At 35.8% G+C, this 121,896-nt stretch overlaps 6 protein-coding genes across 7 annotated transcripts; 3 read left to right on the top strand and 3 right to left on the bottom strand.

The window, feature by feature from the left end:
- Nucleotides 1–17,064: 17,064 nt before the first annotated feature.
- On the bottom strand, nt 17,065–17,874 carry LOC108606082. The gene has a single exon (XM_017995929.1). The coding sequence runs from the start codon at nt 17,797–17,799 to the stop codon at nt 17,110–17,112; it is 690 nt and encodes a 229-aa protein (XP_017851418.1). The 5' UTR covers nt 17,800–17,874; the 3' UTR covers nt 17,065–17,109.
- Nucleotides 17,875–25,724: 7,850 nt separating this feature from the next.
- Nucleotides 25,725–27,147, top strand: LOC117134917 (GTP-binding nuclear protein Ran-like). Of its 2 annotated transcripts, none has more exons than XM_033294399.1 (3): nt 25,725–25,762; nt 25,831–26,399; nt 26,823–27,147. In XM_033294399.1, the coding sequence occupies exons 2-3, from the start codon at nt 25,953–25,955 to the stop codon at nt 27,036–27,038; spliced, it is 663 nt and encodes a 220-aa protein (XP_033150290.1). In that variant the 5' UTR covers nt 25,725–25,762; nt 25,831–25,952; the 3' UTR covers nt 27,039–27,147. The 2 variants fall into 2 exon arrangements, with proteins under 2 accessions (XP_033150290.1, XP_033150291.1); XM_033294400.1 differs by having other exon boundaries at nt 25,762–25,872; nt 25,926–26,399.
- Nucleotides 27,148–27,665: 518 nt separating this feature from the next.
- LOC117134911 lies at nt 27,666–29,964 on the bottom strand. The gene is made up of 4 exons (XM_033294371.1): nt 29,938–29,964; nt 29,291–29,878; nt 28,692–29,165; nt 27,666–28,320 (listed from the first exon to the last, which is right to left on the bottom strand). Exons 1-4 carry the CDS (start codon nt 29,962–29,964, stop codon nt 27,718–27,720), a joined length of 1,692 nt encoding a protein of 563 aa, XP_033150262.1. The 3' UTR covers nt 27,666–27,717.
- Nucleotides 29,965–30,605: 641 nt separating this feature from the next.
- On the bottom strand, nt 30,606–31,674 carry LOC108604941 (inhibitor of growth protein 1-like). The gene is made up of 2 exons (XM_033294372.1): nt 30,742–31,674; nt 30,606–30,656 (listed from the first exon to the last, which is right to left on the bottom strand). Exons 1-2 carry the CDS (start codon nt 31,672–31,674, stop codon nt 30,606–30,608), a joined length of 984 nt encoding a protein of 327 aa, XP_033150263.1.
- A 5,056-nt stretch (nt 31,675–36,730) lies between these two features.
- Nucleotides 36,731–38,182, top strand: LOC108605965 (exopolyphosphatase PRUNE1). The gene is made up of 2 exons (XM_017995785.1): nt 36,731–36,898; nt 36,956–38,182. Exons 1-2 carry the CDS (start codon nt 36,809–36,811, stop codon nt 38,108–38,110), a joined length of 1,245 nt encoding a protein of 414 aa, XP_017851274.1. The 5' UTR covers nt 36,731–36,808; the 3' UTR covers nt 38,111–38,182.
- A 35,406-nt stretch (nt 38,183–73,588) lies between these two features.
- Nucleotides 73,589–121,531, top strand: LOC108607094. The gene is made up of 7 exons (XM_033294373.1): nt 73,589–73,721; nt 74,253–74,316; nt 105,657–106,704; nt 110,714–111,155; nt 112,004–112,305; nt 119,791–120,600; nt 121,453–121,531. The coding sequence occupies exons 3-6, from the start codon at nt 105,705–105,707 to the stop codon at nt 120,534–120,536; spliced, it is 2,490 nt and encodes an 829-aa protein (XP_033150264.1). The 5' UTR covers nt 73,589–73,721; nt 74,253–74,316; nt 105,657–105,704; the 3' UTR covers nt 120,537–120,600; nt 121,453–121,531.
- Nucleotides 121,532–121,896: the final 365 nt, after the last annotated feature.

A 121,896-nucleotide genomic window follows, 5' to 3' on the forward strand; every position in this document is an offset into this window, starting at 1 on the left:
CCTAGCATTCCAATTTCCATGAAATCTTTAACATACATATATACATATATACATCTTTCGAATTATTGATTTAATTTGATACTCACTTTGTTTCATTTATGACGACAGCTTGACATTAACCTGTAGAAAAGAAAAGCAGTTAATTAATTTTTCAAAAATATTATTATGCTCAAAATGAACATTTTTTATACAAATTTAATTTTTTTTAAACTGTTAGTAACAGTAGCTTAACAGTTACAGTAATTGCATTCTGACCTCTCTCTGCCTCGCTCATCCAACTTATTGATTTAGTCATTCATTATAATTATACAAAATAAAAATAAACAAAATAAACAATGCAATAGCTGCCAAAAATTTAACAGCTACAAGTAAGTGCAACTAAAATTATTTAAAACTGCTGCATAACTAAAAAGCCAACAAGTTCGTTCACAGTTTTCAATCAACACACAAAATTGAGCCTTGGGCTACGCTTATTAAAATTTCAAACTCAGCTTTTGATCTATGCTACAATAACTGGCAAAAAATTAACTATTACCTCACGCTTGGCTAACTTATGCAATTGTTAAATTGTTGGGCAAGTCAATAAAAGTTAAAATTCAGCTTTGAAGTCTGCACTGACAATGAGAGTTGCAATCAAATGCAATGCAGAGCGACATAATTTATCAGACTACAAATTGTTGAATCTGATTGCAGCAGCAGCAGATGAGTGCAGGACTCATGCTAATTGCAGCCATATCCTAGACAACAGCAATATCGCTTTACTTTGTCTACAATTGTGCAATGGGTTGGCTCATTGGTTGGCAGCTGCTGTTTGCTTTGTCACATGATATTTGCAAGCCCTCAGACTTGGTTATATATTTTTAATTTAAGTTTGCTGTGCGCTGTTTTAAATTTAGAGCCAAGAACATTAACTTAATTGCTTTATATGCAAAGCAGCAAGCGCTAAACAGAGAGAGAGAGAGAGAGCGAGAGAGAGAGAGAGAGCCAGAGCGAGAAGTAGCGGAAATGCCGTCCCAAGCGGAAGTACATTTCCAAATCTCTCGTGTGTGACGTAATATGAGCAACTTCCGTTTGCACTTTGAACTTCCGGCGAATGACACAACGCACGCTTTTGCCTTTTGTCCAGTTTGCCAACCAACGAGCACTAAGCTCATCAAACTGTCACACACACACACACACACACACACACACATAGACAGCGAGCAGAATATTTTAAGCAGAAAGCCACTAAGTGCTGGTCATGCTAAAAGAAAAACTTGAAACTTGCAGCACAAATTTAAAATTTAAAATTTAAAATTCTAGCGCAGCTTTTGATTTATTGTCAAGTGCTGTATGTTTATGTGTATTGGTGCTAAAATAACTAATAATTAAAATAGCAACAAAACGTCGCAGCAGCGACTGTGCCACAAATTTTTGGGGGGTTGCAACTAAGTTATTCATACGCTTGCGGTGCATGTGGCTTGAAGTTTCATTTTACATGTGCTTCACGTGTTTTAATTAGTTTTTGCTATATGTGTGTGTGTGTGTGTGTGTGTGGGTGAGTTCATCATCAACTGGTCGGCGCCCAAAAATTGTGAATTATGAGGCCACAACTCCCAAGGCGTCGTCGCAGCAAATAATGAACAACACAAATCAGTTGCTTGTCATTAACACACACACACACACACACACACATAGAGCGCGTGTGAGTGTGTGTGTGTATGCCAGCTAGACAATAGCTTGTCCATCATTTTTCAGCTCACTGAAGCTTGAAGTTCGGTTAGGTGCAGCACCTAGTGCCCAGGTAATTTTGCCAGCCAGCCATATTGTCCATATTAATGTGCACTGCTTGATCCTGGGCAGCCCCAAATCAAAGAATCACTTGTGGCTTTTTATACACTTTGACATTTTTGTAAAAAATGGAAAAAGGGTATCATGAAGTTGTGCAAATGTATGTACAGGGAGAAGGAGGCGTGGCAGCCCTATAAAGTATATATATTCTTGATCAGCTCGACGAGCTGAATCGAAATAGCCATGTCCGTCTGTCCGTCTTGTCCGTCGTCCGTCCGTCCGTCGTCCGTCGTGTATGAGTGCGTGTTCCTCAGCAACTAATATAGAGCTAAGAAGCAACCAAATTTGGTCTATGTAGGTGCTCCTATACCCAAACCCTAACGCTTTTATTTTATTTTTTTTATTCCTCCCCCTCCCCGCAAATCGAAAAAAACGATATATAAGGCAGTACAAAAATCTTAAAACAATCTGAAATAAATCACAAAATTTGCCTAGTCATGTTTTTTTGCCGATTGTGAATTTCAGAAAGATCTCGGATAAAAAACTTAGGATTAATTGACATTTCAATTTTAAATGTAGACAGCGGGGTGCCCGTGCTGACGCGCCATACAACGTCGCTGCGCTGCCGACGCAGCGGAGCCGTCGCTGCTTGGCGCTTCAGAGAAACGAGCTGTGAAGCGTCGTGTGTATGTGTTTATGAGTGCATGCATGTGTGTGCCGCGATGCCCTAGTCAAAGTGTATTTAAAAGTTAGTGGCGCCCAACTTTAACCTGTCCACTTGTTTCAATTGCAAAGTGCAATGCAAAATTTGCGAGAGAGCAGAGCAAATTTCTGACATGACAGTGACACTGATTGCTAACTTTGCTGTATGCCCAGTTGCATGTATGTTAAGTTAACATTAACAGCAGCAATTTAACAGTAAATAAGCAGCATAAGCTAAACAGTTGAAGAGCGCACAAGCGCGAGATGAGCAATCGAAGAGTAAAATGTGCTTTAACTTTGAGTTGAACACTTTAATTTGATTTGCCAACAGCAATGCAATTAATTATAATGAATATTTATGGTTAGCAACCCCTATTAGCATTACATATATATATCATATATATATTAATATATTTGAACCTTATACGTTCAAGTATCCGACTAATAATATAAATGCGTTAAGCTTCTTTGCTTTAAACTGAAATGTAATCATAATAAAAATTCCGCACAAAATTGTAATAATAATCAAAGTATTGTAATCATAATATTCATAAAATTATTGTTAAATTAATGCTATTGCTTTATTTGTTGCTATATTTTGTCAAAGCGACTGCTGCTTTAAATTAAAACAAAACAAAATTCTTGTTGCAGTAGATTTTTACAAATAATTAATATATAAATATATCCTTTGTTTATCTTTTAATAAAACTTAATGTGTAGTATAAGATATTAAAGCTTCTAAAAGTAAGTCAATTATATTATTAAAAATAATGCTATTTACTGCTCTTGCTTAACTATTTACAATTAGCTAAATGCCTGTAGATATTAATTATAAATTGCTTGTCTACAAACTTTTTAAGCTAATGTTAATTAGAGCTCATTAGACTGTGTTCTGCTCTTTCTCATTTGCGCATTAAGGAAACTCACTGCAGTTCACTTGTTTAAACACCAAAAGTTAAAACACAACTGACCTACGTTCGGCCCCGCTCTTTGATCAAAATGCAAGAGCAGAAGCTGAGAGGGCAAGCAACTCAGAGAGCGACGGTCAATGCTTGCGCTAATGCTTATACCAAACACTTATACTTACACTTATACAAATTAGCCAGCCTGCTTGCTGGCGAGAGAAGCAGCGCTGCTTTCGTTCGTATGCGCTCGATCGCTCTTTGCTGCTGCGACTGAACGAGAGCTTCGTTTCTTTGACGGGTGGGTGGGCTTGCCTGCACGTCGAAACTGAGCGACGGGACTGACTGAACAGAAGCGCAAGCCCCTCGGAGAGCGACAGTCTATGCTTGCACTAATGCTTATACCAAAGACTTATACTTATACTTTTACTTATACAAATTAGCCCATGTGCTTGCTAGCGAGAGAAGCAGCGCTGCTTTCATTTCTCTGCGCTTGATCGCTCTTCGCTGCTGCTGCTGCGACTGAACGAGAGCGTCGCTGCATCGTACGGTGCTTTTTCTTCTTTGCTTTGCCTTCAGCTGGACACACACTGAGCGTGGGAACTAAGCTGCCCTAACTAAGCTGAAAATCACAATTTAAGCATTGATGCTACTTAAAAACTTGCACTTTACATATTTAAATCACTAAATGCAATGTTCTTATTTGCAGAATAGCTTGATGCTGTATTTGTAGAATAGTTTGCTAACAATTTGCTTGTGCTTCAAGTAATTTAAATACAAATCGTGTGTAAAAGGAGCAGAATTCAATGAGTTTTTATTTATTTAATACTGCACATTGACAATTCGATTTAATGCACAATTTATTTGATTTAATTGAAATTAAAGTGAATGCAACTGGCTCATCCACTTAGCCTAACGTGGATGGATTTGCGTAAAGCCAACAGTTCAGGCCAGGGCCCGACCCGTCAAGCAGCTGCAAGTGACTGGCCAAATGGACTTTGCCTTGACAGCAAACAGCCAAGAGCCGAGTGCAAAGTGCAAGCGTTGAGAACAGAGAGAGAGAGAGAGAGAGGGTGGAAGAGAGTGAGAGAGATGCATGGCTGAGAGGTGCCAAAGAGCATAAGTTTGCTTATTTGATTTAATAAAGCGCCAAGGTAAACAAGAGGCAGCTGGGCTATCGACAGCGCATGAAAATCCAGCAAATAACAAATAATATGGAAATGCAAAAAAATAAACATAAGCTCTCAGACAGACTTGCAAGCGTAACTGACTTGCAAATACACTTGGGCAAAAAAGATAAATCAACACCGGGCAATAACATAAACAAACTGACTTTCAAATACACTTTGTTGGGCAAAGCAATAAGCAAGAGCTAACTGACTTGCAAATACACTTTGTTATAAGCTTAGCTTAATTTTTGAGCATAACTACTATGAAATACAATTTATAAAGCAAAAAAATAAGCGCAGAAAATAAATAAAAAAAAAACTCAGACACACTTGAAGCTTTAGTTGAGCAGTTTTTTTGTAGCGCAATACACTTTGTTGAACAATTAAATGAGAATATGCAAGAATTTGTATACACTTTGCTAGATAATAAACATTAGCACAAATTAGTTTGCAGCGTAACTGACTAATAAATAAACTTTGTTAGCTAAGCTACCAAAACTTGCAAACTTCAAACCGTTTCCCAGCGCTGTCATACCCGCGAATGAACAAAGTGTGCATCAAAAAATAAACGATGAAGAGATGAAACGAAAACAAGCAACGGACAACAGACAGCACAAAAGTCTGGCAAGGAGGGCAACCGAAATGAACTTGAAGCTTCAGTTCCAGTTCATAAACATGACAATAGCATAAAAGGGCAGCGAGCATAATATTTAAATTATTTGAAGCAAGTTGCAGTTGCTCATAAGATAGTTGCCACTACTAGCTTAAACAATATGCAAAGCATCGAAATTAAACAACACTGAACTACTGAAACACAAAAGTTCTTAAATATGTAGCCGAAAGTTTTGAGCAAATAAACTCAGCTTTAGGCTAATTCCATTTGAAAACTGAAATACCATTAAGTTTTTGCAATAAAAAAAAGTTACAACTTGTTTAACGTTAAGCATGAAGTATTTGTTTTGCTTTGCTCCCTTTTTTTGTTGCTTTTGTTGCTGCTGCTGCTGCTGCTGTTTTTTCAAAAATGTTGTACATTTGACCGACGGGCAAAAATTGTTAGCCAAACGAACCTTTAATTAACCGGCAGGCGAACATTTTCTTACTTTTTGTTCGTTTGTTTGTTTAACCTTTGTGTATTTTATGTTGCCGTGTGGCCGAATATTGCCAATCACTGGGCAATGATTGCCGCCATTTGCTGCATGCAGCAAAAAAAAAATAAAAATAAATAAAAAATACACTTTTAAAATACGATATGTCTGATGCTGTCTGTGTGTGTGTGCATATTATGATTATTATTAATTATTTTTTGCAAGCAGCGCCAGCGAGTCAGAGAGTCAGTAAATGAAAATTTGATTTGCTTTGCATGCGATCTGCATTTTAATGAGACTCGACGAATATGTAAAAAGCCTTGCGGCCAGGACCAACTCTCGATAATAATGCATACGCCACTTAACGCAGTGCCTAGTATTAAGTATTTGCTTTCATTTCATTTTGCTTGTAATTATTACTTTTTGTCTGTTTGCGCAAATTACTGTGCACTCAATTTAAGCATAAACTTTTTCACTCTTAAAGCGCTGCACGCATTTTATCAACATTTTTATCTATATTGATTTGATTTGATTTTATTTGATTTTATTATCAGTGCTAGGCTAAAGTCTGTTGCATTTTTTATAAAATGCTAAACAATTTAATTTTAAATGCAAAAATGCAGTCAAGCTTATAACTTGCATATGCCAAAGCTAAATATCTGATATGGTTATAGTGAAATAAATGCAGCTATTAAATAACTGAAAGCAATTAAGTTATTTACGCGTTCAAAAATATTTAATAAAAATACTTTTAAATTGCGCTGCGCATAAAATAAATGCGCACTTTAGTATTTGTTAATATGGCAATAACAATTGTTTATTTATATTTATATTATAGCTATGATTGTTTATTACTTAATACTTGACTAAGCAATTGGAAATAATTCAGTTTTTATTGCTACATTTAGCAATAACAATTGTTTATTTATATTTATATTAAATCTATGATTGTTTATTATTTGTTACAATTTTAGTTTCTATTGCTATTGGTAATTGCCAAATCGATTAAAGCAAATATGTAAAGAACTCAAAGTTTTAAAATTCGAAAACAATTAGTCTTAAAATTGTGTCTAATAAATAAATAAAAGCTTAGCTATGCTAACTTAGAACTAGAAGTAAAATTTATTTGAATCATCAGCGAATTTATAGCTGATATACGAGTTTAAAAAAGAAATGCGCTATAGCTGCTTAATAAATGCAGCAATATGCATTAAATTAGACTTAAGAAAAGTGCAAAGCTTTAATTGAACAATAGCAGTTGGGTCATGGCTAACTTAACTTGACTGAACTGCGAGTAATAATTAATTGAAAATTCCAAAAGGCTGCAGCTCAGCTGCAGATTGTAATCAAAGTTAAGACTTTAATAGATTCAAAAATCATTTAAGCACAATAAATAACAAATATATAAAGCTGGCGCACTGGCTATGCTGGCGTATACGCAATTAAACCGCAACAGCGGCGATGACAACAAGAACAACAAAAGGGCATTAAATGCAATGTTCTAAATGGCTAACAAGCTTTATTTAATTTAAGCACTTACCAAGCCGCAAATACACTCTGAAAGCGAAAGAGCGAGAGCGACAGCTCGATGGGCGTTGGGCGTTGGGCGTTGGGCGTGGGCGCTGTGGGCGCGTTGCGCGTTAAATTTATGAGCGCTGACCAATTTTTAAATAGCCAAACGCGCAGCTGGGCACACCTGCGCATAATGTGGTCGTTTCACATAAAATTTCATTTCATGATAAATGCGCAACAAGCAAACAACACACACACACACACACACAGACACTTTCATGTTATAGAAATTCTTTTGGGCTGCAAATTTTAATTAAAAAACATAAACTTCAACTGCTGCTCGTTTTGATTTAGCTACAGCCACGCCCACAACATTTGTTGTTTGTATTTTTTGGGGGCGCCCATTTATGTATGCAACATTTAATTTTGATATTTTGTGCATTACATGTTCATTGCTAATTTGTTGATGTTGCAATTTTTGGCATTCAAGTGGGTCATGCAGCTAGAAATGCCCCAAAAGCTAAATTTGGGTAAAAATATTTTGCGTATTGTGCGCAGCGCATAAAAATAAATTAAGCATTTTTATGGGCCATTGTGGTTGAATTAATGTGCCAATTAAATAATAACTATTTATGCACACGTGGCTCTAAATTGAAAATGTGCCAAACACAAATTGCGAAGCATTTTCGTGTTTAACATAATTTACTGCCAGCGACTTTTGTTGTTGTTGTTGTTGTTGTTGCTGCTGCTGTTGTTGGCTAAACAGCTAATAAACCAAATTTTGCATTGCAAACGAATTCGTTTCACTTCAATTGTGTGGCACTTGAACTTTGACATTTCACTCATTTGTATTGTAGGACATTTCCCTCCGACGGCTGAAGAGACTTCGCCCCAGCGATCTCCCTACTCGCAAGATCTCCTAGTTACCCTTTGTTTGTAATTGTTATATAGTTTTATTCCACACTAGGTTATGTTCAGATGAACACTGAACGATTCCCAGTGAATAAATAAAAACACATGAAAAAAATAAAAAAAAGTATTGTAGGCAATGAGCTCAAGCGCAAGTGTAAGCGATGATTTTAAGAGTGAATTAATAATAAGCAAGCAAATAAATATAAAAATATTTATAATAAATAGCAGCAATGTTATATTTAATGCTTCTATTCGAAAAAATTAATAAGCGGCAAGCTATATAAAAAATATATATACAATAAATATAAAAATATATCAAATAAAAAGCAGCAAACTTTTATTTTATTCTTCGCAACGAAAAAACAAATAAGCTGCAAGCTATAACATAAATATATAAAATAAATAGACAAAATATATAGAATAAATAGCAGCAAACTTATATTTTATTTTTTGCATAGAAAAAAGGAATAAGCTGCAAGCTACAATTAATTTATTTGTAATAATTTTAATGCTTGCTCTATAAATTTTCTTTATGCATGGCAAGTGCAAAATTTATTTAAAAAATCTGTAATAATTTTATATGTAAGCAGTACATTTTTTGAAATGAATGAATTTTTGCATTTTGTTTTGCTATAAATGAGTGCGCGATTTTAAGCATTTGCTAACTTATTTTATTTATGTTTTTAGACTGAGCTTAGCCTTTGCTAATTCAGCGCTACAATTGATTAGAGCGTCTGGTTTAGCTAAATTTGTTACTTTTTGGATTTGCAATAATAGCAAAGAAATGCCTCTCTCTCTCTCTCTCTCTCTCTCTTTCACTCTCTCTTAAATTGAATTTCTTCCCTTGGCTCTTTAAAGCTGCTTCAAATCTTTGACCTTTGTAGCTGCAAGTCGTGTAACTTGCATTTGTTGTTCTCGTCTCGGCAATTGTTTTGACTCAATGTTTTCAGCGTGCCCTGGCAGCTTTATTTTAAGTAAATAAAGCCAAATGCGCTAAAAATACGCCTGTGTGTTTGTGTGTGTGTGTATTCGTTTGTGTATGTGTGTGAGCCTCAAGTTACAAATAAAACGCAACCAAAATGAGCTTAAGAGCTTATAGAGCGCTAAACAAACAGCGCAGCACACACAAAGCCGCGACGACGACGACGACGACGACGTCAGCGACAACTTAGAGCCCACATTGAGGTAGTACTGGCAGCAGCAGCAGCAGCGACGCCGACTGCGGCAGCGAGTCTATAAGAGCGAAGTCTAGCACTTTAGTTCAGTGGCTTACAGCTGACTGACTTGGGGGTCGAGAGCCGTTACAGTTACTGTTACTATGTTGTCGCTTTGGCGAAAGTTTTATTTGCTACAGCCTGAAGTGGGTGGTTGGGTGGGTGGCTGCGCTTTGATGGCCTTGCCTTTGCTTTTATGACTGAAGTCAAATATGAGCGTCAAGCTGCTGCTGCTGCTGCTGCTGCCCTCACTGTCATTGACTAACTGACTAACACACACGACAACGACCACGCCCACACGCCGCCCACTGCTTTTGTTTTTTTTTTATTTGGAGCGTATTCAATTTGATTTATTGCCACTTAAAAGGCAACATTCAGTTTTCGAAATAAATAACACGTTTGCACATCCAAATGAAGCAACCCACCACCACACCCCACCCCCACCTTCCACAACTCAACCCCCCGCGCTTTACGTCACTGGCAGCTTACCCTAACCGCTCTTTGTTACAAGCGCTGGCGGACGAACATTGTTAATAAGAACGCATATATTATGCCAACACGCACACACACACACACACACACACATACACATGTGTGTGTGTGATGCCCCTGCCACATGTATGTGTGTCTGTGTCTGTGTTTCTGATGTGTGCCGCACTTTGCTTGCTGCCCAAATAATTAATCGACTGGCGCTGCTGTTGCTTTGGCTCTCAGTCAATGTTGCCTCAATTGTAGCATAAATTTAGCTGTTAAACATTAAAGCTGCGCTCTTCGTGTGTGAGTGTGTGTGTGTGTTATCGACTTAAACTGTCAATCGCTAGACAGCTGCTTTTAAAATAAAGCAACTTGCATTATTATAAATAATTTAAACATTTTTTTTCCTGTGCAGAATTTAAATGAATGCTACTCAAATTTATCATTTTATTTATTTATTTATTTTTAATTGTAAAAATAATAAAATTCTATGGTAGAATTGGTATAGCCAGAGCATCAAAGGCCGTCAGGCTGAATTTTTATAATTTTATTTATGATTTATATCATAATTTTCTTATAAAAAAAATTCAAAATTAATAAAGTTTACATAACAATTTATAAGCTTTGCATATTTGTGCGCCGTTAACTATTTAAGCTGCTAATTATTTCATTGCATTTATTGCTAAAATATGAAAAATGACTACGCATGTTTTACGCTTCTAAGAAAATAAATTTAAATAAACAACAAAGCAAAATTTTGCTGCTATACTTGGCAAAATTTCAAAGCCAATTAGTCTTATAAATAACTTACACTGAACACATGCAGCGCCATTAATGTTTTTAGCTTATATAATTTGTTTTAAGCTTTAAAATTAAACAAAATATTAATGAACGAATATTTTTTGTTTTTTGTTTGCCTAAATTTAATAGCGCTTTTGTTGTTGTTTATTTAGATTTTTTTTTTTAATTCCAATTTATTCAGATGTGTATTGGCAACTATACCTAATTATATTTTACTAAATTATACTAAACTATACTATGATACTATAGTAAGGATATTAGGATATATTTAGTGGCGCAGCAGTTTATAGTTTGTAGCATATCTTTAATCTATTAACTGGCAGCTGGCAACTGGCATTGTTTTCAGTTACTGTCTTGCTGCTTGCTCAAGCTCCAGCTCAAGCTCAAGCTCAAGCATTTGCCAGAATATGCTATAGGGCGCTTTTTTAGCTGACTTGCATATCAAGTTGCTGTTGCTGTTGCTGTTGCTGTTGCTGTTGCTGTTGCTGTTGCGCTTTAGCTGCTTCCTAATCGTCTGTCTAAGTGTCAGTTCGTTTTGTTTGATTGATTTTTGCCAGGCAAGCTGCTTGGCACTCTCTCTCTCTCCCTCTCTCTCTCTCTCTCTGCTAGCTTTGCTGCATTTATTGGCGTAGGAAATTCAATTTTGTTATTCATGTAGAAACGAAAGCCGATTGACAGCAGTCGTAGCATAAAAAACACGCACACACACATTGAGCTCAAAATGAAAAGCAACTGCAGCAAATAAACATTTTTTGTTGCCTACTTTTATGAGCTGAGCGAAATGCTGTGGCAAATGAATTAATAAATTATTTAATGAGCTAACGTAACCGTTATGTAATTATTTAGCAGCAGCAATGCAGCTAATGAACAACTAGCGCTCCCACTCTAACGCTGTAACGGTATTTGAATGTTTTGCCATCATTAGCATTTCATCTTATTTCACTCAGACGCGCACTCGTGCGTGCAACATTTCAGCAGCAGCAGCAGCAGCAACAACAGCAGCAACATCAATGACAGCCAACTGCATTCCAATTTTCCGTCCGTGCGTATTTTAGCCAGCAGACAACACTCGCATTACACTCGCTCCCACTCGCGCTCTCTCACTCTCTTTGTCTCTACAGCTTTAGCCATTTGCCAAGCTGGTCGCTACTACTGATGATGGCGTATTAATGACCTGAATGCGGAATGTAACAGAATATTTTTACTTGCAGCAACAGCAGCAGAAGCTGGCGCAACGTATACGCCGCGTATGCCCAACATGCTGACGGAATGCATAATTGAGTTGCGCTGTCTCTCCCAGCAGAGCCGCCATGTTAAGAGCTAAGCTGTTATGAGCTTCGGTCATATCGTCATTAAGATGCCGGCAGACAGAACTTCAATAATCTTGCAAAGCGGATGCCAATGGTAACAACAGCAAGCGGATTGTGGTCAATACGCTGCGCAGTGTGAGCGAAAGCGCGCGCGTTAAGCAAGTGTAAGCTTAAGCTTTGCAACGCGCTGATTGCAAGTTTTTTTTTAAGTAATTACACTGCAAACAATTATTCAAAGCTATATCGATGTTGTGCATAAGTTTGTCAAACTATCAAAATTTATTTGTTATTATTTATTATGAGCAATAAAATGCAAGCCAAGCAGCGCTTTTTGTTTTCTTTTGATGTAATATGCTAGCTATTGTTAATAAATATAAATAAACTAATATTATATTATATTAATATAATATAAATAATAATAATAATAACAATAACTAGCTAAGCATATCGATAGTATCGATAGCTTTATTTTATCTAAATAGAATTATTATTAAACTCATTTTTTTGCACAAAATCTTGCTAAACTATTATAAGCATAAAATATAAACTATTATTTATTATTGCTGCTTGCCAAGCCTAAGACTGTGTATATCGATAACTACATAAAGCAGCGATAGCTACATAAGCTGAAAATATTTATTTATAATTTATATTGGCAAAAACAAAGTTAAGCAGCAGCTTTATAGCTTTTAAGCTAAACACGCTGCTATATCGATACTATCGATAACTATATACAGCAGCATTTCAATTATAAAATTCTAGCTAAAAGCTATAGCAACACTAGCTATATTTATTACTATTGCTTACAGCACATTCCGCTGCAATTTGATATGTTTGAAGCGAAATTAAGTTTAGGGCCAAATAAATATACGCAGAATTCAAGTTTAAAGCGCTCATATTACATTATTAAAGTCGCTATGTACATTTATTTAGCGTGTATTTTGGTATTTTGAGTTGGTTTTTTGTTTCAGAGTCACATATATTGCGTATACGCGACGTTGTTCGATCTAAGCGCTGATAAGACGCCAGCAACAGCAACAGCAACAGCTGCTAGCTGCTAGCTGCTACTCATACCTTTGTGTGTGTGTGTGTGTGTGCTTACTTACTGATGTATATGTTTATATAATTCCCACTTACTGCTGTTACACAAGTACAAGAACAAGTTTATTGCTGTTGCTGTCGCTTCAATGTTTGGCTTTTATTTGCTCTGCTGTGTGTGTGAGCAAAAGCGTATTTTGTGTTAGTGTGTGGTGGGGTGGGGTGGGGTGGTGGGCTGCCAAAGGGAGCGTAAGCCAAACAAAACGAAGTAAAAATGAAAATTATGCTCTCTTTGGCATTAAGTTTATGAATAACGAGCTTGCTGTTCATGTGTGTGTGTGTGTGCGTGTGTGTGTTCAGCGCTCTCCAAAAAAGCTTACAGAAATTTATTTTGCGCCATAACCAAACACACACACACGCCTTTGTGTGTGTGTGTGTGTGTGTATGTGTGTGTCTGTGTTTGTGGGCGCGACTATTGCTCGCCTCTGCCTGCCGATCAAAAGGTGTTAAGTTCTGTTGTTATAGTTAAGCGCCTGCAAAACCACAAAGACATGCACAGCAAGCAGCCCAGCCAAGCTGACAGCATAGCATTGGGCGTGGCAACGCCCATTTCGCCAGCTTGCTATGTTCAGGTGCGACAGTTTGTTACCAAAAGATTTGCGCAGCTTCACTTGCTGTTTTTTTTTTTCCTTTTTGGCTATTAACATTGAAGCTTTATGCAGACACGCACACATATGTAGCAGCAGCAACAGAAGAAGAAGCAGCAGAGCCAGCGTAAGAAAACTATAAAATATTGCACTGTGCTTGGGTTTTGTGCTTAGCTAAGTTGAAAACACTAACAGCGCATCAGCTGCTGATCTAGCTAAGATAAATGACTAATGTGCATGGCAAAATTAATAAACAAATGCATAAAAAGCGTAACATGCTGCTTATTATAGCAACTATCCGATATTAAAAATATTTAAAATATGCTTACATATGATTTGCCATTCTAATATTTTTGAATTAAATTCAAATATTGTTAGCAAGCAACAAAAATAAATCATTTCAGCTTAACAAACAATTATCTATAAGTTTATCAAATCTTTCAACAAAAAAAATAATTTTAAATAATTTTTCAATTTCATTTTAAATATTTTTTGTAATCCTTTTTTTATCGTCGACTGTCCATAGTTGACATTAAATAAATAAAGAACATTTAAATGAATTAAATAAAATACATTTATATTTAGTTAATTTAAATTGTTTATTTAGTTTAATTAAAATATGCCTTCAAATAATTTGCCACTCTTAAATTCTTCTTTCATGCTTAAAAATATTAATTAAATTCAAATATTGTTAGCAAGCAACAAAAATAAATATTTTTTTAAACTGCTTCAAATGTATTTTATTTAGTTTATTTAAATTCCATTCACGCAAAGACTGTCAACATTTTTTACTCATATATTTAAACTAAAAATCTATTAAGCAATTTCTAAGTTCAGTTGCTATAAAACGCTGCAGAGACTGTAAACTGATATCTTTTAAGCGAAATCGTTCAGCATAAGCGTAAGTTACTGCTAAATTAGCAGCTCTAATTAAATGCGGCATTTAATTTATCCTTTAACTTTGATATGCATTGCTTTAATTATAAATTTTCTATAGCTACACAACAACAAGCAGCAAAATATTAATAATACGCCAGGTATTACAATTACAATATTAAAAATGTAACAATAATAAAAAGTATGCGCACAATTTTCATTATAAAAAAATTTAATGCTTGCCATTGTTTTGCATTGTTTGTAACAGAAGCCAAATGCCAAAGCAAATAAAATACAATTGTGATTAATGCAGCATAAACAAGGCTTAAATTAAGTCTCACTTTTGCGTGTAAGTTAATTGACGCTTGGACGCCATCAAAACATTTGCTGGCCCATTTGTTTGCGGTTGGCCTTTGAGGCGTTTGGCATTGGGTTGATCAATTGAATAGACACGAGTGTGGTCTGAATATGAACACAGAAACACGTACACTCTGTGTGTGTGTGTGTGTATTTATACGAGTGCTAAATGATTTGAGTGGCATTGTCCATTGGAAGCCCCTGCGGCTGCTTAATAGACGTCTTCTAAGGCTTTGACTGCCGCAGACTTTTAATGCCAATGTAAGAGGCTTGTTGTTGTTGTTGTTGTTGCTGTTGTTGCTGCTTTTGTTGTTGTTGTTGTAGCACTCGACAGGCGACACGCGTTGAGAGAACGTTTGGGAATACAACATGTACGTTGTTTTGTGATTTCTGCACATAAAATTATTTCAAGCATGTATATGTGTGTGTGTGTGTGTGTGTCAAGCGATCCGGACCAAACTTACAAGTTTTGTGTGTAATCATGATATTAATACTTTTTCAAAAAATGAAACAAATCGAGCAACTATATCATATAGCTGCCATAGGAACAATTGATAAAAAAAGGTGTTCTTGTATGAAAAACTTTTTTGTTTTCAAAGTTATCCGTACCAAACTATCCAGTTCTGCGTTTTATAACGCTTTTGATATATTGGCCAAACAGATCGGACCACTTTAACATACAGCTGCACCTGGTCAAGGTATGGACTATTATAATAAAAAAATTGTTTTTATATTATTTTTTCGACTTTTTATTATCTATTGACTATTATTTAATGAATACATTTAAAGTTTTTTTTTAAAAAATACTAAATTTTGAAAAAATAATTTTATTTGCTATGGCATTTATATTTCTTTCCAAAAAATAACTTTTAAAAGCATTAAGCTAAATTTCACAAGTATGCATTAAATTAAGAGCACGCACAGTTACAAAATAAGACAAAAATTTCCCCTTTTGCAGGTTGTAACAATATCAATTCGAATATTAGCTGCAAAAAAGGGCAATTTGCTGACACGTGCTTTTCGGCAATAACAGCTGACTTTACAGCTGTAAAGCTTAACACTTAAGCCAAAGTAAAGTATGCAAAAATTAAAAAGAATTTAAAGACAGTTGAACTGACAACATTTAACTTATATAATTGCATATATTTTTTAAAGCTAATACAATGCGTAATAATTTATTTAATCAATCTCTTGCTAAATATTTTAGCTTTGTTTATGACAAAATTATAAGAAAGAAATAAATGGAAGCAGCTGCACAGCAATAATTTTTCTAATTTGATTAACAACAATCACGCATTAAATAGCGTTAAACATTTTAAGTTTAACTTATATGCAAGAATAAATTAATTTCTGTGTATTAATTTATTTAATTGCTCTTATTTTTTATATTTTACTTAGCAGCAACTGAGCACACAAAATTGCTTAGCTAAACTTTTATATATAAAAAAAATAAATAGCAACTTTTGACGCTTTAAATAGCGCAAAACATTTTAAGCTCAATCTATAATAAAAACATAATTTAATGTGCTTTATTTTATATATTTTAATTAATATGCGTAGCATTTAAAAAATATTTATGTACGCCAAAGGGTTAAGCACTTAAGCTAATGAATAAAAACTGCAGCGTGCTCGCTCATGCGCTATCTCTTTCGCACTCGTATTTGATTTTATTAACAAGGCGTGATGATTATTTATGCCAAAAGCTCATAACTGTCTAAATGCAGCCAAAATCACTTTGTACGCCTTTTTTTCTTCTTCTTCTTCGTTGTTGTTGTTGTTGGCGTTTTGTATCTGATCTGAGCTGATTTGATTTAGCTGCCAAGAGACATAAAACACAGTAATTTATGACACGCCGACGTCGTCGTCTGTTGCGCACATAAAAAAAAGCAACAACAATAACTGTAAAAGTCGCAATGGGTCAAATTTGAGGCAATAAACTGAAGCTTGGCGCGCAAAATCAATAAAAGCGCACAGCAAAAAAAAAAAGGAAATATGAAAAAGTAAATAAAATAAAAAAAATATATTAAGAGATAGCACACAAAACTAAAAATACAAATAGCAAGTTGCAAGTGCGTTGGCTGTAAATTGATTTCGCTAAAGTTTACACTAAAGCCGCAGCGCCAAAAGTTTGCGCTCATTATGTGGGCAGGTGGGTGGTGCTTGGCCGCTTGGCTGCTTGGCTGCTTGGGTGGGTCACAGCTGGTCAACTTTCGCCACCAAATGAAATTTTCACTGATTACATTGCCGCCGCCAAATGATATACAAAAAAAAAAAAATCTTGTCGCTTTATGCGTTTTATATAAACAAATGTAATTTGCATAATTTGACAAATATTCAAATTCAAAGCTCAGCGCGCTCACCCTCAATGATAATTTCGAGAAAACAAGCGTTGGACTCGCTGCCGCTGCCACAAATCTGCTGCAATTGCCGCTGACTGAGCGTAATAAAAAACTGATCGGCGCCTAGCAGAAATTCTTTAATGTGCACGCGCTCGGCAAAATTGCGCAGCCGCCGCGTTACGCGCAGTCCGCACTGCAGCTGCCGATTGAGCAGCGCCAGTTTGGCATAAACAGGACGCGCTGTAGCTGGCGCTACCAACCAGAAAAGATACAGATAACCCATGCTGAGCGCATCCTCCTGCAGCTGCGGCGTGTTGGACAGCAGCGCCGGCCACGTCGTCTTGCAGGCCATCGCCAGCACAGGCAGGCAGCCGCTCAGCCGCTGCTGTCGCGGCGGCAAATCCACTTGTGGCTCCAGCAAGTCGCCGCTGCCATTGCCCTGCCAGTTGAGCACGCCCAGGCATAGATCGCAGCCAGGCTTCAGTTGACTTTGCGTCAGCAGCAACAAGCTGCGCTCACCGCTTGCCACATCACGCATACGCAGTCCAAACGCCTGCGGCGTCTCTAGCAAATGCTCATTGAGCAGATGCTGCAGCAGTTTGCTTGGCTCCACAGCCATCGCGCAGTTGGGCAGCGGACAAACTGAAGTCGCCGCCTCCAGCTCATCGCACTGCTCCTCGCTTGCCGCCATCAGTCGTCAATTGTTTATATTACTTTGCATTATTTGTTAACAAACATTTATGAAATTTTGACAACTAGCTGAGGCAGCTGAAATTTTAGTTTAAGCAAACAAAAAAATTCTAATTTAATTATTAAAAAACATATTCAAATGCATAAGATATTTTGGTTTAATATTTTTTTGAATTAACATTAATATTAAATCAATTTGCTTAGCAATACTAAATACTAATTCAATTCTTAAAAAAATATAAAAATTCATAAGATTATTTGCTTAATATTTTTTTGAATTAACATTAATGTTAAATCAATTTATGTCACCATTTTGCTTAGTAATAAATAAATACTAATTTAATTATTAAAAAATTATATAAATGCATGATTTTTTGCTTAATATTTTTTTGAATTAACACAATTAATTTCAAAACAATTTTTTTTAGTAATAAATAAATACTAATTTAATTATTAAAACATGTCAAAATGCTTGCTTCATATTTTTTTGAACTAACGCAATTAATTTTAAATCATTTTTTTTGTAATAATTTTTTTTTTTTAACAAATAAATAAATACTAATTTAATTATTAAAAAATTATATAAATGCATGATTTTTTGCTTAATATTTTTTAAAACATATTCCACACTCTGCACATATGTTTATGTGTAAATAATCATATATATATATATATTCTTTTATATTTTAATTTTTTTATATACAAATTAAGCAAATTGTAAACGTCTAAAACATTTAAACTAAAATAATTAAATGCTTTGCAAGTTGCTGTCAATAAAAAAAATCATTTAGCTGGAATTTATCAATTAATTATATACAGCATATAATATAATATAATTATATGAATATTTAATTAAGACTTTTCATATTCCCGCTATAAACGAAAGTCAATCATTTATTAAGAATTTCATATTATTTATTGCCACTTTTCATATTTGCCTCAAGAAAATTCATTTTATTGCCTTCTTTGCAGCTATTCAGGTAAATATATTAAAATTAAATATTTTCAATATGCAGAGATGGCAGCAACTCGTTCACTGCTTGGCTCATACGCAACTGACCAGCCGCAGGCTCAGTTCGCTCGCCTCTCAGCTCATTGAAGACTGTGTAATATTAATAAAGTCAATCAGCTCTCGCGGGCTCGCTAGCCTGAACCAGAGCATGTGTGCAGTGGATTCTCCTTACTATTGCCTGCTTGACCAGTGCACTATGGGTCGTTTCTCGGAAAAAGTGATATAAATGTGATTTTTACAAGTATGCAGATTTGAAAAATTTTAATGCTAACATATTTAGAAATGTTCAAGCTGTTATGTTACATTCCGCAAATGTTAAATTAACAGAGTAGCAACTAGTAGTAGCAGTACGACCGATAGGTGGCGCTAACAAACGTGCAGTGACCAGTGCTGTCGCAAAATTAAAACAACAAATAATTTTTTTAACATTTGTTATTTCTACAGGTTCCTACTATATGTTAATACTAATATGTCGTTTATTGAGGGCGTATATATCTAACAATTTGTAATTTTAGCAAGTGCTGTCTACGTAAAGATTTTGGAAATAAATTTCAACTTTGAATAGAGTTTACAAAAATTGTTTAACTTTGTTTAAAGTCAGTCCTGGTCCATGTTGTAGAGTGTTCAATTCCTAATTGAATGCAATTAGTCTCAATGTGCACTTTTTGCTACTTTTTGAAAAATTTACGTTTTAGGGGAAGCCTTTCAATAAGCCATGCAACACTTATCGAAGTGTGGCGTAAGCACACGCTGCAGTGTGTCAAGCAAAACGCACTCTTTAGTTACATATATTACTAAACATATAGATGCCAGCATTCTTCAGTTAAATGAGACCAGATTACGAGAGAAAGTACGGTGTTTTGTGCACATTTGTTGAATTTTCTAGATTTATGGTATAAAATGCAAATGGTTGGAGGGCAATCTTAGCTTAAATTTAATTGGAAGCAACAGGCAGTTAAAAAAAATCAACCAGTCGTCCTAGAATGTTATTTGATATGATAAGTGCAATTGCTCAAAGAAAGCACGGCACCTGTTTCGTCGAAGCCCAGAAGCACAATTACTGCAAGCGGCACGCATAGCTGTCGCGGACTTAGCAGTCTTGCAGCCATTCTAAAAATACTTGTCCTAAGCCCCGAAAATATCATCAGTAAGTCTTAAAAGGCGCATTAGCAAGCATAAGTTACTTGCACTCCTATTGGAAGTACTTTAATTGTCAGCATGTGTGCTTGAGCCAGCAGACGAGTCTGTTGACGATGCTGAATGCATATTTGAAAAAAATTATGATTTTATGTACGATATTGCGTTAGAAAACAAAAAAAAAACATTGAGTAAGAGAAAAAAAAATTTTTTTAAAACCAAAAAAATTAATTTTTTTTTTGGGCGGAAGTTTGGCCACGCCCACTTTTCTTACATAAAGGTAAGTGTATGTATAATACTAGAAAAAAGTTTCATGGAATTATCTTGCGTGGTTTTCGAGTTATTAATTTATATCACTTTTTCTATGAAACGACCCATAGTGCAGTGGACTCGGTGCAAAATGATTACGCATTGTTCGATAGTAAAACAAGCGACTATATAAATTGAAATGTACGTTGAAATGAACGTCAAACTTGCGTAGTGTACACAGTAAGAAAAATAAAAGCAATAAACGCATATGCAAAATAAGCTTAGCTGAGTTGCAAATTTATCAGACAAAGCAACTTAAGCGTTAACTTTAGTTTAGTAGTAGCAGTTAAGCAATTTTGGTGCAAATGCAGTTTTTTATATGTGAATAATTAGAATTTCAACACTAGCTTATAGCTCTTAGCTTAAGAACTGTTTATATTTATTTAACTATTGATTTTACATATTAAGTTTTGAATTTCATTTCAATTTTTAGCGCAAGTTGCAATTGAAGCGATTAATGAACAGCTAAATTTTGTTTAAATTGCTTTATATAAATAAAATTAAATCTACATATTTATTTATGCATAATAAAACAAGCTAATAAATATTTTTTTAAATTCATAATTTAACAAAACTTTTATTTCAATATGCATAAGCAAAGTCGCTGGCTGCGCTTATAAGTATGCTATATTTTTTAGTGCTTCATTGCTGCTTGCAACTTTTGCTTGTTATTTGTGCAACCGATAAGCCGCAGCAAATTTTGGTATAATAATTGCAACACACACACACACACACACACACGCATCATTATGGGCACGCACTTGAGTTGAGGGGGCACCGCGCTTTGCTCATTAAATGCGTAAATTGTCAACGCGTTCGAAAATGTTTAAAAAAAAGCAGCGAACGAACGTCAAGTGGCGCGAACTGTGTGGGGTCAACTTTAGTGGCAGCTTTGCAACTAATAGACAGCCAAATGTGAATGTGAATGCGACGCTGCTTAAAGCGCTTGCATACTTGCAACTTACTGCACATTTTCGCTGTTGCAAGTTGCCAAATGCAAAGTCGAGGGCGACGAGTTAAAGGACAGCAGCATGATTGCGCGACTTGCAGCGGTGTGTGGGGTGGGGGCGTGGGGCGGGGCATACGTCACAGTCTGTTTGCGCAACTTTCTGCTGACTTTTTAGACTAAAAGTCAAATATTTCATTTGGAAATTCCTAGCGCTAGGGCGAGAATGAAATGTGAAAATTTGCAAATACATAGAAAATACATGTGTGTGTGTGTGTTGGTGTGTGCCACGCCTACAGCAACACCCAAAACGTTAGCAGCAAAACACATTTTTCTAGCTCAACACTCAACCCAGACTGAAACCAATGCCTGCGCCCGTAGAACTTCAGGCCCGGCGGCTGCTTAAAAACTATAAATTAAGTTTACAACTTTTCCGCAAAAACTTTTTGCTACAGCTATTGCCCATTTTTGTTGTCGTTGTTGTTGTTGTTGTTGTTGTTGCTATGTTACCATTATTTCTGTGTTTTATCACAGTGTGACAAAATGCCATTGTAGCCAAAGAGGCAAAGAGCGCAACAACAATAAAAATGTATGTCAAGCCAAACAACAACAAGCAGCAGCAGCAGCAGATGAAGCTGAGCAGAGCAGAGCAGCGCAGTGAGCACTGTGACATCCATCATTGCTTCACAGTCAGCACTTGTTGACCTCTCCCAACTACTGTTGGGGGCTTGCCTGGCTGGCAGCTAATCAAAATGTCGCACAAAGTTCATTAACAACATTTTCCAGTCAATTGTCTTGTCAGCGAGAGAGGTGCGCAGCATATTTCTGAGCCCCAGCCAAACTGTTTGCAGCTTTGCATAGAGCGTACCAATCTCCCCCACCCCCCACTCCCCACTTACAGTTCAGCTGAGCTGTCGTGGGCGCACTTTGTTAACAACTTGGCATCAAACTGTTTGTCTTTCCACCTTTCGGCATGTCGATGACACGTCTGACAACTAAATGTGTGTGTGTGTGCGTGTGTGTGTGTGTGTGTGTGTGTGTGAGAGAGGCGTGGCTGGCAAATCAACAAAACTTAACGAACTGTTGCTAGCTCACTGCACTGAGCGCTCACAGCTGCCTGTAGACCAAAATTATACAATTGCCCACACAATAGACAATTGCTTATGACTGCGGTGTGAGCTTGAGAGAAAGATAGAGAGTGAGAGAGAGAGAGAGAGAGAGTCAAGTTGGCAAATATCTATGCCAAAGTGGCTAAATGAAAATGGCAGTCATTGGAGCTGAAAGTTCTTCGACTACTTCCAGTTGGGAATCCATCAGTACTAAGCTGCAAAATTTCTGCTTACCAAAAGATTGCTCAGCAGCTTTTTCTTTTCCAAATCGGAAATTAAGCAGAATGCAATCATTAAGCTGCGCTGCTTTACTTTTTTAAGTGATGTTTTAAGCTGAAACTAAATCATGCTAATCAATTGGGTAAAAAGGTTAATTCGAAGTAGCAGTATTGATAAACAAGAAGACTCCAAATATTCAAGAAGTTATATTGCTTAAAATAAATAAAGGAACATCCAAGTCCAATTCAAAAGAAAAACTAAAGCTTAGCTACAAAGTCTGTTAGCTACAACATTAGAGTATAAATCAGAATAGTCAACTCAGTATTATATAAAAAAATATTATATTGCTCAGAGTTCCTCCCATTGCTTTTCTCATGCGTCTATTTAGTCTTTGATTCTTTTGATGATTTCATATTACTTAGCTGTGATCTATTCTAATATTGAAAGTATTTCGTTTCTCTATTTAGTATTTGATTCTTTTGATGATTTTAACTAATTTAAACAATGGTTAGGCTTTGCTTGAATTTTAACTATAGAAGCTTTTTTATAAGCAGTTTCTCCATGGCTTTATCTTTAAGCTTGCCCCAAACTCTATGCTACATACTTAACACTCTAGCTGCAAATTAAAAACTCTTACTTCAGTTTCTACTTACAATACGCTTAAAAGCACGAAATTCCCCATGCAATCAATTGAATAGTCTTGCCAGCAATTAAAGCTTAAACGTTCGAATTTTGCTTTAGTGTTAAACTTAATGAGAACTTGTTCATAAACTAATTGAAGCGCACAAAGTATAATGATTCAATTTTAAGCAACTTAAAATGAAATCAACACTCAGCAACTGTTTCGTGTGTGTGTAAAAAATAATTATAATACATATTTGCAATTCCAAACAGCTAGCGTCTCAAATAATTAATGCACACACAAACAAACAAACAAACACACATATATACATATATACATATATATATATATATTTGCTGCTAGTCTAATTAGTGTCATAGCAAAGTTATTTAGTGCAAGATGTTTTTGAATAGACAGAAGTACAAGCTCAAGAGCATGTAATACAACACTTGATTATGCATTTAGGTAAAATTCATTAGCAGTTGACAGCTGCATGAGAATTGCAACAAGCCTCCAGGGCATGTAAGCAAAAGGTAAACAAAAAACAAATTGAGCGCAGGCAACTTTTATATACACTTTGCAATGCGAATAATACAAAAGTTATTTACACGATCAGTCAAGAACATGACAAAGCTTATGTGAAATTTATTTTACATTTTTTAAGCTTTTGTTGCTATACTTTTATTTCTGTGACAGCGGTATGGAATACAAACTATTAAAAATATAAACAAATTGCTTCAAAAATTGCAGAACATGTATACGAAATTTAGTTGCGCTAACGCTTATAGTTTCTGAGATCTTGCTGCTCATACAGTCGAAAATAGCTACATCAACTTAAATTAAATACATTTGCACAACTTCGTGCTAGCTGCTTTCATTTTTTATACAAAAATATCAAAGTGTATAATAAAAATAAAATGTATATAGCATATAACTGTGTGGGTGGAGAGCTTGGGGAACTGGCAAACAGATATGCATTTAATTATTATGCTGGGAATTAGTGTAGAGAGTCAAGAGTAAATGTGGCACACACAACGTTGTGTTGTGATTCGATTTGCATTTGCTCTTTGGCTGTAGCTGTAGTTGAAGCTTCAGCTGGGCTGACTTAATTGCAAAAAGAGATTTGATTAATTTGCATGCCATAAACAATTTTCGATTTGTTTATGTGCTCAAAGTGGAGGCCTGCTGCGTAATTAAAGCAAAGCTCTGTCTTTCTAAAAGAAATGAAGTGAATGCGCCTTGGCTGATGGCTGGTGGCTTAAGCAAGCGATAAGCATTTGCCTCAGCATGCAAATGAATGCAGCAATAGCAAAGAGAGAAAATGTCGACAAGGTAAGCAGATTAGAGCGCCTTTGACTTGTGTGCAGAGCAATCTCAGCTTTTCTTTCTTGACTTGACATGCAAACGAAACGCAGCAGCAGCAGCAGCAGCAACAAACTGAACTGAACTGCTGCTATATTATTATTTAAAATTTATATATATTTTTACGGCCAGTCGTGGCTACTTGCCGTTCAAACTGACAGCAGCTTCCGCTTTTGAGCGACTTTCGCCGCTGGTTTTGTCAAGCGCCTTTGACTTGTTACGCTTTAAGTTTCAGTTTCAGTTTCAGTTCGAGTTTCAATTCCCGCCATTCATATGCATATCAAAAATATCCTTGACCCGCTTGCGTGTCTTTAGCTATTGTGCGTGCCAGGAAGCAGCCAACGGCAAGTCGAGACTGCTACGCTTATTTTTATTCACTCCTTCTCACTTTTCCATAGAGCACACGCACACATAAACATAATACAAGCGCGCACAGCTCATTTGATATGCATATAATCTATGCATTTAACGTTGCGCATATTAATATTAAGTACTAGACCCCCCCCCCCCCAAAGCTACAAGTCTAGAGCCAAGCGAATAAAGCTAAAAAGAAAACGATTTAAATTTCAACGCTGTTGCTTGTGTAAATAAAGCAAATTAAAAGTTAAATATTCGTAGCTCAGTGCAAACAAAGCAGTAAACTTGCAGTTCACTATTAAAATGTTAAAAAAGAATTAAAATATGTAATTAGCTATGAATATCAAAATCGCAAGCATGATAACAAAAACATAGCATACTTATAAGCGCAGTTAGCTATAGACAGCGGAACTGGCTGAGTTAAATTTAAAAAAAAAGTGTATTAAATTATATATAAAAAAAATATTTTCACTTAATTTAATATTCATAACTAACATTTAGTTATGTTTCAGCAGCACATTCCAATTTAAAATGCTTAGGCTTAGTTCATTTTAAATTTTCGTTAAATTCAAAAAAAGTTTCTTGACAAATTATTTAAATGCAGCACATTTTTATGCAGCCTAATATTTCATAAATATGGCTTAATTTCAAATCTCAAATCTAACTTGATAACTTAGCAAATTTTTACTTCAAGTCTAATGGTTTTTTAAATCAGAAACTAGCGCAGGACTAAATGAAATTACTATTCGAATGCAGTGAGCTGTGAGCAAGCTATCAAAAATAATATTAACAAATAAACGCAATATATTTCATCGTCGCTGAATCAACAACATAATTTCAATATATATTTCTTTGTAAGCAATCAATTGAGCCAGTTATATTTTAACAATTGTATGTAATGTTTATTTTATTACGTATATAATTAATTGAAAGCTATATAAACAAAAACTGCGCTCTAGACTAATTTAAAAGAAAGCAAGTTGGTAAAAAACAAAGGCCAAGTAAGCAGCTCAACTTTTGCACAAGCTGCATCTTCGATAGCTAACACTAACAGATTTTTACGAGCTTTGCTGTCTATTTAATGGATGAAGAGTTACAGAAATTGCAACAGGATATGCCCACATTCAAGTGCGTGCTGCTGGGCGATGGTGCCACTGGCAAATCGACATTTATCAAAAAGCATTTGACTGGCGAGTTTCAAAAGAATTATGTGGCCACGTCGGGTGTCAAACCTTATGCCTTGGTTTTTAATACGACGCGTGGTCCCATTCGCTTCAACGTCTGGGATACAGCCGGTCAGGAGAAGTTTGCTAGATTCCAAGATGTCAACTATATGGTAGGCCAGTGTGCCATGATCATGTTCGATGTAACATCGCGTATCACTTACAAGAATGTGCCCAACTGGCACAAAGGCTTGCTGCGCGTTTGTGACAAGATTCCCATAGTGCTGTGTGGCAATAAAGTTGATGTTAAAAATCGCAAAATCAAGCCCAAGCATATTGTATATCATCGCCAGGAAAATTTGCAGGTAAGCCAGAGCAACAAACAAGAAAGAGATGCAGCTAGTGCAATGGCAAATGTTTGCTTTGTTTGTTATAAACTTTGACATTCATAATACTATAAGTTGTGTAAATGTATGTAACAGGTAGAAGGTAGGTTCTCCTATATCCAAGCCCAAACGCTTTTATTTTATTCTTTTTTATTTCCTCCCCCCTCCCCCGCTAATCGAAAAAAATGAATTGCACCCACAATATTAAGCAATTAAAAAATATTTTAAAACCTGAAAATAATGTTTTTGACCGATGTCGACTTAACTTTGGAATTATACACATTTTAATTTTCAATATAGACAGCGGGCTGCGCTTGCTGACGCACCATACAAACGTCGCTGCCGACGCAGGCGTCCACTTGTTTTTTTATGTTTAGACTAATAAATTTTCATTGCTTGCAGTATTTTGAAATTTCTGCTAAATCGAATTTGAATTATGAGAAGCCATTTCTTTGGCTCGCTAGCAAGCTGATTGGCGATCCAAATCTAGCATTAGTTGAAATGGCGGCGCTGCTTCCGCCTGAGATAAAATTAGACAAAGACTTGCAGCTGGAACTTGATCGCGATATGAAAAGAGCGCTACCCCCATTGCCCGATGAGGATGATGAGCAGTTATAAGCAAACGTTTTGTAAGAAATTTGGCTATAAACAACATTAGAATAATTACAACAAAAAAACAACAAGCTTAAGCTGAAGCAAATGAGTCTAAAAACAATTAATTTATAAAATAAATGTCAGCAAATTAAAATATACTGTTTGATTCACGTTAACAGCTGAAACTATTTTATGCTTTAAGTCTTAGCAGTCAAAACAATTTTAGAGCTATAATTATTTAAATACTTAAATTCGCTTGTCATATTATTTAGGTTTTAATACTGTTTAACAACTAATCTAATTTAAAAAAAAGGAATTTGAATATTTAGATAAGCCTGTTCTGTAAATTATACAAAAATAGCCCGACTCAATAATTGAAATGCAACCAATTCTACTTAATTATCATTAAAAATGCATTTTGAAGACCTTTCTATTAATATCAGTATGTCAATAATAAAATGTTCAATTGGTGAGTACCTTCAACTTTAGTTTTGTAAAATTACTTTTGCGCACTTCTGTATATTTGTATTTTTATTAAATTATACACATTAAAATGTATATTTGCTGCTTGTCTTTGCTTTATGTCTAAGCATGCTCTAAATTTTAATAGAAATATTATTAGCAACAAATGAAAATTGTCAAACATGCAAAGATAAATAGGGAAACATAAATTGTAAATATCATTGTGAATTTTCTTTTTTGCTTAAGCCTGCTCTTCTTCCTTCGCCTTGTTGTAGCGCTCCAAATCCTTGAGAAACAGCGCCTTGGGCTTCATGACACTAGGACGCTCGCCGCGACAAGTGGGACAAAACCAATCGCCCTTTGGCTTGATCTTAACCGAAACGCATGCGAAATGAAACCACTGAATGGGGCATAAATCATTTTCGCAGCCTATCATTTTACCAAATGAGACTTGATTGCAATCGCAATAAATGGGCTCATCTGAATCAATGCCTTCCAGATCAGCAGGAACTGCTGCCTTGCGTTTCTGCTTCTTGCTAGCAGAGCCGACAATATCACCAGAGCCAGCTGCCATTGCTGCTGCTCTCTTACGCTGAGCGCCATTGCCAGCTACGTTGGCAGCTTTTTTATCGCCGCTTTCCATTAGGTGCGCATAATTTATTTGGCTGGCAAAGCGTCGTTGGGAGCGCCTGATGCCGAACTCATCGAAAACGCTGCCGCCTTCATTTCCATTGCCAGCTTCGTTGTCAGTATTCAAAGCATTACCCTCGATTTCCAATAAGTTTTGATTCTTCTTTTGACTTGGATAGCGCCGCTGGTAACTTTCATTTCCATTGACACCTTCCTTCGCCAGTATTCAAGCATCACCCCGGATGTTTCTCACTACCGTTTTGATTCTTCTTTTGCACTCGCAAATAGCGCCGCTCGGTAGCCTTTTCCATTTCCAATGATACCCTTCCTTTGCCAGTATTCAAATTAGCATTAACTGCCAATTTTCTATCTACGCTGTGTGATTACTCTTTTGACTAGGGGAATAGCGCTGCGTAGCTTCCATGTCGCCATTGCAGCTTCCGGGCCGTATTCAAAGCATAACCTCGATGCCCATAAGTTTTTGATTCTTATTGTGACCTTGGATAGCGCCGCTGGTTAACTCTCAATTTCATTGACGCCTCTGGCAGTATTCAACAGCATTACCCCCCCCGATTTCCCATCTACCGTTTTTGAATACTTCTTTTGACTAGGATAGCGCTGCTGGTAGCTTCCATTCCCATTGACAGCTTCCTGGGCCGTATTCAAAGCATTACCCTCGATTTCCAATAAGTTTTGATTCTTCTTTTGACTTGGATAGCGCCGCTGGTAACTTTCATTGCCATTGAAACCTTCCTTGGCAGTATTCAAAGCATTACCCCGGATTTCCACTACGTTTTGATTCTTCTTTTCACTCGCATAGCGCCGCTGGTAGCTTCCATTTCCATTGATACCTTCCTTGCCAGTATTCAAAGCATTACTGCCAATTTCTACTACGTTTTGATTCCTCTTTTGACTAGGATAGCGCTGCTGGTAGCTTCCATTCCCATTGACAGCTTCCTGGGCCGTATTCAAAGCATTACCCTCGATTTCCAATAAGTTTTGATTCTTCTTTTGACTTGGATAGCGCCGCTGGTAACTTTCATTTCCATTGACACCTTGCTTGGCAGTATTCAAAGCATTACCCCCGATTTCCAATAAGTTTTGATTCTTCAATTGACTTGGATAGCGCCGCTGGTAACTTTCATTTCCATTGACACCTTGCTTGGCAGTATTCAAAGCATTACCCCCGATTTCCAATAAGTTTGATTCTTCAATTGACTTGGATAGCGCCGCTGGTAACTTTCATTTCCATTGACACCTTGCTTGGCAGTATTCAAAGCATTACCCCCGATTTCCACTACGTTTTGATTCTTCTTTTGACTTGGATAGCGCTGCTGGTAGCTTCCATTCCCATTGACACCTTCCTTGGCAGTATTCAAAGCATTACCCCCGATTTCCACTGAGTTTTGATTCTTCTTTTCACTCGCATAGCGCCGCTGGTAACTTTCATTTCCATTGACACCTTGCTTGGCAGTATTCAAAGCATTACCCCCGATTTCCAATAAGTTTTGATTCTTCTTTTGACTTGGATAGCGCCGCTGGTAACTTTCATTTCCATTGACACCTTGCTTGGCAGTATTCAAAGCATTACCCCCGATTTCCACTACGTTTTGATTCTTCTTTTGACTTGGATAGCGCTGCTGGTAGCTTCCATTTCCATTGACACCTTCCTTGGCAGTATTCAAAGCATTACCCCCGATTTCCAATAAGTTTTGATTCTTCTTTTCACTCGCATAGCGCCGCTGGTAACTTTCATTTCCATTGACACCTTCCTTGCCAGTATTCAAAGCATTACCCCCGATTTCCAATAAGTTTTGATTCTTCAATTGACTTGGATAGCGCCGCTGGTAACTTTCATTTCCATTGACACCTTGCTTGGCAGTATTCAAAGCATTACCCCCCCGATTTCCAATAAGTTTTGATTCTTCAATTGACTTGGATAGCGCCGCTGGTAACTTTCATTTCCATTGACACCTTGCTTGGCAGTATTCAAAGCATTACCCCCGATTTCCACTACGTTTTGATTCTTCTTTTGACTTGGATAGCGCTGCTGGTAGCTTCCATTCCCACTGACACCTTCCTTGGCAGTATTCAAAGTATTACCCCCGATTTCCAATAAGTTTTGATTCTTCTTTTCACTCGCATAGCGCCGCTGGTAACTTTCATTTCCATTGACACCTTCCTTGGCAGTATTCAAAGCATTACCAACGATTTCCACTACGTTTTGATTCTTCTTTTGACATGGATAGCGATGCTGGAAAATTCCATTCCCATTGACAACTTGCTGGGCATTACTCCCGATTTCCAATAAGTTTTGATTCTTCAATTGACTTGGATAGCGCCGCTGGTAACTTTCATTTCCATTGACACCTTGCTTGGCAGTATTCAAAGCATTACCCCCAATTTCCACTAAGTTTTGATTCTTCTTTTCACTCGCATAACGCCGCTGGTAACTTTCATTCCCATTGACACCTACTTTTTCCATTCGGTGCGCATAATTTATTGCGCTCGCAAAGCGCCGCTGGTAGCTTCTTGTGCCATCGAACTCGCCTGCAGCATTGATCAAACTCAGACTTGCAGCATTGGCCATTGAGTTAGCAGCGCCAGCGCCAGAGCTTGAAGCAGCACCGCTGACCACAGAATTCTTGCGCTCGCTTTCATTCCCCTTGACAACTTCGTTGGCTGCATTATCGACGATTTGCACTAGGTTTTGATTTTTCTTTTGGCTCGCAAGGAGCACCTGCGAGCTCTTGCTGCCGAATTCAGCGGCGAGGCCATCGCTAAGCAAAGAGTTTCCATTCCCATTGCCAACGCCGTTTTCCATTAGCTGCGCATAATTTATTTGGCTCGCAAAGCACCGTTGCGAGCGCCTGAGGCCGCTTTCGTTGCCATTGCCAATTTCTTTGGCAGTATTCAAAGCATTAGCGCTGATTTCTTCGGAGTTAACATTCATCGTTTCATTCGCATAGCGCCGCTGACTGGCGACCAAAGCGGTATTGAGCTCGCTTTCATTTCCTTTGCATTCTGCTTTGGCAGTATTCAATTCAATATCGAAGATTTCGATTCTATTTTGACTCGCAATGCTTGCAGCATTGCCCAATGAGCTTGAAGCCCCCACAAGCGAGGAAGCTGCACTTTCTGGCTGCTCATTTTCCACTAGAGCAGCTACACTGCTGCCGCCACCTTTGTCTTCATCAGCACGCATGGCACTCTGTGCTGTGTCCAAGTCAAGTTGCTGCTCAGCCGCATCTAGTTGATGCACCTTGGCACCGATTATGCTGTGCAGACGATTCACAATCTCGATCTTTTTATCGCCCAGCTGCTGAGCTTGTATTAGACCCTGCTGCATGCGTGCATAGCATCTGGTCTTAGAGCTCACCGAGCTCAACTGCGACATATAGAGATCGTGATAGTGATTCATATCGCGTATCACGCCTTTGTACTGTACATCAAGCTCGCGTATGCGCGAAAGCTGCTGCTGCACATCGTCCGGCAGATGCTCCACCGAGTTCAGATAATTGTCCACATAGTTGGCCGACTTGATGGCCTCGGACTCTGCTGCAGACATTTTAATTGTATTTGTTATTTTTATAAATTTTCTAAAATTAATGCGTAGCGTTGACAATACGTAAGCAACAATACGAATGTTTAGTTTATATTATTTTATAGAAAAAATTGAAATCAAGCTACTTTGCTGTGGAAAATTTGTTAACAAAAAATTGACTAAAGCAAACTTAGTTGCAATAAATATTCGTATTTGAAAAGAGAAAAAAATTTCATTATTTAAAATTAACAAAGGCTTAAGCGCATAAAAATAGTGAAAATAAACGTAAATAAGCCAAAGGCTTTCAGTTTTATATAATTACAAAAAAAATGCTAAAAATCGTTATTAGTTTTATATAATAAATTAAATTTGCAGCGCCACTTACTTAAAATATTAAGCTGCTGTTTGTTTTTAGCTGTTTAGCTGTAAATTGTAAAGGTTTAAACAAATGCTTTACTATTTTATATTTATGTTGTGTGCTTAGCTTTTTATGTATATAAAACAAATTGTTATTATTGTTTAATTTGGTGCACTAGACAAGCACAGCGAATTTCAAGTTTCAAATGTTAACAAATTGAAATAAGCAATGCACAAAGAAATATTTTAATTAAGCACGCGATATTAATAACTGAACACACACACACACACGCACATGCTTTAGCACTTGCACACATAACTGACGTTGCGACGCGACATTTTGTGACCGCAGCCGAAGCAACGGGAACTCATTTCCGCTGCTAGCGGCAGCAGCATCAAAGGCAAAAACGCAGCCAGCGCGTCGAAACGCCTGCAGGCCACAGAGCACTTGGGGAGTTAAGCTGTGCCTGCCAAGCCAATTGCTTATCAATTATAAGAGCAGGTGCAGTTGCTGCTGCTTGCTGTTGCTGTTCGCCTGGTCTAAACGCTTATCAGAGAGAGCGCAAACTAGAGAGAGAGAGAGAGAGAGCGCGCGTCAAATCAACAGCTGGCAAAGAGTAAACCAACTCGCTCTTAAATTCACCACAAGCTGAACTCACCACACGTCGCTGTGCGAGCCACTGCGAATTGCTTGTCGTCGCCAACGAGCTACGACTTCCGTTCAGTCTTTCGTCGATTGCTGCCGCTGCTGCTTGTTGTGCTCCAGTGCTCGCTGTTACAAATTTACCAAAAACCAATCCAAACCAAACCAAACCAATCCAAGCCAAAACGCTGCCGTGTGTGCTAAAAGTAAATTGCGTGTTGCAACGTTTCGTTCGCCCGTTCGTTCGTTTGCGGCAACTCCCTGAGGCGCGTGTCCTGCCCTAAGGTTATTAGCGCCACACGCCAAACAACATTGTGCGACATTTTTTTTGTGCCATTTTCTTACGTTTTAAACCACAAATATATGCATATAATATATATTTAATATACGCAAAAATAAAAAAGTGTGCTAAAGTTTTTATGCTCAAAGTAACAGCGATAACTGCTGAGCCGGCTTAACAAACATAAACAACAACAAAAATTTGTGTGTAATGCGTCACTTAAAAATGTAAAAATATTAACAAAAAAAATACAACACAGGTAAGTTAAGCATAAATGTTAATATATATTAATTGTCAGCAATTATGCTTTTGTATTTAATTTAATTTTTTTATTAAGTGTTTGTTTTAAAAATTATTAATTACTAAGCACTTAAGCTGTTAAGCTTAATGCATTATTATAAAATAAAATGTATGTCATATATAAAAATTGACTTAAAATATATAAAAAAAAAGTGTTTAATAAGTGGCCGCTTAAGTCTATAAAATATATGCTGCAAATAAATAAATAGCAACATAATATTAAATACATGCACTAAATAAAGCAATTTGGTTTGCTTATGCAAATGTAACAAGTTAGTATAAGCTATAAAATCTGCTGTATTTATTAAAATAATAATTGTTAAACAAATATATGTGCAGTTAATTAAACATTGAATTATATTTATAATTGCTAAATTATTATTCAAATAGCAAAAGTTGTTAGCGGCTAAGCAATTGACTACAGCTTGACCTGCCGTCGCTTGAAGCGCACTTATCATACGCACCGTATGCCAAGTAATTTGACTTTGGCTTTGGCGCATTGCAGCCGCAGTTTAGCCAAAGGCTGCCAGCCACAATTGCATATCCAATGCATGTGCAACTAAATTGCTGCCTAACTGGCTAAGCTGCTTATTAGTTAGAAGCTGCTCAGCACTCAGCTCTAGTTAATATGCCCAAAAGGCAGCAGCTTGCAATTAGCTGAGCAGCAGAACTCTGAATTGTTAACTAATTGTTGTTGCTAGTTTTAGTAAATGTTTAAAATTAATGATAGTCTAAAGTAAAAATAAGCATTTAAAATTAAAAAGTTAAAAACACTTCCACGCAGAACTCAGAATTGTTAACTAATTGTAATTGACGAAGCTGCTAAATTTAGCAATAGAAGCTGGCGCTGTTTTAAATGTTTAAATGTGAAATAGTAACTAACAAAAATGTTTAAAATTAAATCAACTAAATATTTCCATTTAAAATGAATAACTCAATAACAATTGTACTCACAACTCAATTAGTTAATTGTTGTTGTTAGTTTAAGCTGGCGCTATTATAAATGCTTAAGTTAGAAATATTTTGTGATAATTTAGGCAGCTCAGTCAACCAACAAAAATGTTAAAAATTATAATAATGAGAGTCTAAGCTAAAAATCTGCATTTAAAATCAAAAACTCAATAACAATCTTACGCAGTCTACGCGCCAAGCTTATTAGCTCATAAAAAAAAAAACTTGCTTACTTAATTTTAACTTTAAGTCAAAGAGTCTAACAATGTATAAATGTCTGTCCAAGCTAAATGGACAACTAGACAAGTTAGCCTTGCGGCATAGAAATTGTTAATAAACTATGTGCGCTGCTTGCTTCCAAATTGTTTAACCAGCGCCTTAAAGTTAATACAAAAAAGAAAAAACAGACAGAATGACAACAAAGCGAACTTTTAGCGTCAAAAAATATTATTTAAGCTTCCCCAAGCTCCCAAGACCAACGTGTGTGTGTGTGTGTGTGTGTGTGTGTGTGTGTGTTTGGGCCAAAAGCAATTTAGTAAGGCATGAACGTTGCCAGCATCATAAATCACTAGCGCGTTTTGCTGCCGCTGCCTCAGCTAAAAGCGCCACACACACACACACGCACTTAAAGTTACACTTACATTTACATTTGTGCATGAAGCTCTCGCTCTCTTTTTTGCTGGCGGTTACGTGTGCAGGTCAAATGTGAAAAGTCTGCCAATTTCTGGGCCACACATTTGACAGACAAGTCGGCGTCGTGACCAGCTGTTTGCCAACTAACTGTACTTCTCGCTGTCGCTGTCAGTGCCATTAGACGGCACTTAGCAACACTGAAACGTGGCCAGAGTGCCACACTACTTATCAAAATATTGAACGCAACACAATAAGAACAAGAGAGCGCACATAAAAAAAAATAACACGTTTTGTTTCCAGAGCAAAATAATGTTGCTAAATTCGCTCAAGTTGCTTTAAATTAATGGCAACATGCACTAAACTAAACTTAGTAGCAAATTAGCTGTAGCCGAACTCAGTTTTGAGATATTAAATATAATAGAGCAGTTGCATTAGTTAGCATATTCCAATTAATGAAAGGCAGCTGCCCCACTTTTTAACAATAAAGAAGTTAAAATAAGTGCTGAAGAAAAAGTTTCATTATTATTATTTTAGTGATTTTTTAATATTAAAATGATTACAGCAAATAATAAAGCAGTTGAAGTCAATGCTTGATCTAAAAAATATTTTAAAGAAGCTGCAGAAAATTTCAAATTATTTCTATCATCTCTTGTAGCGGGGATAAAAGATAATAAATTAATTTCGAAGCCTATTCAAGCTCCTAACCAAGAATTAGAAGTGCTTTAAATTGATGCCAACATGCAGTAAGCTAAACTTAGTAGCAAGTCAGCTGTAGCTATTTGCAAATTGAGATATTAAATATAATTGAACAATTGCATTAGTTTGCATATTCTAATGAACTCTTTACTGCTTTGCTTTACTTCTAATTTTTAATAGCAATAAGTTGCTCATTGCCTGCGCTAGTTCTTGTTTTAATCTTCAATGCAATTGCTATGGTTCTTAACTTAACAACTGCATTAAAATGAAAAATAGGGCAAGCAATCATTAATCTAAATAAATATCACAGCTTTTTATTTGAGCCCATTTATAGCTAAAAAAATCAGCAAGTAACATATATAAAATATATGACATATATCAGCAATATTGTTAACGTCATAAGTTGCTTAGACTTACCTGCATCAAATTCAAGCTGCATCAGTTGCAAGCTAAAATAAAAAAAAATCAAATGTATAATTAATAAAGAATAATTTAAAAATAACTAAACAAGAAGTACTTCGATTGTATGTTTATTGAATTAATCGAAATATTTAAATATTCTTCCATTTTTGTCTTTGATTAGTTATTTTTCATTTATCATTTTATGGCTAAAAATATGTTAGCTGCGTATTCAAAACAGATTAGTTTAGCTTGCTGGCTTAGCTTCAGCATTCTTGGCTAGATTTTGGCCTTTTCAAAAACAAAGCTAGATCAAGCTGTACGCACTGTTGACAGCTTAGCTAATTTCAAGCTAGATCTAGCAAATTAAATAGCTAAAACAAAAAAACTAAAAATGAAAGCGCTAAAAAATATTGCAAATAGCTTAAAGTAAATATAGTAAGCAATTAAAGTGTAAGTGTTAACAAATTAGTAGCTTGTTATTTTATCGATAGTTAGTTATCGATAGTTAAAAGTAAGTTTAAGTCGTGTTAAGTTTATTCTTACGCCTAATTTGGCAACAATGAGCTGCTTAACAAAATTAGAGCTGGCAAACAATTGATCGATGACATGTTGATAGCGTAAAACCAGCGATAGTTGTGCTATTGCAAACGATATCGCTAGTGTCATCTTCAGTTTGCTAGAACTTTTTATGATAGCCGCGTTCGGCTTTTCAGAAACGCCACAGCTGGCGGCCAAATTGGCAACGCTGCGCAGCACGAGCTATCGTTATCGATAGTAATGCTTAGCATGCTGTGCTTTTTGTTATCGCAGCGCACATTTTAGTGTAACTCACACTTGAACAGCTGTCAGCGGCGTTAATTTTGTCAAGTGTGTGTGGAAAATTGTGTGAGCGAAAAATGGAAAATCCGAATGTGCAACGCAGCTGCGAGCAATGGAACGTGGATTTTATGAATTTCTTGGTCAATTCGCAGCGCTTGACACAATGGGTGAGTGTGCAAATAAATTGCTAGCCTAGCCCCATGCTACACAGTTGAAGGTTACAGCGTCCAACTGGCGGACCTGAGCTGATGTACATTGCGCTATCGCATGAGAGCTGCGATCTGGACTCGGTGGTCAGCACACTGGCCATTGCCTATTTGCGTTTTCGCAATCCCGGCAATCTGCAGCATCATTTTATGCCAGTGCTGAATATGCTGCGTCGTGATTATGCCACAAAGACCGAGGTGCGCTTTCTGCTGGACAAGCAGCAGATAACGCCAGAGCGCCATTTGGTCTTTCGCGACGATGTGCCCGAGGAGCTGCTGCTGCGCTGTCGCTTCATTCTGGTGAATCATCATGTCAGTCCCTTTCACTACTGCACCGAGGAGGTTTACGACTATCGCCCGTATCAATGTGAGGCCGCGCGCCTGCCCATTTACTGCCAGCGCATTATGCATCCGATGCGCAGCTGCGCCGCTCTGATCACCGAACGCTACGACAGCACCGTCTACAATTATGCCAATGTGCGCTGCCAGCGCATCTTTGAGCTGCTGCATGCGGCGCTGCTGCTGCAGAACTGCAACTATGCGCAGCATGCGCCCGAGGAGCTGCCGCTGGTGCGCGACTATCAGTTGCTGCTGTTTCTGGAGAAGCAGCTGGGCGAGCTGCAGCCGCTGCAGCGCACCATGTTGTATGAAACGCTGGCCACGGCCATGTTCGATCTGAATGATCTGACCTTGCCGCAGGTGCTGCGCCGCGAGTTTAAGCTGCTGCGCGCCAACAATGGCAGCCACCTGGTGCGCATTGCTCAGTGCTGTTTTCCCATGGCCGTGACGCGCTTCATTAGCTTTGAGTTTGCGCAGCTGGCGCTGCAGCAATTCGCAGCTGAGCATAACTGCGATTTCATTCTGCTGCTTGGCAATTCGATACAGGCCAAAGGTGATTTGGTTATCAAGGAACTTGGACTCATTCCACTCGATGCGCTGCGCAACATCGAAGATCGTCGCTTCTTCGATCATTTGATTATCAATCTGAACTCCTCCATGGATCCCATACTGGGCCTGGAGCCCTATCGCGGTCTGGACTTTATGCATGGCGCCTACTTCTTCGTCAATGTGTGGCACATTCAATACTGCGACATGTTGCATCTGATGCAGCGCATTACCTACAATTGGGTCGCCGAGGACAATTGCCCCACCCAGGCCAGTCAATCGTTGTAATTCTAGCGTTAACTTTAATAAATAGAAATTGCTTGCGCGCAATTTTTATTGCAATTTATTAACAATTTATCTCAGCTGCAGCTGCATACATTTCAATTCAGCGTTATTTTATATTTTTTAGTTATTTGCAAATAGAAATTTACTGTAACCATTGACGCATAAATCAATAATATGCTAATGTATTATTAAACGCATATTAACTGCCACATATATTTAAAAGCAATGTAGCATAATTCATAAATAAATGTACAACAAATGCCCAGCACTTCAAAATAAATGCAACAAAATGTGTAAATTATATTTGATGAGCAAAAAAAGCAAGAAAACTTTCTTTAAAAATAAACATAAATTTAATATAAGCAAAATAATAGTTTGAACTGTAAATATTATTTATTAATATATTATAAATATTGACAGTTGCAGCAAAAGGCTAGTAGATTTATTGTAAATTGTTAAAAACAAATAACAGGCTGCACACAATGAGCGCGCCAAACAATAAGATGTCCGCAACGGATCAGATGCGTGCTATGCTGGACCAACGTCGTGGTGTCTCCTTGTAAGACATAAATGTATATAAAGCATTAATTGAAATAAGCATAAGATATTCATAGCTGTAGCAGAATTTAAATCTAAATCTTAAAAAACACAATAAATTATATAATATTATTTATTGAAGCAAAAAGTATAAAAAACAGCAATAATTGTTTGTATATATTAATAAATGTTGAGTAAGAAAATCTAGTGTGCTGCAAATAATAATAATAAAATACTTGTGTAAATATTAAAAATTAATAGTTGAAATTTAAAATAATCAACAAACAATTTTAAAGAAATATTTGTAAGCAAAAATCAATTGTTGCTATAATAAAAAAAATACTTGAGTAAATATGCATAATTAAAATATAAAATAATCATGTTTGCATTAACAAACAATTCTAAATAAATATTTGTTTATAAAAAAAAGTTATAAAGTTTTGGCAAAACCAACAATTGTTGCCAAAATTGTTTATAAAAGGTATAAAATAATACAAAATAGTTGAGTAAATATGCATAATTAATAATTAAAATATAAAATAAACAAGTTTGCTTCAATAAAAAAATTTAAAAAAAAAATATATGCATATAAAAATAAGTTAAATAAATGAATATAAAGAGAAATGTATGCACTTATAAGTTAACAAAAATATTTAAACATGCAAAGTGCTAGCGCAAAAATTAATTGTTAGCTTGAGAGCTTGAGCCAGCAAAGAAAATAATTGTAATTCATTTAAAAAGTCATTGTCAGCTGATTTAAAAACGCACTCAGTGTGTGATTTACACACACACACACACGCACACAGAGAGAAAGAGCTGCTCAATCATATAGGGGCGCATATGCAAAGTGAGTGATTGCCCTGCTGAGAGTTAAGGGAGCAGTAAAAAACAGCACAAGCCATTACACAATGCATTAATCTAATCATATGTGAATACTTTGCTTGCCAAATTCATGAGCTGCGCGCAATGAAGGCAAAAGGGAGTTGCTTTATATATGTGTGTGTGTGTGTGTGTATGCGTGTGTGTGTAAAAAGCATTTGCAGCTTGATTTATAAGCATGCTGATGTCAGTTACGTGCACGCACTCAATAATGCCAACTAAAGTTGTTGTTGTTGTTGTTTTTTTTTTATTATATTTTTTTTTGGTAAGTTGTGTTGTCTTGGCAAAGGTGAAGTCGCCTCGACATTGCGCAAATTGCTTGCAACACTTTTTTTTTTTTATTTTTTGCTCGTTGCTTTATTTTTTATCGTCAACATCGTCACCATTTGCCGTTTGGCTTTTATAAATCGCTTAGACCAGCGTTCGCTCTGAGCTCTCTGAGCGCTGATAACGGCGACAAAGTCAAAGACGGGCTGCGGGGGGCAGCACCTTTGAGACAGCAGCAGCCGCCATTATTCTCTGGCGCCACTCAAAAAACATCCATCAGCCCAGCGAGGCATTTGTATGAAGAACTTAATGCCAAAGGTGTTTGCCAGTCAAGGCACACAACCACCCACAACCCCCACCCACACCCCACCTAATTGTTAAACTGCTCATCTTATGTTTACTCCCTTACTCTTTCTCTCTTTTGCTTTTGTCTCTTGTGTGTTTGCTACTTGTTTGCCAGACTTAAGTGCGCTGGGCGCCTAATGAAGATAATTGCTGTTAAGCGGATTTCTTCTTCTTCTTTTTTTTTTTTTTGGGGCAGCTGTTGCCATTCAACAAAGCTAGTTGTCAACCAAAAATTATTGCGCATAACTCTTACTAAGCTAAGCTGCAGCTTAGACGCTTAAATTAGTAATAATTAATTAAATGACAATAATAATATTGCATTTACATTATAAATTAATTTAGTTTGTTACAAATCAATGCAATTTATGACTTTAGTTATGCTAAACTAATTTAAAATTATATTCATATATATATATTATTTAAATATTTTAAAAATATATAAAATTATATGCAGCAGTATTTTTTTTAAATTTAAACTATTAAATTAGTTGCTTAATTTTTATAATTTGCTTCGAATGTATTTACATGCAATTTAATTATTTAATTATGTTTACTATAATATTTAAACTATTTAATTATTTGCTTAAATTTTATGATTTGCTTCGAATGAATTTATATGCAATTTAATTATTTAATTATGTTAAATATTTTCTTTTTAATTACGCAAATATATTTTAACCTTAGTATAGTTCAGCAAGTAGTTGTTTTTTTATTTATATAAAATTATATGCAGCCTATTTTAATTTTCAAATTATTTAATAATATAATATACTTAATTATTCATTTCACTATAAATAAAAATGCATTCAAAGTTACAGCCATATTATATCATAAAATGTTAAATATATAAAATTATGTGCATCATTATATTTAAATTATTTAATTTAATTATTTGCTTAATTTTGATGAGTTTCAAATGTTGCTTGCAATGAATTTATATGAAAATTTAATTTAAAATGCTTTCGTTAAATATTTTCTTTACGCAAATATCAAAAATAAGCTATTTTTTCAATATATAAAATTATATGCCGCCTATTTTAATATCAATTTATTTTTCTTTTTCTTTAAGTTTTAAATCTTGAATTAGCATAAAACTAAAAATGAGTTTAAAACTATGTCCAAAAGAAAATAAAAATGTTCAAAATAATATCAAAAGCTTTTTTTACTTCTTCTTATTATTTTCATAAATTATTTCATTATTTATTGCTCTAAGCAATTTTGTTGCTGTTGCTTATGCGTTTTTGTTTTAATTTTTAAATAAATTAAAGCATGTTGTTCATATGCAAATAAACTTTGTTTTAATTGCTTGCAGCGCATTTCCATAGTCAACGCCAACGCTGTTAGCTTTAATTTATTACAAATATTTCTTAGTTGCTTTTGTTTTGCAGCTTTTTTACATTTCGCGTTTTGTACGTTTCTTTTTTTCTTTTTGCTTTTAATTTGCGCTTGGCACGCGCCGCATGCGCGCAAAGTCTAAAGATTTTATTTCAAAGGCAGAGAGCACGCGGCTTGCATTAATTAAATTCTTGAGCTGGTTAAAAGGTGTTGGCATTAGTTCATTTCCAAGCTGCTGCTGCTGCTGCTTCTATATAAAATGCAATGCTGTTTATTAGCGCTGGCGGCTAATTGTTAAATCTTTGGTACGCATGGCGTATGCTTAATATGACAAAAGCAATTTGCATGCAAGTGCCCATTGCAATTAAAAGATTTTAGCTCGCTTGCAATGCTATTTTCGACTTATTGTTGTCGCAACTTGTTTACAACTTTGACAGACGCTAACAGCTATGACAAATATACGAACGTAAGCTAAGCTTGGGTGGTGCTTGGGTGGGTGTTGCTTGGGTGGTTGTTGCTCATGTAACAGGTAATTGCTTTTGTATATTTCTTTTTTGTGGGTCTGCTTTTTGCTTCATTTGGTCTTTTTTGTTATTTCTTTTTGGCATAAATTTATTGTATTTCTCATTTGCATAAATATTTTCATTTGCATTTCAACAAAATGCGAATTTTCTAGCCTACACATAATCCCTGCATATATATATTGTATTAACTTGCTCTGAAACATTGTTTTTGGCATTTTGTGCTATTTTATATTTCCTCACATTTTGCCACAATTCAATCAAAAGTTTTGCTACTTGTCAGCGGCTTATTTCAATTAAAAGAAAATTATTATTTCATTTGGACATAAATTTTAATTACAATATTTTTTTTAATTAAGTGCATGTTTGTTTGCTGTTTAAAGCGCATGCATGTGGCTCGCTTTTCTTTTGCTTTTTTGACAGCTCAATTTAAGTTGCGGCAAGTTGCGTATTCGCCAGGATCAGCCACAGCTGTCAAGTTGTAGCAAAAATAACATAACAAACAAACAGAAACAGGCAGCAAGTTCTGACTTTATAATATTTTTTATAAATAAAATGCACATGACATTTGCAAACTGCAACTGGGAAAAACAACAAGGCGCAAGTTTGTTTTGTTTTTTCACATAGACCACAAGACTGTATGCAAAGGTGTAGAAAGGTGTAGAGACAGGTCTGAATAAATATGTAAAATCTAAAGAAAACGTTCCCCAATGTTTCTATATCATAAAGATCTTTTTTAATAAAAATTGCTAAATATTGAAAGAACTTTATATTTAGCATCAAGACGAGCTAAAATAAAAAAACATTTTAAGAGCAGTCATTAAAACTGTTGTTTAGTTTAGAACATTAGTATGGAAAATATTCTAATTGTACGAATTTTATATCTTAGAGTAAAAAAAAATGCTTAGAAGAATTTATACATGTATATAAAAATATATAGAAATTTTTATAGGACGTAAGCTGCTTGCCATAATAATTCATATAAATATTTAACAAGTTGTATATAAATCAAAGCTGCTAAATTTCAATTAAAATAATTCCAAAAATAAAATAACTCCAAAAATTTTTTAAAAATTGTCGCATTCATTTTTAGTTATTTGTAATTGTTATAAATTTGCTAATTAGTTACGCTTAAAATATAAAATAATTTTTTTTTATTATTTAACAATTATATTGCATTTATTTAAATAAAGCCGCATTCATTTTTAGTTATTTGTAAGTGTTCTAAATTAATTTGCTAATCGGTTATGCTTAAAATATAAAATATAAGCTAATTATATAAATTTAATTCAAATGCAGCATTAAATATTTTCATGCATATTATAATATTTAAATATTATATGAATTATTGTGAGATTGAAATTGAATATTAGCGTCATGTGTGCATTAAATAAAAGTGAATTTGCTTTTGCGGCATCAAATGCGCATAATTGAATAAAAAACCAAAACGAGGGCTGGGCTACTTGACGCTGGGGCTTGGCCTCAAGTAGGCAATCACTTTATTATTGGGCCCCACAGACATAAGCAGAGCCGAGCAAGTTCATAAAAATAAGCAAACATAATAATGGCATCAAATTTTTGAAGATTTGATGCGGCAAAATGCTTTTCACGTGTCTAGGGCGAGCGGCTGCTTATCGATAGATAATATAATAATATTTAAATAACACTTCATCATGGAGCAAAAGAGAGAGAGAGAGAGAGAAAGAGGGGGAGAGAGAGAAGGGCGAGCTGACATGCTTGGTTGAGCAAACGCTGCGTATGCGTAATATTGTTTGCTTTCATGTATGCAATAGCCTTACAAATAAACTTGATCCATTACACACACACAACATACTGACTGACTGACTGACTGAGCGACTGAGTGATTGAAGTCTCGAGTGCGATAAGTTGTGCCTTATGATTTTTTATATTTTATGCCTTTTGATTATTGGCAGCGCGCACGCTGCTAGACCAAGCATATATATATACATATATATATAATATGTATATATTATAGTATCGGGTGCTGCTTTTTGGGGCTGACATATTCATCTCATTTTCAGTTTCAGTCTCATTCGCATTGCCTCATTTTGAATTTCATTTTGTTTTTTGGCTTTTGCCTGCTCGCTCAAGCATGAAACAATGCTCAACAGCGCAGCCATCATATACAGACTGACACACACACACACACACAACACGCATTGTCAGCTTTTTTTTTTGTGTGTGTATGTGTGTGTGAAGAGCTTAAGCACACAAACAGCAAAGGCAAAAATAAAATCAACTATGTAAGTATATAACAATGAGCAGACAAGCAAATTAAATACACACAATGCCCACAACTTTGCGCTTTGTTCAAATTTATTTTCGCCTTTTACTTTTTTATGCTCGCCACAAAGTGGAGCGAGCGACTTTGTTGTTGTTGTTGTTGTTGCTGCTGCCAATCAAACGGCATTAACACAAAATAACAATAAAATACTTGAAACTAAGCACAATATCATGTGAAATCAATGCCGACGCTTGAAAACAGAAAAAATCGCAAACTTTTTTTGAGCAACGAATTGTTGTCACAACAGACGTATACTTAATATCCAATGAAGCATTTTTTTGTAAGCCCATAACTATTTGTTGCGCAAACTTGAAGCAGCAATAGAAACATATGTTAGCATTTTGTGCGCAATTAATAAACTAATAAACAGTTTAGTCAATTTGTTTATAGAGTTAATAAAAAATTGTTAGGCATAGAATTTTTTTTAGAGCAGTTGCAAGCTATCAAAGATAAGATTGCTGTATAATTGACAGCAAGTTATAGTTAATTGCTGCAACTTTAGTTTTAATAGTTTTGGACTTAAGCTAATAGCATTTTTTTTTATTTTTTTTTTATTTATTAAATGAAGAACCAGTACATCAAAAGCGTACTATAACATCACAATTATATAATGAATTTAAGCCTAACAGCATAGGGATGCCCTATGCGGATTGAACCTAGCAGGATATCTTCATCGACGTCCAATTGTTTTAGCAAACCCTTGCCGACGTAGTCGTCTTAAGGGTCTAGCGGGTAATAGGCCTCTTGCGAGCAAGCTGGAGTGTCTCACCAGTCTGTCCGCATATCGGCTTGTGTGGCGTCCGATTTGTTCCTCCACTGTGTGCAGGTTGAGATCTCTGTGGAGTGTAGAGCCGCGCACATACCAGGAAAAGTCAGTGATTTGTCGCAGAACACGGTTCTGCAGCACCTGGATGCGTTTATAGTTTGATTTTGCAAGCTAATAGCATAAGATCTAATAAAGCTAAAGAAATGTTTTTATTTTTGCAGCAGCCAAGCCAAAGTCAAGCCATACTTATTATTATTACTTATTATTAAGCAGGCGCTGCATTAACAATTAAATCTTGCCATATACTCTACTCTATTATAGCCACAGTGTTGCAAAGATTTTAGTTTAATATGTTAGCATTTAATAAATTTTATGCAGTTAATAAAATATTGCTTGGCACTGTATATTTTTTTTAATAAAATTAAACAATTTTTAGAGCAGCTGCAAGTTTTTAATTTAGGCTTGGATTGCTGCAAATTAAAGTTAATTAAATAGGCTGCGAATTTAGTGTAAATATTTTTTTACTTAATCTAATAGCATAAGAGCTTAAAAAATATTTTTATTTTCTCAACAGCTAGAAAAATTATATAGCTTAAAAGCCAAGCAAAGTTTATCACTATTACTTATTTAACAAATAAATCTTGACATAGACTCTACTCTATAATGGCCAAAGTGCTGCAAAGATTTCAATATATAAGCTTTTTGCAATTAATAAACTAATAAACATTTAATATGTTGGAATTTAGTAAATTTTTTATACAGTTAATTATAAAATGGCTATATTTTATTTGTAATAAGAGCAGCTGCAACATTTTAATTTAGGCTTTTTGATTGACAGCAAATTAAAGTTAATTGAATAGGCTGCAACTTTAATTTAAATAATTTTGTATTTAATAAATAGCATAAAAGCTAATAAATCTTTTTTATTTTATCCGCAGCTAGAATACAAGCCAAGCTTATTATTATTACTTATTATTAAGCAAAGAGCTGCACTAACAATTAAATTTAGCTATAGCCAAAGTGTTGCATAGATTTATGTTCGTTGTTGTTGCTCACTCATTTATTTGTGCAGAATTTCAATGAATTTAATGCTTCGTCTGCTATTGATTGACATTAGCCAAAGTTATTTGCTTTCATCTACTACTATAGCTCAAAATAGAAACGTTTACTTGTTGTTGTGCTATATTTATTAAACTAATGAGCCGTTAAGCAGTTGCTATACACGCTGGCAAGTGTAGGCGATGGAGGGTTGAACCAAAAAAGTAGACACTAGAGCCATAAGATAGTAGATGTTGCTGTTGCTTGTTGTATTTATGAAATTTTCAATTTGTAGCCAAGCAGAAAAATGCCATCTGATAGCTTTTTTATGTTGCCCTGGACGGGCGAGTATTGACAAAAGGGACAGGACAGGACAGGACAGGACAGGACAGCAGCAGAACAGGACACTTGGGCACTGAAGCACTGGGGCAATGTACCAAGGTGTCGTTTGTTATAAGTGTATGTGTGTGTGAGCAATTTTCCGCGCTTGAATTCATTTAATAACGTGCGACACATAAAAAGCAGTTGGCAGTTGGCAAAATCATTGCGGATGAGCGAAAAGCGCAGACAAAAGAGCGAAAGATGCCAAAGTCGAGAAAGACAAAAGACAAAAAGACGTAGGTGAAGCGCTCGAGAGACACACACGTGTGTGTTTGTTTACTTGTGTGTGTGTGTGTGTGTGTGTTGCCATTGCAACATATTATGCTTGTAAAAATTGAATTTTAGTGGCGCAGGCATAAAGTTTTGTGTGTTGTGCGTGAGCGAGATAGAGCTAGTTGTCTTTTGGGCATATATTCGCACATTTTATTGTTGTTGTCGCATGTGTGTGTGTGTGTGTAAAATTTAATAATAACGACGCTCTTAAACCAACGGCTCTGCCACCTTCTTTACTTTATATGCGCTTTCCACTTTCATTCAATGTTGCTGCTGCTGCTGCTTCTTCTTCTCTTGTCGCTTTGTTGTTGTAATATGATTTCAGCTTTGCCTTTTATTGTTGTTGCTGTTACTTGGCCTCTCTTACTTTTTTTTTTTTGCTTTGCGTTGACATTTAATGTAATAATTTTTACGATGATGCTCCATGGCATTAAAACGAGATTAAACACAAACAAACGAGCGGCCGAATGACAGGCAAAAGTTTCTCCCCCCTCACCACTCAAAGAGGAAAAGTTCTTTGAGAGCTGCGCACATTTGCCGTTTGATACACTTGATAAATAAAAGCAAAAGCAAAAGTTCTTGTAATGCCCATAAAAGATGATGTAGCACATAATTACGAGCACGCACAATCGGCAGACATAAATACGTATATACTATATCGCGTCTTGGCTCTATATATACAATAAAATAATCCATTGAGTGTGCAGCGCCGGCCTCATGCACATAAATCTTTTGACAGATTGAAATAGCTTTCAAGTGTTCTCTTCTCTGCTCTTCTCTTCTCTCGCTGTTGTAATAATAAGCATTATAAATTGATCAATGAATTTTTTGTCGCGCATTGTCCAGGGCTACAATAAAAGCTTTTTGCTTTTTATGCAAATTCATAAACATTGTTTGACAAATTCTAAATAATTGCCAAAAGATTTGGCTGTCAAAAGCTTAAGCAAAAGTTAAGCTTCAGTTTAACAAAACAAAAATAATACAAAATGATTTATGCGCAATCAACTAAATTGTCGATAATGTGCGGTGTAGCTTTTTTTTATAATCAACAAGCTTGTGTCAGCCTAAAGGTCAAAGTAAATGGCTTCTGAGAATTTTTCGCTTATTTAAAATTAACAGCAAAAAAATACAAATATTTGTGTGTATATTGCAAAAAAAAAAATACACCGGCTTAAATAAATTCCAATTGTAATTGTCTGAATTTCAAATACAGCTTTAGCAGCATAAAAAAATTATTTTAAGTAAGTAATAGCTTCGAACTGAAATTTCTTCATATAAAATCTTTTTTAATTAAGGCTAGCAAACTATTAATTGCTTAAATAAATTTTTAGTTGCTCTAACCTTACGAGCCGCTGAGTTCTTGTTCTTGTTCTTGAGTTCTTGTGTTCGAGCAGAAAAACTGATTTTTGGGGTAGGTGGGTGAAAAAAATGAATCAAAAATATAAGCAAATTGCTTATAGGAAATACTAAATTTAGTTGCTCTAACTTTCAGAGTAGCTGAGTTCTTGCTGCTCATATAGACGCACGGACAGACTTTTAGAGAAGGGGATGGAAAATTTGTATCAAAAATATAGCCAAATTGCTTATAGGAAATAGAAGAAACTGCATACTAAATTTAGTTGCTCTAACTTTAAGAGTCGCTGAGTTCTTGCTGCTCATACAGACGCACGAACAATTGTCTGAATTTCAGCATAAAAAAATTATTTTAAGTAAGTAATAGCTTCGAACTGAAATTTCTGCATATAAAATCTTTTTTTATTAAGGGTAGCAAAGTATTAATTGCTTAAATAAATATTTTGTTTAATTAATAAGTTAGCTTAGGCTAAATAAAATATAAATATAAATCAAAATGCCGAAATGCTTTCAAGCTCTGTTCATATAATTTCAAAGAATTAATGCACTGGCAGTAGCTTAAGTGGTACTAAAATGTTATATTAATTGACAGTGCTGCAGGCAAGTTTAATTAATTAAAAGTATTTAATTGAATGCTGAAAGTTTTGCACTTTTGAGCGGCGCTTAATTGAAAATGCATATGCATTTAATTTATATATAAATGCAAGCAACAACAATATGTGAAAATGTTATGCAAATCAAACTGCAGAATCCGTTGGCATAGGCTAAATTTAAACTGGCAGCTCACATAAGCGTAGCTGCTTAACATGTCAACGCACTTACGATTGCCCAAGCATTTCCGCTTGCACTACTATACGAATATATATATGCATATATATATAGCATTGAGCTGTGTGCTGCGTTGTTGCAGTTGCACATTTGGCACGTTTAGCTAAAGCACTAGACATGCTGCTGGCTTATTAGTCACACACACACAGAGAGAGAGAGAGAGAGAGCGAGTTACACTTACAGTTACAGCTAAAGTTATACACATAAGCATACAAGGCAATGTAACTAATGAGGCGTATAATCATTGTTATGTCAACAGTTTTGTTGGCTTTTGACAAACGGCAGACACACAGACACAAAGGCGTTGTGTATTAAAATATGTAGCATACTTTTCTGTGCTAAATCCACTTGCAATTGTCAATATATAAATAAGGCGACAGGCAGCTTTACAGCTGAACTTCATGATTGTATCCACATCAAATGACTTCGACTTCAAGACTCTCTGTATGTAATTGCTGCCTGCCATGTGGGAAATAAGCAATTTGAGCGAAAGCAGCAGAGAGAGATCATTAAAAAGTTCAGAGCAAATATAAAAATGAAAGCGAACGAAGCAAATAACAAGCTTCAAGCTCAAGATGAAGAAATAAAAGCGACATCAATGCTAAAGCACATTAAATGCCAGGCACTTCACTTGATGTGAGTCGCTGCGTATATGTGTGTGTGTGTGTGTGTGTATGTGAGCATGTGTTAAGGCAGCAATTTGAAATGCGTCTATGGCAATTGATTAGTTGATGGTTGCTGCACACACAACTGACAGCGATGCCGCACACAATGACATACAGGAAATTGACTCAATTTGGCACAAAAAGCCTTGAGACACACAGGCACACACACATTTGTAAGTGGCAGAGGCAGCCACAAGCCTTGGCTCGCTATCTCTCTCTCTCTTGCAGTTGAATGCACGCATAGACTGTTTGTCAGACGAAAGCATTTTTCGCAGCAGCCGAAAACACTCGACCAAACAATGCAAAACAAGAAAAGCAAGCAAAACGCATTTCAAATGTGGCGCAGCCAACTTTTAGATACACTTTGTTATAAGCAATGCAGCAAATAGACAGCGAATGCGCCACAATTTATTTGCAGCATTTAGAATAATACAAATGTAAATATGTGCACATTGAAAATGTAAAAATTTCCTATATACAAACGTTTTAAATTTATTCATTTTTTGCATTTCTGATTTTTGGTATGCATTGAGAACATAACAAAGCCTATGTGTAATTTAATTCAGATTTGTTTCGAATTTTGTTGCTGCTTGTAAGCCCTTTTAGCGATTTGCGGGTTAGGGGAGGTGGAAAATATGTATAAATAATATAGCCAAATTGCTTATAGGAAATAGAAGAGCCTGCATACTAAATTTAGTTGCTCTAACCTTAAGAGTAGCTGAGTTCTTGGTGCTCATACAGACGCACGAACAGAAAAAGAGATTTCTTTGGGTAGGGGATGGAAAATATGTATAAAAAATATAGCCAAATTGCTTATAGGAAATAGAAGAGCCTGCGTGCTAAATTCAGTTGCGCTAACTTTAAGAGTAACTGAGTTATTGTTGCTCATACAGGCGCACGGACAGATTTTTAATGAAGGGGATGGAAAATTTGTATAAAAAATATAGCCAAATTGCTTATAGCAAATAGAAGAACCCACATACTAAATTTAGTTGCTCTAACTTTAAGAGTCACTGAGTTCTTGCTGCTCATACAGTCGCAAGAACAGGCAGACATGGCTATAGCGACGCAGTCTTAAGTCTGCCATGCCATTCTCTGCCTGTTACATACATTTTGCATAATTATATGCAACCCTCTTTGCATTTTGCAAAGTGTATAAACAAGAATGTTGTTAGTGGCTTTTGGGGCTGGACTTGCCTTTCAGCCTGTGCCCGCCGCCTTTTTGTTCTTATTGCTGTTGTTGTTGTTGTCAAATAGTATTTGCTTTTAGGCAGCGCACATTTGTTGCTTTTGTTGCAAGCTTTATGCACTAGTTAGCGACTTTTCGCTGCACTTTAAATGTCATTTGTTGTTGAGTCTCGCTGCCTTTAAGCAAATTAGTGTAAAGCGTTTTCAGCTCTTCTAGCAATAGCCTCAGCTCTATGCTAAGGACCTGCACTGGCCCGACCCATTGTGTTTAGCCAAGCGCATTTTATTTGCAGCTTGTTCTTGTTTTTCTTGCAGCAGCTAGACATGCTGCGGTTGCAAGCGGCCTTTGTTCTACTTGGTTGCACAGCAGCTGAAATTTGTCGTAACTAGATTTGCCTTTGATTTGAATTCTTTTTATATTTTTTTTATTTTTTGTTCAACTTGTTTTTTATTTTTCGCGACGCGCCACATTTTTGCGTAAACAACTTTCTTTGTGCAACGTGCACAACAGCAGCAGCAGCAGCAGCAATAACAACAGCAGCAGCAGCATCCCACACAGCATGTGGGCGAGTGGGCGTATGGGCGTTTCGGACTGCAGCCAGAGCAGAGGAGCAGGCACTTGAGCCAATTAGGCTTTATGCCACAGCGGGCGGTTGGCTTGGCCAAGAGCTCAAACTGCTTTTATTTTTATACTTTGCTTGCTTCGTTTGCTTGTCGTTTGCCGGCAACCAACATTGCCACTGCGCCACTGTTTGTGACGTCATTAAAATACAAAATGGCCAGACACCCATACACACACACAAAATGCCACAACAATCTGTGGCACAATACTGCAAATGTCGAACCATATTTTATCCAATTTATTGACATTTCTGTGTAGCAAGATTTTAAAACACAAAACCCACAGCATAAATCAATTGTAGCTATAGCTATAGAGGTTAAAATTCAATTATGATTTATGCAAGATAAACATAAAACTTAAGAGCAATACATTTATTAGTAATGAATACGATGGTTAGAAATAATTGAATTGAATTGAATTATTATGACTAATTCGAAGACTAAAAGTGTAATTTAAGAATTGCTATATTTTGCACGCAGGAAATTTAAAAAGCTTTAATTTAATAAAAAAGGAATTGAAATACATGAATTATTGAAAAGAATCCACACACTAAAAATAACAATTTCATTTGATTTTTTTAAATACGCAGTATTTTCAATTATTTTTAAAAACCTAAAACTATTTGATTCATTCAAAAATTCCGCAAAACTGAAAATAATTAGCTAATAAATATAATCCAATAAATAATGATGGCAATAACTTAATATTATTTTAATCCTTTAGTTTACATTTAAATTTTTTATCAACAAATGTATGCAATATTTATTGAACTCTATTTAATTATAGCAAAAGTAAATGCAGAATTAAATTTGTGTAATGCCTACACTTTGTTAACTTAATTGTACAAATTGTTAATTACTTACCCATAATTTGTGCACAAAGTGTATGCGCTAGTCGTGTACGCCATTTATTCAAGTTGACACTCACTGATTGCAGTCGCTAGAAAATATTGATAAAGCAATGTGAATTAATTCAATATTTGGCCGCATAAATTACAACAAACATTGAAAGCCAAGCAGCGTGCGCTTGCAACAATAAATCTCTTTTGTTTATATAAACATAAGCATGCATAAGTGTGTGTGTGTAAGTGTCTAACTGACTGTTTTTGGGCTACCTGGCACAATATATTACATTTCATATGGCATGCATTTCATTTGGCTCATAATAACCGAAAAATTGTGATAAATTCACACACGGCCAGAATGACACGCCCCCAAAGGCAGGCAAGCAGGCAGGCAGGCAAGCAGTTCATTTATTTATGCATATCTGTGTGTGTGTGTGTGTGTGTGTGCATAGATAGCTTTGCTTATATATCAATTCAGCTATAGCGCTATATCATTCATCAAGTCGACAGCAGCAGCATCTTATTTTTTGCTTTTGTTTTAGGCAAACCTTAACCCTACACACACACACACACACACACACACACATACATATATAGTATATATATCATTTGTTAGGTATCTTTTGGTTGGAACATATGCATTAACTGCTTTAGCTTGATTTGTATATTTTTGCTTTTGGCTTTTTCGTTGAGACTGTTGAATTATTGATACGCTGGAAGTACATTTCTGTATATGTGTGTGTGTGTTAGTGGACTGTTGGTATGTGTGTGTGTGTGTGTGTGCGTAAGAGCCTTGCATAATTCATTATGCTGCTGCTCTCGTGTCTCGCTTCACTATGCACGCATTTTTGCAACAACAACAACGAGCACGAGCACGAGTCCTGCCTGTTTAGGCATATAAAACATAATAAATTTCAGCTCAATTTTCGTTAGTGGATTATGCCATATAACACACTTTAGCCCTCGAGTTTTTAGCATAATAAAGTAGCACGTTGCGAACAGCAGCAACAGCAAAAAAAAAAAAAAAGAAAAGGGCTGTCAAGGACAACAGCAGCAGCATCTTAGTCCAGAGACAGCCGCATGCATCATCCTAGATAAGCAGAGAACATAAGAAAATTTCTTTGCTGCTGGAATGTTACAACCGATATGCGTGTGTGTGTGTGTGTGTTGAAATATAAAAGCACTGCATCTACTTATGCTGAATATATGATACGTAAACAAGCAACGTGTGTGGGCGGGACACCCAGACCAGTGGGGCTTATATGATTTATTGTGACTGGGGCAGCTACAACTTGAGTGCAAAACAAGAGCAACGACAACGAAAAAAATACTGCGTTGCCAAATGAACTGAAAGTGCGTTTCAGCATATGAAACAGATAAGAGATTTTACTTTTAAATAAAGCACTTGCATAATCTCATTTGCTTAGAGCACACAATTTGCTAAATCAAAACCATAGCATACTTATTTGCTAAGCAACTAAAAGTTTATGCTGCCAAGCAATTTTTACTATGCAATATATAGTAGGGGTATTCACATATAACTATACATTAGGGTGTGCCTATAGCGAAATTGTAGACAGAAAATTTGTAGCTTAGTTTTAAAAGCAAAAATGCAACTCAAATGCGCGTAAGTTTATTTTAATTCAATAATTAAAATACAAAAATAAAAAAAAATTTGAAAAATTATAAAAGTTTATACTTCAAGCTTCTAATATACAATATTTACTACGAGTAAATATCTATATCTGTACAGTACAGAAAATTACAGTACTACAGAAAATTCGAAGCATAATTTCAATAGCAAAAATGCAACTCAAATGAGAGCAAGTTGTTATTAATTTAAAAAAAAAAAAATCGAATAATTATAGTTTAAGCTGCAGAAGCACTGAAAGCAGTAAAACAAATTATTAGCAGTTAATTTTTAAAAATAATATAGCTTCAAGAGCTTATAAAAAAAAAGCATAAGCTAATTTTTATTTAAACTTTTATTTCAGGCATCGGCACATTAATTTTAAACTAACAAATCGCACTAACCTACTTTACAGCTTGTAGTTGTTATTTTTAATTTATTTGATAATTTTTTAAGCAAATAGTTTTCTTAACAATTTTTAGTGCATCAGCCTTGAGTGTCAAACAATTTTCAACAAATTTCTTAAATTATGTGAAGAACAGAAACTAAGCTTAAGTTAGAGCAATACACATTTTATTATGCAAGTATTTCTATAACTAACTTGAGCGCATCAGTTGTGCTAATAATAATAACATAGGCTAATAATAAATGAAATTAAAATCGACAAACTTCATGGCAAAATGAAAATTGTATGCATTGCCGCTTTACATTTAATTTTATATCAAGATGTGTTTGCCACATGTAAAACGTTAGTTGTAATCTCATCTGTTAAAAATCATTGAACACATTTATTGTTCAATTAAGCGGCCAATTGAGAATATTATAAATGCGAAATTCGCATATCTGTTTGCTTGATTAGAGTCGATTGTTGTGTGTGCGACTTTAATTAAATTTGTTAGTCAATTAAGTGAGCGATAATTGGAAGTGAATTATTTAATGAGCCAAGCGAACGCGACGCAGGCAAAAAACTTTCCAACTATTTGTGCAGCCAAATGAATTTGCGGTGCATCAATCAAAGTGGCTTGTGGCCTCAAGTAAAGCGTTCGCTTTAAGGCAGTAACAAGTCAGCGGGCTTAAGAGCTATCGATATGCAAAGGCAGGCGAACTACTGCGTTAAAGTGAAACCAAAGACTCACTCACACTAGCGCTTGGCGGCTTGGCTAAAATGCATTAATCTTACACACACACACAAACACACAGCGTAGAGTTTATTGAGCGCTTGGTTGGGTCGCTTGATGTCGATGTTGCTGTCGCGGATATTGCAATTTGATGGAGCTGCTGCTGGTGGCAACCGCAGCTGCTTGCGCACAGCGTAAACAAAGCCCAGGCGCCCGCTCTATACTTTGCCCCCATGCCTATGCTACACTTTTTGCATAAAGTTTGCTTTTTATCTTGAGCAGCTTAAGGACGTTGCTTGGGCTCAAGATAAATGCGCAACAAATGCAGTTAGCTCAAGTCAATTATTGTTTTAAGAAGCTTTATTAAATTAGCGCGCAGCCAATTTATAATTACAGCAGCATGCGAAATTTTGTAACCGCATATTTAAAATTATTCTAGTCTAAAGCTTTGGCTGATTGCTTGCAAACTTTTATGCAAAAGTTTCGCTGCAAGTTTTTTGTGCGCGCGCTCATAAAAGAAAAGCAGCTAACAGCAAAACAAATGCACTTGAAGTCCAAGTACTTTTAACACTCACGAGTGGCGGCAGCGCAGCTCAAAAAGCGAGCGAGCGAGCGGCTCTCTGCTGATCTGAGAGGCCAAGCAACATGCATCAGAGGCTTTTGTGTGGCGCTAAAAGCAATTCAGCTAAAAAAAAAAAAAAAGTGAAAAAAATAACACACAAACAAACTAAAAACTGCAGCCACTTAGCTCAGGCTCAGGCACAGGCACAGGCTGAGCAGCAGCCCATCTCGATGTCTGTGCCATGGGCTTAGGCCAACGTGCAGCCAAAGCCTTCTCAAAGTTTTTCTTTTTACCCACACACACACACACACATTTATTTTTTTATAACATTTTTTTATGTGTGTGTGTGATGGCAAGATCCACTTGTTTTACGAGTAGTTTGTCAAAAAACTGACAAGATGAGCACTTTGTATGCCTGTCACAGCCAAAAAGCAGCCACACACACACAAACACACACACACACACACACACATACATATACAGGTTGCGCTTAAATCTACAGTATATAGCAAATTTAGAGTCGCTGAGCTAAAGCGCATTGAACTGCCTTCAAATTAATTTGGAATTTCAGCGCTTATAAAAATTAAAATAATTAAGCAAATTCAATATTTTTTTCGCACAAATTTTGCATAGACAGTATTAAGTTTGCAGCAGCTTACAAAATAAAAGATCAAAGCAACTGTCATGCACTCAATTTTGACTCAAAGTTATTTAAATAAAAAATTTATTAGCAAACATAATTCAAAAATCAGCCCTTAATTAAACTAAATAAAAATCAACAGAATTGAAAAAAAAAAATAAGTTATAGCTTGCATTTTCATTAGCTATATCTATTTATTTTTTACAATTTTGTATAACTTCAAACTGAATAAGCATTGCTTAAGCTTCTGCAAACAATTAGCAAATTATTTTAGCACTCAATTATATTAAGTTATCGTTACAAATTGGCAGCAAATTTAATTAATAGTCAGTGAGGCAAGTAAAAATTGAAAAATAAAAACGCATTAACAGCACAAACAATCAACAACAAAATGTCAGCGACACACAAACTTGCAATTAAATTAACAGTTGCTTGTATCTATAAATACAAAATGAGCGACAAAAACGAAGTTAATGTGTGGGCAACAACAACAAAAAAGTTGAAAATAAAATAAACTAAGTGGTAATATAACTGCGTAAAAAAATAAACTTTTAAAAGCGTTGCCATGATTTGCAATTATTGTAGCTGTAACAATGAGCACACACACACGCATGTCTCTGTGTGTGTGTGTAGGAAATTAAATTATGTGCATTTAATTAACGCTTGGAAACAAAATGTGCAGCGAAGCATTTGTAGGCCAGCAGGTGGCGCCACATGCAACTTTAAAAGCCAAAAGATTTCGTAGACGCAATTAAAAGAAAGAAAAAAACAAAGTATTGTTTGAAATTATTTATAAAATTTAACAGGCTTTGTGTAGTTTAGAAAAAACGCATTGCTGACCAGCTAAATTTTTTCATTTATTCATATAAATAAAATAAGTATAAATAAAAAATAATAGCTACATATTTTTAAATAAAATAAGTATAAATATGAATAGCTACATAGTTTTATTTATTTATGCTTATTTTATTTATTTTTTTTATTTATTTACTGTAAGTTATAGTTACAAGCAATTACTTAATATTTATTTAACCAAACTCTTGTTAAAGATTTTGCTTTGGCAATTTTATTTTATTTTCTTGTTCCCTCTTCTGATAAAAACCAACAAAACACATGGATAATTTTAATTTTATGTACTTGTACTTGTTTCAGACTTTTTCATAAAACAAAAAAAAATTGTTTTGCCGAGCAACTGCAGCAGCTCGCAGCTATAAATCTTAGCATACCGCAGGGCGCAACGAGCACCGAGCTTCAGCCAAGTGCCACATTGTGGCTTGAGCAATTTGTGTGTGCAACGAGAGCAACAACAACAACAACAACAACAGCAACAAGGAACAGGAGAGCAAAGTACGTATAACAGACATTCTAGCTGCATTAGTTTTTAGTTTGCTCAAATTCCACATGACGCTCGTTTTCGTTTTCGAGGGTGTCATATTGAGAGAAAAAATTGCTTTCAAATTGGGCCAAGTAAACAAAACAAAAACAACCAAAAATTTCATTTGAGCAGACTGTGAATACACTGAGAATAATTTAAGTACTTAAGCAATGATTAGCTTATAAACAAATATTTAAGGCATTTTATTTTTATGCATAAATTTTGTGTAGTTTCTTCAAAGTAGTTTTCAGCTGTAGTGTCTGTCTGTCTGTCTTTCTGTTTAGTTTACAATACCCGTAGTGAGTGCATAAACCTAAACGAAACACAAAGTGGAAACTAAATGGCCAGCGGCCACTACAAGCATTTTTTTAAAACTAATTGCAGTGGTTTTAAAAGCACAACATGCATGAAAATGAGAATTTAGTGCACCCAAATTTAAATACACTTACTTACGCTTACACTTACTAAAAATTAGAAAAATATTTTTAAACATTTAAGCATTTTAACAGACAGCGTAGAGTTAAAATATGACTAAAAAAATAAACGATTTATTTATTTAAATTATTTTTAAAAATTTTATTTTTTTTAGCTATAATAAATTAAGCTAAATTATTCAATTTTTTTATTTATTTAAATTATTTTAATTAATTTTATTTATTTATTTATAGTTACAATAAATTAAGATAAATTATAAAATTATTTTTTTTATTTAAATTATTTTAATTTTTATTTACTTTATATTTTTATTTATTTATAGTTACAATAAATTAAGCTAAATTATAAAACTATTTTATTTATTTTAATTAATTTCATTTATTTATAGTTACAATGAATTAAGCTAAATTATAATTATATATTTATTTACTTTATTTATTTAAAAACTTTTTACTTTTAGTATGCATATTTATTTATTTATTTTTTTAAAAATGACGCGCATTTTGCTATATCCAGCGTTAGAGTATCAAAAGTTAAAGTAAATAAATAAAAGTTTGCAACACACACACACACACACACACACACATACTAAACTGCTAGCAGTGAAAAATACAGACAGTGAAAATTGAAAAATGAACGCTGCTGGCTTTTTTTTGTATTTTCTGTGGGATTTGTGTACGAAAAGTTCAACAATTAAATAACTGTACAAATGAGTGGAACGGCGCGGGGGCAGCGCGCAATAAAAAATTCTCTTTAGCATTTAACATTTTGGAAAGAATTTTAAAAGATTTATAGCAACTTTATTAAATAGTTTGGGGCAAATGTAATCAAATGTCGATGTTGCGTTTTAAGCGCAAATAATCTAAATGAAGCACGCGGCTTGCAACAATATGAGCGAGTGAGTTGCATGTCATGAGAGCTTGCAACAATCTCAACATTTTGCTGCTTTTATGTTTATTTAATCCGCAGTACAACAGCCACGCCTCGCGCTCTCTCTCGCTTCCGCTCTCGCTCTTTTTACAGCAGCATATAAATTAATCAATTGCACACAAACAGACCAAGAGACAGACCAATAGACTGTGAAACAGACAGAGAGACAGACAGACGGACAAATATTTGCGCGGCAGTTGAAGTATCCGTTGCCCAGCGGCGCCAAAAGCGAACCAGTTGGCCATCAAAGCTGTCAATTGGACTTGTCGCTGTCACCGCCCTGATAGACAGACAACACTACAAATACACACACACACACACACACACACACACACACAGACTGACAAATACATGCAACATGCGCTCGTTGCGCTATTTGACTGACTGATGTTCGCTGTTGGAATTGTTTGTTGTATGCTCGTGTATAAATCATGTTAATTACGTTATAGCAAATAATTTCCACACTCACCCACACATGGCTACAAAGTCATGCTGGTAAAAGCGACTGACTGTATGTGTGTGTCTCTGTGTGTGTGTGCTACATCTCTCCAGCTGGGTCACATCTGTAATGCATCACTTATTTGTTTGTTGCCATGCGGCTCGACAATATTTGCGGTTGCTCGCTCGCTTGTGGGTGGGCTGGCTGGCAGCCCCCTTCATCCCCCACCCGCTTGGTCTGCATTAACAAGTATGGCTTTGGGCGCTGAAAATAAGCACCGCAGCCGTTTGCTTTACGCTTTTCAAATAGCATTAGCTATTTATCAATATAACTAACTAAGTATATGGCCATAGTAATAATGCTATGATTTTATTTAATTTTAATATATATAAATTTTATAGGCTTTTTTGCTTATTTATTTATTTATTCATTATTTTGTTAGTTACAAAACTCAACTGTCAAACGCTTACAATGCAACAATAAACATACCTATCGATAGTATCGATAGCAAATGTAATGCTTTATTATCTCATGCTTATAAATGTCAATATGAAAAAAAAACTGTATTGATAAGCACATATAATGCTGCAATTATTAATTATACATTACCCAAATAATGGCATCGATAGCATCGATAACACATCTAACACTTGCATGCATTTTTATTATATCATACTAAATTTTCGATAACACATTATGTTTAATATTTCACGCTCGCATTAGAATTCTACAGTGCCCATGTTCATATCGATACTATCGATAGCTCATATAAAGCGCTTTTCCTTTTCATGCGCTTTAATGCCAAAATGCAAATGTGGTGCATTTTAAAAGCTTTGATAAAGTTATCAATATTATCGATAGCTCATATAAAGCGCTTTTCCTTATATTTCATGCGCATTAATGGCAAAATGCAAATGTGGTGCATTTAAAATGCTTTGCCAAAGTTATCGATACTATCGATAGCTAATATAAAGCGCTTTTCTTTATATTTCATTAATGCCAAAATGCAAATGTTGTGCTTTGCTAAAGTTATCGATAATATCGATAACGCTTGCCACTTGTATTAGCTGCATTTCGCTTGCCTCCCCTCTGTGCTCAATTGCAATGCAATTGGTACTTTCTATGTTTGGAGTACAATGGCCGCTGGCACAGCCGTGAGATTGCAAAACTGACGACAACTGACTAGAGCAGCAGTTGGCACAATTGAGTTGAGCGTAGAGCGTAATGCTAACCCAGTGTGCTGGTTTAATTGAGTTTGCCGCAAGCAAATAGCTTGACTGACAGTTGGAAGTTGCAGCTTTAACCACTTGGCCACGTCCAAAGCCCGAGCAACAGCTAGAGCTAAGCACTTGAGTGTGCTCTAGCCGCTTTTGTTTTGCTTAGTTTTTTTTTTTTTCTTTATGTTTACTTTCTTTTTTTTTTATATAGTATACGTATGTACTTATTTCTTTTAAGTAGACAAGTGGCCATCATAAAGCGGGCCACATAAAATGGCCGCATGTTGAGATTTTCATACGCAGTTAGGGGTGAAGACAATGGCGTTGGGGGCATCATCATCATTTGTGGCAGAGAGCAGCGTTCAGTTATTTGGCCTGGCCTACATATTTAACCATATGCTACATATGCTTATAAGTATGTGCGCACACACACATACGTGTGTGTCTGTCTGTGTGTGTGTGTGACCCTTTTGGCTTTAGGTATTGTTTGTCGCTGGTTGACGCTTAATGCAGTGGAAAAATGATTTGACTGGACCTTTATCGCAGCTCGATTTGCGGTTGAGTTTCTCAAGCTTCACTTACAAGCCAATGGGGCTAACAACAAACACCAGCAGCAGCAGCAGCAGCCCCCACCCACCATTCCCGCCTGGCAACAGTTTTGACCTTTGCTTTGTTGTTTGTTGTGTGTGCTTGAAATTTATGATTTGCCCATGTGACTTTGAAAAGCAGAAACGCTAACAAACAAACGCCATGGCAGTTGCCTTTGCCCGCTTTGTACACTTTCATCTCATCTCAGTTTGCTTTTCGGTTTCGGTTTCTTCTTTTTATACACTTTGAAATTTTTATAAAGGGTATGCATGCAGTAAAGTTACTATAAAGCATATATAGTGTTAGGTTAGCAAGACAAACTGAGTCGTTATAAACATATACGACTGTATGAGCAACAAGAACTTCGAAATTAATAGAGCTAGAGCAACTAAATTATAACTATATAGGCTTCTACTATTTCCGCACATTTTTGCATACAAATAAAATATATATATATCTACAAATTCACAAAAAATCGAAAATAAATTATGCAATGTACAATCAATATTCAAAGTGTATATAAAAGTTGCTTGCGCCTAACTTTCTTACGCTTACTTGCTTGTCTGTGTTTGGTTTGTTTGTATATTTTTTACATTTTGCTTTCGTTCCGCTTGACATTTCACTTTTGGCGTTTTCACAATATTTTCCTTTTAGCTGGCCCTTTGGCCTGACATGAATTTTCAAGCTAGCGCTTTATATTTATTTCTATGCTTGTCTTGTTGCTCATGCATGTACAATAGTAAAAGATGCTGCTGCTCTGGCTCTGGCATATTGAATTATCTGCAAGCAGCTTCAGGCTTGAATTTTTGGTTGCAACGTTTAATTAATATGAGGGAGCGGCATGAGTTCGTTTCATGCTTTTTAATTATTTTGCTTAAGTAGCTTGCGCCTTTTTTGTAATTTTTTGCGGTCTTTAAGCCTTTTGGCTAAAAAAGAAACTCAGACTCAGACTCACTTGCCTCACTCAGCATTTTCATTTCAGTATCAATAATGAGCGGATTTTGAGGCTGGCAGTTGACGGCTTTTGTGCTTGCTGCATTGCATTGTTGTTGTTTTAGTTGTTGTTAAGATTTAATCTTTGGCTGCTGCGGATAATTGCGGGCTTAAGCATGCGCATAAAAGTCATTACGCTGAATGCCGCACAACGAGCAATTTAGATTTATTCTAATTAGTGGGGCTAACCCCCAAAAAACAGAAGCCAAATGCTAATCAAAGCTTCTCTTCAAAAATGTCGCTGCTGTTGTAGTTGTCTCTGCTCTAAAATCAGCAGCAGCAGCAGCAGCTGTTTGCAATTGCCACTTTTGTTTTTCTTGTTTTTTTTTGTGTGTTTAAATTGCGCATACGCCACGTTGCCATTGTGGGTAATTTAAAATAATTTGCGCACATTTCCACACACAAAGTGGTTTTTGGCCCCAGAGCAAATCTTTTAAATCTACAACAAATAAAATAGGTGCTTATAGCTAATATAATAATGAATTACTTACAAGAGTAAGATAAATGGTTAAAAGATGCAAATGCGTAATGGCTGGGATTAAAATAAGCTCAAAAGATAATTTACAGTAGAATATTGTTAAGCTGCGTAATTTATTACAAGATATAGTAATGAAATAAAGTAGATTCCATATTATATTTTGAGTAGCGTTTAGTTTCTTATTTTTAGAATTCATGTTAAGTCAAATGAGCTAGAACTACAAAATGGAATTTCTGAAACTAAGCGTAAAATTTTATTTTATATATAAAATTTAGCTACGCTTGAATATAAATATATAATATTTTTATACTAAAATATAAAGCTTCATCTAAAAAAAAAATGGAATATCGTTTTGTTTCATATTCTGCCACTTAACGATTATTTAATTTTTACGTCGATTCATTTAACGTTATTCAACGCTATCGTATAATCTATGATTTTTTACGTAACGCATTAAATTTGAAATTAAACAAAGCTGCAACGCATTGCTCTGACTGATATTTAAAATTTTTAATGTTAAACAAACACTAAATATTGAATTGATTAACAAAGACTTATCTGGCAAATTGAATAATGTTGAAAATCTCTTATCATAAATTATTATTACTGCTGCTTGTATAAAGAGCGTGCTTTATTTTTAGTAGCTCAGCTGCTGCTGCTGTTGCTGCTTCAGTTGCTTAAAATAACAACTCACACTACAGGATTATATGGAATGGCAGCGCTTCCTGCCTGGAACATAACCTTGCATAACTTTATATTGACTTTAGCGTTATGCTTCCGCTTGATATTATCAGGCAACAACATGTGCTAAAAAGTTATAAGCATATTGCCAAATGCCAGGGCTTAAAAGCCGCTCATACCTTTGATTGCTTTTATTTTCAACTTGCGCTTTTGTAACTTGACATTCATTTATCTCTCTTGAGTTTGAGTATGTGTGTGTGTGTGTGTCTTTTTTTTAATATATTGACTTGCTGGTTTGGCTAATGATACGCTGGCACGCCTCGAGTTACGCATATGGCCGTATGGCTGTGGCAATGCGACGTATACGCAATGACACAACTTTGTTTCAATATGCAAGCCACGCCCTCACACACACACACAGACAGACAAACACACACACACACACGACACGAGTCTTAGAGCGCGCGCGCTCAAAGTCACTTAACCAAATAAATTTTTCAAAAAAAAAAAAAAAAACAAAGCAAAACAAAACTTGGCTGCAACCAACTGTCAAATACACTTTGACAGAAAAACAACGTTTAAGAATATGACGCAGGCTATGTGTAATTTTTTCAGCATTTTTAGTGTGCGAAAAACATATTATTGCGTTTTTCTAGGTAGTTAGGCGGAAAAAAATTGAACAAAATTATAAACAATTTGCTGCAGCAATAGAAGCAGCTACATGCTAAATTTAGTTGCTCTAACTTGCATAGTTACTGAGTTCTTGCTGCTCATACAGACGAATGTAGAGTTGCATATTGTTATATTGAGCGGCTTTGGTGCTAATTAAAAATATATAAACTTTGCGAGCTGCTACTGCCTGTTGCACAACTTCAGCATACCCTTTTCCAAACAAAAATGACAAAGTGTATAAAATGAGCAGCTTGCTGCCGCCGCTGCTGTTGTTGCTTTCAGTATTTATTTTGCCAAAGTGTGCTACAGTTTTTAAGTTTGTTTGCGCTGTGTTTGCAGCGCGCTCAACTCAAGGCACAACTTGCAAATATTCATTACACACACACACACACACACACACACACATAGATAGCAGCGCGGCAAGTGAGAAAGGCAGACAGACTGGCAGCGCTATCTACAGCGTGAACTTAATGTGATTAAAATTGTATGGCTGCTGGTTGCCGGCCCTGCCCAACAAACTTATCCTTCTGCAATTTCACCTATGCCCTTATGCCAAAAGCCTCAGACCCCAGCAGCAGCTCCAGCTCCAGCTCCAGCCCCAGCTCCAAGCTCATCACACTTGTATTTACTTCCAGCTTTTTAAAAACAAGCGAATGCGAGCGAGCGCACTTGCCCTTAAAAGCAATAAAACCAAAGTGTGGCAACGCTGGCAACAAGACAACAAACCAACAACAACAATAGCAACAAACTATTGCGAGCTTAAGCTTAAGACACACACAGCAAAACTTAAAGTAGCAAATTTATTTGCCGTTACTTGATTTTATGTTGCATTTATTTTCGCGATTGCGCATACGCCCCATCAACCCGCCCGCACCATAATGGCTGCTACACAATAAAATTTTAAAGCATTTTCGAAATTTAGTGCGCAGTTTTAGTGTTTGTCATTAGTGTTTTGGCAGGCGTTAAATATTTAATCGTTGCGCCCACTCAAAACAATGCCGAGCACGCTGCCAGCCTCGCTCGCTCGCCCGCTCCCCGCTCGCTCGTCTGCCTGCCAGGCAAATGTTAAAAGCCCTCGCACAACGATTTTAGCAACAAAGTGTTTGTGTTTGCGTTTGTGGATAATTAATAAGTTCCATGGCCATGAAGGCAAGTGCTCTGGCTCTGGCTCTGGTACGACAATAGTTAACGCTATGCCGAGCTGTCTCTTAAGTAAATGCCAATGTCAAAGTTTCAAAACTCAGATTTTCAATTAAGGTGCCTACAATAAACAAGGCTGAAAATTCCAGAAAAATGTTGCTGTATATTAAATAAATAAATTTTGAAGCGAGTTATTTAAGCAAATATTCCTAAGCAAGGCAAAAAATTATTTTCAAAGAATTCTTGTCAAGCAACCAACTATGATTTGTCTAATTTATTAATTGAAAAGGTTTTTATGGCTCTAGGTAATTAAACTTTGATCCAATATAAAATGTTAAGTATCAAGCAACAAACTATGACTTTTGTTTAATTTATTAATTGAAAAGGTTTTTAAATGGCTCTAAGTAATTAAGCTTTGATGCCAATATAAAATGTTAAATATCTTAGCTTACAATGTTTTGAATTTCCATTGCATTTATCAAATTTATAGCGTACATTATTTTTAAATAAATTAATGAATAAAAGTACAACGAATATTAAACTGTTCATAGTCTTTTTGCCACATTTTTAATACATTTTTGTAATAGCAGCAACGTAAATAATTTGCTGCATATAAATAAATCATTCCTTAAGATTTGATGTCTTAATTTTGAGGCTACAGATCGCAGTGCATGACCCGCCTGGTATGCAAATGAAGCTAATCTTAGTAAGTACATACATATATGTATATGTATATGTATGTGTGTATAACTGTAAAGTCTGCAATGGGCATACAGTTGAAATATGCATTGAGCAAACACAACAAAGGGAGCAACACTCAATTCGTGGTGGCGGCAACTGGAAAATAAAACGAAAACGAAGCGTTGCCAGAAATTGCACCAAATGCAGATCCAAAGGCACATTCAGATTTTTGGGTGTGTGTGTTGTGTGTTATGCCAGCGCGAATGCTATTAAATACACAAGGGAAGCTACTTTTAACCCAAATCTGATGGCATAAAAGCCAGAGAATCGGGCCAGGCCACACATGAGTAGCAATGGCCACGTGGAGCGCTGCCAGAACAGAGAAAGCAATAGAGAGTGAGCGAGCAGAGCAGCAGCCTGGCAGGCGTCATCCGGTAAGCGATACGCTAAGCAGACACAAATAGAGCGAGAGAGCAAGCGAGAGGTGCAGAGAGTTAAAGATATGCAAGCTGCAGTTGAAGGCACTTTGGCAGCTTTGGCTGCCTTGTTCAGTTACAGATACAGATACGGGTGTGATTAAGCTGCAATTTTTATGCAATATTTGCAGCAACAGTGTTGAGCAGCCAAAAAAAAGCTAAATTCTAGCTTGACTCAAATAAATACACGATCATATGAAGAACTTTTTTATTATAAACAAGCAGCTAAAATATTTGATTGAAATTACGCATACATTTATTAATAAAATATAAATCACGATCATAAAAATCAAAAAAATTTATATGTATTCTGTCTATGAAATATTTTATTCAAATTACGACTACATTTAATATTAGCATATGTTCTAAAATTTGCTAGTTTTCCATGCTATAAGCTACTTCATTTGCATATCTAGCTAGTTCTAGCCTAAAAAGCACTAATCTGGCAACACTGGCTTGCACACTCACAAGCAAGCGTGCAAGCGAAATAGCCATACATGTGTGTGTGTGTGTGTGTGTGTGAGAGAGGCAGCAGCGACTATAATGACATGCTTATGCACTGTTGCCGACAACTTGGCGTCTGGGCTATATAATACAGATATTACAATATGCGGATTATTAGGCATTATGCATGTGTCGCCAATCCACACAACCCACCAAGCCAACCACCCACTCAGCCAGCAGTTTAGTCTATGTTATTGTGCTAACAATTTCTATTCACAAAAGTGTGTATGGCATGCAAATTTATTGTATGTGCCACCAACTTGCGGCATTTTCATTTCGACTCACACACACACACACATGCAAACGAAACGCAAATGTGAGTTTTCTGATTGGGATTTGCATTTACCATTGGCATGCGCTGCTTTCTTTTTTTTTATTCTACTATGCTTTGGGATTTGGGTGCCAAGGTTGTTTTCCTAGCTTGGACTTAGTAGCTCTGCCTGCTTTTCGGCTCTGTATATACTTATATGTGTGTGTGTGTGTTTTTGTGTGTGTGCTGTCATTAGCATCGCATTTGTTGCGGTTGCTGCATACTCAGCATCTAAAGATTTTGTCATAAACAATTTTGTTAGTTTTCTTTTGCATAAAAGAAAATAAAAGTAGCACATCAAAATCGAATTTTTCGCACTTGCTGACAAAAATTGTTATATTTAAATATATATTAATGCCAACTGCCATAAATCGAAGCCTATTGCCAACAGATTTACTTTATATAGTACTAACATTTGTTTTCACAGCAGTGAGCTTAAGAGTAAGAAATTTTTTACTATTGCATTGTTTTAATCATAAGTTCGCTTTGCACAGACATAACGGCATTCGTCTTATCAGATCAGCAAAGCAAAGAAAACAAAACATGTGCGTAGCCAGTGCAAGACTTAGCAGGGCTTAGGCGCATACCCCTTCCAGCTACGCCTCTAAGTTGAAAACTAAATGACAACGTAAGCAATGCAATGAAAATAAAACATGTGCGTAGTCAGTGCGAGATTTAGTGGGGCTTAGGCGCACGCCCCTCTTAGCGACGCCTCAGAGACAAGACTAAATGACAACGAAAGCAAAGTAATGAACGATTCTTACTCTGGCTTGCGCTCTCTCCCTCTCTCAATTGCTTGCGCTCACTGCAAAGGGTTTAGCCCAAGCTGAGCGCTGTCTGTGGCTCCGTTATGATCAGATTAGCAAAGCAACGAAAACAAAACATGTGCGTAGCCAGTGCGAGCGTTAGAGGTGCTAAGGCGCACACCCCTCTTAGCGACGCCTTTACGACAAGACGAAAGCAAAGCAATGAACGATTTTTACTCTCACTTGCGCGCTCTCTCTTAATTGCCTGCGCTCACTGCAAAGAGCTTAGCCCAAGCTGAGCACTGTCTGCAGGTCCGTTATGATCGCTGCTTGCGTTGCGCTCTCTGAACTTAAGCTTATTCAACTCGTTTCATTTTCTTAGTTTTTCACTTCAATTGTTTTAAATTTTAAATGCATCTAGAGTTATTTAACACTTATCTCTATTTAAGTGATTGCTTGGGAATGTATTTAAGCCAAGCATTGCAAACATTTTTCATATCATATGCAAGACAAGTTTGATTTTGTGTGTAATTTGTAAATTGACCAATCAAGCTAAAACATCAATCTATTTGCATTTTCAACATAATTAGCACATGCCAATAATATATATAGATATAGATATATGTATGCTAAGTCTGTGTGTGCATTGTCATTTATAAATCAATGCTTATGAGTGGGAGCGCAAGAGAGAGATAGCAACAGCTCTAATGCTTAGACATAAATAAAACAATGCAAATGCATTTGGCTTTGGAATTGTTACGCACACACGCACACATATTGCGTATACGCAATGTCAGTTGAGACTAACTGATTTAACACCCAGCTTACACACACACGCACACATGTATTTTTAGTATGCTGGCACATAAAATAATTTCAAATTCACTGGCATATTGATATGGTCAGTTAGCTAGCTGTGCGTGTGTGTGTGTGTGTGTGTTGACCATATTCATTATACGCTCTGTTCGCCCAGGCTGACAGCTCTGGCTGGACAGGCTGGCAGGCAGGCCGGGCTAACTGTTATTAAACATTAATTTATGCATTACTAGAGCGCTTAAATTAATCAGTAAATTGCATGCTGCACATCAGCAACAAAAGCAACAACAACAACCATTCAGTGGGGGCATTTAAACAAATGAAATTGCAACAAAGCTTTGCGCACTCATTGCAAAAGAATTTTAAATCAAATATTAATCAGTTAATGTTATAAAACAATAAATCAATCGATTGAGTGCAATTTACAATGGCAAAAAAAAAACTATTAGCAACGAGCATTAATAACTCTTACATTTAAAAGCTTATACATTATATTAAATGTTTATTTGACACTAAGAGTTAGAAGAAGAGCGCATTGAATACAGAAAACTGTAGAATCACAATAGTGAAGAGCACTTGAGTTCAATTTAATATCAATAATAAAAAATATTTGTAGAGCCAAAACCACACTCAACATTTGATGAGCTTGGCAAGCCCATGGCCAACAGTTAATTCTTTGCAACTTCCTAATGGAAAACGCTACACATTTTATAAGATTAAGAATTGTTAATTAAGACACAAATGCAAAGCTGCGCGGCGAACATCAATTAGCAAATCCACAAACTACAATGCGCAACTTTTTAGCCAAGTCAAGTAAAATCACTCAATAGTAAAAGTTAAAATTCATTGCTAGACCATTAGCGCCTTTTTTCATTGTTTTATTTAAGCGACAAAAGCTTGGAAAACTGTTCACGACATATTACCATCAGCACTGTTACTTAACTTAACGCTAATCAATATTAATAATAAAGAATTAATATTTGAATCATAAATGGTCATGGAGCATAATAAAGTTTTGAGTGCAGTTTTAATATCAGCTAACAATAAATATAAATAATAAATAAGAACATTTTATTTTATATTTCAAATACAATATGCAATCCAAACTATAAGAAAAATAAATCAGCTGATGCTGAAACTCTAATCTGCATACATCAATCGTCAAAGCAAAACCCACTCACGCTCTCACTCACCGTAAAATGCATTGTACGAGAGCGACGCGCTCTAAGCAACGAAATGGCGATGCTCAAGTTTAGCCGCAGTAGCGCTGAGCGCTAAGCCAAACCCACTCGCGCTCTCACTCAATGTACGATGCACAGTGAGCTAAGCGCTCTCTAAGCAATGAAACAGAAACGCAGCAGCAGCACTGAGCGATGCTCTCGTTTGGTCCCAGCAGCAGCGAAGAGCGATCGAGCGCATACGAACGAAAGCAGCGCTGCTCCAGTCGCTAGCAAGCACGTAGGCATGATACAACAATACAAGGTACCAGACTGCGCTCTTAGGTTACTTAGCTTCTTCTTCCTTTTTGCTGCTTTCTCGCTGTCGCTCTTTTCGTATTGTATACGGTAAGAGCGGGAGCGAATGAAGCTAACTACCCAAACACTCAAAAAGTAGAGTGCAGTCCGTTACCTTTTATTATTGTATCATGCACGTAGGCTGAATCGTATAAGCATAAGTCTTTGGTATAAGCAATAGCGCAAGCATTGACCGTTGGTTGCGCTCTCAGCTTCTGTTCTTGCACTGAGATCAACGTGCAAGAGGCTGGGCATATAAGAAAGCAAGCGGAGCTAGACGTAGGTCAGTTGTGTCCGAACTTTTCGCAGTGTAGCATGCAGTGCTGTGGGCGAGCTGCCAGAATAATTTAATAATTATTTCTGAGTCGAAGGCCATAGTTGCTTACACTATTTAAAAAATAATTTCAATTCAATATTCCTTAGCAAGCAATCAAATTAGCAAATTAGTTTTTAACAGTTGCATATACCGTTTATTTCATTTCATTACTTACATTTTCATTTGTCATTACATTAAAACTATTAATAATAAATAATGGTAATATATTTAGCGCTCTAAGCCTTATTTTCTTTTGCTTTTTGCTCAAATCTTTACTAAAATAAATTTTCAGCAAAACTCTTTTTATTAAAGAAATGTTTGCTTGCTTGTGCAATTTGCTTGTCGTTTTCATAACAATATAAAGTTACCTATTCAAGTGACTTGTGCTGTATATGATATATTCATATTTAATAGAAAACGATTATGATTTTTTCTCTAAGGATAATTGCTGTCAGGCTTGAGGGTTCTCATTGCAGCTGTTTTACCATTTGCAAAATCGAAAATTCTGATTGACCAATGCATATCAAATTTGTGGTATAAAAACAATTTAATAGCTGTGTTTGTGGTTTGCCGTTAGTCAACTTTCAAATGTGCGTATGTCAAAATCAATATAAACTAAGCCAACTGCTATTTACCACATCTATCAATGCATTGTTTTGTGGTTGGAAACAAACGCTTTAAATAAAATTGTCATTTAAGTCTAATTATATGTATTATGATATATATGCCATTGTTATTGCTTTTATTATTATTATTATTGTTGATGGGCCACGTTATCGGATTTCCGTGCTTTAAATGCATGTCAGTAGTTAATGCCACTTAATTAATAACAACAACACTCGCTGGCCTTTTATTTAATGTTATCATTTTTTAAACACACACACACACACACACGCACTGTATAGTAATTTATTTGTTAGCACTTAAAGTCTTAAGTGCCCATATAAATATATAATTAAATGCATTACAATGCGCCTACTCATATATATATATATATATATATATATATATATGTATATGTGTGTGTTAGTCACATTATAAACATTAATGGGCCACAAAAACAAAGCTTAGTACAAAGCGTAATAATAAAATAAAAGGAAAGACGAACAAATGCGTTAAAGGAAAACAAAAATTGTTTCCCTATTTTTGTGGCCAGGGCTTTGTGCTTGAGCGAAAGGGCTACAAAATTAATTCTCTCGTCTTATTGTGTAACTAATTTTAATTAAATTTGTAAGGGTTTTGCGGTTTTTAATAAACGACTTGCCGATTTATTTTGTGTGAAGTATACATTTATTCTGATTAAAAGCAAACAGCATTTTATTTTTTTTGTTTTTTGTAATTTCAAATCGACGAATTTAAATTTGGGGCTGCTAAAAATATAAAACTAATTAACGTTTAAAACAATTGTCTGTTTCCATTAAAAAAACCCTCAAATGTCTTTGCCTATATTTTTTTAGGTTAGGCATTTTAATTTCTAATCGTTAAATATAAATTAAGACAATGCATTAAGCATTTAAAACAATCTACAGCAAATTGACTGCCTATATGAATATTTTACGTTGCTTTTAGTCTTATTTTTCAAACTTTTTTTTTTTTTTTTTGGTACCAATTAAAAGAAACAAGAAAACTTTAAGCAATCTAAGTCTTAAACTGGTCACACATGTAAGAAGTGGCTAGCAAATCAGCTTCACCCACTATCGAGCAAATTGAAGGATGGTGGAAGAATTTGACGATGAGGCCGACCATGATTGGGACGTGTTATTTCCGGAACTTTCGCTAGACATCGACGGCAGCACGGAATTCAATTCATCATATTTAGTTCTGGAGCGGAAGCCGTACTTACCCGCCGCCCTGCTCGACGAAGAACACCAACGGATTTCGGCATCGCAAGCCGAGGAGGAAAAAGAGCTACAAGAAATTTTCGAAAACGCCGAACTTGCAAACCTCGGGAAACAGAGGTCCATCAACATGAGGGGACACGAGTGCCGCCCCACCCTAAGAACCCTAGTGTTCCTGCAACATCATCCAGTACTAAAGTTCCTGTCAAAAAACATCGTAACACTGCAATACATCAAAAGACTAAACAACGAAATTCAACAAAAACCTCGTATCTAAAAATTTGATGCAGAACGCTGAGGAATAATTCACGAAAGCAGCGTAGTCGAAATTCTGTTATACTTATTTAGTATTCAAATGTCAAAATCGTCAAAAATCAAACATAACAACGTAAATTATTTGCAATCAATATCCCAACAGCAATCACCAATGGAGCGATAAGAGGGTGCAAATCGCGAACGAGCAGAAGATACGTCGCATAGTAAGGAGGAGAAAGAAGCAATTGGAGGAGTAGCAATACCAGCGTCACCGCCAGCTGCAGCACATAGAGAAACAAGCAGTCGAGAACAAGACTACACCGAATTCTGCTATGGGTATGTACCCCTAGAAGTTCCCGTCGTTACCATATCTGGACTCCCGGTACCCCGAAGGGGGAGAACCCTCCTCACAAAAGAGAATGCATAGAAGCCGAACAACATCGTAGGGCGGGTAGTGTGCGAGACGACGCAGCCATGGGAACGAGCGATGCATCTCCCAATCCGTGATGTGCACGAGGAGCTGCAACCTGTTAGCTGCGAATCTGTTTAGTCTGGATCCCGAATGGCTCGTCGCCCTGGCGCTACGGCATACCCTCAGCCCTATTGGATCAGGTGACGGAGAACATTCGAGTCTAAGCTTTGTCATAGCGCAAGGCGGCGAGTAGAGTAGCAATCACACCCTGGCTTAGTAGGGAAGGGGCGTAAAGTCACGAATTTATTTACATTATTAACATAGTATTATTTACTTTATTTATATTTATATAACGAATGCAGAACAATGTGTAAGCCAATTAAGGCTATAAAGTAACTACTTTAGATAGAATAAGATAAACTTGAGCTACGGTATAGAGAGAGATTGAGAGATTGGTAGTCGAAGGAGCTAATGCAAAACAATTGGAGGAACATTCCTTAAAAAGGATTTAAAAAGGTTTCAAGAAATAGAATGCTAGAAGCTAAGATCAGTATTATCTCGTAGAAAAAAGTGAGAAGTGAAACGAAATCAAAGACAGTACAAAACGAAAAGAAGAGTAAAGAAAGACAATAAATCGGTCAAGCCGCAACAACACAACAAGGACATAGCAAGACGTCTTCACAGGTGAGCAAGGACAATGGGTAAGCGTCATCGAGAATACTTTATCATTCTCTGTCTCTGTCTTCTAACTCAATACAGGCAGATTTTAAACTAAGCACACATAGTTTAGCCAATAGGTACACAAATAAACTAAATATAACACTTTATAATATGCTTACAACTTTTATACAAATTTTGTAGCACTATTTTTCATGTATATGTATATATATATATTAATTTGTTAGTATGCTAGCACTTAAACTTAAATTTCAAATCGTTAAATATAAATTAATAATGCACAAAAATATTTTATTTTTCAATTGGCACATTTAAGCTATTAGCGCTTTAAGCTTATTTTTTTAAATATAAAATAATGTTAGCATATTTTGCTTTATTTTTATACAGCAGCGGTATTTTTAAAGCGTTAAAGGTATAAACAAAATCGCAGCAGCAGCTTTGAACAGCTTATAGAATATTTTACGCAGATCAAAGTGTGAGAAATTTTTAGCGCTAACTATTGAAATATTTATAACATTTTGTAAATGTAAATTTCTGCTTTCTTCTAATTGCAGATACTGCTATAAACATCAACGAAGCGTAGCGACCCACACACACACAAATTGTAATTCTTGTTGAGTAAGTAAATGTCAGTCAGTTAAATGCGCCTACAAGTAGGCAATCTATTTATGAAATGAAAAAATATGTACACAAGCAAACAGACAAGCATTGCTTAAGCTGCTTGGCAATTTGATTTACCTGCTGTAGGAACTGGACACGAGTTCATAAGACCAATTTGTTTTTGATATTTAACATTGAGCCGGAGCTGAAGCCACGAGCTGCCTGCAGGCTCCAGCTACAGCTCCCAAACAACGTTTGTTACATTTATTGTGCTGCTGTCTATCTGTCGTTCTGTCACTCAGTCAGTCAGTCAGTCAGTCAGTCAGCTCTTGGCTCTCTGACCAGGCTCGAGTCTACATCGCTGAATGATAAATGGCCGACATTGCGGTTGTAGGCAACATAAAGCGCTGTTGAAGCGCCACAGATTGCAATTGTTGCCACTGCCCACTGCTTTTTTGCCTCTCTCTCTCTCTCTTTCTCTCTGTCTCACTCTTAGTTAAAGCGCTATATATATATATATATTTTTTTTAAGGCTTGCACACTACTCGCTGCTCTGACAGCGAACAACTTGTAATTTGTAATGCTTCAAGTGCCAAGCTCTTGAGCTCAGCAACCATTAACTGGTAATGCCAATGCCAAAGCTCAAGCACAAAGCCAAGTCATGATTTTCAAATGAAATGCATTTTGCTTGCGTTAGCACTGATTCAAATAATGTTTACTTTCACTCGCTTGCAACACTTGCCGCTGTTTGTTATATTCATTTATTTATTGCTTAAAATGATTTCAATAACAATTAGGCAGTTAATCTAATCAATTTGAATGATATTTTTGTGCTGCAGCTGCTAATTTCAAAGTAATTTCCAGTATCTTTTGAGCTGTATTTATATTTATTTAATTTTGTGCATTTAATATAAATAATAGAGTAGACAACTAGCTAGCTAAGTGTTAAGAATTGAACCTAAATACTTGAAATATCAAATAGTAAATGTGAACCAATAATCAATAATAATTAATGCATAAATAAAAATAAAAAATATACTAACGCAGCAAATTTATAATGCAAATTGTAAGATTCAGTTAGTCAGTCTATTTTGTTTATAAATATTTATAAGCATTTTTTTTATGAAAATTTTTATGTTGGATTAGATTTCAAATCATTAATTTGTGCTGAGTAACTAACGACCAAATATATTAAATTATAAAAAAAAATAAAGTTTTTTTCTTTTTTAATGCAAACACAAAGCATTTTGCTAATTAAACTTTTTTTGCTGGCATCAAACTCTATTACATAAGCATTGAAATAATTTGTTTTGCTGTTATTTAATTTGTGCAACTAATTAGAGACAATTATGTGATTAAAAAGCGGTCAAACAAAAAAAAAATCACACATATGGATATATATCATCAAATTTACACGCACACAAAATTACATATGTATGTCATTTTAATAGCCACGGCCATAATTCATACACAAATCGAAACACCTATTGAGCCGCATAATAAATGCCAATTAATTATGACAGCAGTTACAATTAAAAAATAACAACATAAAAAAGGGAAAACGTAAAAAGCAAAGCATGATCTATGTATGTAATATATATGGGATTTAAAAATTATGACAGCAAAAATATTGTGATGAATTTTTAATTAAAAGCAGCAGCAGCAGCAGCAACAACAACAAATCGCGTAATTGGAATTGAACTTTGCGCTTTTGAATATAATTAGCATAATGCCAAAGGCAAAGACACACACAAAGCGTTGAAATGCAACAAGCCATAGAATTTTTATTACGCATACGACATGTTGACTCGCTTTGATTGCTAAACATGTTGACAGCAGCAGCAGCGCTGCCAGTAAAATGATCAATGCACTGTTATTAGCTATTTTTTGAGCTTGACTTTCGCCTTTATTTATAACTGGCCGTTAGTCTTGGCCAAAATAGCAAAAGCAGAGCGAACCAAGCAAATGGCAGTTTTATGGCCAGCACATCAGCCACAAACTATGCGGGCACCAATACACAAATACACACACACACATATATATATGTATATATATATATGTTAGCATGTGTGTGTATTTGTTGGGCATTTGCCATTTCGTTTGTGCTCTTGGCAAAAGTTCTAATTTTTCAAACCACAAAAAAAAAAAATAAAGAAAAAAAAAACACTCAAATTTCTTATTACAAATCGAGCTAGCGGCGTGCCAAAACAAAAAACAAAATATGCTACAATGCTCTTGCAATGCTTTTGAGCCTAAATACACTTGCTGTAAGTTAAGGTCGCTGCGCTTTGGCTAACAAAACAAAGCTAAGTAAATAAAGAAGTGAGTAATGAATACTTACAGCAATAAGTGCGGCAACTTCAAGTTGAGCTGCAAGCATAAGAAAATAGTTAATATATGAATATCAGTCATAATTATTGAAACAGTCTTAAATTTATATTTTGGCGAGCTTGCCAATAAAGTTATTTAAAGTATTTAAAGAGCGAACAAAGGCGTCTTCAACTTTTATCAACGTTCAAAACAATAAAAAGTCTAGCGAGACTAAGTTTTCAATATATTAGTCAAAAAGGCAGCTTGAATTTGCTAATTATAAAGTGAATTCTAAAATGCATTTAACATGCGCTTAAATCAAATAAATATAAATAATTATATTTGTTGATAGTTATCGATATAGCAACGAGACACTGTTACATCTCTAGTATTAAGTGTCATCTCTGAGAAGTTTTAACGCGACAAATATATTCTAACAATAAAAACTACAAATATGTTATTGAAATAATAAGCAGAGGACTCTAGTTATTTTTCATCAATATTTATTACCAGCTTTAATTATTTTATGAAAGTTTTAAATATTATAAGCTTATAGACTTCTGCTAGTGTTTAGTATACAATTTATGTATGCAGAAAAAATTGATTCTAAATATATACTTATATATTTTAATCGAAAATGTAGTTTTCTCATGTTAGATTTTTTTTTGTGTACATTTATATAATTTATTTATTTTATTTTTGTTGCTCTGGATATACCAATTGTACCATAGAATTTAATTCTAGGCTACAATTAAAAATAAATAAATAAATTTTTTTTATTTATTTCATTATATATCTAAATTTCACCCTAAGCATTCTAATTGCTTTTTTTTTTTTTGTGTTGTGCTTTATATAAATAAATTTTTAGCTGCAACTTATATAAATATTATTTAACTGCTTGCAGCCGAGCGCACAATATTGTAAGTAAAATAATATCAAACAATTTTAATTGCATTTACTATTGTATATTTTTATATACATTTTTTTATTATACATTTTTTTAAGAGTGCACTTGCTGCGTCGGCGTGGCGCCAACGAGAGTGACGCACTTATTTTGCGCTTTGAATCCAATCACGTACCAATTTTCCAAATTTAACCTTTTTTGAGCCGGGTCGCTGCTTGGGCGAGCAATTGGCGGCAATTGTGTTGTGCTGTGTGTGTGTGTGTGTGTAGCAATGCTGGGGGTGCTGGGGGTGCTGGGTGGTGGTGCGGGGACGCAGTCGATGCTGCCAATAAAAACCATTTGCCAGAGTGAAATTTATATGGCCGCGTCAATAAAAAGCAAAGCAGAGAGAGAGAAAAAAAAAAGAAAGAATAAAAAGCAGCAAAGAAAGACTGAGCGTGGTCAAAAGCGTTAGCTGTGGAAGGGGCGTGGCCAAACGATGCTTTGAACCGTTTCAATTGACCGCCGGCCTGTTAGCCCGAACAGCAGCTGCGGCACCTGCAATACAACAACAACGGCTGATTGCGAGCAGCTGTGTGTGTGTGTGTGTCCTTTAAGCTATGTATGTGTGTGTGTGTGTGTGCACTTTGTTGCCCGCCCTTTTGGCCATATTAATTTCGAAGTCTGCGTTATTTGAGCGGCCGCACGATTCTGGTCTCAGCTTCGACCTCCAAAACCCTTTGGCGTTGTCTGTTTTTATACATCGGCGCTGCCTGTAAGCGACACCATAAAATATTGAACGTGCAACACACATACACACACACATACAGTGGAACATTTAGTAGCACACTCACTGACCTCGACAAACTTTGAACCCCAACGTTCAAATGTTTTTCTTCATTTTTTTTTTTTTGCTGCTTTTTGTTCTCACTTAGCACTCGCGCCACTTTTGCCTTTTGTATTGTGCCGTGCTGCAAATGGACTTGGGGCAGTATGTCTATGTGTGTGTGTGTGTGTGTAACTCATGCTTCATTTTCTTTATTTTTGCTGGCAGCACGCGCATTACATTACATTGCTCCACGGCCTGAAGCGACGCCATCATTTACTTGAGAACAAGCGCATGAAAAAAAATGCAACTGTTAACGTATTTTACTCTTCGACTTTTCTTATGCTAACGCTTACGCTTCTTTTATTGATGGCGCCTTGATGAGTGTGCAAAGTGTGTGAATATTATGAGTTTAAGGTTTAAGTTCTATAGCATTAATATCAATCGACTTAACATTTAATTGCTATGCAGTTTGCTTGAAAATTCAGCGTCAATGCTTAACAATTATTTTTAACTATTTAAAGCAGCTAGCTAGCTATTTAAAAATTTATATTATTTTCATTGCGCAGCATATTTATTATCATTAATGTTGGTTACATAATGCGTAGCAGCAGCAATCACTTCAATTTCATTACGTTATGGCCCAACAAAGCGTTTCGCAGATATTTCCACTTGGCTCACAGTGAAATTCTATTTCATTAGTGGCAGTTTCCACCAACTTAATGTACTTAACATTCACTTAATGAGCGCTCGACTAGAAAAAACTTTACTTTAAAATAGCAAATTTGTCATTTAATATTATTTAAATAACAAATTCAATATGAATACGAATTCAAAAATTAAAAAATTCAATACAAACTAAATTTAAAAATAAATAAAATTTAAAAATTAGTTTTTCTTATATAAAAAATATTTTTTTATTTTTTAATTTAATTTTTATTAATGATTGAGCAAGTATATTTGCTCGTAATCTTTATAAATAATTATAATAAATTTAAAATATGTAAATAATAAAAAGAAAATTATAATGTTTTTATTAATTTATTAAATGATTGCAATTATATTTGCTAAATAGCTTCTACTTAAATATTATTTACCTATCAATTAACATAAATACGAGTATAGCCTATAACATAATAAATAAAAAATGCAATAAAAAATTATATATAAATTAAAGTATAACAAAAAAATATATAAATATTCTAATTTAATAATAAAGTATACTAAAAGCTTAAGCAAATTTATTTTGTTACATCGCTGCGACTGTTTAAGTCGTTTGCATATTAAATTAAATAAAATTAAATATGATTTAAATCAAAAAATATTATTAAAAATATAATTTAGCCTTTAAATTTTCAATTTCTTTGCTCACAAATGATCGTTAGTTGTTTGAATTATATATAATAATTTTAATTAATAAGCAATTGGGTATTTCTAAGCTTAAGCGATTAGTTAGCTATAATATATGCAAATGGAATTCAATACTAATTGCAAATTAAACAGCTTAAGCTACAAATTGTTTAACAGTAGTTTAAAATTCTTTTGCTGCTGCCTTGGCCACTTAATAATTATAAAAATGTCTCAGCTGCTGTTCGTGGGCATTACAAAGGGATTTAACGCAAGTTATGCTGCTGCCACACACACACACAGAGAATATTTTATGTGCACACACACACACATACACACTTACATGTGCAGTTATTTCGATTACGCTGTCTGTCGCGCTGTCCGCAACATTAACTACATTTTGGGCTACAAATTGATGCCATCTGTTCGACGTTTAAGGCCAAAAGCTGCAGCAGCAGCAGCAGCAGCAGCAACTTCTTTTGCTTTTGCCTTTTTCTTTTTAAATGCAGTGGCTGCATAATTTGAACGCGTCGCGTGTAAGTCGCGCTGCATTATCTGAGGCTATAAATTGGCGCAGGCTTTTTGGCCCTTGCCATGCGGTTGGGCAGTTAATTTTACGCTCAGGCAGCTCAATTTGGCCAAAGCGGCTGACCAAAGGCACCTGAGCAGCTTCAATTGCTGCTGCTGCTGCTGCTGCTGCTGCGGTTGTGGCCAAAGGCCACTTTGGCACTTGGCATTCAAATTACGTTTATTGATGCATAACTCACGCGCTCGCGCGTCGCACACCCAAACTTAGATTTTAATTATGTCACGTAAACATGCAAAATTTCATTAACTTTAAGGCCAAGTTAATGGAAAAACCCCAACAAGTTTGCAATTGTGAAATTGAATATGGGGGCACAAGCTTTTTTTTTTTGTAAAGTGTATCTAAACTTCGTTTTTCGCTCAAACTCTAAAACGCGCTTTCAATACTTTGATGTTAGTTTATTTTTTTTTTTTTAGCGCTGCTGCAAAACTTTTGAATTCAATTTGTTTGCCAACGGGCAAGCTGCCAAACCGAAAAATCCACGGCTCGATTCCAATGTAAGCGTTTGAAACATTTTGTACCATCGGCATTCTATATTATGATTATTTTTTTTGATTGTTTTTTTTTTTCTTTGTATTTGCCTCTCGCACTCGCCGAGCCGAAAGTTATTGATTTAATTCGTATCTGGGGAATGCTTAATCAAAATATATATCCGCTGCCAATTTGTTAGCCTCAAATTGTGAGTGTGCCTGCGTCTGCGTTCGCCGTTCGCCGTTCTGCGTTCTGCCTTTCTGCCTGTTACCGTTATTCCCAGCTATACGAACTGGCGCTGCAGCAATATTATCGATTCGCCCATAATTTCCCCAATGCCGGCCAAGCCGGGCTGTCAAATTCGCTGACAGCATTCAAAGTAGTTTTCCACATGCCAAAAAACATTGAAATATATATAGCTATATAGCAATTGTAACAATTAAGACTTGCCCCCAACCAGCAGACAAGTGCAGCGATACAGTAAACAAACAATATAAGCAACAACGACATAAGCATAAGCAACATTGTAAAGCAATTTTTTTTATTCTAATATTTAATTTTTATTTTGATTTTTGTTGCTATTTTAGACACTTACGTAAAAAAACACAATAGACTTTATCAAGGCTTTTATAATTTTAAAAAAATATTAAATATTAAATAAATATTATATTAAAGCAACTTTTTTATTCTAATATTTAATTTTTATTTTTATTTATGTTCTATGTTATTTAGACTCACACTTTCTAAAATTTTGGGCATAAATCATTTAAACTTTATCAAGACTTTTAATTAAATAAAAATATTAGTTAATTTTAAAGTAAAAGGTTTTTTAATAATTTTAAACGAAGACTTGAATTTACGAATTTTAATAAAAGGCTATATTTTACAATATTTATCAGCTATGAAATATGAAAATATTATTTTAAAAATTACAAATAATTTAGCTCAAATTTTTATATTTTTTTAAATCTAACAATTCTGTTTCTAAATTTTTTGCATAGCTCTTCTAGCTTTTCAAATTTAAGCTTCTGCTTGCTATATAAGCATATTGCTATATAAAGCAAAGTTTTTTTATATCCTAGTATGTCTACTGTATTTTATTTTTCACGTAATCATAAAACGCATGTGACCCACAAATATTTTACTGCCTGCCTGTCAAGTTTCGATAAAAACTGTCCCAGCAAAAGATTTTTAGCCACAAGTAATTTAAAATTTATAGATTCAAATTTGCAATATTTTTAAAACGACACAGCCCAAAAAGAAAAAAAACAACACTAAATGCCAGGGGAATGAGATTGATGCAGCGCTCTATGGCTTAAAGGTCCTTTGAGCAGCACTTTTGCCCAACGAATTGCGAATGGGCCAGCACTTTGGCAACCAGTGAACAGTGGGGCGTGCAATTGGTGGGAGTGACTAATGGCTGAAAATTGCTGCACTAAATGCTTTAAAATAATAGTCAAAAAAAATATATATAAATCGAAGCTTGTTTCACTTTCAACGGCGTAAAAATTTAAGCAAAAATATAATGAAATATACAAATGTATTAAATTTTCAGCAGCAGCTGCAAAAGCTTTTAGCAAATGACGAAGGACAAGAGACTGAACATAAAGTAGAGTTGTTTAAGTATTAAATAAAATTAATACAAAAAAAATAATATAAGAACTGAAATAAATCAAAAATAATAATATTATTAGAAATATATAAAAATTGGCATAAATCTAAGCAAATTAGCGCTGCTCAGCTTTATAAATAAGCTCAACATAATAAACTCTTATTGTCTATTATGGTGAGCTGTCGCTCAAGTTAGTTTAAATGATCAGATTATAATGCCTGGCCTGAATTTAGGTAAGCAGCTCTTGCCGTTGCTTTATCTATTTAAAATTCTGTATGCCATTTGGAATGCTTGCCAAACTGTTACGCGCGCTGACAAAACAAATGCAGAGCAGATCTCTCCCGTTCAGCACTTTGGGCTTCCAAGCTGCCAAGGCACTTGAAACTGCCAGCGAACTGAGCAACTGAACAACAGCCCAAGCAGTTCAACAATGAACAATGCTCAGCAGCCAGCAGCAGCAGCAGCAGCAGCATTGGTAGACAGGCTAACAGGCAGACAGGCCAAGCGGCAGGACAAACAGCAGCAGCAGGACTCTTCAAGCTGGACGCGAACCAACGAACTTTCAACGCAAAAGGTGCAAATAAGAATGAGCCCCACAACACGTAAAACTGCACAAAAAAAAAGCAGCAGCAGCATTACGTAAACGAAAAGGAAGAATAAAGCAAGCGCAGAGGTAGAAAAAAAAAATTATTTTGCAACAAGCAGCAACAACAACGACAATAATAACAATGAGAGGCAGCAACCAAAGCTGTGTGGCAGTAGGAAAACTTTTGAATAATTTATCTGGCGCTGAAAGGACGTTTTCATTAAAATTCGCCAACGTATTTAAAGTGCGAGATAACTCCCAAGGAGACGATTATTCAACTGAGTTCATTTGCCTGCTACACGCGAATGCATACAGTATGCGTCAAAAGTATGCGTATGAGTAAGAAAGTCAATCAATTGCATATACTCTAATAAACTAATGTTAGTGAGCTAAGTTAAAATAATTTTAACGTTTTAGACTTGTATTTTTAGGCGTTTTCTATACTATTAAAAGTAGTTCAGAGTCAAAGCGAATAGAGCAGGAAGCTTAACCTGCACAGCTTTACGATTTGGAAAGATTTCTAACAGTCTAAGATTCTAAAGCCATGAAATTCAAGTGAAATTTAATACAAAATGCAATTGTACTAAAGATAGAATACAAATAATCTATAGCGCATATATGAGATATAACCGTTACGAATAATTAAATTCATTATTTGATCTATCTGCAATTTGTAAAACTTTACATAATTTTCTTATGGAAATGTAGAATGTATATTTTAATTAAATTGAATTGAAATCAAAGTCTCAAGCACAAATTATTAGAATTAAAGCTAAAATAAAAATCAGACTAAAATTCAGTTGCTGCCAACGCTTATTTATGCTTCACTACTTACAAGTTGAACTGCATTTTATGCATTTTATACCAACTCAATTCTATTTAAAGCCTCAACTTGTTGGTTATGCTGCTGCTGCTTCCTCAACGTTTTGTTTGCTTGTCTTTGGGCAATGCTCAACACTGGCAGCATACACCATACACCATTCGTCTGAGCCGAAAGTGTTGTCTGGACCAGAGCGGTCTAAGCTGGAGTAGTTTGCTTGTTTGTTTATTTTGAAGACGCAGAGAGCTTGAGCTGAAATTGCTTAACATTTAAATTTAATTCAATTTCAGTTTTCTTTTTTTGCTTTGTGTCTTCTGTGGCAACACAATGCTCATGCCCCCAAGCAGCGTTCAGTGCTCAGTGTACAACAATGCGAATTATTTGTATATGCCGCATGTTTGTTATTATTATTGTTTACGCCTCTTTAACAGTCCCATATATGCTGTATGGCTATATACACCAGAGAGAGCTACAGCTAGGCATATATAATATATACTACATATGCAGCTGTTTGTTTGTTTGCTTGTTTGTTTATGCCGCAGCTATATATTTTCGTTCAATTTTTAATGCGCTTTTTATGTTCTACGGCAACGACGACGCTACGCAGTTGTCATGCGTATATTTCCATTTGTTATTGTTAAGCACATTGCTACAATTTTACTTGTTTTTGCATAAGCGTTTTTTCCGTTAATTATTTTTTACAAGGCACACACACTCACACACACATAAAAATAAAAATAATGCATATCGTAGCATAAAAACTTAAGCCTCGCTAAGCCGCGCACTGAGCTGTTTACAATGCCTGTGGCTTTAAATATCAACAGCCATTCAAACAAGTTCCCACGCAAAAAAATAACCGTTAATATTATGATATTCAGTTGCAAAAGTAAACATGCGACATTACGATATTTAAATTTAGTATATAGTTTATTTTTATATTTACTGTGTGTTTAATTTTATTATTTCATTGCTCATTGTTCATTAACAAAATTGCTAACTTACAATATGTTTGCTTATATTGCTTGGTATTACGATATTCAGTTTCTTCGTTAATTCTTCAAATTTTTACTATTTTCTATAGTATATAATTCCTATTAAAATCAAAAATTAAAATAAGCACATGCATCTACGGCGAGCCAGTTCCAGCTGCTGCTTCACTAACCCCCAAGCTACTTCAGTTGAGTTGAGTACTGAAAAAAAGTGTTGCATACTTCGATATGCTATGCAGAGTTTCTCAACTTCTAGTGACTTTACAATTCCCAACTGGTTCTAGCACGTAGAAACTTAATATATTGATAATCAATTTGAAATTTTAGACTGGGCCCTTGTGGCTTGCCTAGTTGAGATTTTATAGCGATATCTGCACACATATTCGACAAACTCATTGTCCGCCACTTCCTACCAGAACCATTTTTCAGTATCTCCTTCTTCAACATGTAGAAGAGATGTCGGCTGGTCGCGTATAGTGCCCACCTAAGTTGCAACTTTAGTTGTAACTTTTCTAAGTAATACATTTAAAATACACTGATAGCTACAATTGTTGTTCCTTCAATTTGTTGTAGGCAAGCAGTGTTGCCAGATTAACTTACTTCAAGCTAAATCTAGCATATTTAAAAATTAATTGACTTATAAAATTTGCACGTGCCTTTAGCAATATTCAAATAATAAATGTATGCTTAATTTCTCAATGAAACATTTTATAAGTATAGAAGCTTTTATTTTCGATTTTTACGTGATGGTTCTTCATATGATCGTGAATTTAAATCAAGCTAAAACTGCGCTGCTCTAGCGATAAGCCAGCGATGCAGTGTTGCCAGGTTTCAGGCGCCCACATAAGCTAGATTCTGCGTAAAAATAAGCTAGAATAAGCTAAAAATATGCTGAAAAACAAGCTATATTCAAATGCAAAAAAACATACAAAAACATTCGATTTTTTAAGTTTTTATTTAACTTAAATTAGTTAGCAAAACATCCAAATCATCACATTCTCCCTCACTTAAATATTTATCGTTTTTTTTAATAAGGCTTAAATATTTCTGTGGCAAGTTGTAGGTGTGGCAACATTCTCCATGTCTGCGTAATCCATATCTGTGAAATGTACAAACACAGCGCGGCTTCCTGCTCTTCTGTCTTCAAACATTTAGGAGCAAAGGTTAATTTTTGTGATTGACATATTGAGCTCGTTGCCGATATATGTTTCTTGGACGCCGCATGCTGCCTTATATCAAAAAGTTTTGCTGCTATTGTAGATTTGCAATAGCAGCAGTAGGCTTTTGTTGAGTCAGCAGGCAATCTTCGTAGCCTCTCCTTAAATTCGCTACTTTCCAGCCAAGCATCGCGGAATAATTGCCTATACTGTATTTTTGGCATCTGCAAGCTTCAATTGTCTTTGATTTCACAATTCACAATCCTAAAGACACCATCGATTAAAATAATAAAATTCACGATCATATGAATCAAGTTCGCGTAACAATCGGTAAAAAAAAAGAACCAGCTCCGATATTTTTATGCCGTGAAACATTTTAAACTTACAAAATATTTCGTTGAAGTCACGAATTCATTTATTGCTATAATATGCTAAATTGATTTTTGAAAAAGCTAGATTTCAGGCTATAAGCTATTTGCAAAATTTATAAGCAAATCCATTTTTAAATATGCTAGAACTAGCCTGAAATAAGCTAAACTGGCAACACTGCAGCGATGTACATTTCCCCATAGTGCGCTGGAATGTTGCGGTATTAAGTAGTAGCTATAGCTTATTTTAGCTCAGAATTTAGCTTATTTGGCGACTCAACATCTGGCAACACTGTAGACTGCATTCATCTCTTTCGCTCTTAGCGTTAACATACATACATCTCGCTCTAACATTAGCTATAGGCATGCAAAGCAGCGAATAAGATAAAGACGCGAAGCATAAACAAGAGTTCTGCTTCAAATGTTGGAACTCAATTATTATTATTTATTTTAATTACGGCATATTACTTTATTTTATTTTACGACATACAGCTTAGCGGTATAAATTTGACTCTTCACTCACGCATTGTCAATTGAAAAACCAAAAAAAAAACTGCAAGCAAAACATTGTTAGTGATATAGCGGATTACGTTTACCGTTATTTACAGATTGTTACTGCATTTGCATAGGAATTGCATTTTTATCCAATGTGCTGGCACTTTCATAACATTAATCCACACTCACTCACTCTCTCTCCCTCTCTTTCACTCTCTTGCACTTTGGCTGCTTGTCAAATTGCAATAAACATAACATAAATTTAAATGCTGTCGCTGAGATCGTGCCAGGCTCGTTGTTGGCCACTTTAAGCGCTAGATGCATAATTTAGTTAATTCCTGTGTTACATATCTACCGTTAGCTCCTTTTTTTTTTTTTGTTAGCTACTAAAATATATGGCGCACAGCAGCGACAGCGACTGCCATTTGCTGTTGTTGCTATTGCTGTTGTAGTATAAGTGTCGTAAATATCGCGTATACGCTCCCGGTGTGCCCCCAGCTCAGGCAAATGCTGCCAGGCGCAAGTGCATTTATGCAATAGCGGAAGCTGACAGTGGCAGTGGCATAAAAATGGCGTTAAGGGGTAGTTAGTTGATAGTATTATTGTTATAGTTGCTGTTGTTGCACAACAGTGTTGCCAAATTAGCTTATTTCAGGCTAGATCAAGCTGGCTGGTAAAAATTAAATAGCTAATAATAAATGTATTGGTAACAGTGTTGCCGAAAAATAAAGATTTGAAGACATATCAATGATCTGCATAGGTTTTTTGAATGATTATATTAATAAAAAAAAAGCAATAAAAAGGCTAAATGCTGTAGCAACGCTGATTCGTAATTATAAATACTTCATATGATCATGACTTTATTTTATAACCGATTGAATTGTGAAATCAAATAAAAAACATTTCACATTATTTCATATGCTTGGCTGGCAAGTTGCGCGCTTAAGTAGTGGCTAGCTTTTTTTTATTCCATCTGGCAACACTGGTTGCTGCTGTTTGTTGCTATCGTTGCATATCCATGCTGAGAGCAATTTCTTTCGCTGTAAGTTTTTTTTTACAAACACTGCAACGTTTCATCGCGCAATTTCCGCACAAGTGTTGGCAATATAAAAATAGCGACAAAATATAAAAGAAATTTATGTGCACCTATACACAAACACACACACACATATATACATATATATTTTCATATCATTTCAGCCATTGTTTGGCCAGTTTATAAAGTTGCAAAAAGAAATGCGCGGCAAACAAAATAAAATGTAAAACGCAAAAAATTCTGCTGCAGCCTGCTGAGAAATATGAAAAATGCACGCTGATGCGCTCGTTTGTATGCGCAAACTGCATTTAATTTATTTAAACAAATATTATTAAACATTGCACAAGCCGACCACAAGCTATAAATAATGCATTTTAAATAACTGCCAGGCACCTGAACCTTACAGTTGCAACAATAGCTGCTAGCTGGGCTAACAGCCCATGGCACTTGGTCAATTGCGCGTAAATATTTAATGCAACACACACACACACACACACACACATGTTGCAAGCGCAAGGCAATTTCTAAATTTGATTAACCAATTTTGAGCATTTCGGTTGCCCATCAAAATTACATAAACCAAATTAAATGTGCGGCTTGCTGCCCCGCTCCCCGCCCCACCCCCCACCAACACACAATTCATTTCGTTAATGCATCAGCATGGTTTGCCACCTGCCACACACATACGTGGGGATTGGGGGTAACAACTTTGTGTGAACTCTATATGTAAATTAAATGTTTATTTATTTGCAAAACAAATATCTCTTTGCTTATTAAACAGCTGTGCGCTATTAGCTAACTAAATATTATTTAGCGCAATTTATGCTATGGCTATTTATTTACTCTATTTAATATTTTATAATTTACATTATTTTGCAAAATGTGCCTCAATAATCCATTGATAGGCAGCAATCAATAACTTATTAAATTTTTATAGCTTTTTTATTGCATTCTTAAAGCAAAAGTAAATATTTCACACAAGTTTGCTTTAAGTCAGTGAAATAAATTGAAATTAAATATTATTAATATACAGGTGGCAAGTCGTTTACTGCTTGTTCAATAGCCAAACTGAACTGCTTCTCACACACACATTGAAGACAATGCATTAATGAATGTGTGTGAGCTTCAACTTCTTGAGTATCAAATACTTGAGTAAAGAATACTTAAGCATCGAAGCTTAGCTTGTTAAAGTCAAAAAATAAATAAATAAAGAATTTCATGTATGTGGGAGTTTAACTTCAATTGAGTTGAGTACTTCAATTTTAAATGAAAATGTTGCCAACTTGAAGTTTCTCACCAGTGGCGAGTGACTAACAACTCCCAACTGGTTCTAGTTCGTAGAAACTTAATAGTTGAAATTTTAGACTGGGCCTTTGTGCCTGATTTTATAGCAATACATCCGGCGATAAATCGGCATAAACGTAGCAGATACTTGTTTTGTAAGTTTCGAAAGACGCCATAAATAATGCATAAACATCGACATTCCCGCAAGGGAAGCACATAATGTAGCTTCAATTATTGAGTAATCGAATACTTGAAATAGTGAAATTTAGTTTGTGCCGTAAGTATTTAAAATACAAATTAACACAATTAAATGAGATTTTTTTAGTATGGTTCAATTTTCAATTTTTCGTATACTAAACATCAATTGGCAACACTGTTGGCGGCCCATTGAATTCTTTAACTAACTATTTTCTTTATTATTTCTGTTAACATTTAAATATAAAATAAATCAAGGACATTCAATCTACGGGGAGAGTTGAACCCACATTATCCAGTAAGTATTGTTCAATTCACTTCAATTGTGTTGAGTACTTAAAAAAGGCTTAGCACTGTTCTTCACCTTCGGGTGACTAAGAATTCTCAACTGGTTCTAGTTACATAGCAACTGCATAGGCTGATATTATATTGAGCTTTTTATCCTAGGCTCTTATGTTTGCTTAGTAGAGATTTTATATATCAATCTCTCTTCTACATGCTGAAGAAGGAGATAGTGAAAATTGGCATATGAGTGCTGAAATCGCTATAAAATCTCTACTAAGGCAAAAGCTATTGCAAGCAGAGATTTTTATATTATTCTCTCTTCTACATATTGAAGAAGGAGATACTGGAGATTGCCATATGTGTGGTGATGTCGCTATAAAATCTCTGCAAGGCAAAAGTTATTGAATGCATTGTAACAAGACTCAACTTATTTTATATGAGCAAGTTTTGCAATCAAAAGACTGACATTAAATTTTGTTTTAATTTAAAGCAAAAATATTTACTTCATTTATTTATTTAAATTCAAAGCATAATTTATATCTTTTTATTGCTAGAATTGTCATAAGGCCTACACATTTCTATTAACTGTGTGGCAAAAGTTTTGACAACTTGCGTAGAACAATTTAAAATAAAAAAAAAAGTTAACAAATAAAATTATGCAAATGTAAAGAGGCAGAACAAATTGTGTGCGCTAAAACAAAAGAGAGAGAGCGAGAGCGAGAAGCCTGAAACAAAAAGAAACTAGTCGACTTCATAATGTAGCCGAAACTGTTGTCATGGTGTAAAAATGTCTATTTACATAGTCATGCATCATGTACACTTAACAAAAAAAATGTGAGAAAGAGATGGCAGACAATAGAGACTATGTGTGAGCGAGCGGGCGAGCGAGAGAGAGCGCATAATAGTTTCAGGCAAATGCCTGAGAACGGTGCAAACGTTTAGATATTCGCACACGTGTAGAAAAATTAAAATATCTGCACAGACACACACACACACACACACACATATGTATATGGGAGCTTCATAAATTTTAAAAGCGACACTCGCTGCAGCCAGAGCAAGAGGAGACACAGATTGTGGCAAACTATTTGCAGTATAAAAGGCCTGGGCAAACTCTGTGTGTGTGTGTGTGTGTGTGTGTGTGTGTGTGTGGGTGTGTGGGCCAGGCCAGTGTAAATGCAAATAAATCCCAAAAGCAAAACCCAAAAAGTATGCAACACTAAACAACAAGAGCAACAACTACAACAACTGCCTGCAGTTTGAAGCAGCGTTTCATGGCTCGTTTGCTTGTTAAAAGATAACTGTAACTGCACAAACACACACACACACATACACAGATAGATCCATATGCAAAATATGCCCACTAGCTGACAGGTGCAGGAGCAGCCGCCCAACCCACAACACAAGCAGCAACAGCAATTTGTTGCTGAAATCTCAGCAGCTAACCAAAAAAAAAAAGAAATACATATATATATGTTATAGTACACGCTGCGCTGCAAATAATATGCAATGCCAGTAAAAAGATTGCAAACAGACATACGAAATTTATATATAGAGAGTCAGTCAGTTTGGCAGCAATCATTTATCGTCTATAACTTCAATAACTGTCAACATAGCTTGGCATGTGAGCTCGTTGGCTATGAATTATGGCAAACGTTTGTGCATTTATCAGCAGCTCAACAAACTTGCATTTCGAATTCGAATTTCGAATTTCATCGAATTAAAGCTGCACCGCACGCTTTTGTGTGCGCATTAATAAATAATAATAAAAAACCAAATCACTTTACAGGCGCGCGCACACGCCCACGTGCCGAAAAGTATGCTAAATGTGCAATTTTGTTGACCGGAAGTCGCATAAATTTTAAAACGGAAGCAACTAATTTAAATGTATTCAGCTGCCACTGCCGCTTACCTAATGAGCCACTTTTAAGTTACATTTAGGCGAAACGACAACGGCTACCTCTAAAAATGCTGGCTGCGCAGCTTGTGGTTGCGCTCGTATTTTAATACACTTTGACAGTTTTCAATGAAAAGTGCACAAGGGTATCAAAAAGTTGTGCAAATGTATATCATTATTTATAATATATTCATTTACTTTATCAGCAACACAAATAAAGTCGATTGAGGCATTTCTGTCTGTATGAGCAAGAGAAACTCAAAGACTATAGAAGCTAGAGTTAACAAATTTGGCATATGGATAGCTCTATGTCTGATGAAGATTGCTATAATATTTATTTACAATATTTATTTTAATTGTTTTCCCTTTTGTTCACAAATCAAATAAATAAAACTATTTACAAACATAAAATTACACAATTTAGCACAAAACTAATTAAAATTCTGTTTCTTGTATGTATGAGCAACAGAATCTCAGAGACTATAAGAGCTAGAGATAACAAATTTGTCATATAGACAATTCTATGGGCGATAAAGATTGTTATAGTATTTTATATATTAATTTATTGCCCTCTTGTCCACAAATCGAATAAAGAAAGCTATTTACAAACATAATATAACACAATTTAGCACAAAACTAATTTAAATTCTGTTTTTTTTTTTTTTGTATGTATGAGCAGCAGAATCTCCGAGACTATAAGAGCTAAAGCTATCAAATTTATCATATAGACAGTTCTATGTTCGCAGCAGACTACTGTAATTTTTTAAAATTTAATACCCCAATACAAAATTAAAAAAAATATTACTTAAACACAAAATATTTAACGTATTTGTTAGAGCTGCCTCAAAGTGTATTACAAAGTTGCTTCAGCTACACTTTAATGCGCTGCTTGTTTTTCTTTCGTTTTTGCATTTTGCGTTTTGCATTATTCAACGTCAACACAAAAAGTGCTTTTAACTTTTTTTTGCTTAATGCATAGACAGTAAGTGTTACCGCTTACAGTCTGAGCCTGAGCTCAGTGGAGTGAACCAAAAAAACTTGAATGCGTTTTTGGAGCTTATGAGAACAATAAACAAGTGCTAGCTTTTAATAAGCGTAATTAAAAGTATTAACTAACTTTAGCTATATACTAGAGACGACAACTGACATGCGTTTTATGTGGCGCGCATTAATGTTTATCAACAATAACGAAACAACAGCGAGTCAAAGTTTTATGGCAAGAGCCAACCTTTTGACAGGCCATAACTTTTAATGCGCTTGTTAGCCTGGCCCCATATGTCACGCCCACATCCCGTTCAGAGAGCCTAGCCGCAACGTTTTTCGTTGTTTGTTGAACTGTTGTTCAATGGCAGATTTCCGGCTTCCGGTTTTTTGGCTAGCTGAGCCCGAAAATTAAAATGTTATAAAACTGGCACTGGCCAGTGGTCGAGCCAGCAGCAGCAGCAGCAGCAACAACAACATCAAGCTAATTAAAATCATTTCATAAATTTTGGCCATTCCTTTGGGTGTGACAGCAAAGTGGCCCCAGAAGTGGCAACAACAAGGGACGAACATAACGATGCGAAAAATATTCCGTAGGCCTCGGGCGAGCAGAAGTCGCAACACGTGCAACATTCGCGCAACGCGCGTCAAATAGGAATTCATTAACAAAAGCGTTACACCAAATTTTAATTAAATATTAAAACATAAAAGCTATATATATATATTGTTGTTTTTGCTTTTGTTTTTCTTCTCGCGCTTTGTTTTATGCCTTGACGACAATTGGCGGCGGCCATTGGCTTCATTAAAATGCTGGATCAGCCAAAAAGTTTTTGCTATTTTAGATTTTTAATTGTTTGCGCAATTATTGTTCATTTGATGAACTCAAACTCAATAAATTGCGTATACGCAGCGTCTGCTGCCTTACTGCAGCTTAAGAGCAGTTTTCACACACACACACACACACACACATATAAAGATACACGCACTTACATGTAAGCACAACGTTTGCCTACGGCATTTAATGTATCTTTAATTTCCCCAGAGGTTCATGTCGCATACAATCAAAGAGGTGGCAAGCTTCATGCAACCAAGCAAAGCATGCCCCAGCTGCTGCTACAATGCGCAGCAGCTAAATAGAAACCAAGCTGCATATACGCTGAACTTTAATTATTTACTATTTAATTTAAAATATTTTCAAAAATGCCATAAAATGAATTAAATAAATGTAAAAAAAAAATGTATATTAAATAAATGTATAAAATATATATAACTTCTAAAGTGTTAATTGAAATGGCTAAAAATAAATACTACAAATATTTTAGTTAGATAATTCTACAAAAATGTATTTCCAAGTTGTGTTCTATTCTATATTTTATAGCATTTTATTAATTTTGCTTTTATTTTGCTAGTTAAAAATTCTTTTTTAATATATATTTTTATGTATATTTTTTTGTATATATTATTTTGTATATATTTAAAATATGATTTTCCTTGCCTTTGCAACTAAACTAAGCGTAACTAAACTTTCGCTGCGCACTGTAAGCTGCCGCTCAGCTAGAGCTATGCGTGTATCTCGCTTATGTGTCATATACACTCAACACACACACACACACACACACACAGACAGACACAGCAGCAACCTCATTTGCTCAGAAACAATCACACATGAGTGCATTCATCGTTGTCGTTTTCGTCTGTGTGCGGTGCGTATGCGTAATATTAACGCCAGAGCCCAACACCCAGCCACCCAAGCAGGCAAACAAATCCAAGATACAAATTGGAATTGGAATTGGAATAGCAGACAAGACAGCCAGCCAGCCCGACTTGCCTTAAGTTAGAGACACTCGAACTCGCAGTCGAAGTCGAAGTTTGAGTTTCAGCTTCAGTTCTCTGCGCCCGAACTGAATGCCCTAGACAATAATAACGACTTGTAGTTAATGCCGCTAAGCCCCAAAATGCAAAGTGCCAAATGGCATGAAATGTATTTCGACTGTTTGTGATCGATGCCTTTAACCCTCTACTTGGCGACTTAAAGACTCCCTAATGATGCCACTGGGAATGCAAGCGAGAGCTATGCAACTAATTAACTAACATATTGGCCGGGCGAAAACTTAACTTTCATGGCATGCTTCATTTATTTTGTGTATGCCAAATTGCGTATACGCCACGCACGCTTGAAATTCTGTGCATTTTTACATGCAAGCCAAGGCCGCTGCCGCTTAATAAACACAACAAAGCAAATTGGCAAATAAACTATGGCCACAGTGTTGTTAGTTTGGCTTTTTAAAAGCTAGATTTGCAAATTAAATAGGCCATTAAAATTCCAAAGCATATGCTAATAAAAAATATGGTAGCTTTGATTTTTGCATAAACTTTCTTCTAATCGAAATCTAAACTTATTTTCTAATCAAGTGAGAATTGTCAACTGAATTAAATTTAAAGCTGTCAAAATATTAAACATTTAGCTACTAACTAATATTCTGCTATATTCTTGGCTGGCATAAAGTAGTGGGCAGCTTATTTTTATGCCGAATTCAGCTACAACAGCTCTGGCAACACTGCATGAGGCTGAACTGACCAAAGTGTTTGTTGTGGGCATGCCAATTATTTATGGCGCGTTGAGTGCGCTATGTTAATATCGAAGGTATGTTTGTGTATGTGTGTGTGTGTACCTTAGCTTTGGTTGGCAGGTGTCGCCGTAATTGCCCGAGCAACTTGTTAATGACTGGCCAGGCTTCACTTCCATTGTTATACCGCATCCATTGTGCTTCAGTCCTTTGTTTAACGCCCAACAACAACAACAACAACAGCAACAGAAATAACAACAACAACAACGACAATCGTGTGCAATGTGTGGTAAACAAATTGGCTTATTCTCAGTGAATTTTGATTGAACTGCTGCAATGCTTTTGACCAAAAAGCTGTTGCCAGGGTCCAGCTCCCGTGCTGTGAAGACTTACAAGCATTTCAATTGCTTTGTTTGTATAGCTTAAGTACATAAACAAATTTATATCGCTGGAAAATTTCTATTGAATTCTATTCCATTATTTACTGACGTTCTCAGCAATATTTTGTACCAATCGATATTATCAGAACTCATAGTCAAGAGTATTTAATAAAAATAAGAGCATCATTATAATATTTATAATTCTAGTCAGCAGACTAGACTCTTTAGTAGACTTCACTATGTAGTATTGCTTATTGATAATAATATATTTATTAGCGGCATTCTTCTATTTACTATCGATATGATCGATTACAACAGCATCGATATTACTACCAAGTTACTTTTGCATTCATCAATTGTTTAAAAGCAATTTAGCATTTATTAAATTTCAAACAATTTCTTTAACATTTATAGATTCTAATTGTTTTTAAGTTACACTATCGATAGCACTTATATCCTGAGCTCTATCAACTGTCTATGCCACGCCCTAATCACAGCAGACTGTCAAATGCAACAAGAGCGTGTCTATCAATGCCATGTCCACCAAACCAGCAGAGCACAGCAAACCGTAAAGAAAAGCAACAAAAAAAGTGCAATCGCTTGGCTGGGCTAGCTTAGCTGACCGACGAAGCGCTCTTGTCCAAACTGGAGCGCATCAATGGGGATTTATAAAAAATGCAAATTCATTAGAGCAGCCGCTGGGCGCTTAGCGTTGAGTTGCGACTCCAATGTTGGCTTAAAGTGTAGACAAAGTGTGCCAGGCCAGGCCAAGCAGCCAAGGCGGCAGCCAAAGTGCAGCGTCATAGTTTCACCTTTTTTTTTTTGTTTTTGTCCGCCCTATTTTGTGGGTTAGGAGCTAGAATGCTGACCAGTGGCTGGGGAATTATGCCCCCGGTGGCATATTTAAAATTACAAATAGACCATGAAGATTGATTTAAGAAGTACAAGGAATAGGATTAATGAGTGGGTGACCCAGTTGCGGAAATGCGCCCGTCGTGCTTACAGCATCCATGCTGTATGCTATGGCAACGGCATCTCGACTCTGGCCAGCGCAATTTGAATTCAGTTGCTGTTTATGCTAAGGCATTGGGATATAGAATATAGAAATGTACTTAATTTTATTAGATATAGATTGTAGATTGTGCTGCTACAAATTCAGTTAGCCAAAGCATCATTTTGATTTAGTTCCACACAAACGCTTGCATATAGTGAATAATATAGGCTATCGAATTTAGAAGCTATCGATAGTATCGATAAAACAACAAGTTATCGCAGTCAATGCCATTATAACTCAAGAATGTAATTACGGCTACGAACAAGGCCAACCCCTTTTGGCCATTTGTTAGTAGCAAAACTTGAACTTAACTGCTTGTTGTTGTCATTTTTACGATGCAACTACTTTATGCCCCTTGGTGTTGTCTTTGCACACACGTCGACAGTTCTCTGCCAACGACATTGACTGCTCATTGAAGTCAAGTACCGAACAGAGCGAAAGAGAGAGAGAGAGAGAGAGAGAGCGAACGAACGAACGAGCTCATAAATCTCAGTAAGCACTTGTGGTAAAAAGTTTTCATTGTTATGCTGAGGCAGGTGCTTCAAATGAAATTCAAATCGCTTGCCAAGCTGCGTGTTGTTGATTAAGTTAGGTAAACGCCATAACCACTAATATGGCTTATACTAAGGAGGCAAAGTACTGGACTGGAAGCTGCTATGGCTGCAGTCATAAGTTCAATCAACATCAAATTTAATTAAAACGCTAAAAGCATCCGACACGCCCACTAATGCAAAAGCAGCAACAGCAAATGCAAAAAAAGAAAGGAGAATACAAAATACATAGTTAGGTAAATGGGAAAAAAGAGGCAATGAAATGGCCAAGGGTTGCCCCATGCAGCATTAAAACGGAAATAATTGTGGTCGAAGCAGCAGCTCGAGAGCTGCCGCTGCCACTGCAGCTCTTGGGGCGTTTCAACATTTGCCACACTTTTGCCAGAGCTCTCGTAATTAAGTAGACATTGCCAACTTACGAGCTCAGGCTTCAGTCCAAAGGCAAAGCAGCAAGAGATACAATAAAGAGGTTGCCTAGGCTGTCTGGCTAGACAGGCAGGAAAAAGCTGCCACTCTACGCTTAACTTCCTGTAAACTGATTGTGTGTGCGTGTGTGTGTGTGTGTGTGGCTGTTGGCAAAAAGTTAAAAGTGATTGCAATATTGCTTAGCAGCCAACGTTGTCTGCAATACTCTTAACAAGTCAAACATAATGCAAAAATGCATGCCAAACATATTCCCAACTAGATTGATTAAAGTTAGTTCAAAGCGTAGTCAGCATTCAAATTGAAAAACAATTCAACAGCAGCTGGCAGCAGTTAAAATTTAAAGTCTTTTTACAAAAGTAGCTCATTGATTATTATAAGTTATATTATAGAAAGTATAATCAGTTTAAAATTTAATTTAACTCAGAGCATAATTTAAGCAAAAATAAATAAATAAAACTCACCAGCATTTTATGCATATTTTAGTCATATTCATTTATTTTTAGATGAATATGACTAAAATATGCATAAAATGCTGGTGAGTTTTATTTATTAATTTTTGCTTAAATGATCTAAAAATAAGTAAATAAATTTTGACATATAAAAGTTGTATGCAAAATAAAAGAATTTTGTTGAAAAGTCATAAATTATTAAAGGACAAAATATTTCAAATTACACTTAAACTAACCGAAGCGACAACAATTTGGCTTTAGAGTTCAGTTTCTAAATCTTATTCTTAAATTATTAATTTTTGCTGCTTATTTAAATTCTAATTTAATGCACTAGCTAAAAAATTTGTTGCTATTTTTGCTGCTGTGAGCAAGAATTAATTGCCAGCTTTAAAATATTTACAGTACCTATAAAAACAACTTATTATGTTATGCTCTTAACAAACTTAAATAAAGCAATTTAACATAAAGCATATATTTATATTTTTTTTATATATTTTAATTGCTTAAGTGTGCAATGTGCTTAAAAAACAAAACTGTGCGCTAGTTGTGCTTTTGTTAACGCTGCTTACAAAAAAAAAAAATTATAATCCAAATGCATTTATTGCGGCTTTGAAAGTTGCTACATACATGCAACATGCCCAGAGATAAGCATCATTAAGAGGCAACAAGGCAGCGCAACTAAGCTGCAACACAATTATAAACACATTTCTCTTAGCCCCCCAAAAAAACGAAAACATTAGCCAAGTTGTAAGCGCGGCGCATTTGCTTTATTTATAAAATAAAGCGAGAAAGAGAAAGAGAGAGAGAGAGAGATATGTAAGTGCAAAGTTTTATATTTTATATGCATTGTTGCTGTTGTTGCTGCTCACTTTCAATTTGGCTTTTCATGTAGTTTGGGGTGGGGGGGGAGGCGTATGCGTAATTGTTTTTATTTTTACAGTTAGCTGGCAGCAACTTTTGGCGCAACACTTTGCAACGTGTGTTGGCTAAATTAAACACCTGTGGGCGTTGAGCCACACCTACAACACAGAGAGAGAGAGAGACACACATACATGCCACTTAGATATGCAGCTGTATGTGTGTGTGTGTGTGTGTGTGTTGGCAACTAATTTAAAAAGTAATTTTTACTTCCGGCATTTATACAGCTGCATTTAGCAACACGAGTTGCTGCCACATCTTGTTGCAAATTCACAACTTGCAACGGTAGCAGCAGCAACAGCAGCATTTGAAATCAACACAATGGCGTCGTCAGTTTGTTTGCTCAACCAGCCAAATCAGAGTAAATAATTAGAAAAGCGCCCACAGGCAGCAGCAGCATCAGCAGCAGCAGCAGCAGCAGTGGCAGCTGTAGCAACAACAACAAGCGCAGCAGCAACAACGTTAGCTGCTGCTTATTTAACGCCAGGGCAAAAGCTGAAGTGTTTGATTATACTACTGACGTGCCACACGTGCCACAGGGCCAAGTGCCACACAGCGCCACAGTTCACTTAATTTGCCATTGACATTCAGCGGCAGCTTTTTCATTAAATTTATTGCCAACTTGCCAATTGAATTATGTTAAATCCAATTAATTGCCAATCCGCCCGCCATGCATAAATTGTAATCAATTTCAATTGTCTGCGGCAGCAAAAAAAGCAACAAAAAAAAAATGGAAATCAGCAACAAGCATAAGCAAAGTCAAAAACTATGCTAGGAAAATTCCTCAAGACAGTGCTGAGCGTAATTTATGACATTAATGTTAATGTCAGAGCAGCATCATTAAAAATTTCGATAAGCAAAAGTGAGCATAGTCGACACTTTGGAACGCTGTGCAGCGAACTCTTATATAGAAAGCAAGTCAAGTCGCAGCTTAAGCTTAATTTGAACACAAAACTTTAAATTGCAAAACAAAAATGAGGACAAATACATGGGCGTAGTAAGGGGCTAGTTAGCATATTTACAGCTTAGCATATATAGTATATATTTTTTGTAGTTTTATATTATTTTTTATAAGTTAAGCAGCATAAATTTATTTTTGCCAAGTCTAAATTCTGGCGAAAAAAAAAATACAGTCACGACTTTGCACAACGATTAGCAAAATAATCTTAAGGCTAAGAAATTTCATTCTAAATTCCAGTTTGTCGCTTTTTTGAGGCAACAGTTTTGTTAAAAATATAAAAACAAATTATTAAAAAAATATTGCAAATATTCCAAAAATTATTTTTGAATTTTTGCATATAAAACTGAAGTATTTTGCTATTTTCTCAGTGCTTATTTTTCAAAAATTATGCAATTAATTAGTAATTCTAAGCGTAATTTAAATGCTTAACAGACTTTAAGTTTTATATAATTTTTATTAGTTAAAGCTATGAAATTAGGCCAACGCTTAGTGCTCACACATAAACTAAAAGACTGTTGTGCACATTTCTTGAGTACAGCGTGTAAAAATCAAGGCTAACGCATCATTAACTAATTCATCAGTCTGAACTAATATAAACACAGTTTTATATGAGGCGGCAGCACTAAATAGATAAGCGCTGAAGCTGAAGCTGAAGCTCAAACCGGGGAGCATTTTTATTTTTATTTGCAGCTAATCATAAAAATGAAAGCAAACCAAACACTCATAGCATAAGCTCATAAATGGGCATATAAAGCATATCAACAATAAATTGCTGCATAAAAGGCAAACTGAGAAAATAAACACACACACACACACGCACAAAAAAGCGAAAAAAAAACAACAAACATTTCATTTGCTGTCTTAAGCTAAGAAGAAATAAACTCGTTGGCAAGCAGCAACACCCCCTACCCCCTCACAGCCTGCTCACATTTTTGTGCGGCGCCGCTGCCTGCGTGTGGGCGTGGCGGGCGCCGCCATCTTTGTACGCCATGTTTGAAATTAATTTCATTCACACAAAAATTCTCGCGCGCATACAATTTCATTAAGCAAATATTTTCAACGCCCCAGCGGCAGCAGCAGCAGCAGCGGCAGCAACAAAAACAAAGCTACCTCTGTTATTTTTTCGACTACTCCCCAGCCCAGCCCAACCCCTCCTCCTCCTCCCCCTCCTCCTTATTGTTGTTGTTGCTTTTGGCGAGTTAACGATGCGCAGCATTTATGCGATTTTAATGCCGCAAGCATCGCTCAAATGAGCCGCTCATAAAAGTCGCCACGCCCACCCAGCGAGGGGGCGGGGAGGGGTGGGAAGCGGTACATTCACAATTAATGCATTAAAAACGGCAATGCAACGAAAGCATTTGTATGGCCAATAAAAATGGCAATTTAATGACATCTGCAAATTTGCAGCCTCAAAATAATTAGCATAAAAATGAAACACAAACATTCACACACACAGACAGACACACACACACACAATAAAAATGCATAATTGTGGAAAATGGAAAATGCACAAGCAGCGCGCTCAGGCCATAAAAATAAGTGAAACGATCGCATTTTAAGATAAACAAATCGTTTATGGCCCCAAACAGTTAACTGATGTGGAATGAGTTCGAAATTCGAAATATTTCGAAATTAAAAGTCGCACGCTATGTAAATGAGACTCAATCAAATTAAGTTTCGCTTAAAATAGGAACAGCAGTTTAATTTAATTGAAAATTATATTATAAATTGAGAGCTAGAGCTAACTTAAATCAAAATTTGAGTTTAAATTTTTATTAATTAAATTTGTGTGCACTCAAAAATTAAGCTTTAATTTTTTAACAATTCTCTATCAAAAAAGCAAAAAGTTTCTGATAAAAATTAAATTTATTTTAACTAAACAGAGCATTTAGGAGTTCTATTTAAATTTGTATTATTTATTTTTTTAGTCGCTTTTGCTTAACTTTAAATTGCAGCTGCTAAAAACAACAATTTGAATTGCTTCAAATTAAATTAAATTCAAAAATTAGTTAGTGCAGCAATTGCATTAAAGTGAATTAAATTGAATTAAAATAATGTAAATGCTGCGAGTCGAAACAACTTGCATAAGCCGCAAGGTAAACTCAAAATGCAATAAACTAACATTGAAACTTATTTAATACGTGCACTAAACAATTGTTTTTAAAACGCTTTGGCAGCAGCGCCAATTCGAACTCGAGCACGAGAACAAAAAAGGGAATAAAACGAAAGTTTCTGCCGCTGCGGGCGGCGAAGTAAAAGTTGCGCTTTTTTAATTGCTGTTTGGTCAAAAGAAAAATGCAACAATTTCTGTTTCAATTGTGCGAAGCGAGAGAAAGAGAGAATACACGTTAAATACTGAAAGCACAAATATACGCTCAAATGAGCTGAATTAAACGGATGCGAAGCGTGCAGACAATGAAAAGAGCGAGAGAGAGAGAGAGAGAGAGTTGAAGTGGTTTGCACGCTGTCGATTTGGCGTTGAAATGATTACGCATTTGAGTGCGGCTTGTAGCGCAAACTGCGACACACGCACACATATGTGTGTATGTGTATGTGTGTGTGTGTATTGACCGCTTGAGTAGGTGGTAACCACAAAAGCCGCACGGCCGCAATCGAAAGCGCGTGCCTGAGCGAACGAGACTTTTGGGCTTTCCCACCAGCTCCTCCAATATTTCAAATACGCGTCGAACGCATTTCCGTTACAGCGGAAATGCAACTTTGCCCATCCGCGTTGTTCGTGAGCATAACTGTTGTTTATGTTTGCAGTTCAGCTCCCAGTTCGCAGTCCTCAGTCCCAGCGCAGCAATCAACGTTCATACGCTAAGAAAAAATACTTGCAAACTCGAGTTATGCGCGTTTTTCAACACTGTTAATTACATTTCGAGCACTTTAGTATTTAGTGGCAGTCTTAAAATTAATATGCGCTTATTTTTGTAAAGAAAATATTTAATGCAAGCAATTTATTGAGCTAAATATTCGCATTTGGCAAAGAAATTTTTAAATTGTTGCGTCAAATTTCACTTACATAATTTTTTTTATGTAAAATGTTATATTTTTTTATATACGTATACTTAATATGACATTTTGTGTATTTGTAGTCTCGACTGTTTATATTGTTAACAAAAATCAGCAAGAATTCTTTTCAATAATCTCTCAAAATAACTCAAATCAAAGGCTTTACATTTTGAGTAAAAGTGGCTTAAAAAATTGTAGAAAAATATTTGCTTTGTTTTGCTATCAAAAATCAAAGACCAGACATAAATAGTTTCTACTACTACTTTCTTTGTTCTCAGTGTAGCGTAGCACAGCTGCAAGCTGCCCCAAACATCAATTTGACTTTGTTTTCTGGACATCGCTTTTTATGTTAGGGTCAACGGCAGTAACAATCTCTCACTCTCGACTATGTCTCGTTGCTATTGCCGCTTGGCTCGTTACAAGCCTCCGTTTTTTGCTGTTTTTTTTTGGGCTTTTTATTTTCACTGGCACTGCAATTTTTGACAGCTATTTTCTTGGCCGTTGACAAAAAGCCTCACGCACAGTAAATTGAGATGGATGAAAGGCAATGGGCAGACAGACAAACATAGAACGGGCAGACTGACAGCGTAGCGAACTAAAGACCACGACTAGACTGACTTCATGCTTAGCCAATAAGCCCACGCGCCGCCGCCACAAAAAAAAGGAAATTGTGCTGCGTTGTGGCCAGTTGACTTGCCCGGCTGCGTGGCCTAATTGGTTTGGCATATTGCAAACACGGAAGGAGTAAATGAAAAGTAAAATGCATTAATGGCTTGCAATATGGATATAGCAGCGGCGAGAGCTAAGCATTGAGCTAAAAGTCTATTTAAAAGCTGAAATAGCTGCAGGCTACGCTTTAAATTTGTTTGCTCAGATGGCATAAAAAAATTCAATTTAATTTAAATAGCTTAACAATCAATGTTAGCAAATGGAATGACAATATTATTTTTATTCAATTATATCGCACTCTTCAAACATTCTTCAGCCAAAATAAATAACTCAAAAATAATTGTTGGACATAGATTTTTGTTGATAAATTCACAAACTGCAAAGTTAAAATGAAAAAGTAATTGCTGGAGTCATTTTTTAAAATAATAAAATTAAGAATAAAAAAAATTAATTATCTTATCCCATTTTTAAACCAATTGACGTCTTAGCAGCTTGGCCGCTTAAATTTGTAGCGCGCGCTGCAAAGTAGGCAACACAATATGTTTAATTTTATTTGAATCCCACATAATTTGCAAATCAATTATGCCGCTCTAATAGATTCTTTGTTTGTATTATCAAATCGCTTAGGCGTCGCTGATTAATTTCGTTGCAGTAATTGTTAGCATATCGTCTATATAGCTGATATATACCTATGGCATTAAGCTGCTGGGCTTTGATATACAATTGAGCTCATAGTAATAGTAATTAAGAGCCAGTCAATAGAAGCGCCCCCATCCGCACTTACGGGTTTGTGGCTCAGGCTCAAGCAGTGCCGACATTTTCATTAATTTGCACAATTGAATGCTTTTCATTAAATTGCAATTACAACCAAATTAATCGCCTTGGCAATTGGCAGCCCACATCAGCTGCTCACTCGCTCGCTGTCTCGACTGTCTAAGCGGCTTATCTAACGTTCGCTCATAGGCATGACGCACAGGCTGCTGCCACAGCTTGCTGTTCGGGCTGAGCTAATTGAAATGCATGTGAGCTTAGGCCAGACGGGTTGGCATATCGTTAAAAAAAAAAAAAAAAAACAACAGCATAGACTAGCTTAGCCCCCAGGCTAGACTAAATGCAAATATGCAAATGTAAATAAATGTGCAAGTGTCACTCGCGCTGTCGAGCTGTAGCCTTGGCAATTAACGAACGACAGCTGGAGCTCAAGTGTGTGTTGCATAATTGAAGCAGCAGCCCCAACAATGAGTTGCAATGTCGCAGGCAGCGCATAAAAAAAAAAACAACAACAAAAAGCAAAACAAAGGCGGTCAAAAGGCGCTTCAAGTGTTTGCGCTGCAGCAACAACAATAACTCAACTCAGTTCAAGTGCCACACGCACGTATGTTGCACATTTCGCATGCACATGCTACCAAATGGGGCGTGGTCAGGTGCGAATGCGCAGCTCGAGGGGCTGTCAGCTCGAACACGAAGGTCCATTCAGCATAAGAGCTTCAATTTTTTGTGTGCATTTTTTATGTTTTACTTTCTTTTTTTTTTTTCTTGTATGTTGTTGCTTTTGTATTGTATTTTCTTTTGGTTCAAGTGCCAAAAAAAGCGAAAGACCGAGAGCGAGACAGTCGCAAATATTGTGTCAATGCTTAAGATGAAAGCAAATAAGCAACGCAGTTGCAGTTAGGACTTCAAAACGCTTTGGCATGCATTTCTGTATGCATGCTGACAAAAGCTAACAGCTCTAAATAATGCAGACTGTGACAAAAGCTGCGTCACTGATGGCTTTAATATTTATTAGACATTAAAAATTAAGACTACTTTGCGCTTTTGAGAAAAGAAAAAGACGAAGGTGGTGGCATTGAAGGGACATGTCAAAAGAGGAAAAGTAGAAAACAGCTTAACATAAACGGCTAGAAAGTAGAAGGTGAAACGAGAAGAAGAAGACAAGCTAAAAGAAGAACATATTAGCAAAAGAAGGATAGAAGAAATGAAGAGAGCATAAGAAAGATTAGTTTAGAGAATACACCAGCAGGAATGGAAGAAAGGCAGAGAGAAGGCAAGATAAAAGAAGAATAAATGAATAAAGAAGACTAGTTTAGAGAAGACACTAGCAGGAATGGAAGAAATTGGGAACTCAAAAATAGAAGACAATAGAAGAATGGACGGAGCGAAGAAAATATCTGCTTTTGCTCTTTTAGAATCTGCTTAAAAATCTCTCGGCTAATTCTTCTTCTTTATCTTCTTCTTTGCAGTTAACCGAACGCCCTTTTTGGAGCAGATAAAATCACTACAAATGCAAAATGAATTCGGAGCAAATTATGCCGATGTCGTCTGGGTTGCCACCACCGTCGCAGAGATCTACATGCGGCGACTACAAAGCGGAAACGGAAACGTATGGGACGGCGAGCGTACCGGTATATGGGCCCATCCCGACTACGTCCGGCAGCAGCTACGCTACTTTTTCCGTATTGTCCAACTTATCAAAAGCGGCGACAGGGCAACCATCGATGCCGCTAATGCTGCCCGCGCCTACGACCACCACGTTCAAGTCAATCCCAATGGGCACCACGCCGACAACTTCGACGAACCAGCCCCAGCTGACCTTGTTGAACCCGAATACCCCGAACCTGATCCCACTATCGATGTCGATGTCATTGAGTACGACGCCGACGCAGCAGCAGTTGATGACAACGCCGACGGCGCTGCCCCAGCAGCAGCAGCAGCAGCAGTTAATGTCAACGGCGACGGCGCTGCCGACGCAGCTGCTGCCGATGCCGACGCTGGAGGATATTGAAGTGGCAACCCAAGCAACAGCACAAGCCCAACCACCACCACCACCCAGCGGCATTCTCAAATATCCAGCACCAGCCAATGTCGGCTACATCAGTGAGCTGCTGCCACTACCACCCACAGGCGCCAGCACCAGCAGCTCCATCAACAGCGGCAATTGCGGCACGCTCAAAAGCAACGCCAAGCTGTTGCCACTACAACTGGGAGTGGTGCCTACGCCAGTTGTCGCCACCAGCTCCACCACACGCAAAGAACCGCCGCCGATTTCCGTCAACGTTGCCGCCGTCGCTGCAGCCGCTGCCGCAGCACAGGCGCAACCACAACAACAGCAGGAGCAACGTACCGGCTGGTGCGCTTGCTTTGGCTCGCCGGCGAACAATCCGGAGGAAAAGACACCACCCGACTATGACAACAAGAAGAAGAAACGCAAGAAGGCAGCTCAGACAATTTGGTCAACACTGCTCACCAATATGGGCATCTGCACTCTGCTTCTGGCCTATACACTGCTTGGTAAGTTATCGATACTATCGATATAATTAAATACTATTGCTACTAATCGCGTAATAATTAGCTCATCAATTGCATTTAGTATATATTTATATACAGACGATTTAGGTCACATAAAAATGGCTTAATACAAATATTAAAGCAATATCATTCATATATCGATAACAAACTGTCGATATACATATACTGTTACAATTATATATAATATATATTGTAAAATGCAAATGACTTAAAGCAAAATAATGCTTTAACAAGAATGCACAATTCAATTTATCGATACTATCGATCAAACATTGTGCCAATAAGTAAAACTTTAAAGCTGCAAGCATAAATTGCATTTGAAATTCAATCAGAATTATTTTAACTACACTATACACCAATCGCTTTAATCCTTTTACATATTCATACCCCTACCTATCGACACCCGTAACCCCGCTCTAACTCATAAGTACACACGCTCACTTTTCATACTTTATTTTAATTTGTGCAAAGTTATTTCGTCGAAAAATTAATGCATGTCTTTTTACAAGCCAAGCGGAAAAAAACAATTTGAATTTTAGCCAGCATATGGCTCTCGTTAAAAAATGTTTGCATACAAATGGCAAATTAGCTTAATTTATGTTTGACAAATGTAAATATTTTTTGCTGCTGCTGCTGCTGCTGCTGATGTTGCTGTTGCCTTTGTTGACTAATTAACGCATTATTTTGCAAAAACATTTTGCTATTTTTCAAATAGCTTCAGTTGCAGGCCTTCTCTAATTTGTTTAGCCCTTTTCACAATGTCAAGTTGCTTGCTCGCTCACTCGCTCCAGCTTTCTCTCTTTCTCTTTCCCTTTCTATGTGTGTGTCAGTTACAGCAGCTCGCGTGTTGCTGCTTCCAACTAGTAACAGATACCGCATGCCGCTTGTCACAAGTTCTACATTTAAATTAACAACAATAAACAATGAGAGGCCGCAAGACAACGTGATAAATTTAATTAATCATTCGCCATGCCGCAATATGTCAAAATGGCGTCGGTCACACTGACTTCACTACGTTGCATGTGTGTGTGTGTGTGTGTTTATTATATTACTAGCTATATATGTATATATGCTCATTTTGAAAGCAAGTCAGCTGTGTTGACATGACGGCCACGGGAAGTGACAGACTGCACGACAGTCTGACTAAATAGGCAACAGACAAAGCAACGGCAACATCTGTACATGCACAGACATGTTTAGGCACGTGTGTCTATGTGTGTGTGTGTGTGTAGCACATTAAATAAGCATGCATACCTTCAACAAATCGAAGCGTTAGAGCTCATCAGAGATGAGCGTGAAAGTTTCAGTCAAGGAGCAGCAGCCAAAACTCAAAAAAAAAAATATTTAAAAATATGCAAACATAATATTTTATAATAAATTAAATGCCATTAATTAATTCATTTAACGCATTTATGTAATACATATTTTCACACTATCAAAAAAATACTCTACAATTTTATATACATATTTAAATTAAATAATTTAAGCTTAACATGAAATTTCTTGAACTATTAAACTTTTCTTTATGCTATTTTTTTTTGTTTTTTTTTAATGTAATAGTAATATTTTAGCCAAGGCCTTCAGCTATCATTTATTATTAAACTATTTTCATTTGTGCTCTCAAATTTGAAGAATTAATTCGCATATTTTATTCAATGTTAATTTTTTGTAAATTCCAAAAACTTTGCAGCATAAATTCGCTAATTTTATTATATAATTCTAACTAATAAAAGTCGCATTGCCATTAAAACTTAAAACGCAAAAGAATAAAACTTTATGGTATAATTTGTACAATATTTTCATTTTGAAGGCGTGAGAGCTGCAAAACTTTTGCAAGCTTTATGATAAATCTTTTGCAACTTTTTTGTAAAATATTGCAAACAATTTGTGATTGATCAGTCATGTGACAGCAATCAGTCATTTTAACTATTTAAAATGTGTATAAATATAAAAGCCTTGTGTCATCACTAGGCTATGCGTGCGCATGTGTGTGTGTGTGTGTGACAGCTGTGCAAAAAGTTTGCCGTGTTGCTGCCTTGTTAGAGGAAATCATCAAAATGACACAAACAGTTATTTAACTTTGGCTAGAGACGTGCGTGAGTTTGTGACGTCAGCTGCACACACAGCTACAGACACACACACACACACACATGCGTATGTGCGGTATTTTGCGTGCATTTTAACGCTTCAACAAGAGTTTCAAGTTTTTGGTCCTCATACACAATAAAAGCAACAACTAGCACCTTGCCAAACACACACACACACACAAATACATGCTCATGTATTATTTTTAACTTTGACATGTGTTGGCTTATGCCGACGACATTGACTCATCATTCCACACAACATCATCACCCCAAAGCCTTAAGCTCAAATTTACAACAGCACAGAAAAAAAAATATGTCAAAGTTACAGCATTTGTTACAGCAAAACTTTTTCAAAAACTTGACAAACAACACACACACACAAATGCGTGTGTGTGTGTGTGTGTGTTCGTTACTTCGCATTAACATTAAATGAGTGACATGGCTTCGAGTCGAAATATTTCACATAAACTGTCATGCTTAACATCAAAAGTTCATTGAGAGAACGCACCCTACATCAATTTTATTCGAACTCCATTTAACCTAGACAAAGTAGAGTAACTTCCTCCCACCCCCAAGCCCTGTCCCACCCCCAATACTCTCTCAAAGGTTTCTCCCTGCTCAGTTTCTTGTTGTTAGCTCAGCATGTGACCGCAGACTGATTGAATTTTCACTCGCTTCTCGCTCTCTCTCTCTCTCTCTCTCTCTCTCTCTCCCTCTCTCACTTTTTAGATATCAAAATTGAATTCATTTTCTTATTGCACGTCACTCACTCAAAATTTATATGTCAGCGCAAACGAATTGAAAACAATTTCCTTAATTTGCCAGCAGCAAGAAATTTGATTAAGGACTCTAAGAAATTCAATCTATTGCCCTTTCTCATGTTAGCCTATCTAACGAGCACCAATTTTTTAAATTGTTAGAAATGTCTACATCAAAAATTGCACTACAAGTTCATTGCTCAAAACTATTAGCCATGAAATAAAGCTATAAATTATGCTTTTATGCTATTGAGCTATAACAAATATTCAATTTATTAATTTAAATTGCAAATTGTTAATTTTTGATTAATTAGCTAGACAGAAGTTTATTTAAAGTCTGAGTTTTTGAATTTCAAACAGCGCACTTTGCATAGCGAATAATTGTCAGCCTGACAAAAGCTGACTGCTACAAAAATTCAAGACAGCACAACAGAATCAACGATAACGATCGCGCAACTATCGAGCTCAGCACGTAGCTGATTGCTATGCTGGATGACAGTTGAAGTTTGGCGCGCGCGTTCTTATTTGAATTTTGTTCTGCATATTTCGCTGTTTTTGTCGCAAATTGTTATGCATAAGTGTTATTATAATTAATGCGCGTATTAATACAATAAATTAGCAATGTAATGCATAAATATAAAGCTAATGCGCAACGTTTGCATTTTGGAAATTCTGTAAGCAAAATTTTTAAAAATAAATGCGAGCTGCTTTGTCTTATACTTATTTATTTCTTTAATTCTATATAAATGGCATATTTTACAAGCACAGCCAAATTAAAGACACTTTTGACAAGCATTTGCATCATTTTCTGCACTTCAACTGAATTTAAAAGCAAACGCTTGTATAGTAAATATTATTTTAATTTGATTGTCATGCTCTTAACCTCGTGTCATTTACAATCAAATCCTTTGACACGTTTGCTCTGGTACTAGCAAATGCAACGAGGCTTTATGCGTATCACTTACGTGATCTGCATATTAAAATAACTGACAGTTCGAAAGCCCAATAGACTCGCTCTGTCTCTCTTTCGCATGCAAAGCTCTGTGTGGCACTCAGCAAATGGTGTTGCTGTCACTTTATTTTTGGGCATTGTTGGTAACTTCAATGGTTTCAATGGTGTGTCTGTGTATTTTGCATTATTCGCAGGCTCCTTCATATTCCTAACCATTGAGAACGAGGACTCGGCTCTGTTGCACCAACAGCATACGCTGGCATCCACAAAGCGCAACATGGCCCTGAACGGCGGCAATGGCATCTATCAGCAGCAAAGGTCGCAGTCGCAGTCACAGCAGCAGCAGCAGCAACCACAACAACATCGGGCACAGCACACGGACAATGATACTACTGCAGTTGGCCATGGCCAGGAGTTGATGCTCGAGGGCCGAGATGGTCGCACCAGCAGCAGCTTTGGCTATGGCCCTGCATCGAATGACTTTATTTATGGCATAGATGAGACAGATCTTGAGCCGGGTGGGCAGCCGCAGTTTGCTTTAGCACCGGATACTTATGACGTAAGGCAGCGCACCATTGAGAATATCTGGGACATAACCGTTTCGCTCAACATACTCTACAAGGAGAACTGGACAAAGTACGTATACGACAAGTTTGGCTTAGACTTTAAACTTTAAATTTTATAGCTTTTTTTATATTTCACTAACATTTATAGCATATTTACATTTTATCTTTTTTATAAACTTTAATTGTAGTTGACGGCTTTCAAAACTAAAAATCTTTTTGGCTAATGAAGAAATATACAATAATAAAATATAAACCAAAAATATAAATATGAATTTAAAAATATGAGGCACATATCCTTTTTAATTATTAATATACCAACTAACCAACACTATGACTTAAATAATCAAATAACAAAAAATATTTACTACTTATTCTATACACACAAATCAATATCAATATACAAATCAACACGTTTGACAAATCAAAAATCAATATTCTATACAATCAAATCAATATCAATATAACAAATCAATAAACATCAATATATAAATATCAAGTATATTATCCTTTTTAAATAATTATATAATAAATAATATTTAAATTTATTCAAATTTAGCGAATTAAAATATATAAAATAATATAAATAGCGTCATATATTATAATTTTTAATTATTAATTTGAACAATACTAAAACTCAAAAAATCAAATAATAAAAATGATATTTAGGAATATATAAACATACGTATAAACATCAATATATATAAATCAAGTATATTATCCTTTTTAATAATTAATTTACACAACACTAAAACTTATATAATCAAATAAAAAATAATATTTACTTCTTTCTGCAAGCGCCACAAAATTTCTGTGTTTTTATTTTTGCAACACATTTAGTTTGGATTGCAACTACATTTTTTTTTCAACTCTCAATTTAATGCAAACACTAATGGCAAACCTGCTATTTCGCACTTATAGATTAGCCGCACTTGAAATTGCCAAGTTTCAAGACCAATTAATCAAGAGACTGAACGAGGACGTTATGCTGCAATTATCACACGACGATTTGGCTGCTGGACACACAGCATCCGCCGCTGGCTCTGGCGCTGGCGCTGGTGCTGGTGCTGGCTCATCAACAGCGGGTAACAATCCAGCCACAGAAGCTGTCCTACTCCACACACACTATCATCATCATCGTTTGGCTGGGGCAGGCGGGCCGCCGCACGAGTGGAATTTCGCTAAAGCGTTTTTGTACTCTCTGACCGTTTTGACCACAATTGGTAAGTGCCCGCTGGACACCAGTGGTTGCAGTTGTTCTTGTTGCCCTCATGCAGTTGTTGTTGTTGTTGTTGTTGTTGTTAGTAGTGTTAGTGTAGTCATCATCACGCGGCTACGTTGGCCATCGACATGGGCTATAAATTTTATGCCCATGCCAAACGGAAATTTGTTTTACTTCAATGGCGCGAGCGTCAAGTATACGCGCCTTGGCCCAAGCCAAACGTGCTATGAACCATGCACAGCCTTTGGCATCAGCTCGTTGGCTCGCTGGCCACATAAAGCCACTGCCACCAAATTCACTTAATGATCAATGAAAGCGCCGCTAAGCAACTCGATGACTCTAACGCTGGCTGTTATGCCATTGGAATTTGTAGCGCCAAGTTTGTTGAAAATCGATTGCGCTTGTGAAAACAGTGACTAGAGCAAGAGACAGGCAAAAAGTGTAGCATATGGCTGCAGTGTAGAAAATATTATTAAATATATAAGCGCTATCTACGAGTAGTAGATATATATATATATATATATAGATATAGCAAATACTTAATACTTGCCTAAAACTTACAATGATTGTTTACTAAAGTTGCTCATATTAAAACTAAAGTTTTAATATAAATTTTTAATGATATGTATTTTATACAGACAGCAAAAACTTTTAAGTTTCTACTTAATTGTTAACATATTGGTTGATATACATTAATGTATGCCCTAAATAGTTTTTATTATATTTTTCCAGAACTTTTACTTAGCCTACGCCCATGCTCAGCTACTAGAGCTAAAGCTACTCGCTAGTCTCAATACTTATACTCGCTAGAGCGTTACTCTCACTACTTGTTATTCATTACTAGCTATTTGTTGTTTACAACTCGTTAGTTGTTATTTATTAATCGGCACTTAATACTGCTTACTCGCTGCTAATTATTTAGTTGCTCGCTTCTTTTTATTTATTACTTGCTACTTATTGTTTACTATTCACTCTATTTATTATTTGTTACTTGCTACTTATTGTTTACTATTCACTCTATTCATTACTCGCTCCTTGTTATTTATTACTTGCCACTTTATATTTGTTACTCGCTGCTTGCTTCTTGCTTCTTGCTACTTTTCATTTATTACTCTTTAGTTGTTAATAATTAGTCGTTACTTATTATTTATTGCTCAATACTTTTTACTCATAGCTCGCTACTTTTTCTTTATAACTTGCCAGCTAATACTTTTTATTCGTAACTTGCTACTCGCTACTTTTTAATAAATTACTCACTACTCAACACTTATTACTTACTATTCACTCACTCTTTATTCATTACTTGTTATTTATTTATTGCCAATTTGTATACATTACTCGTCGCTTCCAATTCGTTACTCGCCACAAGCTGCTCGCTGACTTTAGCTCACAGCGTTAAACACTTAAATTTGCTTATGCAAATAAGATTTTGATGCTATTTTATTTTATTGTCTCGACAATAAGCATTTTGAAAAATTGCAAATTAAAAAAAAGTAGAAAATGTTGCTCAACTTTCTATCTAACATAGCAGCCAGCATCTCTAGTTATGTAAGTAGATGGCTTATCGATGATGCTGCTCGACTGTCATTTGTGTGCTCATGTGAGGAGAATATCTTTCAATTGGCATGGCCCAAACACAACACACAATAGGACGCACCTCAATTTTAAATATTTACATATGTATGTGTGTGTGTGTGTGTGTGTGTGTGTTGAAGTTTGCCTATGCTGCGTTTATGAGCTTTACAGTTGTCTATGTGCATAGAAAACTGTTGAGTGCTGGCATAAAAAGAGAGAGAGAGAGAGACAATTTGCTTTTGTTGTTGCTTAGTAATTTTGTAGGTTCAGGCACAAAAAACAAGCCGAAACTCAAATATTGATAGAACAAAACAACAAACGAAGCTATTTGCTTAGCCCCGAATGCCCCAAAATACACAGACACACACACACACACACACATACATAGACAGCAAAGTCATAGAGAAAACCATTCCACTTGTGAAAATGCTATAAAATAAAATTTGCAAAAATTTTCTGCTGATCTTGGCAGTTTGTGCAAAGGCCAGCAAGCAAATAGAAAGCCACAGCACACTAGAGTGAAAGAGAGTGAAAGAGAGAGAGAGAGAGAGAGTACGAGTGCGACGCCCAGTGCATAAAATGTTTGAACGATTTTTGGGGGTCTGGAACTGGGGCTTGGTTCATTGTCAGTTTGCAATTGCTTTAGTCAGCAGTGAGGCTGTTGGGACATTTGTATTAACATGACTTGCTGGCTTGCTGGCCAAGCTAGCTTATTATTATTATTATTATTGTTTTTTGTGGGCAACAAAAAAAAAGGTAGTGGAGCAGCCAACAATATGATTATTATTATTATTGTGTAGAGAGGCAAGCCGCACGCCCAGGCTAAGCCACTTAGTCTGAAGTCAAAAACCAAATTCAATGTCTCTGTGTGTGTCTCTCTATGATTGTCCTGGGCATAAATGGGAATTTATAGTGTGCATTGCAGTCACAGCCTCTGGGCTATATATAAATAGCCCAAGCAGCACACACACAAATTCCCCATTGACCAATAAGACAAGTAATTTAGTTGCAAAATAATTTTAAATTTCATTTTCCATTTGCCACAGCGCTTGCCACTATCATCTACAGCTCTCTCTCTCTCTCTCTCTCAATTTATTTGTTGTTCTTTTGCCTCTTTTATGCGACACCATTTTGTGCTTTATGCGCATCATGTGGACCCGTCAATATACAATATACGATATACAATATTACATGCTCTCCTTACGGGCTTTATATTACATTTAAGCAAGACACGAGTGCTTATCGAATACAGAATATTGTGCTGTTAACAGCAATATGCAAAGCAGCCGCATAACTTTATAGTTAAGCACAAGCTGCAGGCGTTCGAATTGATTTACAGTTAATACTTTATTTGTTAGCATTAAATGTAATTTAATATTGTGATAGCCAAGCAAATTTTGCACAACTTTCTCACTCTAGTTTACTTAAGTCTAAAGTGCAAAATTTACACATTAGCTAACAGTTTATTAAAAGCAAAAACTTGCTTTAGTTAACTAAAATAAAATCTCTTTAATTATTTGCAAATGCTTATTTAATAATAAACAGTTGGCACTTTTATAATTTAGCTGAACATTTAATTTTTTTCTGCTCATAAAATTGCTTAGTCTAACTAAAAGCTTTGCAAAATATTACAATTTTAACTTAAAAGCACATTTATTTACAAGCTTAATTAGTATACAAAATAATATATTAACTAAAGCTGCGGCGTACTAGCAATGAAGGCTATAGACTCAAACATTATAGCTTAAATATTATTTTTTCATAATTTGAATATTATAATTTATATTATGCGCAATTTATAATTTATAAGCAAATTATATGTTTTCAACTATTTGTAATTTGAAATACAATAAATAGCACAAATAATATTGTTTCAACATTTTAAAATTTTAATTTAATAAAAAGAGCTATTTGCACTATTTTTAATTTAAAGCGATTATTATTTAGTATAATTTTTATTATGCTACAAGCAGCTAATATTTAGTACTTTATATTATTTAATTTATATTTAATACAACATCAATTACTCAAAATAGTTTAAATCAGTTTGAAATTTTGTAAGCAACTTAATTTTGTGCGTATTTAGTTTTATTTTGCAGTGCATTAAAAATGTTCAAAGCGCAACGGCAACAATGTAATTGAAGAGGCAGGACAAAAAGCCAGTGGCAGCCCCAAAAAGTATGCAATGCGCAAAGTAAAAGACGCTAATGGCATATCCTTTGGGTTAGCTGAAGGCTTTTTGACAGCGCGCCTTTTTGCTTATTGTTATAAATTGTTATTTATTTTGATATGATTGGAAACCGAAGAAGCTACCACACACACACACACACACATACACACACACACACATCAAATCAGCGTCTATTAGCCAATGCTCTTTGAGTTGGGCCCAAACGCAGTGCGCGCCACGCTTTAAATATTGAAATCTTTCAATATCTTTCAATAAAATATGTAGATGCCTCAATTCCCAGTGCCAAGGCAAATTGACAGCGCGCCAGCTGAGCTTTACAGCTAAAGCCAGTCACGAGTAAGAAAGAGATAGAAATAGTGCAAGAGAGTGAGAGAGAGAGAAAGACTGAGTTTAGGGGTTTAGCAAGGGATTGAGAATGAGCATATATGTTGATTTTTCTGTTGGTTGCGGGTCAATGCCAATATTATTAGCCCTACACATGCCTTGGCATTTGCAGTTACCAGTTACCAGCTACGCCCTCTCAACAACAGGCACAATGTATTTATTGGGGTGTGTGTGTGTACACATGTGCGTATGTGTGTGTGTCTGTCTGTCTGTCGCTTGCTTTGTGACACATTGACGTTTTGCTTTGCTACAGATTTTGAAGTTGGGTGCGGGAGGATTTCATTTAAATTTGCTGTCAACGCAATTACATGCTTGCTATCTCGCTCGCACGCTCACACTCTCTTGCTCACACACACACACACATGTAGCTCGTAGCAGTGCTGTCAGTTTAGCTTAACTTTCTAGCTAGTTTTAGCATTTTTTGTAAATGGCAGAGCTTAGACAATTACAAACAGTTTATAGTCTAAAATCTAAGTTAGAAAAATTAAATTAATAAATAATATAATAAGAAAGTAAGTTCGTATATCATATTTTTATATTTTTATATTATATTTATTTCAAGCTTAAAATATTTTACGGCTGACAAGTTGCTGAGCTTTTGCTTTTTTGCTAACAGTTATTTAAAATTTATTCATAAGTTCGTATTCATTATAATAATGAAACTGCCAATTTTTGTATATATTTTATAAAGGCGCTGAAAGTCTCTTGCTTAATTTTCCATTTAAATCCATTTACTGCACTCAGCTGAATTTTGTTTAAACCAAATTTCGCTAAAAAAAAAAAAAAAAAAAAAATCGCAGTCAAATATTTATTATTAAATTTAAATGCAATATTAAGCATAAGCTTTATTTTTTAAATTCAGTATTTTATAATTTTTCAATAAGCTTTTTAATGCTACATTGTTACATATTTGGATTAGTGCTATTCAAAAAATAAAAACGACGAATGTTTAAATAATAAAAGAATAAATAAAATGCTTAGCTCAGTTACACATTTATTTAAACAAAATTACTATAATTTTGCATATTTTCTAGCCTTTGCATATTGCTTGCATATTTGTATTTATTTTTAGCTTTTTTCTAGCTTCTAGCATAGCCGACAACACTCATACGCACTAGGGCCATAGCTCGAGGTGTTTTCTTGTTTTTTCCTTCTTTTTTTTTTGTCGTTCGGCATGGCATTTGCATTGACATCGGGTACTTTAGTCAGTCAACTCAGTTTATGTGATTTTATATTGATTCAATTTATTTGTGACGAGCGTTTTGTGCTGTGCTTAATGTCCTGCGCCCGCAAATAGGCAACAATTTTTCGCCAGGCACGCAGCCTTAATAAAAGCGAGCACACACATAAAGCACACACACACACACAGACACACATACATATGTGTGCATGTATAACTTTGCATACAAATACATCAGAGCGAGCGCAGCAATAAAATTAAGAAATTTTCAATTTATGCATGAGACACCTGACGACAATGATGACGATGACAACGTCTGACATTGCTTATGTCAGCAGCATGTGTCTCTGTGTATGTGTGTGTGTGTGTGTGCCACGCCCACAGCTGCCACACTCATAACTACTTTAGCCCATGCAGTGTGGTTTACCTGCCGTCAAAGCTTGTTAGGCACTTTTTATTTTTTATTGCTTTTGCGTTTAATTATTTCTTTCTGCCTTTTTCTGTGTGTGTGTGTGTGTGCGTGTGTGTGTGGGCGTGGCAAGAGGCTTTTGCGGCATATTTGTGGCTCATTTGACAGATGTGCATGTAATTTGACTTCATTTGATTCGCAGACAGCAGCCAACGACCGCAAATATTCAACTCTCTGCCAATTTCATTCACACAGCTGTGTCCTCGCAATTTCAATTTCATATGCTCATATGCACTTCAATTAAATTTGTGTTTCAGTTACAGTTCAGTTACATTTTCATTATGAATTTTTTATATTAAATAAGGTGCGCAAATAAATGAATTTTTTAGTATTTATATACTGCATTTTAGTATAAGCAAGTCTTTTGATCTTTTATTTGTAATACATAAAACATTGCTGCTTGCTTTGAAATTAATTTAAAATGTAAGCAAGAATTATTAATTTAATGCTAGCAGCTTACGAATTGTTTAATTTTTAATTTAAGACTAAACTTAATCAGTTTTAAGTGCTTCAATTTTTGCAACTCAAAACTAAATATTCTACTTATTTAAATAAATCAAAATTTGCAAATATTTGTGCATTGCTTAGCAAAGTTTTATTTACATAATTAAATACAGCACTAAATTCAAATCCATAGCCAAACAAAAATTGCGCTCACAGAATTTCAAATCAATGCTCAAAGCAAACTAAAAGTAGCTTTAAGTTGGTTTTCCCTTTTTATTGGCAAGTGCGGCATTTTAATAAATTTTTATATAAAGGGTTAGCAACAATAAAAATCTCCCTAGCTCTAGGTTTAGGTCTATTTCTCTATAGTTTGGGGACTACAGACTACACTGCGCATTTAAAATTTTTCTTCGGCATATTTATAAGTATTTTTTAATATAAACTATTATTTTGAATTTGTAGCAGCAAAAACAAAAGCGTCAAATTTAAAACAAACTAAATACAAAAGTAAGGCTTTTGTTTATTAAATTAACTTAGACAAATGCTGATCAAACTAAGCTACAAATCTAAAAATGATTTAAGGCTTCAAATTAACAGTGCAAAGTTGCTCGTTTTGAAAATAAGCATTTAAAATAAAGTTAACCACTAAGTGTTAGTACTAAAAGTGCTTTAACTGTTTTATTTAATGAGCCACAATTTTATTTCATTATTTATTGTAGTACCTCGCTCCAACTCGGATGATCAACACGGCTGCGCACGAAAAGACAAGAAGCTGATCTAACAACTATAAATATACTTTTAAGAATATAAATTAAAAGAGACTGAGTCCATATTCCAACGGTCTCGTCACGGACTCTTCATTTCTCGTGGGTCTGACTGTGGAATCTTGCTTCTGATCAGGAGAGGTGGCGATCTCCTTGATCTACTGGTTGAGCCTCTTTACTTGTGTGTTACATTTAACTGACCAGAGTCGAAATGAGTAATGGAGTGATTGTCCCCTAACTAGATGCGAAGCTGCATGCTCTGTTCCAAACATAATTTCATACTCTATATATAAAATAATGTCACATTTGCACTTATATATTGAGACGCGAAGCTAACTCCCATTGCGCATATTTATTCTGCTGGCAGGGACTACGCGTCTATGCACCGTAGCTCCGGCGCACACACTTTGGACGCGATGTGCGACCGTCGTCTCCCTTGCCCTGGTTCGGCATACCTTGACTTCTTTCTATCTGCGCAGCAAGCACTGCAGCCATTCTTGCCAGAATATGCACGCCCGCGCAGCAGGTTGATTTCTCAAGCGCTCGTGCTTGCCCTGCTGGATGCTCGAACCCTGCGCGCTATTGCTCTCACGATGAGAAGCGCATGGCGGAGAAGGAGCGACGCATGAAGCGCAAGCGGCAGCAGGAGGAACTGCGCAAGCAGCAGGCGGCCATGCAGGAGCCGTACTATGTGCGAGATGTTTACCATGCCACCGAGGAGAAGCTAACGGTGGCCGAGATCAATACGCCCACGGGAACTGCAGCCACTGGCAATAGCAGCGCCGCTGATATTGATTCGCTAAGTGCCAGCGAATCGCGCGGCTCGATGCATGGCTGGAGTCTTTGTGCACCGATTCTGCTCTGCTTCACCATGGTTAGCATCTATATTGGCTTTGGCGCCATGGTCATGTACCGCCTGGAGAACTGGCCCATTGTCGATGGCATCTACTTTTGCTTTATGAGCTTGTCCACCATTGGCTTTGGCGATATGCTGCCCACGCTTAGACGCGACTCGAATGCCACCACCTGGTTCTGCTCCGTCTACATTATGTCCGGCATGACTTTGACCGCCATGTGCTTCAATGTGCTGCAGGAGGAGATTGTCCATCGCATCAGCGTTGTGGTCAAGTTCAAGCAATCGGATGAGCTGGTCACTGCCTCCAACAGCGCCATGTTGGAGTTGAATCATGAGGAGGGCAGCCAGTACTATGGCCCACCCGCCTGACGCTATGAGGGGCGAGCTGGACATCTATATCAACGCCATCCCACCGAAGAGACTCTGGTGACAGGTAATCCCGGCCAGAACTCCCCAGGGGGTCTCGCATCCCTAATGAGCTCCCATCGCAGCAGTTTTAATGCTGAAACCTAGAAAACAATTTAATTTATTATTTTTTTTATAAATATATTTAATTTATCTTTGTTAATTTTGTCTTATTTTTAAGTTAATTACATTTTTTAAAATATTAAAAAAAAAACCTTAAACTTAACCTCAAGCTAAATTGTTCATTTAGTTTAAGTTTTGAAACCGAAATAATTTTATTATAAATGTATAAATGTTAATAAAATGTTATTAACATATTTAATATATATTTTATTTGTATTTTAAGACTGAAATAACACAACATTTTTAAAAGAGTTTTAATTGAACAAGCATCAATTTGAATGTCAAATTTATTATTTGAAGTATATATTTATTTATATTATTAGCAAATTTAAAATATATATTTAGTTCTTTTGCATTATTTAGTTAGTTTTTAGTAGTAAAAAAACGTTTTAATACTTAAAATGTAAGTAAACAAGTTTAAATAACAAATAAGACTTATTTGTATATGTTATTAAACAAAATTAACAATGTAATTTCTTAAATATTATTTCTGGTTTCTTGCATTGTTTTGCATTATATCTAAATTTTAATTAAACAAGCTTTAATTTTAGCTTCAAATAGCAATTATTATACATTTTAGTAATAATTATTAACACATTTAATTTATATTTAGTATTTTAATCATTATTTTGTTAGTTTATTGGCAATTATAGCAAAATGATAAAATGGTGTTCATTGTTGTCAAAGTGTATCAGCGCTTTGGCTACGTCCAACTTTCAACTATATGTGCCAATTACTCACCAATTTCTATCTGCAGATACGCCCACATCGGTGGTGCTGAGGGATTACGTTAACCATGAGCTCGTTCCCATTCTAACCATGGATCCCAACAGCTGCCAGGCGGCTGCCCGATTGGCAACGCCTGCTCCCGTCTATACTCCAACCACAACCGCAGCTGAAGCCATCATTACGAGCAGTCTACCCGTTGACAGCAACTTGGCCTATGCCCAGCTGAATAGTCCAATGATGGAGCAAGCACAAAGCAAGGGCGTCTATACGCTAACAGAGGAAACGGATATTGAGTTACAAGCAGTGCATACCGAGATTCAAGCAGATCACGTCTAAATGGCCCAAGAGCCAAGTAAAAAAAATCAGTATTAAGTGTAGTAGTGTTTAAACTTTAAACTTAGAGACTAGATAAATCGTAAACGATATGCATATATTTTTTTTTTTTTTTTTGTGTCGGGCAATGCTCAATTAA

This window comes from Drosophila busckii, chromosome X (assembly GCF_011750605.1).
Source record: "Drosophila busckii strain San Diego stock center, stock number 13000-0081.31 chromosome X, ASM1175060v1, whole genome shotgun sequence".
Classification (NCBI taxonomy): domain Eukaryota; kingdom Metazoa; phylum Arthropoda; class Insecta; order Diptera; family Drosophilidae; genus Drosophila; species Drosophila busckii.

Bases quoted from the DNA above. Each gene is read 5' to 3' on its own strand.
- LOC108606082 (XM_017995929.1), bottom strand. From the start codon at position 17,799: ATGGCGGCAAGCGAGGAGCAGTGCGATGAGCTGGAGGCGGCGACTTCA.
- LOC117134917 (XM_033294399.1), top strand. From the start codon at position 25,953: ATGGATGAAGAGTTACAGAAATTGCAACAGGATATGCCCACATTCAAG. The intron at 26,400-26,822 runs GTAAGCCAGAGC...CATTGCTTGCAG, and splicing joins ATCGCCAGGAAAATTTGCAG to TATTTTGAAATTTCTGCTAA.
- LOC117134911 (XM_033294371.1), bottom strand. From the start codon at position 29,964: ATGAAAGTTACCAGCGGCGCTATCCAA. The intron at 29,166-29,290 runs GTAATGCTTTGA...AATACTGCCAAG, and splicing joins AAACTTATTGGAAATCGGGG to CAAGGTGTCAATGGAAATGA. The intron at 28,321-28,691 runs GTAGATGGGAAA...ATACTGGCGAAG, and splicing joins AAAAGAAGTATTCAAAAACG to GAAGGTGTCAATGGAAATGA.
- LOC108604941 (XM_033294372.1), bottom strand. From the start codon at position 31,674: ATGTCTGCAGCAGAGTCCGAGGCCATCAAGTCGGCCAACTATGTGGAC. The intron at 30,657-30,741 runs GTCAGCGGTGCT...TCAATGCTGCAG, and splicing joins GCGAGCGCAAGAATTCTGTG to GCGAGTTCGATGGCACAAGA.
- LOC108605965 (XM_017995785.1), top strand. From the start codon at position 36,809: ATGGAAAATCCGAATGTGCAACGCAGCTGCGAGCAATGGAACGTGGAT. The intron at 36,899-36,955 runs GTGAGTGTGCAA...TGAAGGTTACAG, and splicing joins CGCAGCGCTTGACACAATGG to CGTCCAACTGGCGGACCTGA.
- LOC108607094 (XM_033294373.1), top strand. From the start codon at position 105,705: ATGAATTCGGAGCAAATTATGCCGATGTCGTCTGGGTTGCCACCACCG. The intron at 106,705-110,713 runs GTAAGTTATCGA...CATTATTCGCAG, and splicing joins TCTGGCCTATACACTGCTTG to GCTCCTTCATATTCCTAACC. The intron at 111,156-112,003 runs GTACGTATACGA...TCGCACTTATAG, and splicing joins TACAAGGAGAACTGGACAAA to ATTAGCCGCACTTGAAATTG.